The sequence below is a fragment of the Carassius gibelio genome, chromosome A19 (assembly GCF_023724105.1).
Source record: "Carassius gibelio isolate Cgi1373 ecotype wild population from Czech Republic chromosome A19, carGib1.2-hapl.c, whole genome shotgun sequence".
Lineage (NCBI taxonomy): Eukaryota > Metazoa > Chordata > Actinopteri > Cypriniformes > Cyprinidae > Carassius > Carassius gibelio.
In genome coordinates this window covers 23,902,647-24,005,985 of record NC_068389.1, presented here as the reverse complement: position 1 = coordinate 24,005,985, position 103,339 = coordinate 23,902,647, and the positions used below count along the sequence as shown (strand labels likewise).

The 103,339-nt window shown below is 36.4% G+C and overlaps 2 protein-coding genes and 2 long non-coding RNA genes across 8 annotated transcripts in view; 2 read left to right on the top strand and 2 right to left on the bottom strand.

The window, feature by feature from the left end:
* Positions 1 to 8,497: 8,497 nt before the first annotated feature.
* LOC127935451 (protein FAM135B-like) lies at positions 8,498 to 68,057 on the bottom strand. Of its 2 annotated transcripts, XM_052533327.1 has the most exons (20): positions 67,744 to 68,057; positions 57,151 to 57,242; positions 49,104 to 49,183; positions 37,278 to 37,417; positions 32,923 to 32,993; positions 30,043 to 30,216; positions 28,597 to 28,720; positions 25,974 to 26,127; positions 24,329 to 24,378; positions 24,006 to 24,161; positions 23,618 to 23,691; positions 23,258 to 23,412; positions 20,328 to 22,446; positions 19,799 to 19,965; positions 19,586 to 19,677; positions 19,345 to 19,442; positions 16,429 to 16,580; positions 15,857 to 15,967; positions 15,662 to 15,775; positions 8,498 to 12,136 (listed from the first exon to the last, which is right to left on the bottom strand). In XM_052533327.1, exons 2-20 carry the CDS (start codon positions 57,228 to 57,230, stop codon positions 11,931 to 11,933), a joined length of 4,317 nt encoding a protein of 1,438 aa, XP_052389287.1. In that variant the 5' UTR covers positions 57,231 to 57,242; positions 67,744 to 68,057; the 3' UTR covers positions 8,498 to 11,930. The 2 variants fall into 2 exon arrangements, 1 of the variants encoding a protein (XP_052389287.1); XR_008148090.1 differs by lacking the exon at positions 8,498 to 12,136 and having other exon boundaries at positions 16,439 to 16,580.
* On the top strand, positions 15,279 to 29,344 carry LOC127934846 (uncharacterized). The gene is made up of 5 exons (XR_008147914.1): positions 15,279 to 15,439; positions 15,681 to 15,788; positions 23,239 to 23,363; positions 27,926 to 27,957; positions 28,611 to 29,344. It is a non-coding gene; the product is annotated as an uncharacterized LOC127934846 (long non-coding RNA).
* LOC127934843 (uncharacterized) lies at positions 43,823 to 48,318 on the bottom strand. 2 transcript variants are annotated; one of them, XR_008147910.1, is made up of 6 exons: positions 48,225 to 48,318; positions 47,403 to 47,451; positions 46,779 to 46,926; positions 46,555 to 46,690; positions 45,933 to 46,060; positions 43,823 to 45,110 (listed from the first exon to the last, which is right to left on the bottom strand). It is a non-coding gene; the product is annotated as an uncharacterized LOC127934843 (long non-coding RNA). The 2 variants fall into 2 exon arrangements; XR_008147911.1 differs by having other exon boundaries at positions 46,779 to 46,923.
* Positions 68,058 to 75,583: 7,526 nt separating the features above from the next.
* Positions 75,584 to 103,339, top strand: part of LOC127935455 (collagen alpha-1(IX) chain) — a 32,510-nt gene continuing 4,754 nt past the window's right edge. The window contains exons 1-32 of one of the 3 annotated variants that reach the window (XM_052533336.1): positions 75,584 to 75,744; positions 79,349 to 79,431; positions 82,674 to 82,745; positions 83,957 to 84,086; positions 86,868 to 87,264; positions 88,877 to 88,957; positions 89,838 to 89,855; positions 90,353 to 90,436; positions 90,845 to 90,880; positions 92,128 to 92,199; positions 92,374 to 92,418; positions 96,270 to 96,305; positions 96,502 to 96,525; positions 96,626 to 96,679; positions 97,073 to 97,135; positions 97,854 to 97,895; positions 98,189 to 98,245; positions 98,556 to 98,609; positions 98,728 to 98,781; positions 99,514 to 99,567; positions 99,798 to 99,851; positions 100,071 to 100,124; positions 100,237 to 100,290; positions 100,426 to 100,479; positions 100,678 to 100,731; positions 100,882 to 100,926; positions 101,022 to 101,075; positions 101,171 to 101,224; positions 101,402 to 101,455; positions 102,993 to 103,064; positions 103,159 to 103,194; positions 103,293 to 103,337. In XM_052533336.1, coding sequence (XP_052389296.1) covers positions 75,719 to 75,744; positions 79,349 to 79,431; positions 82,674 to 82,745; positions 83,957 to 84,086; positions 86,868 to 87,264; positions 88,877 to 88,957; positions 89,838 to 89,855; positions 90,353 to 90,436; positions 90,845 to 90,880; positions 92,128 to 92,199; positions 92,374 to 92,418; positions 96,270 to 96,305; positions 96,502 to 96,525; positions 96,626 to 96,679; positions 97,073 to 97,135; positions 97,854 to 97,895; positions 98,189 to 98,245; positions 98,556 to 98,609; positions 98,728 to 98,781; positions 99,514 to 99,567; positions 99,798 to 99,851; positions 100,071 to 100,124; positions 100,237 to 100,290; positions 100,426 to 100,479; positions 100,678 to 100,731; positions 100,882 to 100,926; positions 101,022 to 101,075; positions 101,171 to 101,224; positions 101,402 to 101,455; positions 102,993 to 103,064; positions 103,159 to 103,194; positions 103,293 to 103,337 — 2,112 coding nt within the window. In that variant the 5' untranslated portion in view covers positions 75,584 to 75,718. Of the gene's footprint in view, positions 75,745 to 79,348; positions 79,432 to 82,673; positions 82,746 to 83,956; positions 84,087 to 86,867; positions 87,265 to 88,876; positions 88,958 to 89,837; positions 89,856 to 90,352; positions 90,437 to 90,844; positions 90,881 to 92,127; positions 92,200 to 92,373; positions 92,419 to 96,269; positions 96,306 to 96,501; positions 96,526 to 96,625; positions 96,680 to 97,072; positions 97,136 to 97,853; positions 97,896 to 98,185; positions 98,246 to 98,555; positions 98,610 to 98,727; positions 98,782 to 99,513; positions 99,568 to 99,797; positions 99,852 to 100,070; positions 100,125 to 100,236; positions 100,291 to 100,425; positions 100,480 to 100,677; positions 100,732 to 100,881; positions 100,927 to 101,021; positions 101,076 to 101,170; positions 101,225 to 101,401; positions 101,456 to 102,992; positions 103,065 to 103,158; positions 103,195 to 103,292; positions 103,338 to 103,339 lie in introns of all 3 variants that reach the window. The other 2 variants (XM_052533335.1, XM_052533337.1) reach the window with 2 other exon arrangements.

Here is a 103,339-nt window from a genome sequence, read left to right as displayed (position 1 = left end):
GATGTTCCTGGTTTAAAACAAATAAAGCTTTATTAACAGCAAAACCACATATATTTTGATTCATATTTCAGTATTATAATATTTTAAAATGTAATTTATTCCTGTGATGCAAAGCTGAATCTTCAGCATCATTACTCAGTCTTCAGTGTCACATGATACTTCAGAAATCATTCTAATATACTGATTTAACATTTCTTATTGTTATCATTGTCGAAAACAGTTTTTGTGGAAAACAACATTTATGATGAATAGAAATTCAAAAAGAACAGCATTTATTTGAAATAGAAATCTTTAATAACAATTTGAGAACTTAATATACCAATATATTTTGAACCTAGACAATCCTTTAGTATAAATGATGTGAAGTATAAGCTGTGATCTCATTTCAGCGAAAGACTGACCGCAGATCTCCAGTAAAGTCTGCCCACGTCTCTCTCCCTGCAGGAAAGCAGCTATCACATTTGATAATGGACCATTTAACGGCTTTCTCCAGGTAATGATGCAGATGACTCGACTTCCTGTTAACACCAAGAACAGTTATCTGTCTGGGAGCGATACAAACTTAAAGAGAGAACAAGACTGCAAGATGGGGTAAATACATTTGCATTTTTTAATTTATTTTTTTATTTTATGTTTATTCTGAACATTCATATAGCATATTTCAAGTTGCAATGCTCAATGCATCCATGCATCTAGTGTCTTTACAACACATAGACATGTACAATTACCTAATATGTTAATTGGTTAAACAGAACTTATACTCAATATTTGAGAATATTATAGAACATGTGTCCTAATTCAGTTCCATCCAGAATTACCTCAAATGACTTTTACTATATATGTAGATATTAAACAGGGTACATATATGTGTACACACATAAGCATAAATTATATACATATATCCATCTATACAGTGCTTGCTGTCCCTGGGACTTCTTTTTTTTTCACTTGATGCACTGCATCTATAAATTAATAATCTTCTACTTATTTATAGCAGCAAAATCAGACCTTTGTTCTGATACACAATCAACCCGTTTCTTCAGTTTTCCTCCTTTAAATTAAATTTAAAAAATTTCCCATATAAATCTCTATGGTCACTTCTTTCCAATTATCTAAAGTAGGTCTCTCTTGTTTTAACCATTTACACGTGATTGCTTTCTTACTGGCTGCCAAAAGCACACCCATAAGGTATTTACATTTACATTTAGCTGACGCTTTTATCCAAACCATCCAATTGCTATATATGTCAGAGGTCACACACCTGTTGAGCAACTAGGGGTTAAATGTCTTGCTCAGGGACACATTGGTGTCTCACAGTGGATTCGAACCTGGGTCTCTCACACCAAAGGCATGTGTCATATCCACTGCGCCAACAACACCCCATTTATTATCTATTGTATAGTATATCTGGACATATGCAGCCAAAATACAGCAATTTGCTTTCTAGAAGTATGTATCTTCTAAACAATATATTCAAAAGCCTCCTGTATTTCTTTCCAGTATTTTTGAATATGTGGACATTCCTAAAATATATGATAATGGTTTGTTTCATTACATCCACAGTTATTACTGTATTTTATACTAAAATATCTAATAATATTTTTCCAGCAATATTGCTTCCAATTTAATGAGCTAGTTGATTTCCATTGAAATGTACATATAGTTGAGCACTCTTCATCAGTAAAGATTGTTTCACTCTCTGTCATCCATTTCTGTTTTGATATTTGAAGTTGTGGAGTGTGTTTTCATATTTTTCAAACACTTGTATATCTGAGAAACTATCTTATATCTAATACCTGATGTGTGTGCCTTGTTAAGTAAGTCTGTCAATGGGTTCTGATTATCTTCTAGTTTTTCTTTTATTTTTTGAGCATAATAATGTGGAACCTGTAAAAATCTTGATTCTTCATTTAACCACAGATGCCAATAAAGACTCTGGATTTTGGAAGTCCAAGCTGGTAACTACTTGGCTTGTCAGCCAAGATGTTCCAGAAAACCCATCTTGACATTACATTATTTCTTTAGCTGAAGCTTTTAACCAAAGCATTTTATCCACGACAGTTTCTCGGCATCTCTCCTCCACCCCAACTCCTCACTTTTAATCTATTTATCCCAAATTGGAGATAGGGGGAGTTATTTGGGTTCGGGCTATGCTCCGGGCCCGGACCCCTCCCCCAGGACAGCACGCCAAAATATGCCTACTATTCGCCTTCAGATTAGATGTAAGGGTGAACTCGTGAAATTGTGTATCAACAGTAACGTTATACATATGTATATTGTTTGGATTAACTAGACGAGTAACGTTAGACAGACATTAATGTTTATTCATAACCGTACTGAAAATAAGTTATTATTGTTACTTTCGTCCCACGTTACTTTCGACCCTGCTCTCCCCTAATTATCAAAGAGGGGAAGAGATGCACCCCGTTTGGCCAGGGGTGTTTTTACACCACAGACAAGGTTTGAGAAGGAAAAAATCATTATGAAAATATAATTATATTTCCCTAAAAATGTTCTTCCTAACTTCAGGCCTTATTATCATGTCATATATAACTGTGATGTTCTGTAAAACCACAAACTTTAAAACACTTTAAAACACAAGTCCATATCAGCAACAAAAATATATCTTGACTCCATATATTGGTTATTTTGGAAAAAATCCCAGGTATTTTGAGCAGTAGGATTATAAAAAAAAAAGAAGTGCTAAAATAAAATAAAATTAGCCTATATAAAACTGCAAACATCTATCATTCAGTACTTTTTTACTTAAGTACATAACAAATTGAGTACTTTTGTACTTTCACTTGAGTAAAATTGAAAAAGGAGCAGGCCTACCTTTACTTTTACTGGAGTAATATTTTATTATATGTATCTGTACTTTTACTCAAGTTTATTTAATTTTAACTTTTTATTAATCAAAGAATCCTGAAAGAAGTATCACAGATTCCAAAATAATATTTGGTAGCACAACTATTAATAGTTCTAATAATAATTCATCATATTTTCATGATTTCTAAAGATCATGTGACACTGAAGACTGGAGGAATGATGCTGAAAATACAGCAAATAGATTATATTTTAAAGGATATTAAAATAGAAACCATTATGTTATATATTTTATTTTGATAATTTAGAATTATTACTGAAATACAACCTTTTTTGTTTCAAACAGTTCATTGAACAATAATAAATGAAGTACCTGAAGCTGACAATGAAGTAAATGTATAATAATTAGCAAAGATGATTAATTTAGCGCTGTAAACGCACGTGTGAGGGGCGGAGACGCGCCGCGGAGCGTCAGACGCGCGTGAGGACCAAACACAGCAGAACGGTAGGAAACTTCACTCCTCTTATTATTTCTCTTTTACTATAGCGATTTATTTTTAGATACGTGATCTGAGCGACTCGGTTGATTCAGATCGGGACTTCGGAGCCTGTTCGCGACTCGGTTGATTCAGATCGGCACTTCGGAGCCTGTTCGCGACTCGGTTGATTCAGATCGGCACTTCGGAGCCTGTTCGCGACTCGGTTGATTCAGATCGCCACTTCGGAGCCTGTTAGCAACTTCGGAGCCTGTTCGCGACTTGGTTGATTCAGATCGGCACTTCGGAGTATGTTCGCGACTCGGTTGATTCAGATCGGGACTTCGGAGCCTGTTCGCGACTCGGTTGATTCAGATCGGCACTTCGGAGCCTGTTCGCGACTCGGTTGATTCAGATCGTCACTTCGGAGCCTGTTCGCGACTCGGTTGTTTCAGATCGTCACTTCGGAGCCTGTTCGCGACTCGGTTGTTTCAGATCGTCACTTCGGAGCCTGTTCGCGACCCGGTTGATTCAGATCGGGACATCGGAGCCTGTTCGCGACTCGGTTGATTCAGATCGGGACTTCGGAGCCTGTTCGCGACTCGGTTGATTCAGATCGGGACTTCGGAGCCTGTTCGCGACTCGGTTGATTCAGATCGGCAGTTCGGAGCCTGTTCGCGACTCGGTTGTTTCAGATCGGGGCTTCGGAGCCTGTTCGCGACTCGGTTGATTCAGACCAGGACTTCGGAGCCTGTTCGCGACTCGGTTGATTCAGATCGGGACTTCGGAGCCTGTTCGCGACTCGGTTGATTCAGATCGCCACTTCGGAGCCTGTTCGCGACCCGGTTGATTCAGATCGGGACATCGGAGCATGTTTGAGATTTTTTTTTAATTCAGATCTGGACATCGAAGCAGGAAGTGTTTGTCAAACAGTTAATTGGTGATAAATGAATATTTGGACTTGATGCTTTTTTTTTTACCTGTCGATTCAGCATGTACATGGACCCACACACAAAGGTGGACACACTCTAGACTTAATCATCAGTAGAGCTCTAAACTTTTCATCCATTGTTATTAAGGACGTTATTCATAACCGTACTGAAAATAAGTTAATATTGTTAGCTGATGCTAACTGTCTAGCTAACAAGCTTGCTGGTGCTAACTTGAGGAAATTTTTATAAATAATGTCCAAATATTTTTATTCAACCACCTATATATATATATATATATATATATATATATATATATATATATATATATATATATATATGTGTGTGTGTATATATATGTATATATATATATATTACATCTGGGGAGAAAAGAAAGGATGTGATGTTCAGAACATGGTTACTACAGTAATTATCAAAGAGGGGAAGAGATGCACCCCGTTTGGCCAGGGGTGTTTTTACACCCCAGACAAGGTTTGAGAAGGAAAAAATCATTATGAAAATATAATTATATTTTCCTTAAAATCCTCAGGCCTTATTATCATGTCATATATAACTGTGATGTTCTGTAAAACAACAAACTTTAAAATACTTTGTTCTTACTGGTGAAAATCAGATGGTCATCTCTGTTTTCTCTCAGGTACAACACAGTGTAAGCTTCACAGTGAACATTACTCTCGTCAGCGTAGTCCATATCAACAACAAAAATATATCTTGACTCCATATAGTGGTTATTTTGGAAAAAATCCCAGGTATTCTGAGCAGTCGGATTATAAAAAAAAAAAAAAAAAAAATGTGTTAATATAAAATTAAATTAGCCTATATAAAATTGCAAACATCTATCTTTCAGTACTTTTTTACTTAAGTACATAAAAAATTGAGTACCTTTGTACTTTCACTTGAGTAAAATTGAAAAAGGAGTACTTTTACTTTTACTGGAGTAATATTTTATTCTAAGTATCTGTACTTTTACTCAAGTACTTGATTTGTGTACTTCGTCCACCACTGTCCAAAATAAAACTGCTAAGATGAATTTCCAGCAGGGTTTGACTTTGCAGGGGTTGGTTCCTTTAATCATCACATTTTGTGTACTGTAAAACCGTAACTGTTACTTAACTAATAGCACAATAACTCCACAAAAAGCCACATGATTTGAGGTTCGTTTCATGCCTGCTTTTTAAAATAAAAACTCAAAGGTTTTTTTTTTTTTTTTTTTTTTTTTTACAGTGGTGCCAGTTTTGGTTGCCCCAAGAATCTATCAGTGAACAGTTCTTGAACCATGCACTTTTTTCTTAATTTTTTGATTTTTTTTTAAGAATCTTTTTCCAATACAAAGAACCTGTTGTCCAGTGGAAAGATTCCATAGATGTTAAAGGTTCTGTAACACCCTCGATGCCAATAAAGAACCTTTGATTTTAAGCCGAACTGCTGATTTCAAATCTCTAACCCAAAGCATGAGCAATACTGATTCTCACCTTTGCAAATGCCACTCATCAACACTTTGCTTCGACATTGTGAAATAAGGCAGGTGCATCTGCAAAGCACAGGTGGCCATGTTCATAGTTGATAAATGTACTGTATGTCTTCAGCTGTCTACTAAAAACAAGCCCTTAAAAGCTACAGTACGTGTGCTTTGATGGACAATTGATTTCTCCGCTGGGTTTAGTTTCTTGTCAAACTTCTGTCTTGAAGGTGTTTGGAATATCAGGCTCTTGTGAGTGCGTGGATTGAAGAGTAGCATTGTGTGAAGGTATGTCATGGAGCAGAATGTTTTAAATTAAGTCATCTCATACCTGCAGACTTCATCTGTTTGCTTCCAGAAAACAGCTTATTAAAAAAATATTTTGAACCTTTCGCTTTATAACATTTATTCAAAGGAATAGTTCAGCTAAACATGAAAATCCTCATGTAATTTCAAGCCTGTGAGATCTTCTTTCTTCTGTGGAACACAAAGAGAGAAACTTAGCCAGAAATGTAGCCTGAAAGTGGATCGTGATTTTTTTTTTTCAAAGATCAAAAAAAGGCATAAAGCACCATAAAAGTGACTCACCCAAGTCTCCAAGTGAAGAACAGACTGAAGTGCTATTGAGCTGCTATTCACTGAAACAGCAATCTCATTCATATTTATGTATATCGGAATATGGTGCATCAAAATTTTTAATTTTTATAATGCTAATTACTCCTGCCGGAGTTCTCGTTTATTGACAATGGCTTCCTTGAAAAAGCTTGTAGAGGGACTAATAATGACCAGCTGCTTCCCACACTGCAGCACAAACTAATGAATACCCTTTCAATCATCGCTTGTGATGGATTTAATGGTAAAAATAATTTCCGCCCACAGGCTACACGAAAAAAAAAAAAAAACGGACCGATATAATCAGAATTGCATTGCTCCCAGAGGACCGGCACCACAGCATTCTCAAAATCCGCGTGACCCGGATCGAACGCCAGTGGTAAATGGGCTTCACTGTCTTTGTTTTATTTCATTTTGTGCTTGTTTTTGCTCGATAAGTGATGAATGAAAGGTTTTATTGTATCAGTGTGTATCTCAATGGCTGCCATCTGTCTGAGGGCCCGTTCGTTCGCCGTCGTGGGAGGAAGCGGATTTATTGATTCGATTCTGAGCTGAATTTCCCACAAGTCTCCTTTGCAGACTATGCCAAATCTTTGAGTTGAATGACAAACAGGCTGACAGAAAAGAAAAAATGACTCTTCTAAACGTGTGCCAGGATGTGAACATATTTCCTGAGGACTTTCCTCGCAGGAGACTCACATTTTGGCAGGCTTTGATTGGTTTGATGGCTTTGGCGGCTGCGCAAAAACGCTTGTTTCTCAACATATGAGACCTTTAAGAGGATTTACAATGTTTTGCGCCAGGAGCCTTTGGGTTTGTGTCTCATTAATACCTGAGAATCTCTCATGTTTGTTATGGGATGAAATGAATGCTGCGTACTTGCTGTAGTGCTATGATTTGTGTAATCTTTCTTCAATTCAAGGTCAAGTTGCTGAGGTCTGCACTTTATTATTAAGCTCTAATCTTTATTTAACAATTGATAGGATGAATATGCTAATAGCAACTAAATGCTTTTGTTTACAGTGTTATAAATATAGAAGCCAGATATATAGAATAAAGTCAAGTCACTTTTATTTGTATAGTGCTTTATACAATACTGGTTGTGTCAAAGCAACTATAAAACAATAAACCACTCAGAGTGATTTTTACTGAAGGTTAGAGGTATTCTTATGCGAATAAATCCCTCTTAATATTTAAACCTTGTTTTGCAAAAAAATCATTTAACTAATTTGGTGTTATGTTTTATTATCACAAAATGTGATTGATTGTACAGTGTAGGCCTTGCTGATCTGGTTGCCGCACAATATGAACAGTAAACAAACTCTGCTTTTAAAAGAAGAATACTATTTATTGTACTACTTAATTTCATCATAATATAATGTAATATTTCTTAATGTACACAGAATATATACTTATTTATATATTTGGGCATAAGCTACTACAATGGACACGTTCAGTAAATAAAGCAAACATAGAAAAAAAAAAAAAACATCTGAGTATCATTGGCACAGATGTGAAATACATATTGGAAAAACAAAATCAAACTTAATTGAAAACGTTACAGTCTCACAGTGAATACATTTTCATCTTTTTTTTTCACATTCATGGCTTAATACACAGATCTGGGTGAAAAAAATGGCTATAAATTATTAACTGCTTACCCAACATTTATGGAGACAAGCTGCCTCTTTATAGACACACACACACACACACACACACACACACATCCTAAATATTTATGATTTTTAAATGAGAGTTATTTGGGTAGAAAAAGCAGGATTTTCTACTGGGAGTTGATTGGCTTGTGAAATGACCAAAAAGCCTCTTTGTCCACGAAGAGATATTTATACGTAGCAGTATATTTTTGCAAATAACATAATAATTTCAAATATATTATAGTACATGTTTTGCTAGTGGTTTTCGTGAAACTGATATGTGGGAAAATGAAAAAAATAAAATAAAAGTTAGGAATAGATAATAAAATCAGAAACACATCAACACTTTTGTACAGTACTTTCTCATTCTGAACACATTCTAGTCTGAAAAATTATATTAAATGTGGTTCACTGAAGGGTTTAAATGCTTTAAGTGGATAGAAAATGTGCATTATATATATATATATATATATATATATATATATATATATATATATATATATATATATATATATATATATATATATATATTCTCTTAACGCCCCTGTGAGATGAATAGGTGATTTTACAGCATCTGTGTGACAGTATTTTACACACATAGACACCTGCTTTTGCCCTTGGTCAGTATTCACACTGCAGATCAGCTCTGTTTCCGTAATTAGTATGCTTGACTTGTGTGAGCAAACTCTGCCATCAGCCCAAATTAGCTAGCAAACAAACAAACAAGCTCAGTGCAGCAGAGCATGATGGGTAATGGAGCATTATGCCTGAAGGCTTCTTCAGCGGTAGAAAAAACAGTAGATTCACGTGACATGGTTATGTGTATGGAGGGGCGGAGTTAAATGAGTGGCAATCACAGTGACAGTGTATTTACTGACTAATCAAGCGTCAGTCAGCGTGTACATAAATGTTAAGCAGGGACAGAAAGGGTATCTTCTAACTCTGCTGACACGGCGGCGCTGATCTAAACCCAGTCACATGCTGCTGACAGTGGCATAATGAGACCCAGGACTCACACGAAAACAAGAGCTAAAGATGCTGAAGGAGGTGAAAACCTGAGGTGTGAGATGTTGATGTCACCCTCGAGGAGCAGACAGCTGAAGGACAAACTTAATGGGAAAACTAAGTGTTCTGGGGCCGGAAAGAGATCAATTCAAGGTCAGTCCAGTGTGATACAATACAATAAATAAGTTCCTCCAGTGGAGTACAGAAGTAAAATGGACCAAAAAACAAAAACAAAAAACAGGCTATTTGCTAACTGACAAAGACTATAAAATATATAAAACAAACACAACAGGGCTGCAATCACCATAAGCAGTGGGACATTTCCCTTGATGTTCAATGAACACTTCCTAACTGAAGCAATAAATATGTTAAAAATAATTAAAAAATAACATAAAATAAGGGAATCAGTGCTGAAAAGCAAGTGTTTTGTAATTGAATTAAAAAAAGTAAACTTTCTTATAATCTATATTCATTGCACACAAACTGAAATATATATAAAAAAGAGGGTAAGCCACAGAGGGTCATTGCTGAAAGGGCTGGCTGTTCACAGAGTGCTGTATCAAAATATTTTCATAGAAAGTTGACTGGAAGGAAAAAGTGTGGTAGGAAAAGGTGCACAAGCAACAGGGATGACCACAGCCTTGGGAAGATTGTCAGGAAAAGCCGATTCAATAACTTGGGAGAGCTTCACAAGGAGTGGATTGAAGAAAATATTCAATTTTTGTAATTATTTTTTGAGATACTGTAAGTCATAACTATCAGAATGAAAACAAAAAAACTCTTAAAATATTTCAGTTTGTGTGCAATGAATCAAGAATATAAGAAAGTTTGCTTTTTGGAATTAAGTAACTTTTTTTTAGATGCACCTGTACAATCATTTCTTTGTTAATAATTTTAATTTTACAATATATTAAAATAGAAATTTAATTTATTTAAATTGTAATAATATTTCACTATATTACTGTTTTACTGTATTTTGGTCAAATGAATGCAAGCCCTGGCATGCATACAAGTATTCTTTAATAACCATGAAAACATCTTACCAACCCCAAACTTCTAAACAGTAGTTCCACTGTAGGGTTTTGACTTCACCTCAGTGGAGTTCTGTATATTTGATCTGCTTTAAACCTTTCCATACTATCAAAACCTTTTCTTGCAAATATATTTTCTTATGTATGGAATCAATTTCTGTGCTCCTTTTGTAGTCTAAAAATGTAAGAAAAGAAACTACTATATATTTGAATGCATGAATGTTTGCAAAGTCAAGTATATCGCCTTGACGCCCTGCAAACACTGCAAGTAGAGCATGTACATATTCTCTTAGGTTATTTTTACATGACAACGATGTAGTAAAAAAAGAAGAAACTTTGAATCCCGTTTTCAAAAATTAGCATTTTCAGTCCCCGAAACGCTGCTGTTGTGTAAACAAACAGGCAAACCGAATAAAAAGTTTCCCAATTTTGGCTGAAAACATTGTTGTGTAAATGGCCACTTAGGCTACGTTTACACGACAACAATGTAATCAAAATATGGAAAAGTTTTTACCTTGCATTTTTAAAATGTTTCACGTATACCTGACAACATTTCAAAACGATTTGCGTTTACACATATCTGCGAAAATGGATAAAAATGCTGTATTACGTATGCCAAGCCAGTAGTTGGCACTGTCACCTTGTGAGTAAACAGTACTTGTAGGGAAGTGACGATTATATGTTGTATATGATGCATCTCTGCTGTTGATTGTAATATTGATAAAGTAAATCCACACTTTGCTGAAGAAGCGTTAGTAAACTCTAAAATGCGTAAAAAGTTTCCTGTTTTTGGCTCAAAACGTTGTCGTGTAAATGGCTCCTTAATGTTCAGAAGAGTATTTTACAAAAGCACAATGTAAGGAAATATATTTTCTAGTAAATGTGATAGCAAAACCTCTTTTGCATTAAATTGAGCCCATCCAATCCTGTATATGTAGTTATCCTGAATGGCAACTATGGATGCTCATTTAAACAGCTGAACAGCAGCAAATTAATTTGAAAAATGTCTTACATGAATGTATCATTTTAAAATCAGCTTTATAATGATTGATCATATTATTGTCACCTTTGGAGCTACACTCCTTTGTGTTCCATTGAAGAAAGAAGAACACAGCTTTGGAGCGACATAATGGGTGAGTAAATGTTCATTTTAGTGAACTAACCATTTAAAATGAATGAACGTAACAGTAAAAATTATGGATCAAAGATGTTTAGAAATACTCACTTTTTTGATAGTTAAGGCTGGAATGGTAAATACATTCAGAACATGTTCTCTGTGCGCCTAATGAACATGGTTAAGGGGAAACCGACAGAATGTATTCCATCACAATACATAAACCCCAATGGATTTGGCATATTTTACAGTGATACTTTAGCTTCACAACATAACAGTCGAAACACACAAACTATAAAAGAATGACTCAGTAAAAAGAGACGTAATGAAAAACTCAAACGCCAATGACTGAATTTACTCAAGTATAAACGCCAGTGATATTGACCTCTTCAAGTTACGACCGGCGCAGCAAATATATATTGGGTGACTTGATGGAATGAAGAACCAAGGCAGTTGTTACAAGACCAGCTACAGTACACACCAAATTTACATTCATATAATTAACTCTCCAGTTAGGATTATTTAGTTGTTAAATTTCTACGTCATAAAGCTTTGTTAAGGCGTGTGTAGGCCTCCAGCTGTTAGTTTCCTCTAGTTGCTTAGTATACAATGTTCTTTCTGTACAGACTTTATATCTACTGTATGAATTCAGATTCTGTAAAATTTTGCATCCAAAGACTGAACTGAAAAAAATTCTCGAGCTCATTATGACTCTGAAATAAAATGTGATTGGCTGACAGTACGTGTAATCTGATTGGCTCTCCCACCCAACTCAAGGCATGATGTCATCTGGAAAGCATGGCTATTTGAAGTAGTTGAGCCCGGCCACTAGAAGGAACTTCTCCAGGAAGAGTTCAGAGTCAAGCACCGCGATGTGAGCCGCGCGTCCGATCAGCGTGTTGGCCGTGTTCGGTAATGCGTGGAACACGTTCTGCCTGATCAAACGACAATTTGGAGCACTCAGCAATGGCTGGAGTAAGTTATTAATCATCTCTGTATATACTGGACCTGTTAGAAAGCAAATACAACACATTACTTAAAACTATAAATATAAACTACTAAATATAAAATATATTATGATATTAATCAAAGAAGGGTATATAAGAAGACACAAATTGTTTTATAAATTGTTTTCTTTTTTTATTTAAATTTTTTAAAGAAGTATTCAGTTAGTATATATAAAATATATGACAGTAAAATACTTTTATGTTGTTATAAAATATTTCTATTTCAAATAAAAGCTGTTCTTGAACTTTTTATTCAACAAAGATTCTTGAAAAAAATAAAATAAAATAATCAAAATATATTTAAAAAAATTATAAACAAAGAAAATTAAAAATACTAAAGATCTTTTTATACAAATGTTAAAATAAAATTGCATTAAATAAATACTGGAAATATGTATCATAAAAATAAAATATAATTTCTTTTTTTATTTAATTAAAATGAATCCTGAAAAAATATATCACAAAAATAAAATATTTTAATAACTGTTTTCACTGCTTTTTATTAATAAAAAATGTTTCTTGGGCGTGAAATCAGCATATTAAAATTATTTCTGAAGGTGATTTCAAGAGACTAAAAATTCAGCTGTGACATCACAGAAATATATTACATTTCACAACACACTAGAGTACAAAACATTTCATTACTAATAATTTTAAAATACAGTAATAATATTTCACATTATTACGGTTTTTGAATTATTGGTCAAATATATGCATCTTTGTTTCATTTATGAAAACTGTCTGTTTAATAAATTTATATAAAATACTTTAAGTCTTTTTAAGACTTTTACAAAACATAGAAGGGAAACCAGCTACACAGACCATGTGAATAAGTAAAGTTGTGTGGCTATACTTTGGAAACTGTATGTAACGTTTATCCTGGTACAGTGCCTTGCCCCTTAGACTTCCATTGTAAATGCATTGTAGATTTTTGCTTGTGTTCTTTTTTTATTATTATTTATTGTTATTATCAATCAGCAGCATGCCATAGTCTTGCATATTTTTCAGTTTCAAAGATTTGATGCAATTAAACTCGCAATCCCTGCACGTTCTTTCCCAAAGAGCCTGAGAACTTGTAAACATGACTTCATCTCCAAGCGGATTGATAAAAACCTGCGCACACAAACTCTTGGAAAGCCTACCAATCTGATTGGAACTTGCCATTGTTCTATGTGATCGTAGTCTTAAGTTGTGATCCTCCTAAGGATCCTTCCTACCCGGTTGAAGGAGGATGGGTCCTCCGACGACCGCAAAAACCGGAAGTCGGTGTTTGTGAATTTGGACAGCCTACCCTTCTTTCAGTTCCCTCCCTTAACCGTTGCTCATATCCTGTCGCCTAGCAACCGTGACAGCGCCAAGTAAGACGCGGGTGAAGAGCTCATCGTTCTCTCCCCGGAGCTTTATAAACACTTCTGTCTGCTCTTTCGTCCTTAGAAGCGTTAAAAACAGCTTCAATCACTAATAAATAAGCTGTGTGTAAGGGGATATTCACACAGGCAGTAAGGAAGAAGCTAGTTTACGAAAGTAAACTTTTTTTTTTTTACATATACACGTACAAAAAAAGAATGCTTAATGCTAAAACAAATTGCCTAACTAGAAAACCACTGAAAATATATATTTTTGAAAAGCCAGTTTTTAAAAAACATCGAAAATAATACTCCTCCCCCACTCCGCTACCGCTCGCTTCGTCCTGCCAAAAAGAATTATGGGATAGGTAGGACGCGAAAGGATCCACCACACCCATCCTTCCAATTCGGGGAAAAGGAGGACGCATTTGTGGGCCGCATTTGAAGGATCCTACGAATTTGGACAGCCTTCGTCGCGGCGCTGTGACGTAACATCCTTCAAATGCGTCCTCCGAAGTATGTAGACCCTCTAAAACTCAAATGGCTAAAAATGTTTGTCTGTAATGAAGATAGTTTTTGGTTTACAATTCCCTCAGCTTTGTTTCAAGAATTTGGTGGAATTCAATTTTTGCTCAATTGTGATTTTGATTTATCGAAACTCCCGGTGAAACTATCAACATTCCATCAACAGGTTCTCTTATATTGGAAATTGGCATATAAACACAATTTTACACCTCATACTGTTTCTATCTGGAACAACAAATATATACTGCACAGGAACAAATCTTTATGCTTTAAGAATTGGCTAAGCAGAAGTTTATGGTCGGTAAAGGATCTAATGGATGAAAAGGGTAACCTCTTAGACTATAATGCTTTTACATTGAAGCATGGATTTACCTGTCACCCAAAGGAGTTTTTCACTGTCATTAATGCAATACCTTCTGGATTAAAAATGTTGATGAGATGCTCCCTTTCTTATGCTAAAGTTAAACCAGCTCTTCCTACTTTATTCATTGGAGAAATTAATTTTAAAAGTGTTCATTGTACTAACAAGTATTTAAGACAGATCATCTTAATAACATGTTATCCCTGTCAAATTAAAAGAAACAAGATAGATAACATGTTTAGTAAGAATACTGTAAAATATCTTAGAACAGCTTATTTACATTTTCCTATTCCCCCTAAAGCAAAAGAAACGCATTTCAAAATTCTTAATGAGATTTATCCATCTAATAAATTCTTAAATCAAAAATTTAAAATAGATACTGTCCCCTGTTCCTGCTGTAATATCCATTCTGAAGACACTGACCATATCTTCTTTACATGTAATTTTTCCAAAGTCTTCTGGATATCATTTCAGAACTGGTTGATAGAAAAAGAGGTGGTTGTTGATGGTTTTGCTTTTACTTTACAACATATCTTATTTGGTATTCCCAAAGATTGCTATGTTAACTTTTATTTGATTAATAACATTGTAATAATGGCAAAATATTTCATTCATAAATGTAGATTCTTTAAGTCCCTTCCATTATTTGTGGTGTTTAAAAAAGAACTAAAGTGTTATTCTAAAGCCCTTGAGAGAATGAAAGGTGGGAGTGCGTTGAAGCTGCTTGATCTTTTGATTTCATATGATTTGGTGTGATTTTGTCCCTAAATTTAATTTAATTAGTTTCTATTTATTTATTTTATTTATCTGTCTAAGTAAGTTGTAAGATATGATATAGCCTGCAGTTGCCTTGGTTGTATATATAATTTTGTATTCAATAAAAAAAAAAAAAAAAAAAAAAAAAAAAGTATGTAGACCCTGAATTTGGACACAGCTTTAGTGTGTGTCTGCTCAGAGAGTGTATCCTTCGCTCGACTGTCACACTGACACTCACAGAGGTGCTGATTTCTCTAATCGGTCTCTCAATCCAAGAGAAAAGTACCTGTCGAAGAGCAGCACGCCACTCTCAGAGGTGACAGTCTCATAAAATGAAGAACGCTCTTTTCCCTCTTGCTCTCCCTTTAATTTCCCATCACAGTTTCTTTTAAAAAAATCTCAGGCTTATTTGTATTTTAAATGTAAAAAATTATAGTTGAGGTGATTGATCCTAGAGCGTTTCAGTTGGTTGCTAGGGTGTGTTAAATCATCCTGACATGTTCTGGTTTGGAACAGGAAGTCTTTAAGGCTAACAGACCTGTGGTTCTGTCTTTAAGCGCCGTCCGACACATCTCAATGCGTGCCGAGTGGAAGGGCACATATCGGTCCTGTGGAGAGGCCACCAACACCACGTTCCTGAAAAACTGCAGACCTGGACAAAGAAAGTAAGAAAACATGGGTATGTGTGTATGTGTTTGTGTTCATCCTTGCTTGTCTTTCCATGTGTCTCCACCTGGTTTCTTGCTGAGTGTGTAGAGGAAGGTCTGTCGCAGGTCAGTGTGGTCCCTGAATGTGAGCTGCAGTAGGGAACCGGACTTCTTCAGTTTCTGCATTAGCCACAGACCTGAAGAACAAGGATAGAAAGTCATGTTTGTTAGAACGACATCAAGTTGAGGAAACGATGATGATGAACTCTAGAAAGACTGCATATACAGTACACTACTGATTCAATATTTGGGGCCGCTAGGACTCTTCTGCTCATCAAGGCTGCATTTCTTTGAGAAAAAATACAGTAAAAATAATAATATTCTGACATAATATTACCATTTAAAATAACTTTGTTCTATTTGAGAATACTTTTAAATGTAATTTATTCCTGTGATGCAAAGCTGAATTTTCAGCATCATTGCTCCCCTTTTCAGTGTCACATGATCCTTCAGAAATCATTCAAATATGCTGATTTTCTTGATGAATGGAAAGTTCAAAAGAGCAGCATTTATTTGAAATAGAAGAAGAAGAAAAAAAAAAAACATTTCTGACCCCAAACATTTGAACAGTAGTTTATATCTGTATTTGTGTGTGTACCTGTGCTGACCAGCGTGCTGTTGTTATACAGTGTTCCCAGGTGGGGTCCAGACAGGGACAGGAAGGTGTGCAGTTTACAGAGGTAACAGCGAAATCTGGGTCGGGTCAGCACAGAGCGGATGATGACGTTCCCCAAAGAGTGTCCGATAAAACTGGCAAAAAGAAATAAACAACAAAGGCATGCACTGAACCTTCCGAAAATAAGCGTTCAAAATGAGGATTTCTTTGCAAATTATTCTTTGTACATTGCATTAAGGAATTACGGCTTTAATTAAATCTCTGAGTCATTATGAATCTTTTTACCATTTGCTTTCGAAAAGACATTTGAAACTCTAAACTTCAGAGAACGAACAAAGACTCAGAAGTACATTCAAAAATAATTAAAAGACTGTAAAATTAAGATTAACCCCTTACTAGTAACCCCCCTTTTTTGGCATGGAGACCGAAATTACATACCCAAAATAAAAAGGTTTCTGCTCATGATTCTTTCTGACTAGATACATAATCCACCTTTGTTCACAAAGCTGACACTTTAAAGTTTACTGTTCAGGAATCAGAATCACTCAGGACTGTTATGATAATAGAGATATATAAGCTCAAACATAAAAACAAAAATAAAAATATTAAAAACATATGTTTTAAATGTATTTAAAAAAATGTTGATGTAGGAAATGAGTTTGAAAACACAGTGTAGCTAAGGCCACAAGTCTTCCAAGACTTCATAAAAAATTTCATAATCGAATCTGTAAAACTGTGAATTTTATGAAATATTTTCTAAGGCCATGTCATGTGTGTTTTTAGAGAAGGCTAATCAGATTGATTTATGGCCCTTGTCATCTCTGTAAGATCTCACATGTAAACACTGATGTGTGTTTTATATGTGTGTTTGGCTGTGAAAACTGCCCGTTTCATGATTGTATTGTTCTCACCAAACGAGTCTTTCACACCTCCGCCAGGTATGACACATTATCCGCATTATTCTTTTATCATTATTCTTTTGTTTTTATTCCACCTTTATTAGCCTTGATTGTGGTTTTTCAGGCTTTACAAAGCAACAAAGCAGCGATCTCACTTCAGTCTCTCTTTGCATTTAGCCCTTATTTATCAAAAGTCTTACTATAAAAATACAACAAAACATTTTCTTACGACCTTACGTGAATTATTGAGACAAAAATGCATTATGAAGAAGAAAAGCACCTGCTATTAGTAGCATTGGTGCTAACGTTAGCATCAAGCTACATCTGACAATTTATGAAATTATTAGTACACTTTTACTCAAAACTCACTTTAAACCCCGATCGAGTGTTTATAATAACTTCCTTTAGCGATCAGGGGTGGAATTTGGTCGTTTACTGTTGTAAAAATATGTTATTTGTAGCCTTTTTCATCGCTGCACAAGTTAGCATTTCCCATGTACATTTTCGATTTTTTTTATTAAAACGCCCCAGATCTCAAGAAATTCTCATACCAAGCTTTACTATCGTAATCGCGGGTTTATTATTCGGATATTTTGTGTGTACAGAGGTGTTTCAGTGTTGTTTTGGCCAGATAACTACCAGGAAGTGTGCAGGAAGCATGTGACACGATGGGGCGGTGTCCAGATATGAAACTCTAAGATGGACGTTTGAAAGACCCAATCAGAGTCTGAGTCACACACCGCACGAGCTGTGACCACTGCACGCACACAGAGATCGCTGGGAGAGGCTGTTTATCATCTGATCGCGTAAATCCGTGGAAAATGAATAGAAATGACGATTCTGTCTGAAGAAATATGAAGTAAACATCAGTAAATATATCCATATATCTCCGCAGATATGCATCTTTTGTCTATAAATCCTTATTGACGCTGTTCAGTGAGTCTATGTGAACACAAATAAACCGCTCTTGACGTGATTGAATATGAGTGAGTTGTGAATTTCTATTCAAAATGTGGCATAATACGGATTTATTATTTTGCACTCCTGACATAAATCACTAAATATCTGTCACTGCAACAATGTTTTATCAAAATATTGGTCAAATATCGAAGCTTGAGTCTTTAAACTTTCCATTGATGCACAGTTTGTCCAGATGAAGTAAGACAGTGATGTTTAATGTGCTGTGAAAGTGAAACAATAATAAACTGGGGCCGTCAGCGATGTTTGCACGCAAAGGGGTTAAACAGCTTTATATGAACTAAGAGACAGATTTGATATATTTTCCAGCGTTTCATGTGAATATCTTCAGATTTTATTTCTTCTTAAAGCCAAACAGACTTTTTTTTACTTTACTGCCATCTTGTGGTAGTAGTAAGTATAATTTATACATTTTTAGTGGGCTCAGTGGAGCCATCCAGGAGCCATTATTACGCTTCAACTACTGTGTATTCACCTTTGTGTTCACTGACTAAAAGCATATCTTTAACCTGAAGCTTTATACTCCATGCTATAGTATACTTGATATCTGAATCAAACATTTTGAATGCAAACCTTGACTACAACATACTATTTCGTAAGCAGCTAAAGATAATACATTTGTTAAATTGTTCATGACTATCCAGATGTAAGGACAAAGCTAATAAGGCTTACAACTTTAATGGCTCTCAAATGGTTGTGGCAGATATATCTACTGCCCAACCACAAGGGGGCATGCTAGTCTGTGTTTCGTGTTTTTGTGTAGTGTGTGTGTGTTTGATCACAGGGTTTTAAGTCATATAGTTTCAGTTTTAACAGGGTGGGTAACATGGCCTAGTTTAGACCTTGCTGGTTGCTTTTGTAACTATTCAATCTGGATTCAGAAAGCATGAAATTGAGTGTTTACATCTGTTCAGACTCATAGTTTGAGCTCTAATGCAATGCTGATATTGACTGTGGTTTGGTTGTGCTGCTATAATATCAATATGATGGTGAGTTTTAATGAGGTTGTGTGTTTATAAACCTGATTCGATGGATGGTGAGGTTATACAGCTGGATGTGCTGAATTATCTCGTCCAGAAGTCTGTCAGTCATGGTGTCAAAATCTGCAAAGGTGTCCGTCTAGAGACAGAAGATGACAGTGACAACAGAAAGCTGATCAAACTTGTACTTGGAACCAAAGTTGTGATTGGTTGTTGAGGGGCATTGTAGATTTCTGATTGGTTGTTGTGTGCATGCTAAAATAAGCTGGTCGGATGTTCTACCTGGTTGCGTTCTGACATGAGGAAATCCAGTCTAGATCCAGGCAGCCCGAGCTCAATAAACGTCTTGACCAACCGTAGATCTGCGCTATTTCCTGGTAAAAACAAACGCACACACGCAAAACTATTTAATACAGATGCAGCTATAATTTTTTACACCTTAAATATTTGGCAGATCTATAGGAATCCAAATCTCTTCAAGTTTGGAACGCTTACCATCAAGTCCATGGACACACACCACGAGGTGGATCCCATCCTCAAACTCTGTGTCGTCTTCCTCAGGAGGGAAGTATGGATGATCGGAGGCGAGGTAAGGCAGGTCACTGTAGAGAGTGCCTCTAAACACCAGCTCCCTCAGCATGGCTTCCTTTTCCTTATAGAAGCTTTAAGACATCAGAGCAAAACTGTAATAATTCAGTGAGCAATACATTCAAATTCTGTTTAAAGGGGATTATGCGAATCTTCCCACATTGTGACATAGACGTTATAATGGTTATAATGAGTCGTTTTTGGAGGGCGTCATTGACTCTTAACTTTTATAAAGGATATCTCTTTTGATCTGAGACTTTAGTCTTTGCAACTTTACAGATCAAGAGCACTTTAAAAAGAAAAGAAAAAGGGGGAAACTGAAAATTCGGTCTGTACATATGTTCGTACCTCCTTATGACTGGTAAGAAAATGTAAATATCTAAATTCTAAAATATACATTTTGTTTGATATTAGTGAGTAATCAAAATTAACTTACTTAATCATTCTCTCATTGATTTCCTGATCAGTGCCGAATGAGGAGTTGGAGGAAATTATTCCAAATGAGCCTAGGGGTTGATGGGTAATGGGGGAGGTGGCCTGGCGTGTGGAGATTCCGCTAACCGATGGTGAATCACGTAGCACAGACGAGAAGGGCAGACATGTGGGAGCGCATGACACCGACAGGTTGACTACCTCCACCACTTTTTTATTCACGAATGCCAGACCTGTACTTGGCACTTTACTGGCTCGGCTCTGCCCCTCTAGTGCCTGCTGTTCTCTCTCATTGACCGGAAGCATGATGAGATCAGCAGGCATGTATTTCTCATTGGCAGCAATTTTGTAACTGCTCTTGGCATTGATTGGTGGATCTGGAAGGTTCTCCATACTTACTACTTCAAATTCATTCAAATTAATGTGACAGACACTGATGCCATCGGGGCCCTTTTGATATATGTTTGATTCTAGGACCCTCTTGTGTTCGCAATATTCATTTTCACAGCTACAGATCTCTGTGGTGTCATCAGTTAGACCAGAATGGGCTTCACGTAATATGTTTGCTTGACATTTCTCTGAATTTTGCGTTGGTTCCTCCACTGTGGCATTTTCAACACCATTGATCGTCCCAAATTGCTGGTGTAGTAACATTACTGGATTAGCAAATTCAAGATCTGCTGTTTCCTGATTGGACAACTCATCCACGTCTATCTCCTGATTGGTTGTTTCCCCTCTGTCCTCTTTAGTAACCCATTGAAGTTTCTGCTTCATTTCTTTGGCTGCTTCCTCACTTTGCCTTAGCTGATGTGCCGAACAAATATTCCCCTTCTTTTGATTGGTTGTTTCCTCTCTGTCCTCCCTAGAATTGCCTTGAATATTCCGTTTAACCTTATTGGCTGTTTCATCAATGAGACTCGTGAACTTCTCCTGATCTTCTCCTGGTGTTTCATGATCTTCCTCTGTGTCGTCAGGACTGCTGATCTGTGGTGCTGAGGCGGATTTGGTCAAAGTATTGAGCTGCCTCTCCTCCTCCTCTTCATAAGGCAGGGAGCTTATGGAGGTCAGAGAGGCCTGCGTGGGAAGGCTGCCGTGACTTTCCATCTGTAGGCCCTCCAAAGAGCTCTGATGCGCCGGCTGACGCCGTGCCAAGTTCTGCAAGATGTCACGACTCCCTCCGACAATTCCTCGACCCTCCAGAGTCCAGGCCACAGAGCTTGGCTCGCTCTCAATACCAGAATCTGAGATTAAGGAGGAGGAGCGGTTCATTAGTTTAGCCCCGCCCAAGAATATGCCCTTGGGTGGGGTTTCAGACAAGCGACGGATCTGTTGTAGAACATTACGAGTAGGGGACATGGCTAAAGTGTCGGTTCCCAGTGAGTTGGTGTTCAGTAGATTAGCTGTATCCTTGCTCCCATAATCCTTTGCAGGTGCTTCAGTGTATCTGTTATCTAATACTGACTGTGGCTCGTCGTTGCCAAGACTCCCAGAATTGCCTGGTGTTTCAAGATGGTTGTCATGGTTATGAGTGGGCAAGAACTCAAAGCTGTCAAAGCTGGTGAGGTCGGGAGGTTCTTCAGCATCCGTCGGAACAAGCAGCAAAGTCTGTACGGTATTAAAATCGGTATTTTGGGTAACATTTGTTTGTTTTAGATCTGCACGATCAGATTCAACAAAGTCAGCTGCTTCTTTTTGGCAACTAGCTTTCTCAGGGTTACCTGTATCTATTGCTTCATCGCTGTCTACAGACCTACAGTCAACATCGAATCCTTCCTCAGTTTCACACTGGCATGTGGCCTTATCGTCAGAATCAGTTCTTGAATCTGAGGTTGTGATACATTCGCTTCTATAAATATCAGTCTCTCCCACATGGCCAATCAGAGTCTCTGCTTGAGCTCCGGTCTCTTTATTGTCAGTGATGCAGTCCTCCTGCTGGCCAATCAGGGCCATGTATGTGGGCAAGTCCATGTAATCTTCACAGGGAGGTTCATCAGGGGGTGCTGCTGGTGAATTGGTGTCCCGTGTTTCCTCAACCGGACTGATGGTTTGATCTTTCAACCCTGTTGGCTCAGGACATGGCTGAGAGTTTAAGACAGTCTGATTTTCCACATGGAGGTTGTAGTCTAGAACAGAGAAAGAGAAAAGTGCTCAACTATATTATTTTGTTTAATAAAAACTTGAGGATACTTTAAAATGTGTCTTTTTGTTTGTTCAGTTGACTTATTAATTTGTTGATTAATTTGATTGTAAAAAAATATATATTTTTATTTTTATTTTTTAATTCAATATTTTTTATATATATTTTTATTATTTAATTTACATTGGCATTCTTGTTCATGCATTTGTTAGTTTGTTGGTTCATCACTTCATTTACACTTGTTTCTCATTGATTTGTTAGTCTGTTAATAATACATTTGTCTTTGTTCGCTATTTGTTTGCTTGATCATTTTTTCACTTATTTGTTTTTTTTAGTTCTGTTTGTTTTTCAGATCTCTTATTCATTTGTTTATTCATTTATACATTAATTCTTATATGTATTTATTTATTCTAGATGTTTTGTTTGTTCATTTACTCTTTTGTTCATTCAAAAGTTTGTTCATTCTTTCAGTGATTTATATGTTTAAAATGATCACATTTTTGTTTTTATTCATTAATTAGTATGCCATTTCATTGTGTTTGTTCATACAATCATTTATATGGCAATTCATATATTTATTTGCTTGTTCACTGATTCAGTAGTTTTAAGTTCTAAATATTTAGTTTCTTCATTTATTCTTTTGTTCATTTATAGGTTTGCTCATTCATTCTGTGATTTGTTTGTTTAAATGCTCAATCATTTATTCATTTGTTTGCTTGTTTGTTTGTTTAGATGCTCATACTTTTGTTCATTCATTCATTTGCTTTCTTTTAAACAGGGTCACTGCTTGTTGTCACCTAAACAGGGCGTGTCCACGTATCTGTCCTCAAAGATGATTGGCAGGCTGCTCCAGTCTCCATCGATGTCCAGGCATTCCACAGGAAGTGGAGGCATTCGGAGCAGGTAATCAGAGTTGCGCATCTCTGTGGCCACCTGTGCATGTCTGTTGATACTGTCATGAAAGATACACAGCAGTTTCAGACTTATTTATTTTTATTTCATTTTTATTTTTGGTAAGGGTTACGATTAGTATTAATTACAGTAGCTTTAATTATAATAATTAAGGTTATTTCTCAATTTACATAGCTAGTTATATGTGAGTAGGCCTACATGTTTAAAAGAGAAAGACTGAGACTATACTATAGTAAAAGACTCACAGGTCCTCCTGAAATGTGAGTGAGGACTCTTTGGGATGTTCAGTGAAGAAATATGCTTCAGAAAATCTCCTGACCTGCACAGACACACACATTCCATATATATATATATATATATATATATATATATATATATATATATATATATATATATATATATATATATATTGCAAGCAGAAATATTTTATAAAGGAACCTCACGTATGAGAGAGAAAAAAAAAAATGTGTAGCAAGATCTCATAACCAAGGGTTAGAAAAGAAGACCTAAAATGCTCAAGAAGCCTTTGCAACTCATTTTACTTCTCTAATGCGATGTATTTCTAAATGAAAAATTATATTCAACAAGAAATGTAGTCCAGGACTTCCCAGCCCAATATAAAACCGCTCTCACCCTGAGTGTGTGGTGCTCCTGGGCCAGATGTGAGCGGATATGTGGATTAGGAACCGTGGCTTCCAAAAACTGTGTCCAAAGAGCAGACAGCTGAGCACAGAGCTGAGTCAGATCTTTACTGATCTGTTCTGCTACCTTCTCATGACCGCTCTGCAACTACAGAGAGAGAGAGAGAGAGAGAGAGAGAGAGAGAGAGAGAGAGTCAAAACAATCAATCTTATTTAGCCACAGAACAATATTATTATTGTGAAGGTGTTTTACGTGAATCATCATATTAATGGTATGTTTTTACAGGAACTTCATGAGTAAATTGTTTCACAAACCTGCAGTTCAGTGGTGAGCTGGTTTAATGTTTCTTCAAGAGGAAGGTCCTCTTGAAATGAAAACATAAGGAGAGAGTTAGAAAACTTTTGTGGTAATACTATACTTTTCTTTAAGGACCATTTTAATTATTTTTTAATTTTTATTTTAATTAAATTCTAAAACTATTCACTTTCATTCTTTTATTAGCATTTATATGCTTGTGTTACATCATATAAATATTAAAGTTTCACCTGCTCCTCCTTAGTGTAACTTTAAAGTTAAAGTGCCCCATTAATGAAATGAAATCATATGTAATTTCAATGAAATAAAAGGTTCGTATCTCCGTTCATCAACATCTTCATAACTACTCGCACATGGCATGCTGGGAAAAAAAACACTAGGCTAAATCATGTGCACGATTTATTAAATAGTTCCCTCAATTTTGTAATTGTGCACACAATTTAGCAAATTGAGGGAACAAAATAATAATCATGTGCAGGTTTTAGTACAATACATTGAGGAAACAAATTAGGAAACCGTGCACACAATTTATTCATTTTTTCTTGCATGTCATGTTATGCGGGGCTCTGTACCCCAACAACTTGTTATGCAATGTATGCAAGGTCAAAAAACTTTTATTGTCTTATAATTTGCATTTATTTTTTTTTACCTTACTTGCTCAACAACTCCCAAACAATTGGCTAAACAATTCATTTTTCCAAACCCCTCCTTTGCATGACCGTAATTGGTCGATTGGTCTCATTGTCATTTCATCACGCCTGTAATGCCTGATAAAGCTTCGTTTGTGAGCGCAGTGTTGCTTTGTGTACAACACTACTGGGGAAACCGCTATTTTACTGCTCCAAAAGTAGCACCTAGTGGCAAAGAATGAATTTGCATTTTCATTCAGACCAACAAAAGGATCAACAAGTGGGCGGAGAATATGCTAATATTTCCTGTTGACGTCAACATAAAACGGCTTGGGATTCAATTTAAAAAAACGACTCGTTTCAATGATTCAGAGTCGACTGAATCACTTTATCCATGGTGCATTTCTAGATTTAAAACTTTGCAGTGTGTTTTCATTCACTTAGAGCTGTGTTACACACTGCATGAAAGATAGATTAAAAAAAATCCATAAAAGGGGCACTTTAATTCATACATAAAATTCTTATTTACTCACACTCATGTTGCTGTAAACTGTAAAACAAGTAATCTAGGCTGTTTTTCTCACAACCACAGTGAATAAGTCAGGCTTTAAAAGTGAAAGCATGACTGAGATTATCAATCAATAAAATGTTGTTTATTCCTGCGATGCTGAATTTCATTAGCAGCTTTACTCCAGTCGTCAGTGTCGCATGATCCTTCAGAAATCATTCTAATACGCTGGTTTGCTGCTCAAGAAGCTTTTCTTATTATCAATTTTAAAATTAGTTGTGCTGAATAGAAATAATAAAAACAACAACAACAACTATCGAATAGCTTCAAAGTTGTATTAGCTACTTTTATGATGCTGATATGAGGCTTTTATGTCCTTTTTTTTCAATTCATGAAAACTGTGTGCTTTTTGTTTCCCAAGAAAGAACACCTTATGGATTTTGAAGGTCATTAGGGTGAGTAAATGATGACAGGGAACTTGGGTTTCATAAGAGTTTGTGATTATACCCATCTCTATGTGCTGCAGTTGAGGGATCTCCTTCATTAGTGCGGTGTAATAGGAGCGCAGAGCTCTGTGAGCCGCCAGCAACAGTTTACAGATGCGCCGGTGCCACGTGTAAGCTCTCTGCAGACAGTTCTCCGACGGCACGTAAAAACTGCCCTGTAAACAAACACACATTCACACAGGACATACGAGTGGAGGTCAGATTACACTGCGTGTCACACTTCTTCCTTGTTATTTCTGCACACGCATAACCAGGTAGCTAAACGCTGAACAAGGAAGATAGGAATATCCTCAAGACACCTTGCCTGTTTGTCTGTCCATCTGATATCATATTTGTGTGAAGTGGTTGTTATGAGCAGCAGCTGTATATTTGTTTGGTCGAGCCCGAAGCTCAATAATTAGATGAAGATCAAACACAGAGTAAAACTTTAAACTCAGTCAGTTTCCCAGCAGTAAAATAGGAGAAGTGTGCATACGTGGCACTCGCTTATGGAGAACGAGAGACATCCTGCCGACAGGAAGTGCACTGATCTAATGTAACGTAATGTAAACATATGAACTCATAACTACATTGAGATCATTTATATGATGTCTATTTTAACATAATGTCTCTTTGATGTAGTTTCTCAGTAAAAGCAAATCGACATAATAAAGTTAAAACAGTAAAATTGTGAAAGATTATTACACTTTCTATTTTCTATTTGATTAATTTCTCCAGACTTCAGCGTCACATGATCCTTCACAAATCATTCCAATATACTGATTTGCTGCTCAGGAATCATTTCTTATTATTATCCATTTTAAAAACAGTAGTGCTGTTTTATATTTTAATGGAAGCCATAAGACATGTTTTCTTTTCTTTTTTGATGAACAGAAAGTTCTAAAGAACAGCATTTATTTGAAATTTGAAAATCTTTTGAAACATAATAAATATTTTTACTGTCACTCTTGATCAATTAAATGTGTCCCTGCTGAAATAAAATTATTATTTATTAAAGACACACACATTTGATCTATAGAGTCTGTAAAGTTTCACTATAATAAAGTGTCATAAAATAAAATGTCAAAAGCAGTTCCTTGTTACCTTTTCATACTAGTGTGGAAACACAGGCTTCTATGAATCTAAAACATTAAATACAAGTTATTTTTAAATGTACAATTTTATTATTAACAGAAAACGCAGGTGATGCTTTAAATGTTTGGAGCAAAGGCTCGTAACTGCTGATGTAGGGCTGATTGTGAGTTTGTTGGGCCTCTATTATGTCTTTACTGCATACCTGTGTATACTGTGTAATATCTGTGTGTATGTTTGTAAAGAGAGTGCTGAACGCTGTCATTATATGTGTCAAGCTTTGTAATCTACATTCAGTTATGTCCTTTTGACTCAAACAGATGCTTTCTACTGACATTTCTCACATTTTAGTACCTGTGACAGCTGGAAAACACACAAGTCAATATTTCTCATAGGTCATAGTTCACAGAGACAAATTTAATGTAAGAAATCGTCTGCACAAGGTAGAGTAAACGTGCCAGCTTGCATTGTGGGATAGTGTCATCTGTTTGCGGTCAACATGTGTAGAAATACATTCATGCAAATCTGAAACCATACAGAAGCTCATTAGAGAAGCATTGATGTCCAATTCACGAAAAATTGTTTGTATGAGTTGAATCTTTTCAGTGAATCATCTGATTCACAAAACTAGTCTGAATGATTTGTATAGGAATCCGTCTGATCTGGTTCAACTGAAGCAGTAAATGGAGTGAATAAAATTCAAATTTACTTAATATTTTATTTATTCTAAATTGACTTTGAAGTTGTTGTTCACTGAACTAAAGGCTGATGTTTGATTCAGAATTGTATCATATTAAAATGCAGTTTTTGCATAAATTTAGAAGTATCTAATGCATTTAATAATGAAAACATCTTTCTAAATTTCTCTTTTATGTTCTACAGATGAAAGAAAGCCAAAGGGGTTTGGCATAAAGGTGCGTACATTATTTATTTAGATACATTTTGGTTTAACCATATGTTGCTTTTGCTACTAACTCATCACTTAATAAGCTTAATAATCTTATCTTATGTCACAGAGTGAAAAGCAGCACATTATGTCCTTCATTGTAAAGTAGTATTCCATATAGAAAGCAGAGAGAGAGAGAGAGAGAGAGAGAGAGAGAGAGAGAGAGAGAGAGAGAGAGAGAGAGATGCTTGCTCTCATGTTTGAGGCCGTTAAAGCTGGGCTCCTTACGATGATCAAACGCTGCCTCCCTCCAGAGAAACGCTGTACTTAATAAAGTGCCCTGCAGGGGGGGTGTTAACGTAGGACCCATACGGAGACAAGAAGCCTCGTTAGGATTTCCTGCCTAAATGGAAATCTCCACAGGCAAGAGAAAGCTCTCATTTCATCCAGTCAGAAAAAATAAATAAAAAAGACTTGAACTATCTACAAGCCTAGAAGAGCATCAAAGACCAGTTTCAGTGCTGTCAGCATTCAGGTTAGATGTGAGATAGCAGGACTGAATTAAATTAAATACTTCGAGTTCAGTACAGTCATTTAAACAATTATTTGATTATGTGCATATGCAAAATTATGAGTTATGACGATCATGTTAGATGAATGTGGTTACCTCTGTTGGCACAGGTTTGCAATATCCCGCCCCAAACATATTCTCCACTGACATCACAGAGGGCGGAGCTTCGCTCTCTGGAGAGCCTTTACCGAGCCACGCCCCCTTACCACTGCGCGCGAAACTAGAGAAAGGCAAATGACAGGCTGTGAGTTCCTGTGGGGTGATCAGTGTGTGCAGCTGTTACCAACTAGACTAACATAAGGGATCTCAGTGGGAACAGCTCAAAAGATATTCCATTATCCAGGCATGGACGATCATTCGTACAACATATCTGTGTCAAAACAATTCCTGCTGGTCCTCATGGAAAACCCAAAGACACACAAATGCCTGATTAGTTTATAAAAGTCAGTCTTTAGAATATTTGTCACTAATGAGGCTTCTGATCTCTGAAAACCATTACACATGACAGCTTACAAACACACACACTTCGGATTTGAAAAGTTTTACTTTCAGGAGAGGTCAGAGAACGATATAGCACTTTAAAAGCTGACTATTAAAGAACAGATCTACGGCAGTGAAAATACATCACATCCTTCCAGTAACACCTCCTACAAACAACAGGTACAGATCCAACAGACTATACACAGTATTCACCATTCATCTAGAAAAGCTGGCAATTTGATGTGACCATGCTAACAAGCACATTATTGCTTTGTAATTTAATTTAATTCAAAATATTTAATTCAATATTTATTAAAAGAAAGAAGTATGTAAAGTAAATAAATAATACTTGCCTTGCTAAATTAATCGTGAAATTATCTAAAAAAAAAAAACAAATTCTATACATAAAATAACTGGTGATGTTTTATTATTATTATTATTATTATTATTGTTGTTGTTGTTGTATACAGTCATATTGGGTTATATAAAGTGTGAATGCGAATGAGAACTACATTTATTATAAATGTTTTATTTAATAAATATTTATTTAAACTAAAATATTAGTCTTTAGTAACTATAAATAATAATGATTATTATTATTAATAATAATTAATTAATAATAAAAATAATAATAATTCATTAATAATTCATAAATAATAATTCATCAATAACAATAATAATTTAATTATTGCTGCTTTGTAATATAATACATTTATTTTTATTTGGAAAAAAATGTTTTCACAAAACTAATGATTAAATTACATAGAATAATAATAATAATAATAATAATAATAATAATAATATTATTATTATTATTATTATTATTATTATTATTTGATGTAATTTTATTTGGATAATTTCATCATTAGTTGAGTAAGGCAAATGTTATTATATATTTTTTTCAAATAAAAATAAATGTATTATATTACAAAGCAACAATAAAAAACAAACAAAAAAAAACAAATAATAAAACAAATCAGCAAAATACATTTTGAAGCTATGGTAAAGTGCCCTAAACTGCTGATTGGCTGAGCACTGGTGGGGCGGAGTTTGTTTGATCACCTGATCAGTGGTTGGTGCAGTGCCACCAAGGAGGCATGGATCGAGGCGGAGATGACGGACAGGTGGAAATAGTCAAACATGACGGGCAGGTGATGGTGTAGGCCTTGGTGTGGATGGAAGTGCAAACCCAAAGTCCTGCTGCTAATCAGAGGCACTGAAGAGATATCCGCCAACCTAACACACAAACACAAAATAGCACACGTTATAGAAAGACAAAGTCATACTAGACTTCACATTCCATTTATTCATTCATTCATCAAGTTACTAAGATGTGGCAGCCAGAGAAAAAGAGCAAGAGAAAAAGAAAAAGATCTGAATAAAGAAAACTTAGGAGAAGGAGAGAGAACATGAGGATGTAATGGAGATGGACACATAGTGCAGATAATGAGCTGGCCTCACTGTCATCCCTGCAGAGCTCAGGGGCCACGGGGCCCACACGGGGTGCCACTCTGAGCTCAGGGGCTCTGCTGAAGGTAAGAGGCACAAGTAATTGCTCTCATTTGTGCTGCTTTGAGACAGGTGTGTGTGTGTGTGAGAGAGAGTATTTTAAGCTCTTGCAAACTCTCTCACCTCAGCTCCTTAAATAGCGACAGACAAAGAGATCATGCAGATGACAGGAAGGAGGGAGAGAATAGTTGTATATAGTGTGTGTATAATGAATACACAATTCAGTTTGTTTGATCATCTTCCATTTTCACCTACAGGAAGCAATAGTGTTGTTTTTTAAATTGTCTGTGTTGACATTGTTGCATCGGACTGCCAAATGTGAAGATACTATTCAATATTGGATGGACTGCATAACGATTTCTGTTTGACATACTATTGTGAAACAGAAAACATTATCATTATTAAAAACATTTGGCAATAAATCGTATATACTACAGTATGGAGAAGCCTAGTATTTCATTCTGGGCATATAGCCTACTACACAATACAATTCAAAAGTTTAGTGTCAGTATTATTATTTCTTTAAATAAATTAATAATTCTACTTAGCTAGGACGAATTAATCAAATGTGGCAAAAAATTAAATAATTTAAAAAAAGTTTACGCAAAAATGTTAAACGTGCAGTAAACAAATCATTTACTGCACCTTTGTAACTGTTTTCAGCATTGAAAATGAGAAGAAATGTTTTTGAGCACCAAATCAGCAATGGGGGAAGTTGTGCCTAATGGTTAGAGAGTTGGACTCGTAATCCAAAAGGTTGCGAGTTCGAGTCTCATACCGACAGGGATTTTAGGTGGGGGGCATAGGCGGAGCTGGGGAAGGCTTAGCCTTATATATAATATAATCTAGGTCTGTTGCTAACAAAGTGGATATGAATAGACAGCGTCAATTGCAGCATTAAATTAAGATTTTCTCATGTTGCACAGTATTTTATTTTAGGCGATTTCACAGTGTTGCGCATTTTAACGCAATGGCAAAACAGAAGCGTTCAGATGAGCCATCTCTTAAACTCATCAGTTTTGTTGTGCACGTTCGCTGGCTGAATTCTGGACTCTTGCGAATTCCCTCATCATAAACAACAAAGCTAAGCGCAAATGTATGTAAAAGAGATTAATTTCAAAGTTTATAGCTTTAGTGATCACTACAATAGTTTTGGTTTTTGAGAAAATCAGCTGATACAATGACTATATAAGAATAACTTGAATCTTGGGATGCTTAAACTCACTGTTTGAATAATCGTGGAAAGCATTATATACTGTAATTATAAATTCCTGACATTATTATTCAATTGTAATTTCGTTAAATACAAATTATGTCCCTTTATATATATATATGTATGTATGTATGTATGTATGTATTTACCCTACATGGCACCCATGTCTGATTCTTGCCAAAAAAGATGTGTTTATGATGTTTAATACACATTGGCGAAGCAAGGATGTGTTTCATAGGGGTGGCCAGGGAAGGACCAGCAACCAGTCTTGGGTGGCACAGAAATCTTCATTATTTCAATATCAAAATGTTTGATTATAATGTACTGGACTGTTTTAGTGCCTAAAACACAGCTGAGTACAATTAATTTCTGCTTAACTGTAATTTTAGATATTTGTAAATTAGATCAAGTACTACTGGGTGAATATGACAATTTTTTTTTTTATTATTCCTCACCTCCAGGTATTTTAAGAAAGGGGTTCACTATAGCTTTATTGTTTATTCAGGTTCTAGAAAATCCCAAATGCTTGCTCTCCAAAATTGCATACTCCTGGATGAGGCATGTGCAGTGACCTTTTTTTTTTTTTTTTTTTTTTTTTTAAAGGCCAAAGTCAACAGTCATAAATGCCAGAATATACAATTAGTTATTCTATGCATTTTTATTTTCACATATTTTCTAGTGTAATTGCACTCTGCCCACATTTATTTGTGCATTAAATTACAAATAAAAAAAATAATTTCATCTTGTGCCTTATGGTAAACTCGTATTGCAGAATATATTTTAGTACATGCATTTAAGAGATGTTGATGATTTCATGACTTAGCCGACAACAGAACGAGGTATGTAGCTTATGCTCAAAGTTTCTAGTGTGGGTTATTTATGATGAAGTGATATAGAGTGTGCGCCACATATCTGCGTACTGTTGAAGAGTGTGCGCTGTGAGCACATTGAAATGGCTTATGGGACAGGGAAGTGTGTGTGTGGTGGCCAACCTTGTTATTATATTTGCCTGCTTTTAGCCTTACCCTGGAGTTGGTTCACCCTCCGTCTATGGTGGGGGAAGTGTATGAACCCCCAACGGCTCCCCGGGCACCGCAGCAAAAAAATGGCTGCCCACTGCCCCGTGTGTGTGTTCATGTTGTCTGTGTGTTCACTGCTGCGTGTGGGACAAATGCAGAGCACTTATTCTGAGTATGGGGAAAAAAGGGTGAGATACTCACTGCTGTTCATTGTCAGTGAAGTGCAGATCTAGTTTGAGCTGGACCTCCACCTCACTCACAGCTTCCTCCACCTGAGAGAGAAGTCAACACACCTGTTAATCACAGCTAACAGCAGAACTTTAAAGTCTGTGTAAAGCAATATTAAATATGTGTTCTGAGTTCAGAAAGATGTTATTAACTACCCAGCCAAATTTGAATGATTAAAAACTTTGCAGATCCTTTATACTCTCATACAACTACATCACTCACTGCATGAAATGGCATAATAAGGGCACTTAATGAACTGTCAACTAGTCAAATACTTCAGTCAAAAAAACATGAAGCTATTGCTTTGTGGCCGCTAAAATGTTCTGAGCGGTTTCCCGGGGTGTTTGGGTGATTGGATTCTGTATTTATGATCTCTGCATTTTGATCCTTATGTATGGCTGGTTGTTCCATGAATGTTTTATTGTCCATCTAAAAAAAGTATAAAATTTTTAGCAGACCTGTCCTGAGGTGTTGTTATTCATCATGTGTTTCCATGATGTTCAACAATGTTGTTTCCCATGTGCAGAACCACATGAATCTTGGCCTTTTTATGTGATCATGCTTTTTTGGGGGGGGGGTTTGTATTTACATGTTTATTTCACATGCCTCATATTACATTATTGTTTCCCATTTGCAGAATCTTTGTGATCATGTCTGAATAAACAGAACCACATTAATTCTTTGTGCTCTCACTTGCAAAATCCATTATGTTCTCAATGAAAACATGAGATGAAGAATGTTTCAAATGAAAACATGATTTTAGCCTGTGCTGCTCCCTTAGATCTCCTTTAGAAATAAACCCTGATGTGATTTACACAGAAGGTTCCGCCCTGTTCTGAGAAACCGCCGCACTCTGCCGATGTTTCAAAACAAACAGGGCTGCTACAATTATTGATACACAGATTGATTAAACTCACACTCTGGGGAAATGGAAGCTATTTTTAGTAGTCGTATCTGTGAGGGAGAGACAGTGAAGAGAGCAGCCACAGATAACTGCTTCAAGGTTAATAAGAAAGATGGCCGTAGAAATCTGATAAGACACTCTCCTCACCCACAATTCCCTGCATCTCTCTGCCGCTCTCATACCCATTTCATATATTTAATCTAAAATGAGCCAGTATGGCACAATTGGTCATATTATTTTTATATAGTACTGTGCTGTGAAAGGTAAAGACATTCTTTGAAGAGTGTAGCTTTCTTTTTGTTGGTTTCCTTCAATATATTTGATTCAAGATTCAAGATTTTTATTCATCACATACACAATTATATAGAGCATATGTAACCAGCAGTAAAATGTGAGTTAGGTCCGCTCCATGGACAGTGCAATTATTAAAGAATACAACACAGATGAAAATATACATAAATATAGCTATGAAAGAATGAAATAGAAGTAAACAATAAAAATATAAGAATAAAATAAAAAAAGATGTATACTGTAGAACAGGTTGACACTGTCAGTGTGTCAATGTGAGGTAGTGAATAAAGAATATCTTACTGATGAAGTGAACATTAAGTTGAGACATGAAGATGTTAAGAGGCTGGTTTTGAGTTTAAGAGCCTGATTGCCTGGGGGAAGAAACTCTTCCTCTCGGTTGTTGCCATCAGGCTACGGAAGCGCTTACCAAATGGCAGCAAAGTGAAAAGATGGTTACTGGGGTGGATAGAGTCCTTGATGATTTTAATAGCTTTGCCTTTGCAGCGTTTGAAGTAGATGTCCTGCAGAGAGGGCAAAGCAGACCCGGAGATGCACTCACAACTCTCTGCAGGGCTTTGCAGTCTTGACTGGAGCTGTTCCCATACCACACTGAGGTACACTGAGTCAATACACTTTTTATAGCCCCTGAAAATAAATTACCAGGATTGCTGGTAAACCCTGAATTTCCTCAGCTGTCGCAGATGGTACAGTCTTTGTCTGGCTTTATTAACCTGTGTTTGATCTGCTCTCACCTCTGCAGAGATTTGTTTTCAAAGGCACAGATGGTCCTTAGTCCTTGCCACATGCGTCGGGAGTCATTTAGATGGAAATGTGACTATGCGTTCCTTGTATCTGTGTTTGGCGACTCTTACTGCGCGTCGGAGAGCATAGCAGGATGCTGTGTACTCGCTCATGTTTCATGACAGAAGACCGGCGTTGTAAGCAGCAGTGCGTTTGTTTACTGCTGCACGGATTGTTTTGTCCACCCACGGTTTCTGATTAGAGAAGGTCCTCATAGTTATTGTATCCATAGCTTGTTCAGCTAGCGTGTTTACAAAGCTAACTCACTGACATCAGATGAACTTGCCCGAGACATGTCCCAGTCTACGTCATCTAGAGCCACCTGTAGCATGGCTTCTGAGTGGGCGGACCATCGCCTCACCACCCTCTGCACCAAGGGGATCTTGATTGAGACTTTGTTTATATTCTGGTGTGGGGAAAATGGCGACATGGTCCGATTTGCCGAAAGCCGGTAGTGAGCGAGCTTTGTAGGCATTCTTAAACTTAGTGTAGCAATGATCCACTGTATTCAGTCCACTTGTGGGACAGGATACATGTTGATAAAAATTAGGCATAACTTGCCTGAGGTTGGCTTTGTCAAAGTGCCCAGCGATGATAATAGCAGCGTCAGGATGTTTGTTGATGTTGCCGCTGAGCACATCATGAAGCTCAGACAAAGCCAAACCGGTGTCTGCTTGTGGTGGGATGTAAACAGGAGTAACGATGATCGATGAAAACTCCCGAGGCAGATAGAATGGGTGGCAGATAATGGATAAATGTTCCATATGAGGCGAGCAGGAGCGTGACAGAGTGGAGATATTCCTGGGGTCACACCATTTCTTGTTAATCATGAAACACACTCCTCCACCTTTGGATTTGCCACCCTCGGCTGTCCTGTCCAGCGGTAAAACAGAGAAGTTTTCAGATGGCGTTACAGCAGCGTCCGGGACCAAGGGCGTGAGCCATGTTTCCGACAAACAAAGGATGTTATGGTCCCTAATGTCCTGTTGGAAACTTATCCAGGCTCTAAGATCGTCCACCTTATTCTCCAGAGACTGGACATTGGCGAGCAGAATGCTCGGTGGAGGAGGACTCTGAGCTCTTTTCCTCAGTCTGTTGTGAATCCCAGCGCGTTTCCTACGGTGTTTCTTGATCCGTCGCCTCAGTGGTTATTCAGGTGGCCATTGTTCATCTCAGTGTTCCGGAGAATCTCAGATGGCCACGATGGGTTGGAGGATAAAGTGTCCTGAAACAGGTCAGTGAAGCGTTGTCCAATGTCCAAAAGTGTTTCTTTGTCATAAATGATCAGTGCAGAGGTTATGTGTGTAAAAAGAGAAAGCAAAAGTAGGTAAAAAAGTAAATGATACACAATCTAAGCGGAGCGACCTGGACGGCGACCGGTCTCGATGGTGTGATATTGATATTGGATTGTCAATTCTGTTAATACTGTAGATAAGAAAAATGCAAATGGAAATTTGACAGATGGCACTCGAAATTTACATTTGATAATTCACATGAACACATATTCATTTTTCTTATGTGGAAAAAGTTAGTACATTGCCAACATAACATACCATAGACCGTTCGTATTTATATTTAAACAAAATTAATACCTTATTCCACAAGGATGCAGTAAATCAGTAAAAAGGGAGAGCAAAGACTTTTACTGTGTAACAAAACATTTCTGTTTCAAATAAAATGTCTTTCTATTCACCAAAGAATCCTGAAAAAAAAAAGTAAATGTATCACAGTTTCCATTAAAATTTGAAATACCATAACTGATTTCAACATTGATAATAAGAATCCTAAAATAATAATAATAATAATAATAATTTTGCAGTTTCCACCAAAATGTTAAGCAACAATTGTTTCCAACATTGATAATAATCAGAAATGTACAAAAGCAAATCAGCATATTCTAATAATTTCTGAAGGATCATGTGACACTGAAGACTGGAGTAATGATAATATGATAAATGCTGGACATTCAGCTTTGCATCACAGGAATATATATATATATATATATATATATATATATATATATATATATATATATATTTTTTTTTTTAATTCTTCATCTAGAAAGAGTTATTTTAAATTGTAATAATGTTTGATAACATAACTGTATATTTCATCAGATAAATGCAGCCTTTGTGAGAATAAGAGACTTTTGAACCGTAATGAAGTCAAGTTTCAACACTATAATATATATATGTGATTTACCTCTGCATGTACCTTTGGTATAAAAGTTCAAATTATTCCAACATGTACTCTGGTGGATTTGAACCTATAACCTTGCAGCTGCCATCCCGGTTCTTCCTCTCTTGTGTTGTCAGAGCAGCGGGACACTCACCCTCTCCCCGTCCAGCAGCAGGTGCACTCTGAAGTTCATACGGTCCTCCAGGGTCACCTCCTCATTCCTGTACAAGATCTGAAAGATCCGGCTGAAGACACCACCATCATGAACCCCTGCACTGCTGAAACTGCACTCGCCTACCCAGAGCAAGACAGACGGAGAGAAAGAAAAGGTAGATTATTTCTCTTGCTGTTCATATCAAAGCATCTCAAGAGAGATTCTTCACTGCGTGAACATCAAAGCACATTCAGTGACGCTTCCCTCCAGAAAGAGAGATGTAGATGTTCCACTCATATTCAGTCTGATGTTTACAGACCTTATTTTCTTACAGTGTTTGGCAGGATTGTGATTTTGTGTGATTGAGGCTTTTAGAATTCGAGAGAAAGTAAAACATTAAATGAAAATACTTATGCTGTCAGAGAGCAGGGCCTGAAGGAATACTATTATTATACTGCATATCTCAATTCCAGCTCCTAGATAGTGTCCTAGCTCCTAGATGGAGATCAAGCATAAAACATTTATACAACATTACATTTCTGTTCTGTTTTGCAATGTCACAGTGCACAGTTATATGAAATATTCTAGAAACTACTCCAAAAAAAAAATATATATAGTTTTAATTATATTGCAGTGGAATGTTTTAAATCACACACATACATACATACACACACACACATACAAAACAGTACAATGTGTTATTTTATTTTGTTTAGTTATGTCAAAGCGCAATTTAAAAAGAGTTTTAGAAATCCATACCAAAAAACAAAGTGTAATTTTTTATTATTTTATTTTATTTTATTTAGTTAAGTAATGTTGTAGTGCAATGTTTAAAATATTTTAGACACAGCTCCAAACACAGTATATTGTCATTTATTACTATTTAATTGTATTTAGTTACATAAAGTTTTAGTGCAGCGTTTTAAAAATATTTGATCAACCACACAAAAACAATTCTCTCTCTTTTTCTTTTTAGAATTTTTGTTAATTGTTTTATGGTGTAACATTTTTAAATGTTTTAGAAAGTGCACAAAGAAAACAATGCATTTTGTCATTTATTTTTTTTATTTTATTGTAGTTTTATTTTTTTATTTTTTTGCTTTAAGTAATGTCGCAGTGCAATCTTTTAAAAATGTTCTAGAAACCACACTCACACACAAAAAGAACAGTACAATATTTGTAATTTAATCATTTTGTTAAATAAGGTTGTAGTGCAATGTTTCAAAAATACTTTAGAAACCACATTTACAAATATAAAATTTAGATTTCTTAAGTAGCCTCAAACATTTAATGTAGCATTTTTACTGTGAAAATTAGACCAGACTGCAACATTTGTGAAACATTTTATTTAATTTTTAAACTAATAGTATGTGCATATAGTAAATACTATATATACTGATGGTATAGTCAGAGAAACATATTAGCCTGCTATTATTAGCCTGTGTATATGGATACATAAACAATATGTTTATATCCAAAATAAAACCGCAACATTACTTTTTTTTTTTTTTTTTTTTTTTACATTTTACATTACATTTTTAACCTTGAAGTTTGCAAACTTTTCAATATAACATGACCACAGATTATTTGTAACCTCTTTCAATGTGTGTACTGTACAGTATATTTATTTTTAGGATGTGAGCCGGTGAACGTTTTCAACAGGAAGATGAGTAATTGACCAGTTTTTCATATTTCATTGAACTCTCACCATTCCTCCAGCTAAATTTTCAGCAGAAACATCTGACAAACGTTTAAACAGCCGCATGTAAGAAATCCATACAAAAAGAGCCACATGTGAGCAATGAAAGTTTCTCTAAGGAAAGAAAATCATGAAATGTCCATCAAATTCCATAATTACTCATCCCATTTTTCACTAGTCTCAGACCTCACACCCACATACTGTTGGCTGAATGTCTGATGAATACTGCACACAAAAGTGGAAACACTTCAAGAGTGTCGAAGTCGTCATCGGATTGGTTGAATTATACAGGATCTCTGGGACGACTGTGACGACGAGCGCTTATCAAGATCAACTAAACGCTGGATTCTCAAGTATGTGAAATATCTAATTTCATGGCATAGAATCTTTATAATCTTTATAATGCATCCGAGAGTTTTACACACTGCTCTATAATTGTGGCATGATTTCCATGCCCTGAAACATGACGCCGAATGAAACGAACTGTGATTGGCTGTGTGACTTGTCGGCCTTGGCCAATGAATGCTGCCATGGATTCCAGACATTCAGACTGACGCCGGGTCTAGTTTTTCACTAACCTGACACTAAAACAACCATCATTAAGGTCGTAAGCATCAAACGTCGGCCACTGGCTCCACATCCAGCAAGAGAGACACAGAGATCTCATCTGTGACGGATGACAGCATCTCAGTGGGGTTTTGTCTTCAGCGGAGAAGATGATGGTGTGTGTCAGAGAGGTGCTGAGTGGAACGGTGAGGGTCTTGCGTAAAAACAGACCCCCGCTGCGTCCATCTCTCTCCGTTTGCCCTTGTCTGTCCGTATCTTTCTATGACTTTCTTCCTCTCTGCGTGTCACCAAAAACAGTTCTGCAGTGTGCCCATGCCCCAGAGACCCAGAGAGAGAGTCTGATCTTGCCAGAGGAGTCCTGGGGAGTGTGTGTGTGTGTGTGTGTGTGTGTGTGTGTGTGTGTGTGTGAGGAAGAGTCAGAAACCCAGAAAAAAGATGACGGATCAGGTCAGTGTGTTTCTAATGAAAATGTTAGAGAGACTATTTCTATCCATCTGACAGAAGTATGGAAATGTACAGCCCTGCACTCTAATGCGGCATAATGGATAATCTATACCTTTTAAAGAGAGAATTCACTCAAAACTTAAGCTCATGTTGTCAAAAACGCCCATAAAACAAGAAAATATTAATCTTAAGATGATTTTAAAATCTTTCTAGCTCCAAGATAATGAAATTGCACAATAAAAATGATTGCATACATAGTCTGTATGACCTAATCATTAGAGATTTGTGTGAAAAACAAACTGACATATAAGACTTTTTAAACACTTTAGAGGTTTCTTTGCACATTTTTGAGAGAAGCTGCAACATCTGATTTGTGATCAGGATTGTTGATCATTCTTTGGAGTTTGATCTTATTGATATATAATTTGATGCAATTCACAAAAGTGGTCTAATGATTCAGTCACAAATCAGACTGATTTCTCAAGCTATCTCACTCCAGTTAACAGCCCACACTCAATGACTTAAACATCAGTCTGACTTCAGAAGATTTAGAGAAAGTAGACCTACAGATATTCATGATGCATTGTTTATTTTCACCCATAAACATGTCTTACGAAGCCATTAGTTAAAAAAAAATTAATAAAAAAGAAATAAAGAAATATTAACAATAATGAAAAAAGAACACTTTTAGGCAAAATGTGTATATTGTATATATTTGATATTTTGGAAAAACTTTGAAGAAAAAAAAACTGGGCATTTACATTTGCAAAATTAGATCAATATATTTTGAAACAGTATGTGAAGTTTTAAGGTTTAACAGCAAAGAAGCAACTGTAGAACAAAAAATAAATTTTTCAACCCAGAAAGAATACAATCATGAAAACCCTTTAAATTTCATATTAAAGTATGTTTTAAACATAATGTACTTTTAATACAAATTAATTTAAACAAATATATAATTATACTATGAGACAGTAGTGTTTATTTATTGATTTACTTTTAATAGACCTACTAGATGCATTTTTCATTAGCAGAACGTTGAGCTCTCTGGTTATAATACAAAGTGGGAAGTGTCCTAAACAGGTCAGGATGAGGAAGAATTTGTAAGGCACAACACCACATAGACTTTGGTTGCATTGTTGTATTATATTAACCATTTGAGGGATCCACTTTATACTAAAGGTGCTGTAGGGAACTTTTGTAAAAAAAATTTTTTTTATATATTTATTAAACCTGTCATTATGTCCTGACAGTAGAATATGAGACAGATAATATGTGAAAAAATCAAGCTCCTCTGGCTCCTCCCAGTGGTCCTATTGCCATTTGCAGAAAGTCATCCGCTCCCGGTAAAAAACAACCAATCAGAGCTGCGATCCGTAACTTTGTTTGTGTTCAAAATGTAGAAAAATGAACATAATAAGCGAGTACACCATGCATCCATTTTCCAAACCGTGTTTTTAGCTTGTCCTGAATCACTAGGGTACACCTATAATAAGTGTTTATATTCGGACTATTTTAGATTGCTTCGGGGGTACCGCGGCGGAGTAACCCAGTACCTTTGTGATTCTTCATAGACATAAACAGAGAGAAGTAGTTCCGGCTACGATGTTCTTCCGCAAGACGCAAGCAGTTCTGTTTATTAACCGCTAGAGCGTCAAAAGTTCCCTACTGCAGCTTTAAGTGGCCTTAACTACTATGTGCTTACATTTTAATTAATAATTTAGTACAATGTACTTATTGTGTACATACATGTTTTTACATTGTACTTATATTTAAAAAATAATTACATGTAATTACATCTGTTATTAATTTCTGTAATTACATTTATAATTACACTGTTGACCCATAGTTTACACCTTAACCCACCCTTAAACTTACCGATACCTCCAACCCTCTCCCTAACCTTACCCCTATCCCACCTCAATAGCAGCAAAAGTGTTTTAAAATACAATATGATCACAATAAGTACATTGTACTTATTTTTTTATGTAAGTACATAGTAGTTAAGGCCACCTAATATAAAGTGGGACCCATTTGAGTTAGTGGAGAGCACAAAGATGCTGAAGCACATCAGTTTAGTCAGGCAGCCAGTTGTCTGGATGACATTTTGAAACTGAAAATTAAATCTCATAAGAGCCAGAATGGCTGACAGATCCAAAATGGCCACTGATTCCAATGAGGGTGAGTTTGATTGCAGCACCAAGACTCAATGTCAGACAGAGGCCATGGGCTTTCTGCTGCCAAATACACACACACACACACACACACACACACACACACACACACACACACACCTCCTTTAAAAAAAGACATTAATACATGAAACCCCCCAAAAAACTGCTGTTTTATCTCATATATGATTAGCACTGAAGCAAAATGAGCAACTGAATGAACAAAAAGCTGTTATCACTTACACCATGGTTTTTATTTTGTTTTGGGTCAGTGAGATTTTTGATTAAATAATCGAAAGGGATAGTTCACCCAAAAATTTTAATAACCCCATGATTTACTCATCCTAAAGCCATTCTAGATGTATGACATTCTTCTTTCTGATGAATACAATCAGAGTTATAATAAAAATTGTCAATTGTCAGCTTTATAATCGCAGTGATTGGGGGGGTCGAGATTTTGAGTTAGTGGAGGCCTAAAAAAGCCTAAAAAGTGAATTTGTTTTCAATATTACTGTTTTTACTGTATTGTTGATCAAATAAATGCAACTTTGGTGAGCATTAAAAAAAGAATTACAAAAAAAAAAAAAAAAAATTCTTACCAACCCCAACTGTTACCAACTGTTGAATGGTAGTGTTTATAATGTGTATTTGTTTATTTAGAAATACCAGAATTACAAGCAAGCCTATGCATCAGCAAAAAAAAAAAAAAAAAAAAATCTAATTTTACGTCTCACGTAAACAGAAGATGAAAGTCTGCCCAGAAGCTCATTAAGGTGAAGTGATGTCAGTCAGACGGCAGTATTTGATTTGGAATCACACAATTCAGACGAGTATCTGAGGCCTCCATGATTAAACTTTCAGTGTGACTCTCAGAAGCATGCAGCACACTGACTGAATGCAAATTGGGAAGTAAACAGTAGTCCCAAGGATGAATAGAATGATTCATTTTCAAAATTATGTTTGGTAAGATATCACAAAGAAAATTTTGTGTTGAAGTAGATGTTTTATGGATTTTTTTGTTTAGAGTGTGTGTTTTTCAAAAATACTTATTTTGGATCTTTTGAGCATGGTGTTATAACAGCAGTGTGTACACTGATAATTGTGTGTGTATGTGCAGGTAGCCTGTGTTTGACACTAGAGAAGCCGTCAGTGTTGTAAAAACAGACTATATTTGCACCTGACACAACGTCCGTATCCCTGATAAGCATAAAAATAAGCAGCCTGTAGATGACTGTTTTGAGCACAGAATGTGTGCTGCTGAGAATGTGAAAAATGCAACAGACACAGAACAAGACACAGGTAACGGGTAAATTACATAGAGTGGCTATGTTTGTAATCAAGGGGCACTCTAAAAAACACTGGGTTAAAAACAACCCAAATTGGGTTGTTTTTAACACAACTGCTGGGTAAATATAGGACAGAACCCATATGGGGTTAAACTAACCCAAGAAGTTGGGTTATTAATTTTAACCCAGCAAATGGGTTGTTTTTTCTACCCAAAAATTGGTTATTTTTACAAAAATAATGGGTTAATTTGATTTCATAAATGGGTTATATTTTCAAAGGAATTTTTATTCCTTTTAACATTAAATATACCACATAATAAACAAACAGGACAACATTGTATTATCTTTATTTTTACACTTTGTAATTACACTTTACCTCAACCAAAAATTCAAGAGATCATACAAAACTAAAAAAATAAAATTCCATTTATAAACAGTATTTAAAACAATTTCTTTCATTTTTATGGTTTGCCTCTGTAACTTTTCTAAACTGTAAATGTTTAGAAAAAAAACATTTGAATTCATAAACTCCAAAGAACCACAAGGTTTAGTAATGCATTTAAAAAATAATTCATATTATTTTTAATCCATATGCTCATGAAATTCATGAACTCCAAAAAACCTCAAGTTTTTTTTTAAATATACAAATAAATACTTATTTTTAAATAATCCATATGCACATGAAATTAAAACTAAAATACTTTACCTCAAGAACTGTTTGTTACAAAGCACATTTGTTTTAAGTCTACATTATGGACCTGTTGTTTTAAGTCTACAAAATGAACACAAAAATAAATCTATGAAATACAACGTATTGGCAGTAAAAGATTTCTACATAAAAATGTAATTGATAATCAGTACGCATAAAGTAATACTCTTCCTCAAGCAATAAAACAGTTGTTTATACAAAAAAAAAACAGAACAAAAATCTCATGTGCAAATAAAACTTCAACTAAAATGCTACCTCGTGTTCTTGAACCACTGTTTGTTCAAAGAACCTCTTATAATCTACTTGCAAGAATGTAGTGCCCAGTGCAAAAATTTCACTGTTGGGGATTCACTTCCCTCCAACTCAAAAATATTATGAATAAACTCCCTAATATAGAAACAATGTTTCGGTTAGTTTACATCAAAAACATAAAACGATTTGAAACATACATTTACAGTCCCAATGAAGTGAAGTGAAAGTGATGTGACATTCAGCCAAGTATGGTGACCCATACTCAGAATTCACGCTCTGCATTTAACCCATCCGAAGTGCACACACACACAGCAGTGAACACACACAAACACTGTGAACACACACCCGGAGCAGTGGGCAGCCATTTATGCTGCGGCACCCGGGGAGCAGTTTGGGGTTCGATGCCTTGCTCAAGGGCACCTAAGTCGTGGTATTGAGGGTGGAAGAGAGCACTATATATTCACTCCTCTCACCTACAATTCCTGTCGGCCCGAGACTCGAACACACAACCCTTAAATTGCGAGTCCAACTCTCTAACCATTAGGCCATGACTTCCCCTTAAACAATAGTTCTTTGTTCCAAAGCTTCTCCTGCGAGGATGACAAATGCCCGCGACGCAATGTGTCCAATTTCAAGTTACAGGACATATGGGTAAGGTCTTGATGCTTCAGCCTGCTGGAGGTACTCCACCATATTTGTTCCAACCTAAAGGGCAGATAATGCAAATGAATAAAGGTGTAACAGAATGGGAGTGTCAGGGGTGTGGGTATGGGTGGTGGGTTGGGGATTCATTCGAAACTGTTTATTCAATCAAGCAGTCTTTAGAAATAATAGGTCTTGTATAGCCAGAGCTTTGGATGAGGCAAAATACCTGAAAATTATTACAGCTTGATCTGGCCCACTTTGACAGAGCCACTGACAGGGATGCAAAGCAAGTATAAAGAGTTTTGGTAACACTTGAAATACTTTAATTTTACTTTAATTTCTACATTTAATATTCTGCCCTACAAAAGCAAAAGACCTTAACTTGCTAGAGTGTGAAACTGAAAAAAAAAAGACTTTTTTTATCTGTCTAGTAAAATTAATTATAGCTAGGACACTAGAAATTTGGAATTTGCCAGTAAGATGTTTTAGTAATGAAAATTATCTACAGAAAAAAAAATTGTGAGCTCAGACTTATTTATCCAAGATACATTATAAATTAAATTACAAAGTTCTTATGGAGCATATCTTGTCAACATGTTACTATATATAAGACTGGAATAACGATGTTGGACATTCAGCTTTGATCACAAAAAAAAATGTTCTTAATATATTCAAATAGCAAATATTAATTTATTGTAACAATATTTCACAACATTACTATTTTTGCTGTATTTGGATCAAATAAATGCCTTTGTAAGCAGAAGAGACTTAATTTAAAAACATTTAAAAAATCATACCGATCCCAAACTTTTGAATGGTAGTGTATTCAACCTGGTGAAGTCATTAAATGATTGAAGTAAATTTCTGTAAAGTCGTACTTACAGGCTGAATGTCAATGAAAGCTTTTTTGCTTTCATCAATGCTGGGTCGGACTGTTTTTCTGCCAATTTTGTAGGGTGGAGGTAGAAGCAAAACAGGTAACAGCTTTAGTGCAAGATTTCCCTTTGCATCTGTAGGAAAATAATATTACATTCATCAACACTAGTAAAAACAGTAGCAAGTTGTCATTGAGAATATAAGGCCAGATTTACTAAACAGGTCAAATTAGCGTGAGTCCAAAATCCCATAAAAGTGTAGACTGAAGTCTAAAGTTGTGCTGTTGATCCACTGACAATATGCAAAAAAAAAAAAACACAGACACATAATGACCAACATATCCTACCAAGAGCAGCAGAAATTAAAAGCAACGTTATAACATCTTTGTCTGGCATTCTAAATAAATTAGATGAGAGGAGAAAATGCTGCATTTTCTAGCAGCAATTATTGCCAAGCACAAAAATGGGTTAAAATATATAAACTACCACAAATATGCAGTAATGTTAGTTGCAAAAAAATGTGCCCAATTTTTCATCACTGCATTTCTTTAGTAATCCTGACAGTACTATGGTGCAAGCTATTAGTAAATCTGGCCCATAATATCAAAATATTGTAGAAACATTTTAACCTTCTGTCATTTCTTCAGCTGTACATGAAAGCTTTGCTTCTCGCTCACAAAAAGCAAGATCCTGTCAGTATACCAGCCATTTTTCAAACAGTTTTGGGGCTTCATCTTAATGTAAAATGTGAAAGTCCTGTGCAATCTAAAAGCAAAAATAACAAAAAAAACTTCTCAAAAAAGACTTAATATAACTCATGTTACCATATGACAAAGACATTATGTTAACATACCATGCCTGAGGTAGTTAGCCGAGGAAACTCATGGAGGACCTCAAACATATTTTTCAGATGTACTGTTCCACCTGGCTGATGGGCTGTGTGTTGTTTCTCAGCCATTGTTTAATTTCCTCAGCTCTCTCTTCAGATACGGTTGATTCTACTGGACAAAGAAATAACAATGCTGTTAATCAAATAGAGGCTTATGAACATTTTTTACATGTAAAAGGATTAGTTTCCATAAAAACAGAAATACTCTTCAGAGCTTTTCAACACTTTAACTAGTAAATCCTGGATGTTTCTAAACTCCATGCAAACTGATTCCTGAATTATACTGCTTAACATTTCACTTTGCTCATAATTTGCTCACAAGTCGTTCCAAACCAGTAAGACCTCCGTTCATCTTCGGAAGACAGTTTCACGGTCTCACGGGTTTGGAACAACATGAGGGTGACTTATTAATGACATAATTTTGATTATTGGGTGAAGTAACGTTAACCCTTTAACTAAACGGGTATAACCACAATAACATTACCAGATCTTTTTAATAATAGTAACAGCTGTTTTTTATGGTTGATGGTAATTTTATTATGATCAATGTATGGCAATCATTCAAATTAGATGAGATAAAAGTGTCACCTCCAGCTAAAGGCTGTGGATTTGCCACCACGGACAGTCAAGAGCAGGTCTGAGGGGAAAAAACTATATATTTTAGTCCAAGATTAATTGACACTTACCTGGATTTCAAATAATAATACATTTATTAAATGAATAAATGATTAGAAATGTATTTTTATTGTGAAAAAAAACCGAAGCGCATCAGACAGAAAAAAAATAGGTAAAGTTATCTCTGGTGCTCGCAAATGCAGGATGATTTATGATCTATCATATAACGTTAAGTGATATTTTAAAATCAGAATGGGACATTTTTTCCAATCGGTAACGATTCAATGATAAAAAGACCAATACAAACTTTTATTTGACCAGAAAAAAAGGCTGAAGTCAGTTTGTTTTTAAAATACTTTCTCCTGTAACGATCCAAAATATGCCCGCGACAGATGACCCAAAAATTGGGTTGTTTTGGCTTAGCACTGCATGCAGTAAGATGGGGGATGGGCAAGGCAAGGAATGCACGTTTACATCACATTGATCTCGTGGCATTGAAATTAATTGACTTAATGGACTTTGAAGTAAATTATGTCATTTAACAGTTAAGAAGAAACGTAAGACTTTGACAAAAGGGTCGTTTAACACATAAAAACTGAAGAAAACGTATTTACTATCCAGCAGGCATTACCAGCAAACCAAAACGAGCGAATCTGGCGGTGCATTTAATGTCATGTAAACGTGACTGTTGTCGCACATTTCTTTGCCTTTTTATCGCTCGTTCGCTCATTATTATGTTATGTGTGTAAATATGTTTAAAATACATGTCAAATGTATAAATATATTGATACGAACCTTATTTCTCCAAATATTACAGCGTGTGTGTGGCATCCACCTCCACCTCGAATTCAGTCTGCCCGCGCTGCGCTGATCCTGCGCGGAGTTGATTTGACCCAATGAGCTGGGTTATTGCGTCCGAGTGGGGGGGGGGGGGGGGGGGTGCATTGCATTGATTCAGCTTTCAGTGAAAACGACCCAGAAAATAACCCAGCGGTTGGGTTACATAGAACTACCCAAAAACTACCCAAGACTGAGAAAATAACCCAAAAAATGTACCCAAATGGCTCAACCCAGCACTTGGGTAGAAAAAATAACCCAGGATTTTTTAGTGTGGGGTCATTGATCTGTTTTTGACTTTGAAAGCAAGTGTCAGAGTATATTAGTTCATAACTGATAATTTGTCCAACTTGAAAAAAGCCTTGAATGAAGATAGTAAATTCTATCTCTGCATCTCTCTCTCTCTCTCTTTGTGTACTCTAAAGGCTGTGTTTTTGTTTCAGAAAGACTTATCTCCATCTAAGTGGTTTATTCTGTATTGTATATCACTCTGCATCCAGCAAAACAAGTACTCACAAACAAATGCATTGTGCGTTATAACAGAAACATTGCTTACAGCAAGCGATTTAATGTTTGACAGTAATTGTCTCAAATATTGTTGTTTAAGAAGCTGAATTAGTTTAAATTAGGAATGCATTTAGAGATGCGGCTCCTCAGAGGAGAGTTTAAAAACCTCTCTCAGATAATGCATCTTGAATCTAAACCACCACCATTAAAAATATTGAATCTAATCAAATAAAAGAATCTAGACACACAAGCTGACATTGCTAACTGACGAGATGTGTTGTTGTTTGACATATTGATGCTGCACACGTGGGTTTATGGAGAAGTTCTCACCTGTGTGTCCAGGTGTTGTGGCAGTGATTCTGTGGGGAACCCGAGAAGACACACGCAGCCCTGCCCTCACCTGATAGAAGCTGCAATCCACAGAGAAGTTTTCAATTATTATAGATTACATTCACGGATTACAAAATGGAAATGGCACTGGATTACAAATGGCACTCAGTTGTAATAATAATAATCATCATACAAAATAGCAGTTAAACTATCGATCAACAGCACAAATAACACTGGGTCTGAGAAAAGAATAATAATAATGGTCTAATTGCAATGAGAAACTCCTAAACTCAAGGCGAAACCAGCTTCAGGACATTTTTGAGTAGACTCAACACATGATAAAAAGTTGCTGGACATTTTTAGAAATTTAGAAATTGTGGAATGTATAACAATTAAAGTCCTTTTAACTGGCTTCTCTAAAACCATCCATTTACACATGAACGGTTTCATGTGTAAAGCAATAGTTTACTTAAAATTTTTAATTTATATTATTAACTCCGAACACATTACAGATGGAACACGTTTGTTCAGTTTCATATACATTTATGCCATCAATGTTTCTGAAATCTGGTCATTTGAACTCATGTAAACAACCAAACCTGTGTTACGTAATAAAAGACTGGCATTTTCTTCCCTGCCAGAGTGGTAAAGTCCTCTTCAAATGTGCCTGAATTATTAATCCCTTCAGGACAAAATGGCAATAAATAATGGATATAATGCATGTTCCTATAGCACTTACACTGACCAAGATCAAAACAAACAGCCGTTGATCTAGTCAGTGGAAAAATTAATGCAGTGAATCTTTATAATAAATCATAAATAATGATGGTGAATGAAATGTGAAAGCTTAGTCAGCATGTTCAGACAGCCCAGACTCCATCAGGGGGATTGTAAGGTCACCTTTGCCAGTGAAGTGACTGCAGATGCATGTTAAATGTTGAAGCACTTCACAGATCATGCTGCAGCTCCCTGGAGATCCTGAACTAAGTCGGGTCATCCTGAGCCTGGCAAGAACATCTGCACAGTATGTTGACAGTACATGCTAAATATGTCTACAGTACACATCAAAACATATTTACAACATCCACAAGCTTCACCGCATCTATGGCACGTACTAAACAAGACTGCAAATCATGCCGAAACGTCTACAGACCGTTTGATGGGATGCTAAAACAAATCATCTGCATGATGTAGAATGTGGTAGACTGTTTACACTGCGTGTTAAAATGTGTGTAGCATATGCTGAAGCAGAAGCTACACATGATATCGCACCTGCTAAAATGTCTGTAGCACATGTTAAACAAGTATACAGCATTAAACGAGCTACAAACTTCTGAAATACATGAGATCGCTGCTAAAAAAATAATAATAATGTTTTGCTGTTGTTTAAGTTTTTGTAGTAATCATAGTGCTGGAGAGTAGAGCTTGTGGTTAGGTTGTAAGATGGTTGGATAATGACTGTGGTGTTTGATAATTCATTCAGGGAACATAACTGTGTTAATGTCAGTGCAGTGGAAGCAATAAAAAATTTTTTATATATCCATCCATCCATCCATCCATCCATCCATCCATCATCTTCCGCTTATCCGGGGCCGGGTCGCGGGGGCAACAGTCTAAGCAGAGACGCCCAGACTTCCCTCTCCCTAGCCACTTCCTCCAGCTCTTCCGGGGGGACCCCGAGGCGTTCCCAGGCCAGCCGGGAGACATAGTCCCTCCAGCGTGTCCTAGGTCTTCCCCGGGGCCTCCTCCCGGTGAGACGTGCCTGGAACACCTCCCTGGGAAGGCGTCCAGGAGGCATCCGAAATAGATGCCCGAGCCACCTCAGCTGGCTCCTCTCGATGTGGAGGAGCAACGGCTCTACTCTGAGCTCCTCCCGAGTGACCGAGCTTCTCACCCTATCTCTAAGGGAGCGCCCAGCCACCCGACGGAGAAAGCTCATTTCGGCCGCCTGTATCCGGGATCTTGTCCTTTCGGTCATGACCCACAGCTCATGACCATAGGTGAGAGTAGGAACGTAGATTGACCGGTAAATCGAGAGCTTTGCCTTACAGCTCAGCTCCTTCTTCACCACGACAGACCGGTACAGCGACCGCATTACTGCAGAAGCTGCACCGATCCGTCTGTCAATCTCACGTTCCATCCTTCCCTCACTCGTGAACAAGACTCCAAGATACCTGAACTCCTCCACTTGAGGCAGGAACTCTCCACCAACCTGAAGTGGGCAATCCACCCTTTTCCGACTGAGAACCATGGCCTCGGACTTGGAGGTGCTGATTCTCATCCCAGCCGATTCACACTCGGCTGCAAACCGTCCCAATGCACACTGAAGGTCCTGGTCTGAGGATGCCAACACGACAACATCATCCGCAAAAAGCAGCGACGAAATCGTATGGTCCCCAAACCGGACACTCTCCGGCCCTTGGCTGCGCCTAGAAATTCTGTCCATAAAAATTATGAACAGAACCGGTGACAAAGGGCAGCCCTGCCGGAGTCCAACATGCACCGGGAACAGGTCTGACTTACTGCCGGCAATGCGAACCAAGCTCTTGCTCCGGTCGTACAGGGACCGAACAGCCCTGAGTAGGGAGCCGCCGACCCCATACTCCCGGAGCACCCTCCACAGGATGTCGCGAGGAACACGGTCGAATGCCTTCTCCAAGTCCACAAAACACATGTGGACTGGTTGGGCAAACTCCCATGAACCCTCCAGCACCCTGGAAAGGGTATAGAGCTGGTCCAGTGTTCCACGACCGGGACGAAAACCACACTGTTCCTCCTGGATCCGAGGTTCCACTATCGGCCGAATTCTCCTCTCCAGTACCCTGGCATAGACTTTCCCAGGGAGGCTAAGAAGTGTGATCCCCCTATAGTTGGAACACACTCTCCGGTCCCCCTTCTTGAAAAGAGGGACCACCACCCCGGTCTGCCAGTCCAGAGGTACTGTCCCCAACCGCCATGCGATGTTGCAGAGGCGTGCCAGCCAAGACAGCCCCACAACATCCAGAGACTTGAGGTACTCGGGGCGGATCTCGTCCACCCCCGGTGCCTTGCCACCGAGGAGCTTTTTAACTACCTCGATGACTTCAGCCCGGGTGATGGACGAGTGCTCCTCCGAGTCCCCAGCCACTGCTTCCTCAACGGAACACAAGTCGGTGGGATTGAGAAGATCCTCGAAGTATTCCTTCCACCGCCCGACGATATCCCCAGTTGAGGTCAACAGGTGCCCATCTCTACTGTAAACAGTGTTGGTAGGGCACTGCTTCCCCCTCCTGAGGCGTCGAACAGTTTGCCAGAATCTCTTCGAGGCCAACCGATAGTCCTTCTCCATGGCCTCACCGAACTCCTCCCAGGCCCGAGTTTTTGCCTCCACGACTACCCGGGCTGCAGTCCGCTTGGCCTGCCGGTACCTGTCAGCTGCCTCCGGAGTCCCACAAGCCATCCAGGCCCGATAGGACTCCTTCTTCAGCTTGACAGCATCCCTTACTTCCGGTGTCCACCACCGGGTTCGGGGATTGCCGCCTCGACAGGCACCGGAGACCTTACGGCCACAGCTCCGAGCAGCCGCAGCGACAATGGAGGTGGAGAACATGGTCCACTCGGACTCAATATCTCCAGACTCCCTCAGGATCCGGTCGAAGCTCTGCCGGAGGTGGGAGTTGAAGATCTCTCTGACAGGGGGCTCGGCCAAACGTTCCCAACAGACCCTCACAGTACGTTTGGGTCTGCCGAGTCTGTCCAGCTTCCTCCCCCGCCATCGGAACCAACTCACCACCAGGTGGTGATCAGTTGACAGCTCCGCCCCTCTCTTCACCCGAGTGTCCAAGACATATGGCCGAAGGTCTGATGACACGACCACAAAGTCGATCATCGACCTCCGGCCAAGGGTGTCCTGGTGCCACGTGCACTGATGGACACCCTTATGCTTGAACATGGTGTTCGTTATGGACAAACCGTGGTTAGCACAGAAATCCAATAACAGAACACCGCTCGGGTTCAGGTCAGGGGGCCGTTCCTCCCAATCACGCCCCTCCAGGTGTCACTGTCACTGCCCACGTGAGCGTTGAAGTCCCCCAGTAGAACGATGGAGTCTCCAGTCGGAGCACTTTCCAGCACCCCTCCCAGAGACTCCAAGAAGGCCGGGTAGTCCGCACTGCCGTTCGGCCCGTAGGCACAAACGACAGTGAGAGACCTATCCCCGACTCGAAGGCGCAGGGAAGCGACCCTCTCGTTCACCGGGGTAAACTCCAACACATGGCGGCTGAGCTGGGGGGCTATTAGCAAACCCACTCCAGCCCTCCGCCTCTCACCATGGGCAACTCCAGAGTGGTAGAGAGTCCAGCCTCTCTCAAGAAGTGTGGTTCCAGAGCCCAAGCTGTGCGTTGAGGTGAGCCCGACTATCTCTAGTCGGTACCTCTCGACCTCCCGCACAAGCTCAGGCTCCTTCCCCGCCAACGAGGTGACATTCCACGTCCCTAAAGCCAGATTCCGTGTCCAGAGATCGGGTCGTCGGGGGTCTCGCCTACGACTGTCACCCGATCCACTATGCACCGGCCCCTTACGCTCCCTCCTGCAGGTGGTGAGCCCACAGGAGGGCGGCCCCACGTCACTCCTTCGTTAATAAGTTAAATTAAATTTAGTAAATTTATTTAGCAATAATTAACCCACTGGAGTCTAAGGGTATTTTTTTGGGCCTTGAGAAACATTTTGTTTTGTTCCTCACAAAAGTACAGAGCGCTGAACATGACTTCAAAAAATCACTCAACTTATTAAATCACAGCCTTGTATGAATTTCTCTGAACAGAAAAAGAAAACAAAGATGTTGAAGCAATATGCATAGCCAAACACTGTAGTTGATTGTGCCCATTGACTTGCATTGTTCTGTTTTTTCTCTCCTCTTTTTTTCCATACTGTGTTAGTCAATGTTTTTGGGTGAACTGTCCCTTTAAGAAAACTTTGAATATAGTATATGAAAGTGACATGATATGCAGCCAAATATGGTGACCCATACTCAGAATTTGTGCTCTGCATGTTATCCATCCAAAGTGCACACACACACACACAGCAGTGAACACACACACGGAGCAGTCCGCCATTTATGCTGCGGCACCCGAGGAGCAGCTGGGGGTTTGGTAAGGGCACCTCAGTGGTGGTATTGCCGGCCCAAGACTCGAACCCACAACCTAAGGGTTAGGAGTCAAACTCTAACCACTAGGCCACAACTTCCCCAAAATATATATATATATATATATATATATATATATATATATATATATATATATATATATATATATATATATATATATATATATATATATATATATATATATATATATAATGATACCTTATGATGTTTTGTGTCCTTTTAAAAGCTTGAAAATTTCGGTGTAAGTTCAGTTTAATGGAGAACCTTTTTGAAATGACTTTTTCATGGTCGTTAAATTAGCATTTTCAGCTAGTACACATTTGTGCTTATGTTAGATGTCGTATTTCAGTGATTTGTTGAATATGAGAAATTTGCATAGTATTTGTTCTTTTCTGTTTCATCAAATCCAAACATTTTTCAAACCAATACCACACACACCAGTAAACCACTGCCCAGCGAGTCCTTCATTCCCAAACAGATGCTCAGAGCTCATTACTGTATAACACATGCTGTTTGGCTCCATCTGACATATTTAGGCTAAATGTTTATCTGTTCAGTCGGCTCTGTTCTATTGTTAGATGCGTCTCTTTAAAGCGGGAACTACAGGGGCTGTCAAAAACAAACAGTTTATTAGAGAGTAGTGTGTGTCTTGTGGGGATTATTTCAGACAAGAGTTTTCTGCTTTATGGAGGGGGGAAGGGCCAGACAAATCTCTGCAAAGCTGATGTTTCAGCCAATGTCCTTGCTTTAATCTCAGAGCAGACGGGTTGAGCTCAACATTATGTGTGACCTCCATCGCAACCCCATCTTCACACAGCTGTCAGGAAAACAGTGGAGGATAGAGAGGTATTACTGCATTAGATCTGCTGACAGACAGGGGTCTACTGTAGATGTGCCTTGGGAGTCTCTATAGTGTTTCTAGTTTTTTTTTTTTTTACTTTATTGAACTTGCAAGCTTTGCATTAGCACTACCCAGTTCTTCAAGACAACAAGAACTTTCTGCTGCCATCCTTTTTTGTTATACAATTATTACGTTGAGTAAGTAGTTACATTTTTATTCAGTTTTAATTGTTTTTTTGTTTTGTTTTTGTTTTTAATAAACTATACTTAAATGCTAATGTACAGTTAACACCAACAATTAACATCAATTATGACTGATAGCATTTTTTAATCGCCTCCATCAAATGTCCAACATTTTTTACAATAAAAACAAGAGCATTTATTAAATTCGGTAAATAGGATAAAACATTTTTTCATGTTGTCTTTAGATTGGTGGTTGATGGTTGTTTTTCCATTAACCTTAAGATGGTTACATTTTAGATGAAGTATAATGGAAAGAATCCATGAAAATCCCGTAATTTACTCTTTTTAATCACCGTTTTGTACACTAAAAAGTACTAACGCTAAAAAGTACACTAACTATTAATATGTATTTAATGTATATATTTCATGTGTTTTATATTTAGTAATATATACTTACATAGGATTTTTTTATTGTTATTTTAAAAAGCTTTATTAAGCTAAAATGCATTGTATTCATTAAAAGGGATTAGCCCAAACTTTTGAATAGTGGCGTGCACATAACATGCCAGTGTTATTGAATCTCAAACACTGGACTAGCACCAAACTCGTGGCAGCGAGTCATAAAGGTCAGTGACCTGAAAAGTCATTGAATTCCCTGTAGACTTCAAGTCAAATCAATCACAGTCAGCAGGTGAAGTCTTTATTTTATTAGAAATAAAAATTCTCTCTTCAAGAAACAGCTTGTATTTGTGCATGTATGTATGGGAATAATGTCAGTTATAGAAGTCTTATATATATATTTATATATATATATATATATATATATATATATATATATATATATATATATATATATATATATATATATATATATATATTAAACATCCTAAAATAGGTGTAAGATCCACATTTAGAAAAGTGTGTAATTTTATTGCACAACTTGAGGTACCAAATATATTGTTTTAAAATAAAATGATTGTCTGCTATTGGTCAAACAGATAGCCCCACCCCAAATTCACACCATTGGTTGGTTGAATATGTATGAGCCAATCAGACTACTCAGACAGATTACTAATTTGTTTGTTACCACTGATGGCTCAGAAATCATACACTTCACCTTTAAAAAGTATGAAATTGCACAGAAAGCACCGTTTTCTTTTCCTGTAAACGTATTGCATTACATTACATTAATACTTTAATTATACATTAAATTGATCATTAGTGGCAGTATAGACATGTATAATGTTACAAAAGCTGTTCTTTTGTAGGACTGTAATCATCAGATGATCCTGAAAATAATATATATAACAGTAAATATTAAGAACCACAGCTGTTTTCAACATTGATAATAATAAGAAATGTTTCTTTGAGAAGCAAATCGGCATATTTATATGATTTCTGAAGGATCATGTGAAACTGGAGTATGCAGCTTTGATCCCAGGAATAAATTACATTTTAAAATATATTCAAATAGAAAATATTTATTTTGATAGTAATAATATTTTTTTTTACAATATTACTGCTCTTACTGCATTTTTGATCAAAGAATACGTATATCATGCAATACGTATATCTTCTAAAAAGTTAATATTGTCAGCTTTCAGGACTACACTAGCTGTTAGCATAATGAGACAGGTACCAAAACTCTCAGTTTTGGTGTTTATGCCGCAAGACACAAAATGAATGCCACACAAAGCTGACTATACACTGTATCCAAAAAGAACATGGAAAAATGCCTGGAATGTGACAATTAAACTGATTCTAAGTGGCTCTTGGTGTTTATACGTGATCCTGTCACCATGTGCCCTTCCTGATCTGGCTGTTTAGAGAACAGACACGTAACAGAGCCTTCATTAGAGGTACAGAAGAATACAGTCTTACCCTCTCTGGAAGAGATCCACATTGTGAAACTTGTGCAGCTCCAGCGAGAACTCTACAGTGCCCTGTACGTCTGACATCATCTATTCCATCACCTAGAGAGACAGAGGAATGTTCATTTGCTGCTGAACACATCAAGGCTTGCATTGTCTTATCTAACTCAGAATGCTTTTCTCTTTCAGGACTCTCTGTGTTGTGGTTCCATTGTCAGCCGAGCCGTTTGGCAATTGTGAGGGAGTGTGTTTACCGTGGTAACATCAATGAACACAACCCAGTGACTCAAGAGCCGGATGAACACGTGTGACTCGAAGACACTATCTCTCATTACTCAGGCTGTGACTCATCCCAGACAATATTTGTTCTGAGATCCCGATGTGCTGCTCTGTGGCAAACTAATGTATGACGCGCGGCTCCAAGACGGATGACAGCAGTGGCATTTCTGGATATGATCCCAAATCATACTTATGACACCATCCGTCTAAGAGACACCACAGCTGAGGCTGAACCTGTGTGTGTGTGTGTGTGTGTGGCAGTAATCAAATCTAATGGCTTCTTCTCACACAACAGGTTGTGATGTGAGTCCAGTGTCTGTGACGTGAGAGGAATGGCTGGAATTTAGGAGCATATATTCTTTTCCAGAATCAGTGTGTTTTAGAGTGCAATACTCAGAATTGATTATTAGCATTCACATTTTAACAGGTTTTTTTTGCCTCTTTCTTTGATTGTTTGTTACTCATTCTCTTTCAAATTGTCTTTATTGTAGTAAAGCACAGACAGGCCTTCATCCAATACCAATGTCCGGTTATGTCATATATATATATATATATATATATATATATATATATATATATATATATATATATATATACAGTATTGTTCAAAATAATAGCAGTACAATGTGACTAACCAGAATAATCAAGGTTTTTAGTATATTTTTTATTGCTACGTGGCAAACAAGTTACCAGTAGGTTCAGTAGATTGTCAGAAAACAAACAAGACCCAGCATTCATGATATGCACGCTCTTAAGGCTGTGCAATTGGGCAATTAGTTGAAAGGGGTGTGTTCAAAAAAATAGCAGTGTCTACCTTTGACTGTACAAACTCAAAACTATTTTGTACAAACATTTTTTTTTTCTGGGATTTAGCAATCCTGTGAATCACTAAACTAATATTTAGTTGTATGACCACAGTTTTTTAAAACTGCTTGACATCTGTGTGGCATGGAGTCAACCAACTTGTGGCACCTCTCAGCTGTTATTCCACTCCATGATTCTTTAACAACATTCCACAATTCATTCACATTTCTTGGTTTTGCTTCAGAAACAGCATTTTTGATATCACCCCACAAGTTCTCAATTGGATTAAGGTCTGGAGATTGGGCTGGCCACTCCATAACATTAATTTTGTTGGTTTGGAACCAAGACTTTGCCCGTTTACTAGTGTGTTTTGGGTCATTGTCTTGTTGAAACAACCATTTCAAGGGCATGTCCTCTTCAGCATAGGGCAACATGACCTCTTCAAGTATTTTAACATATGCAAACTGATCCATGATCCCTGGTATGCGATAAATAGGCCCAACACCATAGTAGGAGAAACATGCCCATATCATGATGCTTGCACCTCCATGCTTCACTGTCTTCACTGTGTACTGTGGCTTGAATTCAGAGTTTGGGGGTCGTCTCACAAACTGCCTGTGGCCCTTGGACCCAAAAAGAACAATTTTACTCTCATCAGTCCACAAAATGTTCCTCCATTTCTCTTTAGGCCAGTTGATGTGTTCTTTGGCAAATTGTAACCTCTTCTGCACATGCCTTTTTTTTAACAGAGGGACTTTGCGGGGGATTCTTGAAAATAGATTAGCTTCACACAGACGTCTTCTAACTGTCACAGTACTTACAGGTAACTCCAGACTGTCTTTGATCATCCTGGAGGTGATCATTGGCTGAGCCTTTGCCATTCTGGTTATTCTTCTATCCATTTTGATGGTTGTCTTCCGTTTTCTTCCACGTCTCTCTGGTTTTGCTCTCCATTTTAAGGCATTGGAGATCATTTTAGCTGAACAGCCTATCATTTTTTGCACCTCTTTATAGGTTTTCCCCTCTCTAATCAACTTTTTAATCAAAGTACGCTGTTCTTCTGAACAATGTCTTGAATGACCCATTTTCCTCAGGTTTCAAATGCATGTTCAACAAGTGTTGGCTTCATCCTTAAATAGGGGCCACCTGATTCACACCTGTTTCTTCACAAAATTGATGACCTCAGTGATTGAATGCCACACTGCTATTTTTTTGAACACACCCCTTTCAACTAATTCAACTAATTGCCCAATTGCACAGCCTTAAGAGCGTGCATATCATGAATGCTGGGTCTCATTTGTTTTCTGAGAATCTACTGAACCTACTGGTAACTTGTTTGCCACGTAGCAATAAAAAAATATACGAGAAACATTGATTATTCTGGTTAGTCACATTGTACTGCTATTATTTTGAACAATACTGTATATATATATATATATGGCTTCAATATATGTATTACTGTATGCATTATGTCAGCATTTATTATACTTCCTTTTTTTCTTTTAAAACAAATTCAGCTTAATTGAAAAAATAGGAAAACAATATTTCTTCTTTAATAAAGAAATGAGTACAGCAATGATAATCATCTTTAAAAATGCAGAGAAAGGCAATTTCCGACTCATTATTTTAATGAGAATTGAGGGGTAAAATGTGCTTGATTATTCTGAAAATAATGTTTCAGTGCAAAAACTCCCAGGGGTTTATATAATAGAAACATTGGCTTTATTTTTTCGCCTTATTTGTATCTATCTGATTTTCCTGATTTTGGGAAAAGATCTTATCAGAATAATTGCCATGTTTCAAGAACTGAACTGTCATCTATATTTTCAATTGTTACAATTTCTTAAAGAAAGAAAAAATCTAGATTAGAGCTTTTTAAAAAATATTTATTAAAAAATTCAGACAAAAGTTTATAGACATAAAGTTAGCTGTCATATCAGTAATCATATATTGTATGCATTGATTGGAAACAATTCTAGCACTTATATTTGATTATTAAGCATTTGTTCATTTTGGGTTGACTTATTTATCATTTTCTTTTCCAGCAGTTTGATGAAGAGACCTAACCCTAACCCATAAGCGAGGGGCAACAAAGCAGATATTCCTGGATCTGATGTGTAGATTCATAACTAAATCATACAGTTAATAATAACAATAAAAAAAAGAAAAATCAACATGCGTTTTGGCGTCTACCAAAACACCTTCCTAAGTAACTCTGGCAAATATATCCACAAAAGTCATATGATCAACAGACCTGCAGAGGTCAAATGACTACTTGTTTAAACATGTAATATGTTTGCCAAAGTAGATGGATATCAAATGGACAAAGTAGATGAGCAACGGCCAAGCAGACATGCAACAATCCTTATTATCCAAGTGTATTATCCAACATTATTGTCCAGCTCAGGTGAACTCAACAAGGGCAAAGTTCTCAGTGAATCTTACAGTAGATGTAGAGGGGTTGTGTGAATACCTTTAGCCTTAACTATTTGAAACCATTTTATATTGGATACTGTTTCACTTACCTTTTAAAGCTGAAGTGATTTATTTTTGAGCCACTAGCATCACAACTGGTAAAAAAATAATGACCAGAATAAAATAAAACTGCTATCCTGAAAACTCTTGCCGTTTGCCATTGGTTGAACAAACAGTAGGTTGCCCCAAACTCACACCATTGGCTGAGGCAGATGTCAGCTAGATGTTTAGACAAGCAGAGAAAGACTGTTTCAAACACTGTTTACTTCTTGTAGTTCTTCTGTACTGTAGTAAGGTAAACAAATAAATAATAATAATAATAAATACATCAGATAAATGTACCTAACACTCTTTTTTTAAGTATTTACGGAAGAATTCCAAGCGCTCAATCATAACTCAAATCCCTGTTTTGCATCCTCTCATGTAGCAGTGAGTGCATCGCCATATGACAGCTTCCTATTAATAAACAGAGATGATTAAAATGTTTCAAAACTGCATGAGCCGTAGTAAGGAAAACTACAGGAGCTCCACCGTCAGATGTGATGGGGAGCACAAAAATGTTGATGAAATATTGATGGGAATGGCATTCAGAGGGAGTGGGAAAAGGAAATAATAAAAAGGCGGGAACTGAACGAGTGTGGTGTAGAATTAGAAGGCTATTATCAGCGGTGAAGTGCTCGGTAAACTTGCTAAAGGTTAACAGCTCTGGAGCCGCAGTCACCTTCCTCTGGCAGCTGATGCTAAGAAATGAAAAATATGTTTCCTTTGAAATGCTGCCCTTGCGTTAACTGACACAATGTTCCATCGTGTTGGCTTCACTGCCCTATTCAAAATCCAGAGAGCCCGTCCAAGACGGGCCAGAGAGCACTGACCTCTGCAGCTGTTGGAGCAGAAGCAGAGGACATTGTGGGTACCGATGCATAATTTGAAACACGCAGTACTCATGCAGAAGACAATTGTATCTAAGAATAGAATAGAATGAAGTTGCTTTAGGTCAGGGATCCTCAAATCTGGCCCACGAGATCCACTTTCCTGCAGAGTTTAGCTCTGATCCTAATCAAACACACCTGAGCATGTTAATTAATACCTTCAGGATGGTAAGAAAATCACAGGTAGGTGAGTCTGATCAGGGTTGGGGATAAACTCTGCAGTGCATTGGCCCTCCAGGGTAAGATCTGAGGAAACCTGCTTTAGGTAAATTCACCTGCTAAATGAATATAGAATATAGTAGAATAACATGAAGCAGCTTTAAGTAAATGCATCTAGTAAATAAATAAATATAAAATTAAACAAAACAATAGAACGATATGAAGTTACAATATGTATACGCAAATAAATATTGAATAAAATGAAATATTAAAAAAATGTATTTGGATAAATGCATCAGCTAACTTAAATATAGAATAGAAAAGGCAAATGCATTTAGTAAATAAATGAATATAGAACAAAATACAACATAACAGAATTATATAAAGTTGCTTTGTGTAAAATGATCTGTTGGATAGATATAGAATATAGTAAAATACATGAAATTTCTTTAGATAGATGCATGTAGTAAATAAATGAATATAGAATATAATAGAATAATATAAAGTTAATTTGAGTAAATGTATCTGCTAAATTAATAAATATCATATTTGTTTAGGTAAATACATCTAGTCAATAAATATAGAATGAAACAAAACAATTCAATAATGTATATTTGCTATACGTAAATGCATATACTAAATAAACATAGAATGAAATATAATATAAAAAAAATAGCTTTAGGTAAATGCGTTTCCTAAATGATTAAATATAAATAAAACATAACAATGGAATTCTAAAAATATATTTTATGTAAATGCATTTGCTAAATTGTCCCCTTAGTTTCCGGTAAAATCAAACGTCTAAAAGGGAATACCCAAATTAAATTGCATGATGTTTTGAGTAAATAAATATAGAATAAAATATAAAAATAATAGAATATTATAAAGTTGCTCTGTGTAAATTAATCTGCTAAATAAATAAATATATAATACTATGTTATTTGTGTAAATGCTTCTGCATGTAAAAATACATACTTTATGGAATATAACAGAATAATCTAAAGTTGCATTATGGGAAAAGCACCTCCTAATGAATAAATATTGTTAAAGCAGAAGATAATAGAATAAAATTAAGTTGCTTTGGGTAAATGTATTTGATAAATTAATAAACAGATTAGAACGAATATAGGACACAATGAATTAAAGTAAAAACATAAGCCAAATAAATGTAATCAAATATAGTTTGTGAAAGAAACTAAGAACCTGACTAATCTGCTCGATTGACTGATGCTACAAGATCCATATATGTAAGATTTACTCATGTCATTATATTTAGAAAACGGAATGGTATAACATAATGAAACTACTGTATATTGGTTTAACTGAGTTCACTACTTCCTTTACCGGAAATAATCACAAGCCGCAGAAGGAAGTCTGTGAAATGAATCTCTGTGTGTTTGGACTGTGAAATGTTCAGCTGAATGCAGTGGGACTGAATTACTGGACACCTTTAATATTCTCAGAGATTTGACACTTCCATATGGAGCCAGAAGAATCTCAATAAAGATAAATGCACACACTACATTCACATATGCACACACAGGATCCATACATGCACACACATAATTCATAAATACACACACAGGATACACAAATGCACACAAAATTCACAAATGCACACACAAAATTTAAAAAGCACAGAAGATTCACAAATGCATACAAAATTCAGAAATGCACACAAAATTCAGAAATACACACACAATTCAGAAATGCAAACAACATTTACAAATGCACTCAAGATTCACAAATGCACAGGACAAGATTCAGAAATGTATTTCTGATGCACACACACATATATCTTGATTTACAAACTGCTTGCGGTCTGTGAACTTCACTGCATTTGTGTGTGAATTTTGAGACTCCCTTGACTTGGCTCGACACACAAATGCCTTTTTTTAAACAGGGAATGATCTGCAACCAATCAGATATCTCCCTTGTTTTAGCCAATCACAAGAATGCACCCCACGTGGGGAATTGTTTACTTATAAGCCAATCAGCGAACAACTCACTTTCCTCACGCAGCGAACGACTCACTTTCCTCAGCGAACGACTCACTTACCTCACACAGCCGGCGACTCACTTTGCGCAGCCAGCGACCCACTTTGCGCAGCGAACGACTCACTTTCCTCACGAGTCACGCAGCGAACGACTCACTTTCCTCACCCAGCGAGCGACTCACTTTCCTCACGAGTCATGGAGCGAACGACTCACTTTCCTCACCCAGCGAGCGACTCACTTTCCTCACGAGTCACGCAGCGAACGACTCACTTTCCTCACCCAGCGAGCGACTCACTTTCCTCACGAGTCATGCAGCGAACGACTCACTTTCCTCACCCAGCGAGCGACTCACTTTCCTCAGCGAACGATTCACTTTCCTCAGGAGTCACGCAGCGAACGACTCACTTTCCTCACCCAGCGAGCGACTCACTTTCCTCAGCGAATGATTCCTCAAGCAACGAAGTTGAGCGAACGATTCACTTTTCTCACGCAGCGATCAACTCACTTTCCTAAGCGAACGACAGCCGCAGACCCACTTTTCGCAGCCAGAGAGCCACTTTCCTCTCGCAGCGGACCACTGACTCTCTCTTCATGTAGGGACTGAATATTATAATTAAAGTGACTTCTATATTGCATCCAAAAGAATATTTAGATATATTTAAATATTCAAAAAGGTTTAAACATTTTTTTTTTTTACTTTCATTAAAATATTTCAATAAAATGAAATAATTGCCTATTGCAAATTTATGAATCCATGGTTAACTTTTTTTTCTGCAGTCACTGGGCTATATGTATTGAGACATTTTTTAATTTATATTTTGTAAAAAAAAATAAAAAATAAACCTGAATTGTAATCTAAACATCTGTATTTTCATACAATTTAATACAATTGCTGTGTGAACACGTTCATGTGATTGGCTTATAAGTAAACAATCCCCCCACATGGGGTGCATTCTTGTGATTGGCTAAAAGAAGGCAGATATCTGATTGGTTGCTGATCATTCCCTGTTTAAAAAAAAAAGCATTTGTGTGTCGAGCCAAGTCAGGGGAGTCTCAAAATTCACACACAAATGCAGTGAAGTTCAAAGACCGCAAGCAGTTTGTAAATCAAGATATATGTGTGTGTGCATCAGAAATACATTTCTGAATCTTGTCCTGTGCATTTGTGAATCTTGTTCTGTGCATTTGTGAATCTTGAGTGCATTTGTAAAGGTTGTTTGCATTTCTGAATTGTGTGTGTATTTCTGATTTTTGTGTGCATTTCTGAATTTTGTATGCATTTGTGAATCTTCTGTGCTTTTTAAATTTTGTGTGTGCATCTGTGAATTTTGTGTGCATTTGTGTATCCTGTGTGTGTATTTATGAATCATGTGTGTGCATCTATGAATCCTGTGTGTGCATATGTGACTGTAGTGTGTGCATTTATCTTTATTGAGACTCTTCTGGCTCCATACTTCCAGCAATATGCAATATTTTTGTGTAAGTGTGTGTTTGTTTGCAGTCATAAATCTATTGCTGACTGAAGACACTAGCTTGACTAGTGTGCTGAATCAATTCTGCAGGCCCTGGGCTTGCTGTGAGTGATCTATGATTTCATTCTGGCAAGAGTGAAGAGCCTTATGGGCCTGTCAGGTTGTGTCCGTCTGTCTGTGTGTGTGTTTGGGTGTGTGTGTGTGCATGTCTATTTGAGCCTGTGTGTTTGTAATTGAACATAGCAAATATTAATGGCACTTTACTTGAACAAAATTGGGACACTCTTAATAAAATGAAGCTACTTATATTTATAATTATGTAAATAGTTTTTTTTTCTATAGTAGGTTTATTTTAACGTATATCCAAAGTTTATTTTGGATGTGAATGTGATTAATCTATATATATATATATATATATATATATATATATATATATATATACACCCATACTACACACATTGTTTATTTAATAATTACAAATAATAATTAAATATAAATAGAACGTGAATGAATAATAAAAATAAATAAATTAACTGATTGTCAAAAATGAAATATGTCAAAAATGGCTGAAATTGATTAATACAGAGAGAGAGAGAGAGAGAGAGAGAGAGAGAACGCCATTTGTTGAGTCACCATATTTCTTGCATTCAGTTTAGATGCTCCTTGGTGTTTTCCTGTTCACTCAGAGCTCATTGTAATATTTCAGAGATTTATATATTTTATAAATCCAGCACAACCTTTGTGTACTTTAAAAATGAATCAATTGACAATGCCAAAAAATTTCAACCATTGCAGGAATATAACTGATATGGAATAAACCCAAACATAATAAATTTACCTTAGCCTCCACGTGGCCATGGCAAGAAAGACAAATATGCAACAACTTGTTCAGTGATTCTGCCTAGAAAAGCTAAAAAAAAAAACTGCTGACTTTGCTCAGGAAACCTCCAACAACATTTTAGACGGCACACATCAGCTGACACAATACAGTCTGGTTTATAAAGGAACAGCAATGAATAATGCTGTTAAACTGGAACATTCAGTGCTGTAGTTTGTCAACATTCAGTACATTCAAGCATGCTATTTCCTTTCCAAAATAGTAGACTACATAATAGTGTGGAATAATGGCGTACTCTTTTTCCCAAGGAAGCTGGCTGTGACCCTTACGAAAGGAAAATATATTTACCAATATATTTCTTAAAATATATTGTCATATATTGTAATATATTATTTTCCCTTTTTATTTTCTAATATTTTATATGTTTGAATACATTTAATAATATATTGATGATACATATATTATATAATATATTGCAAAATATACAAATGATTGCCGCTTTCAATATATTGCAAAATATTGGAAAAAAAATGTATATAAGAATATATGCCTAATCTATTACATATTAATTTCCAATATACTGCAATATATTTTTGGGGACGTTAAACATGTTAAACATGCCAAGAAGCATTCAGGCCCCTGTGGGACTAGCAACTTTGCACTTGAATGTCACTATCTATACGGTCCAACTACATTATTCGCAGCGCTCATTAACAGTCCCGATTATTCCAGATTTCACATCGCCTGTAAATGCCAGGCTGAGTCAAATGCCATGAGCTGAATTCTTAAGTGTCCTCTACACGAGATGAGTAATTTGGAAAAATAGATCCAAAGCCCGGCTTGCCAAGACGGCGCTGTGAATGTCAAATTTATTGACCTTCACAGATACACGCCATTCCAGTTCTTCAGCTCGGATTATGCATTTAGAAGAATGTAGATCTGTTGATCTTGTGAAATAGTCCGATGCTGAATAACTCCTGAGTAAAATTCCAGTGGTTTTAGTGAGCTCCTGTAAGCTGGAGTTTCTTGAGTCTTCAGCAGGCTGTTTTTGTCAGTTCAGCCCTGCTAGAAACACCTCATTACATGAAATCTCTCAGAGAGGTAGAAGAGATGTTTACAATCAAATACATGAAGGAAGACCACAAATTCTCCTCACTGTAATACAAAACTGCATCATGCATATCCTTGTCATGACTCATATGCCTAAACAGTTCCTTCAGGTTTTGATTGAACTCTGTCTGACCCATCACAGTAGCCCTCTAACAGAGCAGAAAGTGAATTAGTGCACATGCACCTAAATCAAATCATTCCGAACCATGGTGTCCAGCACACGGCGTACTGCTCAAGTCAACATTAATGTCACATGCTTCAAATGTGTTGTTGTCTTTTAGAAATACAGTGCTGTGTGTTTCTGATGGAGCCAGATGGCTGGCATGTTGCATTGGCAGAATATGCATCCAATATGCTCCAAACAGGGATTTATGCCGGATAATGGAATATTTCCCTGCCTGTCCATCTAAGAGCGGCTTAAAGACCAAACCTACCAGACAGTCATTAGGAAACACCAGTTAAAAGCATGTCCACAGTCTATTTGAGCCAAACACTGATGAACAATAACAAAGAAAGAGCGTAAACATCCGTCACCTTACCTGCCTGTGCGACGACGCTGCTGCACGACTTAAAGGCGTGATCCGCGCACCCGCTTTGATCCTATGTCATTAAGTTGAGAGGGAGAGAGTGTGTGTAGAGAGCCGGAGCAGGTCTCAGTGTTGACACGGGCATTAGTGGCTCACGGCTGCTGCTGCTGCTGCTTCTGGTACTGATGCTGATGCTGTTGTTGCCATGGTGATCATTCAGCTCCTGCGTGCTGCGGTAGCGCGTTTGGGTTCTCCCACCTCCAGTGATGATGTCCAATCTGCCTAAGTGCTGCAGCGCCACTTGCTTGGTCTCTCTCTCTCTCTCTCTCTCTGTTTCTCTCTCTTTCTGAGGCTGGGGCTGGATGCATGATAATAAGTGATGGATGTGTGCTCTGTGTTTTCAGATGCACTATGCGTACAGACTTACGTCAGTGTCAATAAATGTGAGATAAGTCAGCTTTACTCTTGTTTAACACACTAAATGTGTCTCTGCATTTACAGTTTAAGATTAGGACTGATATTTAATTAAGCTGCTTTAAATTAACGGGGGCCATCAACCAATCAATACATAAATTGCACCTAAAATAATAGATTTATAATTTGAGGTTGGATCACCTGCCTGTGACTGTTAAACCTCTGCTATTCATAATCAGATTGCATATTTTAGTTAACCAGCATCCATTGCATTCATATTGCTGGTTGTTTAAACAAACAGTGTGTGTGCTATGCGCTAAAAGCATGCGGGTCTGTTTCGGCTAGTGAACGTGGATGTCACCTTTCCCCGCTGTGTGTACCGATCAAATATTGATGCTGTAACGGTGCAGACAGTACTGTATAGACATACTTTGGAGTGTTTTTTAAAGTCTCACAATAACTCTGCATTTCTGAGTAGTAGCAGACTGTGCAGGTGTGCAGATTGGCTTATGTAAACTCTGTAACATCTGGTCTTGAACAGGTATCTTCCTAATTGTATCTGCACACAGGAAACCATAAATGCTAAGGTTAGTGTTATTGCAGAAACATAGCCAAATACCATGACCCCTCAAACTTTACATGTGCTGTCTTGCCCTTTTAGTCATATTTAGAATATGCTGTAAATGATATGTATATTTTCTGTATACATAGAATATTGGCTGAAATGCAAAGTACACAGCTGGAAAAACGCACTGCAGCAATTTGTCCTACCAGTGTGAACCTTGAATTAACCGTAAGTAATATTCAATGCAATTTTAACATATTTTTGGGGGGTAATTGTATGGAAATGTCTGCTTCAAACAGGTCTCCTTCAGTCGTCTGTCATCGGATAAAGGATAATTTTTTTTTACCCCACACTGAACAGTAGTTTAAAGACATATTGTCACTGTGTAGTGCATACCTTTTACATGTTAAAATGCATACACAGTAGGCCAATATTCTATTTCAATCCTATCCTCTGTCTTTCTGGACTGATTAACCACACATGCTCTCGGTCACCACCACACATGTAAGAGCAGCATTGCTTCTTCTGTGTCTCCCTATAGGTACAGGAGAAGAAAGCCTGACACAGTCATTTTGCAGTGTTCACACATTCTTTAAGTTTCTTGCCTGGTGTCTAAAATCTTTAATTAAAGACCAGCTATCCAGATGTTTCATGACAGTCTGAACGTGTGTTTTATGAGGACATGATGCATGCTTCAGCATTTCTTTGTTTTAAGCTGGTGCTATAACTTTTTTAAAGGGCTTTTTCGCAGTCTTTTATACTTTTATGACAGATAAAACTGGTTTTGAAAGAGTGAATGAAGGTGGTGTTGAATTAAATATCCTGTAAGATGAAATGTAGATTCTATCTTGGCCCTGCGGCAGAGGTGTCAAGTAACGAAGTACAAATACTTCGTTACTGTACTTAAGTAGAAATTTGGGGTATCTATACTTTACTTGAGTAATTATTTTTCAGCCGACTTTTTACTTCTACTCCTTACATTTTCACGCAAGTATCTGTACTTTCTACTCCTTACATTTAAAAAAATAGCTTCGTTACTGCTATTTCATTCCGGATTGTTATCGTTCAGAGAGAGAGAAAGAAAAAAACCCTATCCAGATAAATCGCGCGATCAGGATGGAGTGAATTTGATTGTGGTTGGATGAGAAGTATACACATATACCATTCCGACACCCTATTGGTCCATACGGGATCCATCACACCTGCACATGACACAAGTCACATCACACTGCATAGACAGTTTTGGGTTCGTTTATCAAAAAATATATTTCTTAAAAGTAGGTTGGAACCAGTAGTATCCGATCGCCTCAGAGTCAGTCCGCTTAAATTTCAAATGAAACCGCCGTCAGACCGGTCTCCTCCCGTCTTTCAGCGCGCTCTTCAATCCGCCGACCACGGTGGAGCAGCGCGAGCTCAAACAGAGACAGAGGACACAAGGTGTGTGTTTACCGATAGATTGTTAGAATATCTGTATCTGTGAAGTTCTTTGTCATAAATACAGTTTACAAAAGGTCACGATCAGTCGGTTTCTCATCTAGTGTAAAGTTTTCGCTTGTCACCGCTAATCACGAAACAGCTGTTTCATTACACTTATTTAAATATACTTCATTTAATCATACGTACATAAACTACTGTGCAAAAGTCTTAGGCAGTATTTTCACTTAAAAGAATGGTGTTCGGCCAGTATATATTTTGCTGTAGAGTGTCACTGTCAGTATAAAATATCAGTTTACAATTCCAAACATTCATTTTGCCATCGTCAAACTGCTTGTGCATTCAAAATCGCACTAGATTATTAGTAAAATTAATGGCAAACTACTGTCCTACTGACACATTGCAGCAAAAGATATAAATAACTGGCTTAAAACACTTTTTTTAATGGTGAAAACACTATTCTTTCTTTTCCATAAGACTTTTGCACAGTACTGTATTTTAAAAACGAGATTGTTGCTACTTTATAAAGAATGAGCATACAGTCATTCACAGAACTGATTTAAGACAGTGACAGACAGCACTCATCTTAACTAAATATCAGAGTGAGTGACAGAGATACAGTAGAAACATTATGTGTACTTTTGTATTAAATAATGACCCAGATTGTGAAATACATTTATTAGCCTTAGATTAAGGGAAGCACAACTTGGGAAATGAGAGCATCCAAGGTGAAAGCTATGGATTTATTTTAAATATTTGTAATGTTCTTTAATGTTATCCATAGTTTTTTTTGTAGTTCTTTTTTTTTTTTTTTAAGTATCGGCATGCATGTTGAGGCGCCAGTACATTTTAAAAGTATCGAAAAGGCACTGGACCCTACTTAAAAGTTATTATTTATTTCTCACTACTGGCTCATTTGCCAAATGGGTGCTTTCTCTCCGTCCTCCACAAATTAAGCTACTGTAGGTAGTTGGGTAGTGAGACGTTTTAATAAATTATCGTTTGCGATTAATGACGCAAATGACAATGTTGTGATATCTAGGCTATAGAGCATCACAGTCCCACCCACAGCTGGTGCCGGAACAAAAAATTCAATGCAATTTCTGCATTGACATTTGGGGTATAAGCCATTAAAACGTAACCATACATGGTAGATTTAAACCAGCAACGGCTGTACTAAGCAACAGTATATGCTCATATAAACGTAAAAAGATCATGGGGGCACTAACCTTGTTTTGATCTAAATGCCTTTTATTCGCTATGTCTTGGCTAAGTACTTCATTACCCACAATCCTGAACAATCCCACAATCCCACAGTGATGCATCTGATTGGTGGAGCTCGTATAACCGTCTGGTTAAACCCCTCGAAGGTCCGTGAAGACTGAAGATCATTAATAAAAAAATAAAATAAAATAAAAACCTGTATTGCGTTTTTGCACGGTAGAGATATCAGTGCAATCATGATCTCCTTGGCTGCCATTGAGAGTTTTGCAGGGAGGTTGGTAACTTTAGTTAGCATTATCGTCCACTTTAGCTAGGCTACTGTAGCCTCCATATGAAATGAGTCATATCAAGCATTTTATAATGCCACTGTCAAAACAATATTTAGCCTAGACATACCTTTTTGTGCATTTACTGAACATTTGTGTAATGGCAAAGACGTGTTGACGACTGAGCGGTGATTGCAGTCAGATACAAAGCATTGCACCATTGCTGACGTTATCGTTAACCACTTTCACACACGCACACAATATAAAATACACGATGATAAAATAAAAATCAATACACAATATATATATAAAACACTATTTATTTACACGATTAATACTGAAAGAACTGCTATTACAGCACATTCACTATATAAAATAAAATTCACTGGAGGAAAAAGTTCGCGCGAGCGGCCGTCATCAGATTTGGATGTCGCTCAAAAGGCTCGTTGCCTCGTTCGCAGTTGTGGCTTCAGTCGAATTCAATGGGGCGTGGTGGTTTATGGGATGAGTAGTTCCTGCGCTCGAAATGAAAATATGTACACAGTCTTGTACCTTTGACTTTTTTGGATTTTGTCTTAATTTTTTCACTTGAAATGATATGTTATATGCTTATGAGTTCAGCCGTAGCTGGTTATCCTCACACATGCTCTAAAACTCTTTAGATACAGATTTTTCCGAAAGTGAATGGGAAAAATGAATGGGAAATTTACTTCCGGCACCAGAGCTCTCTCGGGCTGTGGGTGGGACTGTGAAGCTCTATATCAACTTTGTAACTCGTTACCCTCCGAACACTGGACATAGCAGACGTATGTACCGAATACAAGAAGCTATAAATCAAGAAGGTATCAGGATTATGAGTTATTTTTCATTTTTAGTTTTTGAATAATCACTTAGATTAATCATTCATTTTGACATAGTTTAAATAGTCAACCACACAAGAGTAATTGTTTTTAGCCTGCACCAATGTTCTTGTCCATTGCCCTCACAGAGTCCTGCAGCTAAGCTTGGATGTACATTTACATTCCATTCAAGGTTATTGATGACATGCCTCTGAAGTTTGACTTTTTGCACCATAACAATACTTATTGGCAACTAGTCATCATATCTCTAGCTCTTTAATGTATTTGCATTGTACTAAAATGAGTTCATTTTCAATGGGCATATATGTGGCTGAAACGGGTAGCCTAGTGCCTCCCAAATTTTTCAACATGAACATTTTAATATAACATTATAGTCATTATGGCCTTTAGAAAAATTTGTTTTTGAGGAGGTGGGGTAGTGCACAGTAGGCCCTTGTGGCACGGCCCAAGCTTTTGTTCTTAATGGCATTTTTTTTCCTTACATTACTTTTACTTTTATACTTTAAGTAGTTTTTTAAACCAGTACTTTTACACTTTTACTTGAGTAAAAAGCTTGAGTTGATACTTCAACTTCTACAAAAGTCTTTTTAAACCCTAGTATCTATACTTCTACTTGAGTAATGAATGCCAATACTTTTGACACCACTGCCCTGCGGCGATACCCTGAAGTCCTCTCATACGGTATGAATCACATTTGATGTAACAGAAGCCATTGTAGCTGACATGCCTGTGAGCAAGTCACTTTCATAAACCGGCTTTGATGTCATTAATATTTACTTCCCCAGAATCCTCCTCTGATGAGGGCGAAGCTGCGAGGCAAGACCTTAATAGTGAGGGAGCTCATGCAAGTCTACACAGAACGATTTCACAGTCGTTTTACAGTGACTTTACAATCTACTTTTCTTTTAAAAGCATTTCTTAAGTCTCTGCTGTGTCTCGTCTATTATTAAATATTATTTTTCTTTATAATCCAATAAGGACAGTAAAGCAAAAACCAGTCTGACTAATCTAATATAAACATACAAATGCTTTATTGGTTGCAGAATGCAATATTTCCCATCTGTTAGATGTACCTCTATATCCCTCACAGTTAGTCACCATTTGCTGAGGAATATTGGCACCACTGCTGCATTTCTTATTCCTCAGCTTTTTGTCTCTTATATATATATATATATATATATATATATATATATATATATATATATATATATATATATATATATATATATATATATATATATATATATATATATATATATATATATATATATTGGCTCTTATATATATATATATATATATATATATATATATATATATATATAAGACAAGACAACTTTATGTGTTATACATCATATTGTGCAACTGGACTTATGTGTTTTGTGAGTTGTAATAAAAACAGTGAAAAGCCATAGACTTAGATCTAAATCCTAGAATTAGGGTCTTGTTTGGCCTAGTAGAAGGGTTGCAAAGAGGTGGATAATTTCCAGAAACATTCCAGATTTTCTTTTTTGAGATTTTGGAATGTTTCCGGAAATTTCCGGAAAATGTCCACACCTTTGCCATCCTACCTAGAAGACAGTAAAAAGATCACTGTAGTGAGTTTTGCCTGGACAAACAATGCTCACATTTGCTTATTTGAATGTATTAAGAACTAAATAAATGCGCCCGTTTATGCCTTTAGCTACCCAACTTTAATTAAATTTTCCCCTTATAATAAAAAAAAAAAAAAAAAAAAAAAACTACGTTCACTGGAAAACCTTGGTTTTAAAGCATTGTTAAAGGGGGGGGGTACAATAGTGTTTTGTGTATTCAGAGTTGTTCACAGTGTTAAAGATGGAGATATGTAAGAGATGGATTATCATACAGAGCCAAAGTAAAAAAAGTGATAATTTAGAAGAATGACTGAGAATCTCTGTGCCGAAAATCTTACTTCCGGGTTGGTACAAGTTCCAGCTGTTTTTTTTTTTTAGATCGTGGATTTAATGACGTAGACGATAGTGGAAGTCCTTATATGAGCATTTAACTCGGAAAAGTGCGCCTGCTCACACGTCGACCAGAGGAGAGCAAGACGGCACCCATCAACGCGCTTCATCGGGAAATCGTCGGTAGTGCTGCATAGGATTTGTTCAAGAATGTCTCCTAATAAGTGTGTTTTTGGATATGAGGGAAAGTTTACCGTGTTCAGCTTCCCAAAGAACCCAGCGTTACATGAACAGTGGATGCAGTTTGTTTTTCCGGGGCAACGGAGTGTATCAAGTGTGTTTGTGTGTTCTGGTCAGTTGAGTGACAAGTGTTTTATAAACAAGGCCCAAGTCGACGCTGGATTTGCACATCATTTGCTATTAAAACATGGAGCCGTCCCTGTGATAAAAGACCACATTCATGTAAGTACAAGTGCATCAGATTTCAGTCTTTTGTTGGAAATCAGCACATAATTGAATATAGGTTAAAAATGGAAACAACAAGAGTCATCAGTATTATAGCTCCGCCCACGGCACACCTCCAGGAGCTCGGCTTTTCCCGGAGGGAATCGGAAAGCTGCATTTTTCTTTTATAAATATGATCAAACGAAATACTTTTTGGATATATGAAGGATGCAGTACTACTCTATAGGTACTCAAGATTAACATGACATTAGGTGAAACTGTGCATGTTATGTACCCTTTAAAGAACACTACCTTCCCAGATTTTGCATCAACTACTCTACCTGTGTATGCAACCTCAGTGCAATAAGCCCAGATTTATTCACACAGTTCGATCTATTTCTGAATAATGGTTGTCAACCAGGTGGGATGTTGAATACATTTTATTAACCAGCGTCACATACACACAATCTAACTGCGTTTATGACAGGCTCTCTCTGCAGTAGGGCTCCCCATTAGCAGAATTACCGCAGCTCAACATATGTTATTAGCTCCTGTGCAGAAATGAAAAAAGGTGCTCGTAACGCCCAAGGCTCAATGTCTCCCCTCTCCATCAGTAATAAAAAAAGCCTTGCCACCACCCCTCAGAGCTCTTCCAGCCAATCAGACGCCAGGAACCAAGCCAGGTTGCCCTTGCAAAAAACCCTTAATGTGTCCTAAAAGTTTGGCATCTCATGCACAGGTCGTCTTCAGTCAGAGAGGCCCTGGAGAGGACTGGAGGGGGACGACGCATCTCTAGGCCAAAGGACAAAACTTCTGCATCCATCTAGACTCTTACATCCCTGTTGAGGGACAGAAAAAATGGCTCCTCACCTAAGCATGAGCAGGTAAGATCTCAAACACCGGTGACTCTTATAAAAACATGGAAAAGATCTTAAAACACCTTGGGGTGACTATTTCCTTCTGATGAGTTGCTCTTTAAAACGAGCCGTGAGGAACGTAATTTGGCATAGAATTTAAAACAACTGCACCTTTTTAGTGCATTAGGTGTGTGATACACTTATTCAGGACCTAAATTGAGTCTTAACTGCATTTTGTGTTATTCTATTGGTGTTTTTTTTCTTTGAGTTTTCAAGGCAGGTTCTTCTCTGTTTGTGCCATAAAGATAAAATGCTTCCGCCCTCACAATCTTTTCATTTAAGATTTTCTTTTCTTCTAAGCGCCTTTGTAATTATAGTTTAGATGAAAGTTGAGGAGGAACTTCCCTCAACATCTGGATGAAAGACAGCAGTTGGTTTGCTCAGGAAAACAGCAGTTGCCCAGCAGGGAAAACACACATCCCTAAACAAATCTGATTATATTCTCCATATTTCACTGTGTTTGTTTGCATTATGGAAAAGTTAAATACATGAGGCAACATGTTAGCTCCTCAGTTAATCAGTTTGTGAAAGTTTTTTGTCGTGAATATATTTTTACAATCATGCATATATATATATATATATATATATATATATATATATATATATATATATATATATATATATATATGCATGTATATATATATATATATATATATATATATATATATATATATATATATATATATATATATATATATATATATATATATATATATATGCATGTAAAATATATATATTTGAAACTACTTTTTTTGCCAGTGAAAAGCATTATAATTTATTTTTTCATTATGTAAATTCCATGGTCAAAGGGTTTAGGAACACTGCACAAAACATTAATAAATGGTATACCACAAACATTATCCACAAACCATATTCATATAGCCCTTCCAAATAAGTACCATGGTACTACCATGTTTTTTGTTAATGGTTTTTTGGACAAGTACCATAATATTGCCATCTGATCTGTTACTGCATGGCACAGTTTTGTAAGGGAATTTACTCAACGTTTTTCTTTGTAATTATTTTTACCAGCTTATAAGCATAAACGTATAAGGAAGGAAGAAAGTGTAATAGATTTCACAGATAAATTTAGTAGCTTATTATGAGCAGAAATGTTGATGCTCTTGTTGAGTGAGTCAGACGCTGTATAAATCGCTCCGAGTTGCTGGTATTTTTACACTGTTGCTGATTGCTGATCTCTTATACTATGATCTGTCAGCAGCTTGTGATTTCCAGAGCGTTCCCTCATACGTTTGTGCCGGATGATGACTGAGTGGGAGAAGATATTCCTCCCCACATGGATTACGAGTGTGTCAGCAGGATCAAATCCAAGATTTAGATAATGTAGCCCTGCTTCCTAATCTGAGCTTCACCCACTGCTGTATGAGACAGAGAAACCTGCAGTAGCAGATGGTCTCAGACGACAATACCATATAGTACATAGTGGATATTAGTATTAAACGATTACCATATTATCTAGTTAAATGATACTCCCATGGCTCATGTTCACAGTGTTTATTTATTTACTTGTTTTACGATAATGCATCTTTACACTATAGTCATTGAAAAGAACAATTTGAAGTGTTTGCAGAACTAACCATGATCACAAAGTAACATCTTGATGTCTAGAAATAGTATTTTATCCAAGTTTTGTGTGCATATACAAATTATCATAGCTAATAGGTGTCTCTAGGTGGTTTCAGTTTTAATCATTTTAATTTCAGTAACAATCAGTTTTGAGAGCCATAACTATCATATAAGGGAGGGAAGGTTGGGGATACTTTAAGCTGCCAGGGAATCTGGCTCACACACCAAAGCCAGCACAGCTCAGGGGCCACTGCCATATGTGTGACACACACACACACACACACACTCTCTACTTTCACATTATAGTGGAGTGTTTCCCTTCATATGCACATGCTGTCATTTATTTCTCTTAATGACCATGAACATCACAGATCTGAAGTTGAACTATCTGTATTGTGCTCTCATCCTTCTGTTTCATTGCTCTGTCACCCTCACACACGCTTCTCCCTCAACAGCTGCAAATGAAAAATACAAGCTGTTATTTTTGTATAATAGAACAATTGCTTGCAAAGCAAAACCATTTGTCAAGGGATTGAGATTACGCTGAGAGAGAGGATCATTTTGACAGTCCTAACAGGGTGCATGTGAGTTGCATTGTACATGTATTTATAAGAGCACTATATCCCATTCAAAAGTTTGGGTTACGTAAGATTTTATATTCTTCGTTTAAAGAAATTAATATTTTTATTCAGATTTCAAATGCTGTTATTTTTATCCTTTTAAGAATCCTGGGGGAGCACAACTTTTTTCAAAATTAATAATAAAAGAATAAACATATTAGAATGATTTCTGAAGGATCATGTGACACTGAAGACTGGAGTAATGACGCCGGAAATTCAGCTTTGACAACACAGGAATAAATGACATTTTATAATATATTTAAGTAGAAAACAGCTATTTTAAATTGTAATATTATTTCACAATGTTAATGTTTATTACCCTAAATGTTTGAACGTTTGTGTGTGAAATAGACTGAAATGTAAGTTATTATTGACTCAAAGTTGTCATTCAGAACTTGACATGCGCCTAATCACATCCATGAGAAGTTCTGATGTCTCAGTCGTTCTTCTGAGGCAGATATTTGTAAGGAATTAATGTCAGGAAACTCAAACACAATGACTGATGCGTAGGCTGATTGGTTTGTGCTGTATTCTCAGGGCATCTGCTTCAGAAATCTGTCCGGTAGCAGAATATTTTATGAATAATATTTTGCAAAAGGTCAATTAAACATACTCCCCATACGTCCAGTCAGTGGAATGACTCTGTATGTGTCCTATGGACGGACTGGGTTAGGTGTGTGTGTGTGATCCTGTGGATAGATGATGCATATTTTGTGTCTGTACCTCTGACCCAAGAGAATGACTCATCATTACTGTAGCACAGTATCTTTCCATCTCCGTCCTGTGCCTCTCTAGCCAATTTAAAACAACATACACATGAGGATGCTACAGCAGACAGGTGGCTCAGTGTCTCTGTCTCGCTCTCAGCATGGCTCTGTTCCTGCGAGGAGATGCTGGGGTTTCTTAAGGTTCTGTGTCTGACTGATTTTAATAATGTGCCTTTCATTGCTATTACATTATACCGTTCAAAGGTTTGAGGTTGGGATTGGGAAATCAGTTAAGCTCAAAATTACTGTATTTATTATATAAAAAAATAGAGTAAAAAGAGAAAAATGGTTAAATATTATTTCAAATTAAAAGAACTGTTTTCTACTTGAATACTCCATTCTTCAGTGTCACATGATCCTTCAGAAATCATTCTAATGCTGACAAAACATTTCTGATTATTGTACATTTTGAAAACGGTTATGCTGCTAAATATTTGTGTGAAAGACAAAGCCAAACCTTTCAGAGTCAAGTCTCGCCGGTATTCAAACTGATAGTTTTAGATGTTCATCTTCTACATTATTTCTTCCTCAGAGCTGAATATTAGTTGTATATGCTAATGGTGTTTTGTGAGTCTAAATGATGTCTGTCTCTGGCAGGAGCTGGGTCTGGCGACGGACATTGGCAGGGTGTTTAACACGTCTGATTGTCTTCGTGTTGCTCTGTGCACCGGCTCTCGCTCGTGAGTATCTTCTCAAAGAATGTTTGGTGTTTAATGCGTCCCAGAGATTTAAACTGGTCTTAAAATGCAATTACAATGCTACTCATTCCATAATGCCTTTCTCTTTCCAGTTTTTTAGTCATTGTTGTGGTTTGTCAGGCAATAATGCATCTCAGATGGATATGAGAAATCAATAAAACCGTCCGAGATGTAGATGAGTTTATTTCTTCATCAGAACAGATTTGGAAAAATGCTGCTCACCAAGTGGATCCTCTGCAGTGAATGGGTGCCGTCAGAATGAGAGTCCAAACAGCTGATAAAAACACGTCCATCTGTTAAAATCTTTTAACTTCAAACTGTTGCTACTGGCCAAAATGCCCATAATCCATAATAATGCTATTTCCAGTGGAAAAAGTCCATCTCCTGTTGTCCTCTCACATCAAAATCCTCTAACATATATGTTTAAAACTGTTTTGGACTGCTTTTGCTTGTTAATAGTGTTAACATTTTTCTCTCCTGATTTAGATGATAAAGCAATATTATGGGTTGAGGACTATTAGAAATTACAGTTTAAAATTGATGTTTTTTTTGTTTTGTTTTTATAAATTAAATTAAATAAAGTTGATGTCTTGATGGATTTGTTTCTTACAAACATGCAGCTTTTCACAAGACGTTATTATTATTATTATTATTATTATTATTATTATTATTATTATTATTATTATTATTATTATTATTATTGTGATGTTTTTATCAGCTATTTGGACTCTTATTTTGACGGCACCCATTCACTGCAGATGATCCACTGGTGAGCAAGTGATGGAATGCTACATTTCTCCAAATCTGTTCAGATGAAGAAATAAACTCATCTTTTCAACAAATCTACATTTACTACACTATTCCTTTAATTACATACATCACTGATTATGTTTGTATTTTACTGAATGCTAATAAAGCACAAAAGAGCATTTAAAATAAACCCAAATGATGACAAATATACTTTCATTTAACTTAAACATAGTACCACGACTCTTGATATACATGTATAAATCAGTCTAATATAGCGACTAGCGATAACACCTAACCAACCTCTAGTGATTTAACCCGTCATGTGACCTTTACAGTTGTTTTGTTTTGATCAGTGTGTGGTTCTCATTGAACCACTATACATGTCTACCAGCTAGTAAACATGTGTGTGTAAGCGACTGCATGAAAACTGTGGTAGGAGTCTCGGCTTAGTCCCTCATTTACACTAATGGGTGTTTTAAAATGACACAAGAGGATATGAGGGTTTAAAGTGCTCCCAAACGGCCCTGCGCATGGAAAAACAGTTCTGTAAAAACTCAGGAGAATGCCTTTTTTACTCTGGTACCTCTCGCAAGTGCCTGATTATTTCAGGCTTTCAAGAAGTTCCAGATGTGAGTGTGTCTGTTCATACTTTACCTGTGTAAAGCGCCGCGTCAGCTGATCAAGCCCCTCCACCTTTTCACGTCCGTTATTTCATGATTTCCTGCACTGCAGTTTTGGCCTCTTTCGACTCACAGAGCCAAACTGAAATGCAAAAAATGCTATGGTACTTCTGAAAAATACTGCAGCACCGTACGAATAGCACTGTGTACAATATTAGCAAGGTGCTAAAAATAATAACAGTATTATCTTTATGGTATTGTTCAAAAATCATAGTAATATCATGGTTCATTTATGAATGAGGCCTTTAGGGGATTGTGTGAATTATGAAGTGAATTATTTCGGGGTTATCAGGAGAAGATGCCACAAAATGCCACATCTATCCACATTTTTCGACCCCAGAGGCTTAAAAAAAAAAAAAAATAACAATAAATATGTTTTAGTGAACTGTTGAACTGTAATTTTTTTATTTGGATTGTTTTGTCACAGAACAGTGGAATCAAACAGATATTTTATTAAGTCATATTAAGTCAGGGTTATTATCATTAACTAAAACTAAAACCAGATAAAAAATAAAAATAATAAAAGCATTAGCATTAACTAAAAATATTAACATGATTTCTCTTTTTCATTTATCTTACATTGAAGTACAAAAAAAAAACTCAAATAAAAAAATAAAACCAAATAAAAACTATATAGACATTTAATTAATTGCCTAATTAAAATGGTGAAAACACAACAAATTACTAAAACTTTAACTAAAATGAAAATATAACAAAATGTGTTATTCAAAATATATATATAAAAAACTATCATTTTAAATGTTTCATATATAAGTTAAATTGAAATATATCAAATGTACTAAAATAAGACTGTCTTGAATTTTTTAGTTTTTCTGTAATAGACAATTCATATATATGAAAAACAATAGCTAAAGTCCCTTCTCTGTTGCATCAAAGAGTCAAATGGTAATCTATAGAAATAAATAAGAGCTGATATTCTCCATCATAGGATCTAATGTTCATGGGAGGAAACTGTCCTTGTGATGGATGGAGTGTCACATTTGTTTTCCTGTTGTGAACTTACATTAGATTAATACAAATGAGCACAGATAACTGTCAGTCTGACCTTCTGCAATCTGTCCTGCAGGCCCACACATGTACACTTACAGTACATCCATAATGCATAACATCTACTAAATACTTCCTCATTCTAATTATGACACATTTATCATGTCTTATATTCAGCCGCGCACATACTGTATGGCCTTAATATTATGCTTGCGCTGATTATTACTCCCTCTTTTTGTTAGAAAATCATATAGACTGAGTGCGATGAATGGCATTGTATTAGCATTACGAAAATAGTCATATGCAAATAAATGTGAAAAGTTATGTATTTTATTTATATTTAAATAATGCATGTAAAACTTAATATTTTTTTCAAGAGTCTCTTGTATTAATAAAAAAAATATCTAATTTGCTGTATGCTATCTCTATTCTAACTATGATTGACATTATTTCAAGTTTTTATAATTTTATATTCTAAAATCATTTAGGTATATTTAATTTAATTAAAAACAAAATATTATATTTATTTAGCATTTTATAATTAAATATGATATACCGATATTTTATTATTTCATTTGCCAATGAATGAAAGATCTATTATTATTATTATTGTTGTTGTTGTTGTTGTTATTATTATGTTGTAAAAGATATGTGTTTGTGGTACAATTGGCCTTCTGTTATGAGTTGGGTGAACATCAACTCTTTCACAATCTGAGCATATTCTCTGGTGATCTGTCACTGCAGACAGGCCTGAAATGACACTCATGTCACTTATGAATTTTTCAGAGCTGGATTTGAACAGATTAGATGGCGACACGGTGTGCCCAACCATGAAGAATGGACAAGATGACCTTCCAGGTAAAACTGAGCCACTCTGAAAAACATAATGTGAACTGTTTTCATCATATGTGTGCATGAAATAAAGACTTTTACATACATATTGCATGGTATAAAAATTGCGCATATATGTATATATATATACACTAGAGCACTTCTCATGACTGTTAGTATAAATATTTAACCACCATCATTTATGCATTATTATCATTAAAAACATTGTTCATTCAATCATTGTTTACCTATAAATAGTAGTTTTCTGTATGCAGGATACGCAGCAGCACAACACTGTTTGTTTTATTAGGTAAAGATGCTGAGGCTGATAGTCGCCTTATTTTAAGACATCTTTAGATCTCAAATGAGGCAAATAAAACTTTGGTTTCTGACCAGCCAGTTTCTGCAGTGGAAACACTTCTAGCTCAGCAAGATCTTAATTGGTTGCGACTCTTTGGCTTTTAACAAATAATGCAGAGGTTGCAACCTCAAATCACAAACATGTGCTGCTGTGTGCACAGACTGGAAACAGGGAGTAAGCAAGATCGAATGCAATTAAGTAAACAGATGTTAAGAGACCTAATGCATTTTTTTGGACAGGATATGTACATAAATGCATATTAATTTTGGTTTAAAACATTTATTGCATGAATTTCTCACAAATGCTAATGGGGTTTGTATTACAATTCGGATATAATCAAAATTAAATGAGATTTATTGTAAATTGCATTTTACTGGGTAGACAATAGATAAATAAATAAATACAATTATTTTTAATGTTTTTTTTTTATTATTATTATTGTTATTAGATTTTAGGCTTTAAAACAGACAGCAAAAAAAAAAAGAAATCATCATCATCATTTTTGTTTGTATTTGTTTCAGAAATTATTAGATTTTAGGCTTTAGGACAGACTTTTACAAAGATTTTGTTCCGGAAAGTATTAGGTTTTAAGCTTTCTGGATAAAAAAAAAAAAAAAAAAAAAAATTAAATTAAAATTTAATTTGAATAGATTTTTTGTCTAAACAGCTAATTTTGGTTCAGATTTGGACAGTAACTATCTATCTTATAAAATGACAATGTAGACAGTCCTAAAGATCTTATCTGGAAAAACAAATTATATACATTGTGCACAAAGAACACTTATTTGATCAGAATTGACTCTACCTTGTAATAGAAATTCCATCATGGCTGCTTCAGGATTTTTGAGTATTTAAAGAGTGTATTTGTGTGTGGCAGGGTTTGATCTGATCACACAGTTTCAGCTGGATGTCATCCCCATGAGGGGCGTCAGAAAGGTAGAAGGATCCACACCCCTCCAGGTGGCGTACAGACTCGACAGAGAGGCCAACTTCCAGATCCCAACCAGGTAACAATAAACCTGACTGCTCACCAAACTATACAACTATAGTTTATTTACATGTTTAAATGGAATGAAACACACATACATCTTCATATAACTTCACTTACATCTTGTGTGTATCAGTGCACTTCATGAACTGAAGCTAGAAATGTTACACACGCATAACTTTGTTGACATACACGGAATTTGTTTCAGGTGTTACATTATTACAGGTCAGGGACAGGTGTTATCAGGCTCTGAACAGTCAGCTTCTAATAATGCAAAAACTGACTTGTCTGAACCCATGCAGATCCGCTCGAGCAGAACGCTGCATACCCAGAAACCCCATACAATCAGTCTTGCTGACACAAATAGTCATGTTTCAGTTTGGTTGTAAAGGTGTTTGTTTTTTTTCTACTCTCTGCTGTGTGTGCATCTAGATGGGTTAAATGAAGAGCACAAATTCCAAGTATGGGACAGCATACTTGGCTACATGTCACTTTTGACTTTTAATTCATATGCTTAAAGCAATAGTACACCCAAAAATGAAAATGTGCAGATTTGGAGAAATATAACATTACATCACTTGCTCACCAGTGGATCCTCTGTGAATGGGTGCCGTCAGAATTAGAGTCCAAACAGCTGATAAAAACATCACAATAGTCCAAAAGTAATCCACACCACTCCACTCCAGTCCATCTATTAATGTCTTGTGAGGCGAAAAGTTGTGTTTGACATTTTTAACTTCAAACCTTTTTTTCCAGCTATATGGAGGAATTACTGGGTCAGATTATAAACTAAAAGTTTAAAACTAAAAGACTTAAACCAAAACTAAAAATCTAAATTTGAAACTTAAAGTCCAAGTCGAAATATGACTCTAAAGTGCGAGTCGTCTATCCATAATATTGTTTTGTCCAGTAAAAAAAGTCATCTCATCTGAATCAGGAGAGAAATATGCAGATCAAGCACCATTTACAAATAAAACCAGTCAGTTCTGAACTGATATAACGGTGGATTTTGATCTGAGAGAGGAAGTGTGAACTGAACGTAAAGTTTTCAGACACTTAACTGTGGACATATTAAATGCAGTTGAATGAAAATATGTTACATTTTAAATAGTTTAATGTGAATGCAACTGGGGATGCATCTTTGTAAAACAAGCATGAACATGAAAGACAAGGATAAAGCTAATCTCTATTAATAGAGTCCAACTGTGCTATAGCAAAAAGGAAATCGTTATCTAACTGATACTACCCAGCAAATTATGAAATGGACTCTGAGTGTCTGACTTTGAAGTGCTAATATCTATTTGGGAGAGCATGACTTACAAATGGAAGGGGAGAAAGTGATTTCTTGAGACAGAGATTATTCCAAACAGTGGCCCTCATTTATTTTACTAGCTAACAGGAAACTCCATATTTATGGCCTTGCCTCGATCCATTTACAAGCTGCTTAAAGGCCGCTGTAGCTTCATTTGTAAGAACATCTCCCACAGAGCACCTCTGCCCATTAAAACGCCACACGGGTCAAGCCCAGAGAGGGTGCGTGTAAAACCGGACAAGGTAATTGATTCTCAGATGCTGTGGTGTTCAGTCACTGTCTACAGCCCGGCCTCTGATTCTTAAACACAGTGCAATGAAAGCCAGCACCGTCCCTTTGAAATAACTCATGGACAACACACAGGCTTTGAAGATGAAAGTGGAATTGGCTCTGATCTATTTGGCATTCATAGTTTAATCTCAGAGCGACTTGAAGCCGATCTGCTCTATGCATAATGCAGGGCCATTCCCTTGATGACCAGACAGTAATGGAGGTGAATTACTATTCTTACCGGTAATAGATCCATTTTATAAAAAGATGTGCTTCGTAACAAGATAGTAACTTCATTGTGAATTTGCAGGAGTAGTTTTTGTTTAAGAAACCTATCAATGCAACGTTAAATAGTGTAAGATTTTGCATTTAATTTTTTAGAAATTCTTGTAATTCTTGAGAAATGCTCCACAATTGTACTTGCTACTAGTTATTAAAATAGGCTTTTTTTTTTCATATTTGAAATTCATCACTAGAATGATTGTAACAAATTTACCATTTATTATATTTTATTTAACTATTTTATTTTTTCATTTGGAACTATTAATTTCAGTTTATTTTAGTTTCACTAAAACCACCTGGTCACAGACCATAACTCAATAATAATTAATATTAAGATATGTCTAAAATTTAAAACAGGTATCAGAACCTTGTTTTTTCATCACTAGAATATTCTTAAAGGCCAATTCACACTGCACAATCAAACACCAACAAGCTGGCTGTTGGATTTCATGTTGGATGTCATGTTCACACTGGGTTCATTTGGATGAAAACAAAGTCTGACCAATGGTAACAGACACAGACAGGGTTAACACACTGATCCAACAAACCCTGACAGACTTTTCTGTTAGTGTTTGTTGGCGTTTGTCTGTGCGCTGTGTGAATTAGCCTCAACACAAATGTAGAATTATTTATTTTTCTTTTATTTTCTTCTGTCTTGTACTTATTTTGCTCATTATTTTAATTTATTTTATTTTATTTTATATAACTGCCACCAAACCACAGTCCATAAGTCAATATACACTTAGATTATTATATTTATACAAACATATGTATATATTGTACATGTAAAACCGGTTTCAGAACTTTGTTTTTCTTCACTAGAAATTCATGTTTTATTCATGTTTTATTTATTTAACACTTTGTTCATTTTGCTATATATTTTACTTTAAAGTATAAACATATATTCAACATATATCCATATTTGCTGCCCACCAGGCTGAATTTTCCAAGGGGTTTCCCGGATGAGTACTCCTTCATGACCACCTTCCGCATGATCAAGAACACCATCAACAAGGTGTGGAACATCTGGCAGGTGGTGGATGAAGACGGTTTGAAGCAGGCAGGTATGCGTCTGAATGGAGACCAGCAGGCCCTGGAGTTCTTCCTCACTACTTTGGAAGGAGACGTGCAGACCGTCACCTTCCCAGGCCTTTCTGTCCTCTTCAACACTAAATGGCACAAAGTGATGGTTGGTGTGGAGAAGGAGCTGGTGACGCTCTACGTGGACTGTCAACCGGTGGACCAGAAACCCATCAAGAGGAAAGGCTACGTCAGCACGGAGGGAGACACTCTGATCGGAAGACTGGATTCTGATCCCAACACCTCTGTAGTGGTAAGAGTCATCAGTTCATTTTTCAATATTTGCTAAAATATGTAACTTTCCTAAAGGTGCACTAAAAGGTTTTACATATAAAACCTTGTATATGTATGAAATAGATTTGCATGTAAATCTTTGCATGTAAAAATGGCTATTTATTTATTTAGTTAGTGAGTTATTAATAATAATTATACATTACGATGTGAACAGTGTGCTTTTAACAGAAATGTTTGAAATGTAAACCTTAGTTATTTCTAAGATTGAAGTTTTTGTAGGGTTAATTATTTCTAAGATTGAAGTTTTGCAAGGGTTAATTCTTTATTTGGAAGTATTAGTTTTTGTTTTTCTAAGATTAAAGTTTTGCAAGGGTTAATTCTTTATTTGGAAGTATTAGTTTTTGTTTTTCTAAGATTAAAGTTTTGTAAGGGTTAATTCTTTCTTTGAAATTATAATTTTTTATGAGATTTAAGTTTTGTAAGGGTTAATTCTTTCTTTGAAAGTATTAGTTTTTTATAAGATTTAAGTTTTTTAAGGGTTAATTCTTTCTTTGAAAGTATAATTTTTTATAAGATTTAAGTTTTTTAAGGGTTAATTCTTTCTTTGGAAGTTTTATATTTAGGGTTAGATTGAAGTTTTGAAATGGTTAATTCTTTCTAAGATTTAGGTTTTGGAAGGGTTAATGAATTTTTTTTGCTTGGGTTTTGCAGTGGATCTCTACTATATTTGATGGTCAAGGTTACTGTCACCCTGCACCATCACATCCTGTTACAGTCTCTACCTGTGATAAATGTGACTGTCAGTCTAAGGGTTAATTCTTTCTTTGAAATTATAATTTTTTTTTATGAGATTTAAGTTTTGTAAGGGTTATTTTTTTCTTTGAAAGTATTAGTTTTTTCTAAGATTAAAGTTTTGTGAGGGTTAAGTCTTTCTTTGGAAGTTTTAGATTTTTTCTAAGATTGAAGTTTTGAAATGGTTAATTCTTTCTAAGATTGAAGTTTTGTAAGGGTTCATTCTTTCTTTGATATTATACATTTTTTATAAGATTGAAGATTTTTAAGGGTCAATTCTTTCTTTGAAAGTATAATTTTTTATAAGATTGAAGTTTTTTAAGGGTCAATTCTTTCTTTGAAAGTATTAGTTTTTTTATAAGATTTAAGTTTTTTAAGGGTTAATTCTTTCTTTGGAAGTTTTATATTTTTTCTAAGATTGAAGTTTTGAAATGGTTAATTCTTTCTAAGATTTAAGTTTTGGAAGGGTTAATTTATTTTTCGCTTGGGTTTTGCAGTGGATCTCTACTATATTTGATGGTCAAGGTTACTGTCACCCTGCACCATCACATCCTGTTACAGTCTCTACCTGTGATAAATGTGACTGTCAGTCTGTGTAACTGTCACACTGATACGACAGTCAGTGAGCCTAACTACCAGATTGTAGGACCTCTACACCTTGTCACTTCCTGTCCAAAGGACAAATAAAAATATGTCTGATAGTGCTGTCAGTCACATCTTACAATGAAGTAAAACTGAAAACCTAATTCTGTTAAATGTAAATCAGAAAATCCTTGTAGTTTAGGATTCGGTTATGTAGTCAAGTAAGGAAATAACTTGATTGTTCTGTGTTTTTTCAGTTTGAGTTGCAGTGGATGCTGATTCACTGTGACCCAAAGAGAGCTCAGAGAGAGAGCTGTACCGAACTTCCTCCGTCGGAGGTAACTAAGCTTTTATCACTTCCTGTTTTGTCTTAAATGAGAAGCTGACCAATCAGTTTTTTTTGTTGTGCTAAACCACCTAAATATAAAAAAAATCAGGTGGGTTACCTGCTAAAAGACTGAAAATGGTTTGTTGGTCTCCTACACTCATCAGCAAGCACTCAAAACTCCTCTAAAACAATCAAACCTTGCTAGCTAAGATCATAAAACCACCTGAGGCTGGTTTAAAGGGATAGTTCACCCAAAAATGAAATTTCTGTTCATTTACTCTCTCTTGAGTGTAGCTGCCAAAACTGAATGCATTTCTTTCTTCTGTTGAACACAAAAGATGTTTTGAATAATGTTGCTAACCAAAAAAATTTACAGTAGCTGTTGACTTCCGTCGTTTATTTTTATTTTTTTTTCTCCATCTACCATCAACTGTTTGTTTAAAAAAAAAGAAAAAAAAGTAGATTGAAGAATGCAGGTAACCAAACAGTTAATATCATAGCCATTGACTTCAGCACCCCCCCCCCCCCCCTACCCACACACACACACAGTTTGGTTGCTGACATTGTTCACAGTATCATCATTTGTGCTTAACAGAAGAAGGAAACAGAAAGGCCTAAAATAAATATTGATAAATTATTGCTATGGCAGTCTGGAAAAGCTAGTTTCTTCAAAAGACTTCATAACATCTGACTTTGCCATTGAACATTTTGCGTTAATGTGAACGTTCATGCATTTGCTTTGTTCTCCGATGAGTTGGCCGGCGGGGCGGTATCGTAGGCCGCATGTTGTGGCGCCATCTACAGGTGTGCTTTCTCTTTTTGGTGAAGGGCTTTCATTTTCACTAACTCTGCAATAATCTTAATTCTCTCTCTCTCTCTTGCTTCTTCAGATGTATGCCAATGCTGAGGTATTTGATTTTATTTTTTACTTTGTTTTTTCTTTTTTTAATCAATTAATAAATTATTATTTGAGCAAATAATCTACTGCAATGCTTTGCTACCTGCTATACTTACTGCAATCAACAAAACAAGACTGTTTTCTGCATTTATATGCCACCAAGTAAATAATGTATTATTTTATTAAGAATTTTTCTGGGAATTGTACTTAACTATCCAAATGACTTTCTAAATGTGTTGTTCCTTAGCTCATTTGAAGCTTCAGCTAATAAAGAGGGAAGTTGTTAGTAGAGATCCAATGATTTATATTTTATTCTTTGTTGTGATTAAGTAATTTTGTATGGTCCTTGGGGGAGAGAGATTATTTGCAGCCTTTCCAGTTATTGATTTCGGAGTTCAGTGAAACATTGATTATATTTGGTAAAGCAAAACATCAAATTAATTCTAAAACGTTCTTGTTTATTTTTACCTATCATTTTCCTTCTTTTGCTCCTTCAACCTGTTACAGCCGGATCCCAAGCCGATCCCTGGTCCCCCTGGTCCTGAGGGACCTCGTGGACCCCAAGGAGAACCTGGCAGAGATGGGAGAGATGCAAGTCTTTCTGCTCATTACAAATATTTTACTAATACGTATTTTTAAAAGACTTCTTGATGTTCATATGAGAAATTGCCAACAGTCTGTTCACTGGCTATCTGATGTGTATTATATATAATGATGGCAATTTTTTTTTTCATAATATTATTATTTATTTATTAGTTTATTTAATATGTTCCAGAGTTTTACCTGTACCAAAAGTGACGTGTGAATCTCCACCTGAGCTGTTCCTTTAACTTCATCAGCTCAGTCTTAAGCACAAACTAATGAAACGCCTCTTTCTTTGGTCTTCTTTGGTCTCTTGGCAGTTCATTAGGGATTTATACTCTTTTTCATGAAGGCAGGAGGGTTTGTGTCAACACCTCTGTCCTTTCTCACAGACTTACTATTTTTTCTGTTCTTCAGGGTATTCCAGGCTCTCCGGGCACTCCTGGAGCTCTGGTAAGTGTGAAATATTGGAGGAACATCTTCATCTCCAACATCTTCAAGACATTGTTCTTAAACTCTGCAGGAGGTCATGGTCAACAAGATTTACACTAGTTTGGGAAGAGGAATAAACAGATATCGAAATTCAGATACTGAATACTGAATACTGATAAATCAATAATTATTTTCATTTTACTGATATTTCATGTATGTGTATATATATATATATATATATATATTGTACACTACTGGTCAAAAATTTGGGATCGAACGATTTTTAACATTCGTGTATATTTTAACGTGTTTATATTTGAAAAACACAAATAAGATACAAAATGCAATATACATTTTTTTTATATAATAATTAAATGCGTATAAGATATAAAGATTATAAAAGTGGTATATTAATCTATACTATTAAAAGATAAACCACTAAAATTAGTTTATATTAAGCTAAAAAGATTATATAAAAGAATAGAATAAACTGAAATGAAAAAAATCACACTAAAATGTTAAATATGTATCTAAAGAAAGTAGGCAACACAATATGAATATTTGGATAATGGTTTAAAAAAGAATATATATATATATATATATATATATATATATATATATATATATATATATATATATATATATATATATATATATATATATATATATATATATATATATATTTACAAAAGAGTATATGTAAAGTATATATATATATATATATATATATATATATATATATATATATATATATAAAGAGTAAAAAAGTATATTTTTATTTTTTAAGTGCTCATAATAATAGTGGAGAGATTTCTGGGATGCTGGATTTTCTGAGTTTTCTGAGAACTGTATTATACAATGTATTGTAGTATTTCAATTCCATTATACTAAAATAAAGTTTATTCAGTAAGACTGAATAATGCCTTTATTGAACTTGAACGTTATACCTAATAAAAAGTTTTGTATTATAACTCCTAATCAGAAAATGCATTTACAGGTTGCCAGATCTGAAACATACCCAATCAGTCCAGGTTCTTGGGTCAATATATATATTAAGGGAAAGTGTGGTTGAATTGGACAATCATCTGTCATAAATAGGTCAAACGCTGCTCAGATCTGACTCTGGTCCTATCAGATGAGGACAGATGCACAGAGGAGTCCTGCATGGCTAATTACGTTAGCATAGACCCACCGTATCTTAGCAACGGCTGCAGTCGCTGCTGAATGATGATAAAGCTGTTTTTTGTCTTTCTGTGTGTGTGTTGTAGGGCAGTAAAGGAGATCGAGGAGAGATTGGACTGCCAGGACAGAGGGGACTGCAGGGGCTGCCGGGACCATTGGTTATTACTGAGACACATGGCCTTTACCGCTTAATAACACAACCTAGACCAGTGATACAATCAATGTTTTACAGATTTGCAAACCAGTTTTATAGAAACTGTTAGATTTACACTAACATTGAGCTAAATGAATCACTATGGTGGTAACTGATTGATCTTTTTATATGTTTGTAGGGACCGATGGGCCCCATGGGACCACGAGGACCAATGGGAGAAAGAGTAAGGGATCTTAATAGACCCCTTTCAGTAACTTTCTGCTTAAATTTATGTTGTGAAGAGTTTAAGAGGTAAACCTGGGAACTGTATATGGGGTTCAGTCCCTCCGATTTTTGTGATTCGGCAATCTTGAAACACAACGCAAAGTCAATAAAATGTAACTTTTTGTGATTTGTGGCTAAATATTTGCAAAAACGACAGTACTGCTTAAAGCCGTGTTTCCACTATCGAGCTAGGACCGGGCGTGCTAGTGCGTGCCAGGGCCAGTCGCGTTTCCACTGTCACTTCCGGGGCTTGATCGTGCCTCGCCGGGGCTTCCTCGGGGCCAACGGCCAGGTTTTTTCGGCCCGACGAAAACCTTGGGCCAAAGCGGGCCAGCTGGGGCTAGAGGAGGGGTTACGAACAAAGGCGGAGTTTCTCCGTGTCTGGAGAGCGTCAGCACAGATCATTTCAGAAAGATAACAGCTTTAACACCAGCATTAAAGACGTTTTAAAATAAGTTGAGCTTAAAACTCACTCTTAGTAAGCAGCAAGTGTTTGAAATAACTTGATCCGATGTGGATTATAATCATTAAACAAGGCAGAAATATTTATAAGCGATGTAAAAGATTATGCACGCCAAACATTAACGTTATATAGTAAACATGTTAAAAATGACCGCTTGGATAAATCAGACGTCAGCTTCTTATTCTCTATCACATTTATTAAGTAACATTGTATCTGTCGTTTCGTGAGTTTAGCTCCACGTTGCATATCATCAAAATATAATAATGATTTTTGTTTGGGAGCTTTTATAAAAATAGAGAGTCTGCGCTGAGGATCATTTCAAAAAGATAACCGCTTTAACATCAGCATTTAACACTTTTTTTAAATAAGTCGAGCTCAAAACTCTCTTTCAGTCAGCAGTGAGTGTTTGAAATAACTTGATCCAATGTGGATTATAATCACTAAACAAGGCAGAAATATTTATAAGTGATGAAAAAGATATGCACGCTAAACATGTTACCATAGTAAACATTTTAAAATATGACCGCTTGAAGAAATTAGACGTCAGCTTCTTATTCTCTATCACAATCGTGTATTTATTAAGTAACTTATATTATCTGTCACAAGCCTCGTCTCGAGAGTTTTTCTCACGTTGCCTATCATAAAAGAATATAGCCAAACAATGTTTTTTGTTCGGGAGCTTCATTCTAAATGTGACGGCTGTGGCTAATAAGCAGAAACAGACTCGACTGAATAAGCAGGCTATTTTCATGAGCGTTAAAAATAAATAAATAAAATAGAAATAAGTGTATTTATGTGTGAATTATTTTGAGTCCTGATAAATTAAAACAATATGATCAATGTATCACTTATTCTATAGTTAAAACATCATGCTTTTGAATTTGAATATATAACAAAGCATGCAAACAAACTGCCGCTTTTATCATGTTAGTTTTGTGATCGCGCATGTTCCAGAGACTTATTTCTTAGTTTTCTGATAACTTCGCTTTGTTGGTGAAATAATGAGGTTGCATGACGTTGTTCTGAGAGGCGTGTAAGGGCGTGTTTTAGTGACGTGCAGCGGTGCTTCAAGCTCCTCTGTGGAAACCCTGCGCTATTCTGGCCTCGGTGCTACTGGCCCGGGGCTATGAGCCCCACCCGGCCCGCTTTAAGCCCTGGCTCGCACTGGCCCGACAGTGGAAATGCGGCTATTGACCTATAAGGGTACATTCAAGACAATGATGTATTAAAAATGGAAAAGATTTTCCTTCGTGTTTTTTAAAAAGTTTCCCATATAGTGTTGTCAAAACGATCCCCGTTCACAAGGATCCACGAAAATTCAGTATTATTCATGATAGGCCAGTAGTTGGCAATGCTCCCTTTAAAGAAACACTGCACTCCTGTGCACATACCTACACACTGAACACGTAATGCACACATGCATGACACAAACACAAATTTGTATTTTTATCATTTACACAGAGACGATAATTTTGTGTAAATGAACATCCAAAATGCCTAAAAACGTTTTTTGCTTTATATATATATATATATATATATATATATATATATATATATATATATATATATATATATATATATATATATATATATATATATATATATATAGGGTGATATCAGGTAAAATGGGCCATCAGGTAAAATGGGCCATTTAAGGTTTGGGGGTCCTAGCCCCTCTGGAATTTAGAACCAATGACTACAAAATATTTCAAACTATTGTCATAACTGTGCTTGACAAGTAACAGGTGTTTTAATTGGTTTATGGTTGCTATGGTGGGTGGGGTAATAATTCTTATCAAGACTGCACCAGAGAGCTGCATGGTAAGTAGCCTGGCATACCAAATGTAACTAAACTGTTATAAGGATGATAAATCTATAAAAAAACAAACATGCACATAAAAAAAATATGCATAATATCTGCCTTGATGGCATCAATCAGAAATAATGTTGTTAGTTTGGTATAGGAACATATTTTTTGAAAAAGTGATGTTTTTCTTGGCGGCCCAATTTACCTTAACCCACTCAGGTAAAATGGGCCACATGGTTTCAGCTAAAATGGGCCATCATCTGTGTCACTCACAAACACATATACATGTGTGTAAATTTATATATATATTTACATTTAGCTGACGCTTTTATCCAAAGCAACTTACAATTACTGTATATACTATATATATATATATGTCAGAGGTCGCACGCCTCTGGAGCAACAAGAGGTTAAGTGTCTTGCTCAGGGACACATTGGTGGATTTGAACCCAGGGCTCTCACACCAAAGGTGTACAAACATAAAATGTGATCCATGTTCTGCCTGGTTTCATGAGAGCTGTGGTGAAGAGAATGGTATCTGTGATGACAATTGTTTAATTTGCAAAGACTGTGTTTGAAAAAAACTTTCATCACACACACACACACACAAATCAGTTATCAATTTTGAATGTGAATTTTTGTAATTTGCACATTTTGTTCTAAATATATTGTTCACACACACACACACAACACACACACACAAAAACACACACGCATACACACCCACACACACACACACAACTGACATCAGTTCACTGATCTATGTTGTTCCAAAATTGACTTTTTTAATTGCACATTTGAATATGTGGGTTTGCACCCAAAATGTATTTTTTTTTTTAATGGCACATATGGATATGTTTTTTTAATGCAGTTTAAATGTTATGTGGCTGTATAAGCAGTTGTTTTGAAATTAAAATTGATGATAAATTACTATTTCCCTTTGCAGTTTGACCGGCCCATTTTACCTGAACAGCTGGCCCATTTTACCTTAAACTGCTCATGCAAAAAAAGTTGGCACAACTGATGTTTCAAGAACTGTAGGGCCTAAATAATTATATTTTATTACATAATTTCAACACAAAATTATCAAAAACAGTCATTATTAATCATAAATACACATGGAATAGGCATATATGGTATTGTATTATTGTCCCAAACGATTTACCAAAAAGTGGCCCAATTTAGCTGATATCACCCTATATATATATACATATAAATAAAAAATTGTGCAAGGATAATAATAATAATAAAAACAGATATGAATGAGACAATTGCGTGTGGGATGTGTTTGTTGTAAAGGAAAAAGAGCACTTTAAACATTTTTTTTATAAATTTTCTTTAAAAAATTTTTGTATGTATGACTACTGTACATCTGTCTATATTGTTATACATAATTACAAAAAATGTGGCATCCTGATTACATATGTATAACGATTCTCAAAACAAAATCAGTCATTTTGATCATTAAAATGCTGTGAAATCCAGGTGGGACTGTGAGTTAATGTCATTGGGGTAACATTTGGTTTTGTTGGCTGTGTAGGGTCTCCCTGGTTTCCCTGGACCTGCCGGACCCCCTGTGAGTCTTCTCTTTCTTTAGGAAAACATTCAGATCCTTCAATGCTAAATGTGTTCATTTTCTGTTGACATTGTGTTGTTTTATCATTGTTTTCTATTTTTGATTCTGTTCACTTACAATATATATATATATAAATGCCTTTTTTAAGACAAATTATTATTTTCGAATATTTACTTTTTGTGTTTTCTTTTTCTAGGGACCAGAAAGTGTTGGGCCTCCAGTATGTGAAAAACCTGGTCTTACTGTTATATGTCTTAATCTAAGATTTTAATTTTACATTTAAACTTTTTAACACTTTTTTTTTTTTTTTACTCATGCAGGGACTCCCAGGGAAGCCTGGTACTCCAGGGGACGAGGGAAACATCGGACCAGAGGTCAGTATTCATTTTGAAGCACCACATGATGCACTAATACACATACTGTACAAAAGCATCTCTACACAGCTAAGCACAGAGTGTAAAGGCTGCTCAGAAGACGTACTGTAATGTTCCATAAAAGCCTGACTAAATTATGCCTGTTCTGATTCGCTTCAGCCCTCAGTATCAAAGTGAATGGTTATCATTGCTGTGTAAATGCATGCATGCCACCTCCGAGCAGCATTAAACAGTCTGTGTAAAGACACCTAAATGCCTTTAGAAGTGCTTTTGTTCCACCTTTGCCTTGCATTTGGCATCATATTTAGTTTTTCATAATGTAACTCGTCAAAACAATGTCGAATGATTGTGTTAGCTCAATTAAAGTGTTCTTTATGGTATCCAATTTTCCAGGGTCCTCCTGGACCAAAAGGAGGCATTGGGCTCCCAGGCCCACCAGGACCTCCAGGATTACCAGTAAGACCACTTACATATTTAACATTTTACATATTTCAAATGCATTCTTGCAATTTACAAGAAATGACTACTGCAATGTGCTTAAATCAATTTACATCAAATTTACATCAAAATGTGTGCCTATATACAGTATGCATAGTATAATGCATGTGTATGTATACACAGGATATGATTTTATAATAAAAAAAAGTAAAAAAAAAAAAAAAAAAACCCGAAGAAGATAGAAATTTGGACAATGTAGAAAATGCAGAAAATAATTGTTTTAACTGAACTAAATTACACTTGACTATGCAGTTATTTGCACAAGTATTTGTTACTTACAGTTAGTTTACCCCATGAGATATTACGATAACATTTTGGACACTTTTCTGCATCTTTCTTGACAATTTTTTTTTTTTTTCATTCCATCCCCCAAGTAAGTTATGTTGTACAAATATTACTAGATTACTTTAAATATTGTACTATTTACTAGATATACTGCATTATCGTGTAAGTCACCAAACTGATACACAAATCCAACTCTGGCTTTTGAAGTTCTGCTCATTACCTATCTCTTATAGATGTTTTTATACATTCCAAGACATTTTGAGTCTTTTTTGCAGAGCTTTCACAAAAATCAGTTCTGAACGCTGTATTGTTTGAGGCTTTTAAAAGGGGCTTTGTTTGAGTGTGTGTGTGTCTGAATCTAAATATACTGCTGTCATTCTGCTGTCCGTAGGGGCCACAAGGTGCTGGGAACCCTGAGGGAAGTGGGGAGACTGTGAGTGATCGTTAGATTTAATTATATCCATGTTTCACATGGACACTCAGAACCTGCCCATCATCATTCAAGAAATGTTCAATACTATAAAAAATGATTTGCCCCTAAGTTCTGGCAAGGGCCTAGATCTTGCAATACAAAGAGAATCAGTATGCGACATTTAGAACTTGGAAAATGTCAAAGTGCACGGTAACTGCTCTATAATTTGTAGGGCTGGATAGAAAATATTGAATTCTCGATTTTAACCATGATGAATGGACCTAATGCATTTGTGTGTCTCATTTTGTTAGCAGTGCCAGACAACATGTCCAGCTGGACCGCAGGGACTGCCTGGTCTGCCAGGGATGAAGGTGAGTCCCCAAACCTAACTCCAGCTCTTAAAACAAGAGTTCAAATGTTTTTTAAAAACTCCAAAAATGTCTAAATATATTTGTAAAAATCAAAAATGTAAAACATTTAAGTATTGCTTTAAATATACAATAAATGATTAACAACACATTTAAAATTAGCAATAATGTTTATTAATAGGTTTAGTTTACTTCTTGTTGCAGAAGGAGTCAATGTGCTATACATGTTGCTCTCTGAAGAATGTTTCTTTGGTTAAACACCAAATACTTCTGTAATGAATGAGTGTATTATTAAACTGAATCTCTGTGCCAGGGACATCGAGGTCTTCCGGGTGTGGATGGTTTGCCGGGTACCCAAGGTGTAAAGGTAAGACTGCTCTAATCTTAATAATGATAAAAACCATGAAGCAGCGATACACAAGCTTGCCTGAGATTTTAATCCACAAACATCATAGTCAGTTTCTTCTTCTTCTTTTTTTTTTAAGGGAGAGCGAGGGGCCGCTGGAGAGCCAGGTTCTCCTGGACGTCCAGGAGATGATGTACGAAAACTTGTTCATTTGTTCATACTTTATAGAGTGTGTGGCATGTTTTCACTATCAGCTGTGACCAAGAATATACATTTCAATTTAAAGTTTTCTATTGGCATGTTTAGCCCCTTTCACACTGCCATTCCGGCAGATACACAGGTAAAGTGTTCTGGTAATTGTTCCAGGGTTGCTTGATTTTGCACTTTTACACTGCCAGTGATTACCCGTGATATGTGCGTGCTTTCATACTCAACCTGTAAACGTCCTGTAACAACACGTGACATTAGTGCGTGACGTGTAATGTACGAGTCGAAAACGTCAGGCACGTTATACTTTCACTGAAGCTAGCGAACGATCTCAGTGTCAGCGCAGAAAGTGAGGAACTAATTGATCTCTGCTTCATTACAGTTTGCACATATGTTTTCGTCGCGAACGTTGATCTTCCTTCAAAACAGCCGGTAAAAGATTCGCGCGTCATCACTTCGACACGGAATTAGATCTGGCTTTTGTTCACACAGCGCTCGTCCAGGGTTGAACCCGGCAATGTTACTAGGTCCCAGACCCGGGTTCAATGCCGGAATCACTTTCACAAAGAAATTGCCCCGGCAATGTTCCGGCAATATGCCGGGTCCGACGTGCAGTGTGAAAGGGGCTTTCGTCTTTACATACAATATTGGCAAAGCATTATACACAAAACAAGTAATAAAAAGAAAAATAAATATATAATAACAAATTCCCATACAGGGTCAGCGAGGACCAATTGGATTCCCTGGAACTCATGGTGATAAAGGAGATCGGGTAAGACTTACAACATCTTCATCTGAAGCAGACTAGGAAAGAGTGAGAAATCAGAGAAATGCTTACAGAGCAATATCCTCCAGGCTAATCAATGCATGAAATAATAACTGCATTTGTTTAAAGCTCAGTGCATCCAATCAAATAACTTCTGCGGTGATTGTGCAGGACAAAAAAAAAAAAAGGGTGTGTATAATATTATAAGAGCTAGCCTGTGTGTTTTATGTCTGCAGGGTCCTCCTGGATTCAACGGGATCCCAGGACCTACTGGACCACCAGGATCACCAGTACGTGAGCTGTATTTCATTAATTAAAAAAATAACAAATAATAATAATAGGATCAAAATATTCTGAACTAAAGTCTGGTTTCAAAGGATCGACAGAGAATCTAAGTCTTACTTCATCTGATATTTATGGGAAAAAAACAGTTTATTGTTAGAAACCAGTCTATATTTAGTTTTGTGATTTATACAGTATAATATAATAATATTTTTGTGTCTTAATAGGGTGTTGAAGGCATCAGAGGGCGACAGGGACATCCTGGGCCTAAAGGAGATGATGTGAGTTATGGTTGTCCATGTGATGTCAAAAACATTATGCAATAAAAAGCCATCAATAAAATTGTTTAATGTACACTGATTCTTTCTGAAGTATTGTAATGTGTTGTTTAAGGGTGCGATTGGAGCCCCGGGAGAGATAGGAGCTACTGGAGCCAAGGGAGACACCGTGAGTGATCAGATTCATGCTCAAAATGACCTTTACATTCAGCGTGACTGTAATAATTATTATGAAATGTTATTGGAAGAGTTATCTGAAATGTCAACTTTAATGATGATGATGATAAATATTGTTTATTTGTAGGGTGAGCCAGGAAAGCATGGATCTGATGGAGCACCAGGAGCTCCGGGAGAGAAGGTGAAGTTATGATGACCATTTTTAGAAAGCATGAAAGTCCGAATATGTTTGTGACCTGGTGCACTGCAGTAAATATACAGTTGTTATGATTCTGAACAATGCAAGTTTGATTAGTAAAATGCATATCGCAGATTCTGGGTTGTTGAATGATAAAAAAAAAATTAAGACGCATTTGTTGTTTTGCTGTCTGCTCGACAGGGAGAACCAGGTCTGCCTGGAGCCATCGGTGTCAGAGGAATTGTGGGAATTCCAGTGAGTTAATCAGCTTGTGCTTGTGTTTTATTATGTGCTTTTCCTGCTGCTGTTACTCTGAATGCAAATACAGTACACAAGCAAAGAGATTTTCACTCATTTGTAATCTGCAACTAACCTTGGCTAAACAATGCTGCATCTCAAATTCAGGGTTTACAAGGAAAACATGGACTCGTGGGGCCTGCAGGCCAAAAGGTAAAACTTTGTTTCCATGAAAAATAATATATGCTGAAACTCACTGAGATTTTAAAACAGTGATGCACGACATGCGATGGCTGTCTCTTTTACAGGGTGAAATTGGTGCTGTAGGAATGACTGGTCCGATTGGGCTTCCTGGTAAAGATGTAAGTATTACGAAATCAGCTTTTTGTGTGTCTCTTTCTGTATGTATATATTTAAGATACTATTATATTTTGTTGTATGTAAATTCTATATACAGGGAGCACCTGGACCAGCAGGAGAAGATGGAACTCCAGGAGCCAAAGGAGCCTCTGTAATAAACGCATAATACAAACATATGAATAAAATTATTTTTTTATATAATTTATATAATATATATAATTTTTTTTTTTTTTTTTTTTTTTTTCATTGGTTAAGATAGATTAGACTAGAAATTCATAGTAATTTCTCAAACATTGTATTGAAGTAATCAACAAACTTCCATCCTCAGGGTGAACCAGGAAAACAGGGTCCAGTCGGCCCGGTGGGCCCGCAGGGAATCCAGGTGGGTTGGACACACGGATGAACCTGTCGGTCTGATGATGGAACTTAATGGTCCTGACCCAATTTGCATACTAAAGCTCTGCATCAAACATATATACTCTGCTTGAGATGGAAAAGATGGTACATTGTGCAAGTAAAAAAAAATAGTGTATTGTTACTCTTCTTCCACGAATGAAGGACTAAAAGGGTCTTAAATCCGACCCGAAAGGCTAAATTCATAAAGTTTTGTCATTAAATGTTGCATGCTCTCCAAAAAAATGATATCTTCCACAGTACCTGTGTTTTGCTTTCTAGTACAGATCTCTAAACACCCTTAAAACATTAGTTCACCCAAAAATGAAAATTATGTCATTAATAACTTAATAACCCTCATGTCGTTCTAAACCAGTAAGACCTCCATTTATCTTTGGAACACAGTTTAAGATGTTTTAGATTTAGTCCGAGAGCTCTCAGTCAATCCATTAAAACTGTGTGTACGGCTCGGCTCGGTGTTCATCTTCAGTTCTCTCTTCACAGCAGTTCAGTCAGTGTACTGTTTGAGTAAATGAATTACTCCGGGATATTGGTTTGTTTGAACTCAGAGGGAGTGTCAGCCACATTAAAAAAGTTAACAGCTTAAGTCATTTGTGGATTAATGCGTATTAGAGATGCAAACCATTTAAAACGATTCAGTTCGATTTGGTGAACTGGTTCAAAAAGATGATGTTTTTTTTACCTTTCTGGACATGGACAGTATACCGTACACACAGCTTCCATGGAGGGACTGAGAGCTCTCGGACTAAATCTAAAATATCTTAAACTGTGTTCAGAAGATAAACGGAGGTCTCACGGGTTTGAAACGACATGAGGCTGAGTCATTAATCACATAATTTTCATTTTTGAGTGAACCAACCCTTTAAGTTAAGATACATAGTGAATATAAAGTGAGTTCATGCTTAAAATGGGGGGATGAAAACTTTTCACTTTTAATTAAGTTGTATTACTTTTTTCTTCTTTCTTTTTTTTGAGCCTATTGGCAGATATCAGTTCTTTTTTTTTTTAAATCATAAACGCTTCATTTTGATATTTTTTTCAGAAAACAAGAGTTTTTTTTAATTATTATTATTATTATTATTATTGAAAAGTAATGGAGATTTTTGGAAATTGATTTAAAAAAACTGTAAGCATTTCTAACATACAATTATTCCTACTATTTTCTTTCCTTGGTCTAAAAACTTTTTCTATATTTTCTTTCATAAAACCTACAGAAATGCTGCCATATAAAGAAGTCACTGTTGGACTTTATGGTCAATATTTGCTAAAAAAGCATGTAGTAATTCAGTCATGCAGTCATCATGCACTGTTTGCATACTTTTTTATATATAAAATGATACGTGATGCACTAATACTAATTTAGAACAGATACATTATAATGTGCAACTTTGGGACACAACATGTTTATATAATATTGCATCTAACTCATTCAATTAAACCACTTTCTCAATTTAGCATAATTACAGTGCATGCATGAGTATTCATAATCTTAACTATTTCCTCAGGGAGATAAAGGTGACCTAGGACTCATGGGCCCTCGTGGAATCAAGGGTCACACAGGTCACAAAGGAGACCAGGTGTGCTCATTGTTCATTGTAATAAACATAACACAGACACGTATTATTGCTCGCTGCTTATGATCATGTTTTTTTTTTTGTTTTTGTTTTTTAGGGCCCAATGGGTCCTGTTGGTCCCAAAGGAAGTGAGGTAAATATGGAAGTACTCAGTGACGGTTTAGATGGCTGTTGCTCCCTGCACTTGTATGAATACCATGTAATTTTATAATTCCTCTCATCGCTCTGCAGGGTGATCCAGGTGTTGCAGGAGAACCAGGCGGGAAGGGAGATCAGGT

Bases quoted from the DNA above. Each gene is read 5' to 3' on its own strand.
- LOC127935451 (XM_052533327.1), bottom strand. From the start codon at position 57,230: ATGATGTCAGACGTACAGGGCACTGTAGAGTTCTCGCTGGAGCTGCAC. The intron at 32,994-37,277 runs GTGAGTGTCCCG...CTTCTCTCTCAG, and splicing joins TGCTGCTGGACGGGGAGAGG to GTGGAGGAAGCTGTGAGTGA. The intron at 24,162-24,328 runs GTTTGTGAAACA...CTCTCTCTGTAG, and splicing joins AGCTCACCACTGAACTGCAG to TTGCAGAGCGGTCATGAGAA.